Source organism: Mya arenaria, chromosome 5 (genome assembly GCF_026914265.1).
Source record: "Mya arenaria isolate MELC-2E11 chromosome 5, ASM2691426v1".
Classification (NCBI taxonomy): Eukaryota; Metazoa; Mollusca; class Bivalvia; order Myida; family Myidae; genus Mya; species Mya arenaria.
Genome location: NC_069126.1, coordinates 7,330,653 through 7,455,591, shown reverse-complemented (window position 1 = coordinate 7,455,591; position 124,939 = coordinate 7,330,653). Strand labels below are relative to the sequence as shown.

The window sequence follows — 124,939 nt, the reverse complement described above, 5'->3', positions numbered from 1 at the left end:
CAGTTGACTGGTGCATTAACCACGTCTATCAGCATACTCTTTCCCGTTACACGAAGTGAAGTTGAGTACACACACGTTGAAATGTCCGGTCGAACATATCAAATAATTTTAAAATCTTGTCCATTTGTTTTTCCATTTAATGCTGAAAAACCTGCCAACACTTTGTAATGATGGTGCATTTTAGTGAATGAGGAATATTGGATCATATGTGTATAGTGCAACATTCCACCGAAGTATGAAACCGTGACTCTTGACTCGGGCATTCGTTTTTTTTTTTGTTTTTTTTTTTTAAATTAAATGTCTTTAATACCACTTTATTGCATTTACCCAAAAAAAAAAACGCTTGTTAAACAGTGTAAGATCGAAATATATTTCAAATCGTGAACATCAACAGTGAAAAATAAGATTATATTATTGGTATTCACTCGTAATATATTTCACTACGTTAACACCAATAGAGAAAACATCGTTCGCGACTATACAACTCGTCTGGTAATCATTCCATAAAATGTTTACCGATCTGTAACAAAAAATCCTCCGTTTGTTTCATTACATTCAAATTGCAGCATATGGACCATTAACCTCGTATATTGATTCTTAAACCAAAGCATGTGAATATTGGAAAGTTTAAAAAATCAAATCTGATCCATCGTTTACTCTATTAAAAATAAAGAAGCGCAAAAACTGCACATTTTAATGCATTATTATGTTAAACTCACTTTACATTCATGTCGAAATAAAAACAAAACATATGTGCTAAACATATAATACATGAAATATAAACAAAACAGTTTGCCCCGTTAATGTAGAACGTGTCGACTTGGCTGAAAACATGTCACAATCGACTAACAGATAAATACATAACGCATGCCCATTTGTATAATAAGACGAGCGGATTAAGGGTCTCAAAGTAAAACATGCCCTGTCCTTTGAGATATTAAAAAATATCTAAAATATTTGTATTGATCATGCATTCGAACATATTGTTGAAGCAATCGTATCGTTATAAACAACTTCTGTATTTATTTTAAACTCTTGTGCCACGAGAGATTACTACTGCAGATCCATTTTATTATCACACATCTTTTGCCAATATTGGTTAAATCAAAGATATTTGAAAACGTTAGGTAAATTAATTTTCTGAAAAACACAGACTCAAAACTTTATTAAAAAGTGAGTATGACCCATTCTATGCCTTAATTCAAGAGCTCCAAATTATAAAATAAAATAAAACAAAGGTTAAAATCTAACACAGATATGTCAAACTGACGGGTTTGGGTTTTCATGTTTGGATCTCCGTGTGTCGCGATAATACAATAGGAGCTTTTAATCTATTGGTCGATCACTAAGACTTAGGTTATATTTAAGCACTGATAAGTTGATGACGTGACCTTCCATGCGATGGAAGTATTGGTGTATTCTTAAAGAGAGAACATTTTATCATTTATCTATATCGTTTATATTTAATCCGTATTGTCCAACCTTTCTACCTAGCTTATAATTATTGCTTAACCACTAAATTAATGGTTTACAAATTGCTCTGAAACCCCAACTACCTTAACTTAAAGTACCTTGGACAATCTCAGAGACGGTAAGATGACCATGACGGCAAAGACTCTACTGACCCGCCCCGGTGGCATAACGAGGTAGGGCAGTGGTGATTGTTCATGATGGTAAGTGGCTGAACAAAATTTAAGGATTAAAACTCGACATGTTTCATTTAATTGGGGCATGGTATGCAATGGGGCTGTTCAAAATGGCATTTGGAACTGCGCCATTACATACCATACCCCCAATAAAATGCAACATGTCGAATTCTAATACTTAATTTTACATTTATTTAAATCTACATTTTGGCTTGAATAAATTGATTATTCAAGGGCATTTTCTCTTTTTCCTTTCTCTCGTTGTTCTCAATGGTGGGTAAATTATAACAGAAATTAAAGTAACATAATTGTATAGGACAATGAATGAACAGATAAAATAGTTCCTGTTTTTTTCTATATTTTCAAGATCAAGTATATTATAAATACGTATTATTTAAGGAATGAATTGCGGGGTTGATGTCATTATCGGGGTATGAACGCAATTGGGTTGGTCAATGTGTGTGGAGTCCGAAGGAAATAGAACGACCCGACTATAACCGGAAACATTTTTTCAAATGACGTCACAATAACGCGGGAAAAGATCAACCACTTGAAATCACTTTAAAACGTAAAATTGAAACACTTCTGGTACCATTATGTTTAAAATTTAAAAAACTTACACTTTTTAAAATGTTGATCTATATCTTACGGGACCTGCAGACACAATACAACCAATATCAAGATCAACAGCGTTCATGTATATTGTTATGCAATGAATTACGATCCGAACATATCCGAAGATGTTGCCGAATTGCCGAAAGGCAGTTCATTTAAGGAATGGAAGTTGAGGTGTAAATATAACTGTATTACAACTACAAAAATACAATTGAGTTATGAAAAATTAACAATAACAAGAAAACAACAAAAAATCGCCAAAAAAGTTCATTTTCACGAGTTTTCAAATTGGAGAGAAATTCAAGTCAATTAACTTGTTGAGCGTAATTTTGAAGAATCAGTTGGTGCATGAATGTTCGAATACGGTGTTGGACAAATCAGCAAGTGCATTATCATTTCTTTGGAACTAAACATTCAATGAGTATGAAACGTCTCTGTGGAAACGACAGTGGCGGTGGGTGGGGTAACGTGAACTATCGCGAGCGGAGAGCCAGAGGACGCGAAGAGACTTAGTGTTGAACTGAACCCTATCTTTTGAACGTTGCTGGGTGCACTACAATATGTTATTGTTTCATTTCCTCGATTTCATGTTTTGTCAGATGCTTTATTTTTATACCAAATGTCAATTCCAAATTCCGAAATAAGTCTTCATCATTGTAATTTAATATTTCTTCAACTGTTACATCCATCATGAAATCATCTACATTAAAATCAATCAAATTATCGTTGCTTATTTTGTTTTAACTGCTCTACTGCAGATTACAGTTTTGCATGTTGCCAATAATTTAACTACGATTTCATTGAAAGAAATAGTTCCGAAGTAAATATGCCCCGCCCATTAGTATTATTGCGCCCAATGACAGGACAGATGTATCGAACAAATACCATTGCACTTTATACAGATATAATGTGAAATAGATTAACAACAACCATCGTTAAGGAATGAAGTGTTAATGTAAATATATAAAATATAATATTAATAAGATACAAACTTCCCGCCATCAACAACGCCGTCAACACAATATATCAACCGATGAGTGCGAGAATACACCAGGTAACATGGACTTCAGAAAAAGTTCGTTGTTCGGGGACTTTCCTTAAAAGGCTAGTAGTAGTAGTAGTAGTAGTAGTAGTAGTAGTAGTAGTAGTAGTAGTAGTAGTAGTAGTAGTAGTAGTAGTAGTAGTAGTATATGGCTTAGAAATCAATATTGAACAATTTAAACATGTGTACAAAAAATCGTTAAGACGTTACTAAATATGGGCCTAGGCTTCACGCGTGCCCTAAATCAAGAGCGCCAAAGTTTGTGATCAGGTATAACTTTGATTTCAACAAAACACAGACAAGTTCAACAGGCGGGTGCAGGTAGCACCGCTTGGATCTCTTGCTGTCGCTTTGATATATTTCATAAAGATACTAGTTATATATATAATCCGATCACCCAGACCTACAGACCAGCAGTCAATTGTATAAAACTGGTTAACCATTTGGTTAGCAAAAAAGTTTATGATTGGTCAACATTTATCCAATGATAACTATACACCATTCATATGATTTAATGCAAACTAGACTAAATATAACTGGTTGACAACCTATTCAAGATTGATACAATTGGCTGCCGTGCGATTTTTATATAGATCGTATATTTTCAATCCCACACTGAACGTTTCGTACCCGGAGAGTCAAGATCGTTTAAAATCATGTCAGCTTACGATCAGTTTGAGAAACTATTTTGTGGAGAATGGAAATTCGATAAAGCTGAAATTGCGGATAAATTTTGCAACAATGCAAGTATGTGATATTTCCTTCCTTAAAACTGCACTCACACAGATTGAACGTTTTGAAAACTTTTTTATTTTTTGTCTTGGAACGAGCCAATTTTGCGAAAATCTATGAAAACTAGTTATATAAGATTGCTGACAAAAACTCGCAGATTTTTATATTTAAGTTAAAAAATTGATGCTTTCTGCATTTTTCTTAAAAACTTTAATTTTCGGACGGAAATATGAAAATCTACGATATGTTTTTTTGTCAGCAATCTTATATCAATGGTTTGAAGATATTTACGCAAAATTTTGCCCTTTCCCAGACAAAAAATAAAAAGTTGTAAAAATGATTAATCTGTGAGAGTGAAGGTTTAAAATCCGTACCTTTAAAATAGGTAATCAATTGTTTATGGGAAAATGAATGATAGTATGTGTATGCATGTATACATGTCAAACGTCTTGCCTTGAATAAAGCATAAATGTAGGTAAAACTATCTTTATACAACGTGTGTTTGCAGTTACCTGACCGACTCAACAAAATCTGCCCGACTCAAAAAATGTTTTGGCCGTTACAGTTCCCCCCCCCCCTTCTTTTTTCTACAGAGGGGCGTTAGTAGCCAAATGGTGCATACTACAATGGGGGGGGGGGTATTAAACAAAAATCAACCCTACGTACCTGTTCACTTCAAAAATGGAGGGCGGGGTAACCGCACACAAATAATTTTGAATCAGAAAAAAAATGATTTAGTTTTGTTTCATTCTTTTATGAAAAATAAATTATTAACATAATTTTATGTAGTCATAATACCCATTCTTAAGCATAAAATGTACGGAAAACCTTAATTTCAATCTGTTCACAATCTTATATCAAGGCCAACCTCTTTTTGAATGTGTGTGTTTTTTTAAAAGCTCTGAACCTCAATTACCTCTAATAAAAATATTTTGAACATTCTCAGAGATGACTGCGGAGGAAACGCAGATGTTCAAGACAGTCCACCCTGACATGTTGTACCAGCGGAAGGGGGACTCGCTCGTGCAGACGTACCGCTTCGGGCCGGGGGCCGAAATGTCGGTCACCATCAAGTTCGGCGAGGAGTACGTGTCCAAGGACACCACTGAGCCGCCCCGATGGCATAACAAGGTCAGGCAGTGGTGATTGTTAAAATGTGGTTTTGTGTATATGGTTGCTTTTCTCGGCTTTAATTTCTGAACTGGTGAGTTGCCGAAGAAGACAAAAAACTTACTTCCCGCCAATTGGCAACGTCGTCAATTTAACATATCATCTGATGAGTGCACGAATGCATCAGGTTACATGGAATAGGGCAAAGGTGTTCATTATCCAGGGTATTTGCTTAAGAATCATGATTGACGTTTTCCCACGTAGAGTAAATATTTGGCCGATTGTTCAGAACTTTGTTAAAGTTAACAACGTGATTAACGATAGCGTTGTTAACTTTTAAACGTGAAATATGTGATAACGTCCCACCATATCATATATCATGAAGTGTAGCTGAAGCAATTGTCTCAAATGTTGTTAGAAATACAGCAGATAACATGTGTATCCATTAAACTTCCAGAGCATTATCGATTTGAAAGTTAACAACGATGACGTCAACAACGTTGTTAAATGTATTAATCAGTTTTGAACAATCTGCCCATTATTCAGTACATACTTTGTCATCGTCGGAACTAAGTGTTATTTTTCCGATTAAAGAGAAATATTCAATAGACTTGTATCTGAATGACGTATATTTTGATTGAAAAACGCTTCAAGGCAACCAAAGAGCCGAAATATAAAGGTGCACCTCCATATTCTGATCTGAATCTCTAAACATAGAGGTGCAACTCAAATGTTAACATAACAACTGGTGGCGGGAGACTGTTCACCCAAATCGTACGTCAAAATTATACGTTATGAATAGCCTGGGTACGTACCGGTGATGATACTTTGTAAGATTGTCTTCATATGATGTTTAATCATTCTACTGATTTTGCAGGTGAAGCCATCGTTCACCAACGGCGTGTTTGTGCAAGAGATTTATTCCCAGTTGCCCGGAAAATGTGACCTTGTCGTGGATGGCAAGATGGAGGGAGATTATTTGGTCGTGGTAGGTATATTATTCATGGCCGTAGGGGACAAAATCGAGGGGATTTGCTTGGTCTTGGTAATTACATTGTTAATGGTTGTGGAGGTCAAGATCGAGGGTTTGGTTGGTCGTGGTGATTACATTGTTTATGGTTGTGGAGGGCAAAATCGAAGGGGATTGCTTGGTCGTGGTAAGTTCATAGTTCATGGTTGTGGAGGGCAAGATCAAGGGTTTGCTTGGTCGTGGTAAGTTCATTGTTCATGGTTGTGGAGGTCAAGATCGAGGGGGATTACATTATCTTGGTAAGCACATTGCTCATGGTCGTGGAGGACAAGATACGAGTGGGAATGGAAGGTCACGGTAAGTATATTGCTCATGGTAGTGGTGGGCAAAATCGAGTGGGAATGGAAGGTCGTGGTAAGTAGCCGTGGAGGGCAAGATAAAGGGGGATTAAATGGTCATGGAAAGTACATTGTTCATGGTTGTGGACGGCAAGGTCGAGGGGGATTACATTGTCTTGGTAAGTACATTGCTTATGGTCGTGGAGGACAAGATACGAGTGGGAATGGAAGGTCGCGGTAAGTACATTGCTCATGGTAGTGGAGGGCAAAACCGAGTGGGAATGGAAGGTCGTGGTAAGTAGCCGTGGAGGGCAAGATAAAGGGTATTAAATGGTCGTGGAAAGTACATTGTTCATGGTTGTGGACGGCAAGGTCGAGGGGATAACATGGTCGTGGAAAGTACAGTGTTTATGGTTGTCGAGGACAATAACCAGGGGGATTAAATGGTCGTTGAATGTATATTGTTCATGATTGTTGAGGGAAATATCGATGAGGGGGATTAAATGGTCGTGGAAAGTGCATTGTTCTTGATTGTGGAGGGAAATATCGAGGGGGTTACATGGTCCTGGAAAGTACATTGTTCATGGTCGTGGAGGGCAAGATCGAGGGGATTTGCATGGTTGAGGTAAGATCATAGTTCATGGTCGTGGAGGGCAAGATCGATGGGTCTATTATGGTCGTGGTAAGTACATCGTTCATGGTCTTGGAGGGGAAGATCGAGGCGGGTTGCTTGGTCGTGAAAATTGCATTGTTCATGGTCGTGGAGGGGTCGTATCGAGGGGTATAGCATGTTCGTGGTAAGTAGATCGTTGGTGGTTGTTGAGGGCAAGATCGAGGGAAATTGCAAGGTCGTGGTTAGAACATCGTTCATGGTCGTGGAGGGCAATATCGATTGGATTACATTGTCGTGGTAAGTACATCGTTCATGGTCGTGGATAGCAATATCGAGTGGTGTAGCATGGTCGTGGTAAATAGATCGTTGTTGGTGGTGGAGGGCAAGATTGGGTGGGATTGCATGGCGCGGCAAGTATGTTGTTTAGGTCGTGGATGGCAAGATCGAGGGAAGTCGTTAATGACCATAGCAATTGCATAGTCGTGGCCGAAGTGGCTTTGAGGTAGATGTAATTTTCAAAAATCACACTGAAAAACGACAAATATCGAGATTGCTAGTATGGCCACAAATCACACACCTATTTTAAAGTCAATGTTATTGCGCACTACCAGTGTACATAGTTAACGGTCGTGGCAACTGCATTCTCCATTCACATGCACCGGTGCTCAAGGGATAATTACTGAGGGTGGGTCTAACGAACCATATTGCCTTTAACGGAGTCATAGGCGAGAGGCAAATATTGCGTTTTAGAAATAAGCCCCAATGTTTAGGAGATCCAACATAAATTCAATGTAAATTGTAGAGTAAAATCTTCGACTGACAAATCGGTGTTGATTCAATTGATGTAACTTGCACATGTTATAGTTTGCGACGTTGCATAACTTAAATCACCTTTTTAAGATGTTATTGACCTTGTTGATAAATACAATTTTCAAGTTGCATTTCCCTTATCACCTTTTTAAGATGATATTGACCATTGAACTTTAATTATCTTTTTAAGATGTTATTGACCTTCTGGATAAATACAATTTTCAAGTTGCATTTCCCTTATCACCTTTTTAAGATGATATTGACCATTGAACTTTAATCACCTTTTTAAGATGATATTGACCATTGAACTTTAATCACTTTTTTAAGATGATATTGACCATTGAACTTTAATCACTTTTTTAAGATGATATTGACCATTGAACTTTAAACACTTTTTAAAATGATATTGACCATTGAACTTTAATCACTTTTTTAAGATGATATTGACCATTGAACTTTAATCACCTTTTTAAGATGATATTGACCATTGAACTTTAAACACCTTTTTAAGATGATATTGACCATTGAACTTTAAACACCTTTTTAAGATGATATTGACCATTGAACTTTAAACACATTTTTAAGATGATATTTACCATTGAACTTTAATCACCTTTTTAAGATGATATTGACCATTGAACTTTAATCACCTTTTTAAGATGATATTGACCATTGAACTTTAATCACCTTTTTAAGATGATATTGACCATTGAACTTTAATCACCTTTTTAAGATGATATTGACCATTGAACTTTAAACACTTTTTTAAGATGATATTGACCATTGAACTTTAAACACTTTTTAAGATGATATTGACCATTGAACTTTAATCACTTTTTTAAGATGATATTGACCATTGAACTTTAAACACCTTTTTAAGATGATATTTACCATTGAACTTTAATGACCTTTTTAAGATGATATTGACCATTGAACATTTTGATCACCTTTTTAAGATGATATTGACCATTGCACTTTGATCACCTTTTTAAGATGATATTGACCATTGAACTTTGATCACCTTTTTAAGATGATATTGACCATTGAACTTTGATCACCTTTTTAAGATGATATTGTCCATTGAACTTTGATCACCTTTTTAAGATGATATTGACCATTGCACTTTGATCACCTTTTTAAGATGATATTGACCATTGAACTTTGATCACCTTTTTAAGATGATATTGACCATTGAACTTTAATCACCTTTTTAAGATGATATTGACCATTGAACTTTAATCACCTTTTTAAGATGATATTGACCATTGAACTTTAATCACCTTTTTAAGATGATATTGACCATTGCACTTTAAACACCTTTTTAAGATGATATTGACCATTGAACTTTAAACACCTTTTGAAGATGATATTGACCATTGAACTTTAATCATCTTTTTAAGATGATATTGACCATTGAACTTTAATCACCTTTTTAAGATGATATTGACCATTGAACTTTAATCACTTTTTAAGATGATATTGACCATTGAAACTTTAATCACTTTTTTAAGATGATATTGACCATTGAACTTTAAACACCTTTTTAAGATGATATTGACCATTGAACTTTAATCACCTTTTTAAGATGATATTGACCATTGAACTTTAATCACCTTTTTAAGATGATATTTACCATTGAACTTTAATCACCTTTTTAAGATGATATTGTCCATTGAACTTTGATCACCTTTAAGATGATATTGACCATTGAACTTTAAACACCTTTTTAAGATGATATTTACCATTGAATTTTAATCACCTTTTTAAGATGATATTGACCATTGAACTTTGATCACCTTTTTAAGATGATATTTACCATTGAACTTTAATCACCTTTTTAAGATGATATTGTCCATTGAACGTTGATCACCTTTAAGATGATATTGACCATTGAACTTTAATCATCTTTTTAAGATGATATTTACCATTGAACTTTAATCACCTTTTTAAGATGATATTGACCATTGAACTTTGATCACCTTTTTAAGATGATATTGACCATTGAACTTTAATCACCTTTTTAAGATGATATTGTCCATTGAACTTTGATCACCTTTTTAAGATGATATTGACCATTGCACTTTGATCACCTTTTTAAGATGATATTGACCATTGAACTTTGATCACCTTTTTAAGATGATATTGTCCATTGAACTTTAATCACCTTTTTAAGATGATATTGACCATTGCACTTTAATCACCTTTTTAAGATGATATTGACCATTGAACTTTAATCACCTTTTTAAGATGATATTGACCATTGAACTTTAAACACCTTTTTAAGATGATATTGACCATTGAACTTTGATCACCTTTTTAAGATGATATTGACCATTGAACTTTGATCACCTTTTTAAGATGATATTGACCATTGCACTTTGATCACCTTTTTAAGATGATATTGACCATTGAACTTTAATCACCTTTTTAAGATGATATTGACCATTGAACTTTGATCACCTTTTTAAGATGATATTGACCATTGCGCTTTGATCACCTTTTTAAGATGATATTGACCATTGAACTTTGATCACCTTTTTAAGATGATATTGTCCATTGAACTTTAATCACCTTTTTAAGATGATATTGTCCATTGAACTTTGATCACCTTTTTAAGATGATATTGACCATTGCACTTTGATCACCTTTTTAAGATGATATTGACCATTGAACTTTGATCACCTTTTTAAGATGATATTGTCCATTGAACTTTAATCACCTTTTTAAGATGATATTGACCATTGAACTTTAATCACCTTTTTAAGATGATATTGACCATTGAACTTTAATCACCTTTTTAAGATGATATTGACCATTGCACTTTAAACACCTTTTTAAGATGATATTGACCATTGAACTTTAAACATCTTTTTAAGATGATATTGACCATTGAACTTTAATCATCTTTTTAAGATGATATTGACCATTGAACTTTAAACACTTTTTTAAGATGATATTGACCATTGAACTTTAATCACCTTTTTAAGATGATATTGACCATTGAACTTTAATCACTTTTTTTAAGATGATATTGACCATTGAACTTTAAACACCTTTTTAAGATGATATTGACCATTGAACTTTAATCACCTTTTTAAGATGATATTGACCATTGAACTTTAATCACCTTTTTAAGATGATATTTACCATTGAACTTTAATCACCTTTTTAAGATGATATTGTCCATTGAACTTTGATCACCTTTAAGATGATATTGACCATTGAACTTTAAACACCTTTTTAAGATGATATTTACCATTGAATTTTAATCACCTTTTTAAGATGATATTGACCATTGAACTTTGATCACCTTTTTAAGATGATATTTACCATTGAACTTTAATCACCTTTTTAAGATGATATTGTCCATTGAACGTTGATCACCTTTAAGATGATATTGACCATTGAACTTTAATCATCTTTTTAAGATGATATTTACCATTGAACTTTAATCACCTTTTTAAGATGATATTGACCATTGAACTTTGATCACCTTTTTAAGATGATATTGACCATTGAACTTTAATCACCTTTTTAAGATGATATTGTCCATTGAACTTTGATCACCTTTTTAAGATGATATTGACCATTGCACTTTGATCACCTTTTTAAGATGATATTGACCATTGAACTTTGATCACCTTTTTAAGATGATATTGTCCATTGAACTTTAATCACCTTTTTAAGATGATATTGACCATTGAACTTTAATCACCTTTTTAAGATGATATTGACCATTGAACTTTAATCACCTTTTTAAGATGATATTTACCATTGAACTTTAATCACCTTTTTAAGATGATATTGACCATTGAACTTTGATCACCTTTTTAAGATGATATTGTCCATTGAGTTTTGATCACCTTTTTAAGATGATATTGACCATTGCACTTTGATCACCTTTTTAAGATGATATTGACCATTGAACTTTGATCACCTTTTTAAGATGATATTGACCATTGAACTTTAATCACCTTTTTAAGATGATATTGTCCATTGAACTTTGATCACCTTTTTAAGATGATATTGACCATTGCACTTTGATCACCTTTTTAAGATGATATTGACCATTGAACTTTGATCACCTTTTTAAGATGATATTGTCCATTGAACTTTAATCACCTTTTTAAGATGATATTGACCATTGCACTTTAATCACCTTTTTAAGATGATATAGAACATGTAAACTTTAAACACCATTTTTATAATGATATTGAACATGTGAATGGATTCAATTTTCAGTATTTAATTATTTGCTGTCCAGAATATGAGCAAACACTTTGACCATTGCCTCATCCGCGAAAAGTTTATTACTGAATTGTCTATGATAATGTATTTGACTGTGAGATATAAATGAATCAAAAACTGCAGACAAATATTTTCCACCTGATAACAATATCCGATACATTAAAACCAAGTATAGTTAACGAGCTTATGTTCTGAACTATTTGTGCTTGATTTTGAACTTGCATGAAAATTGGTTACAGATATACGGCGAGTTTCATTGTAATTACCGACCTTCAAGTATGCCCCATGCGACAATTTGTGCTTGATTTTGAACTCGCATGATTGATCACAGATATACGATGAGTTTCATTGTAATTATCGGCCTTTAAGTATGCGACAACTTGTGCTTGATTTTGAACCTGCATGAAAATTGATCACATTTTTACGATGAGGTTCATTTAAACTATCGGCTTCCAAGCATATGTTATGCGACAAACGTTCTGTTAAATTAACTTAAACTTAAATTAGTGCAACCGAAAAACGCAGGTTTATGGTACCATGACAGGAGTGTCAGCAGTATACATGATCATTGTATTAAATAGGTAATCCGCACCGCAATAGTACAGTGCAATAATAAGGATTCGCCATATATACCAGGAATATACAATTATATATATTGGCTCGACTGTTCAGAACATTGATAAAGTTAATAACATTGTTAACGCAATCGGTGTAGAATTTTAAATCTGTATTGCCTGAAAGTTTCATGAATACACTTCTATTCTACAGTATTTAAATGAGACAAGTGTTTAAGATGAACTTGTTATATTAAGATATAGGAAGTTTACGATTAAAAAATTAACAGCGATGTCGTTGATCACGTTGAAAAATTAACATAGTTATGAACGATCCGGACATTAGATGAAACAGATAGTCCGCACCCGCAAATATTACAGTACACTCATTAATGGCATTTCTTTTTCTTTCTGGCAGTCAACGTGGGTAAATGGGGATCCATTCGGAACTCCTCGGCCATTTTTTCAAAAACAACCTCGGATGTATGCCGGTACATCTGTTGAAGTAGTCCATATTTTTTTTTTAATAAAAGCATTAATTGAACGTAGTGTTTAAGAGTTGTATTCATTGCTCTCAGTTTAAATTGATTGCCAGTGAAGTGTATTATTGCAAACATAATTACGATTCCCAAGAGTTAAGTCATAAATTTTAACTACTAAATAAGATTACTACGCGATCTATTTGCAGCGGACTTAAACGTACCACTTTTTAAGTATGTAAACCGTCCATATACATCCGAGGTTGTTTTTGAAAAAATGGCCGAGGAGCTCCGAATGATGGGGATCCAGACGTAAAGGGGATAAAATACTACAAGAAAGTATAGATGTCTGACGTGAAATTCACGTGCACCTGCTCAAGAGATTGGACAGTACACGTGTGGCCGCAATAACGCAAAAAGACTTTCGTCATTTTCGACGATTACAAGATGGCACGATTCAAGTTTTACCTATTTTAAAAGATTTTAAAATCTCATGTATTATTTTGATAAAAAAAAAAATCCTCAATAGGTAAAGAAAATTAATTCTTGAACAAAAATATATACTTGAGAAATACCTTTAAAAATCGCTAAATTGTTTTAATCACAGTTTATGCACTTATTCAGAGATCAAACCAGACTTGCGATATTCAGTATTGATAAATACACATTTATGTTCATTCTTTTATATGCTATAAAAGTTTTCAAATTGTTTTCGGTTGAGATCAGACTTAAGTATTCTTGTGATGTTTTGGCCTGCACTATTATCACAGAAATACTCATTTCATTGCTCAATCTAAACTTTTTAGCAAAAACCATCAAAAGTGATTTAAAATCTTACTTTTCACTCATTTTAAAAGTGCCATACTATAGATCAAATTATTTCAAAATCTTGGCATGATAATCCACTGCTGTGCATCTCCTCTTTGTTGCGCTGGTGTCACAGTAGGGGCCATTTCTTGTGTATTTGTTTATTGGCTCAGGGTCATTTATGGTTGGCATTTATCGAGTAGATACTCTCATTGCCTCACTAATACATTTAAACTATATGAATATCTAATGTATTTTTAATTAAACTGATTGGAAATAAATAATAAACAAATAAGAGTGATAAGTTTTTATATATATTTAGATCCATTTTAAATGCATTGTCACCACTGTTATATACAAATTGTGACGCATCCTGGTTTAATCATATTAATAAGCTATTTTATATAACATAACTCTTATTATATTATTCAAAGGCATGGTAATAACAATAATATTATCATTTGAAAACAACGACAACAACAACAACAACTAAACTATGTTTTGTCTAGTTCCATAATAAAACCACTATAACTGTACAGCTGGACACTCAGATCAGAGATTTATTGGGGGAGGGGGAGGGAGTCACTTAAAAGTACTTGAACTAGGCCTTTTTATATATAATTATCATTGTTTTACAAGTTTTTCTGTCATAAATTTACTGCGAGAGCTAAAATTTGAAGACTTCAAACAAAGATAACATTTATTTTTCTTCACTGTTTTAAATGAGACAAAGGTCAGTCTATGCCGCTTAAACAGTTTATTTTGTAAAGAAACAACCTTGAATAATTTGAGACTACATTAACTTGTCTTTGTCCACAAACGCACGATTCAGTACAGTTTTCGGAGTCGGAATATCAATCAGTTCATTGGCATCTTGTTTTGCTTTACAATTGTAGACTTTAAATCCCGCACACATTCGCATACAATTTGGAATTCTTTTCTTAAAGCCAACAATAAAATGTCATTTTAGTTTTCATTTTTAAGCAAACGATAAATATAAAACTATATGATTTCAGTGTTTGCAATACAATTTAAGTCGTTCAATCCAAAATGTTTAGAAATAAAGTACCAAATTTCATAACTTGAAAATTGAGAGTGCTATAAGCAATGTATTCAAAACAGATGGGAAATGGCCGAGGACTTCCGAATTGATGATCATAAGGCATGCAAAATGTATCCAAGGATTTCACTTCGTCTTTTAATTTGATGGATATTATACTAGCTGATTAATCTGATTGAAATACATGTAATATCTTCATTAATTTATATGTTTCTTGTTGAAAGATTGTCGACTACATACACTTTACGTCCTCATTGTTAAGGTCTATTAAACTCCAAATGTGTTATTAAAACGTAACTGATAAATGATCCATGTGTATATATATATTAGTTTAGAACACTTTTATGGCATTTTGAATAAATGCCCTTTTTTCATTCAATCAACGTGTTTGTTTTTTCCATTCGTCCATACAAGTTCGCCTTAGACTGGTTTTCGTTCAACCTTACCTTGGTCAATATATAAATGATAACTAATAAGATAAAAGATGACACACATTTTACTTCGTGTGTTTGTGGAATATGTTAAGATTAAGGTGACGGTGTAAATGTTACATATTTAAAGGCGGATAAATTTGTTGTTGTTTTTTGACAAAGTCATCGATTCAAAATGGGATTCATACAAACTGCCGTAAGTGTCGGAGTTCTTGTGTTGTCTTGGCGTCTGTATCAAAGTTATGTGCATTCTCGTGAGGGCATTAAGGTTGTCTCCCAGGCAAAAGCAGAGTACGACTACATTGTGATCGGCGCTGGTTCGGCGGGCTCGTTGGTTTCCGCTAGACTGACGGAAATTCCCGATATTACTGTACTAGTCTTGGAGGCTGGTCCGAATTTCGAAAACATTCCAGTTTTGAATCAGCCCGAGCAGTGGTGGAACAATATTGGAGGGGAATTTGACTGGAGGTATAAAACAGTGCCACAGAAACATGCATGTTTGGGCTCAAAGAACAACCAGTGTGCATGGCCAAGAGGGCGCATCGTCGGCGGATCCGGAAGTATAAACGCTCTCCAGAACACACGAGGAAGCCCGTTTGATTTTGACGGATGGGAGTCACAGGGTTGCACCGATTGGAGTTTCAACGATGTATTACCGTATTTTCTTAAACTGGAAGATATGAACATCGAGGAATTGAGGTCCAATAACTTTCACAACGTCGGTGGTCCCATAGCCGTCTCGTCAGGCGATGACTCGCCATTAGCGGAGTTGTACAGAAAAGCTGGTGAAGAAATTGGTTTTAAGGTCATCAGTGATTATAATGGTGCTACGCAAAGATCTTTCAACAAGATACAAATAAATGTCAGAAACGGAGAAAGAAGCTCATCCGCTAAAGAGTTACTGTCTGGAACTGACAGGCCAAACCTTGACATATTACCAGAAGCACACGCAACAAAAATAAACTTCGAAAACAAAAGAGCGGCCGGTGTGACTTTTATTCGGGATGGTCGAAAGCATACCGCACGTGCAAGAAAGGAGATCATTCTATCCGGTGGTACGATAGGTTCAGCCCAATTACTGCTTTTGTCGGGGATAGGACCAAAGCAGCATCTGAACGACCTTGGAATACCCGTTATAGAAGACCTTCCAGTGGGGCACAACTTACAAGACCACAGCCAAGTCAGCATGTGTACATCCATCAATGTGCCTTACAGTATGACTTCTTCTTACGTGGAAAGTACATTGAACCAGCTGAAATACAAATTTTTAAACGCTGGGCCAAAGTCCATGACAGCTTCAGAAGGATCAGCGTTCCTTCACTTGAACCAAGCTTTAGAAAACACAACATACCCTGATATTCAATTTGTTTTTGTAAGCAGACTAATTGGTGCAAATATTTTCGATTATTCTGAAGATATCGCTGATTTAGTGATAGAAAAGGATTCTGAAAAGCATGGTTTCTGCACCTTCGTTGCGCTGACCCACCCACGGGCTCGAGGAGTTATCTCCCTCTCGTCGACTGATCCATTTGACCATCCTCTTATTGATCCGCGGTATTTTGAAAATCATCAAGACGTTTTGGACCTCGTAGGTGGTATTCGAATTTGGGAAAAGCTAGCGCAGTCAAAAACGATGTCAGATCTCGGTGTTGATATCAATGAATTAAATAAAAGGTTTTGCTCAGAGCACAAGTTCAGGAGTGACGATTATTGGGAATGCTACATTCGTAAACTAGCTTTCACCCAGTTCCATCCGACTTCCTCGTGCAAAATGGGCACACTCGATGATGAGTCCACAGTTGTTGGCCCTGATCTACGTGTGAAAGGGGTCGCAGGTCTCCGGGTCGTGGACGCTTCAGTATTTCCGGTAATAACTTCAGGAAACACAAACACACCCACGTTGATGGTCGCTGAAAGGGCTGCTGATTTAATACTTGATCGGAAAACATTATAAAAATGCACAGGCATTTTTTTTTTGAATAGTTGAAAAATGTTAATGTATATTACATTGGGTTGCAGATGCAATGGTTTAATCTCACTCTGTTCTTCAAATAAGTATATCATTGTACCTTGTGATATAAGCTTTTATAAAAGGCGTAAAATACATGTTCCCAATTACAATAAACGAGTAAAAAAGGCTAAATCGGTCAAAATGTCCAGTTATGTTCCATGATAGGCAAACAGATAAAAAGTTAAAATCGAAAAACACATTTGAATAACGCTCGATGAGAATATGGAGGGTAAGCATCAGCTCTAGGAATTCTTTAATACCAGAAATAGATATTCATATTGTTATGAAGTATAAACTGTTATCAATGTGCCACGATAAGTACGTTGTGAGACGTGGTAGAACGTGGATGTAGCGAGAAACGTGTTCCCGCATATTTCCTGCATATTGATGAACAACTTTAAATCTAGAAAGAAATACCAAGTTCTGTTCTGATTTGTTTATGAGAGGCTTATAGATGTCAGAACACAAGTTACTTCCAGGACCGCAAAACTTAAATCACATAGTCAAGCAAGTAATCACGAAAACCCTGTACAAACGAGTTACTTAAACATATAGTAACGTATCTTTTACGTAGTTTAAAGTATTTTAACGTTGTTTCGCTGGTCGCTGACTTGTTCACGAAAATTGAATACACTAGCAAACGTTGCACAGACGGACCACAAAATGATAATCGATAATCGGCCCGGGCCGCAAACTGATTATTGCCGAATACAAAATGATCGGAGACGACCCTGAGTAAATGTGTAACTATGTATGGTAACATTTGTATGAAGTATACAAGAACAAGTAAAACAGACTTACTCCACGATGTCGTCCTCTTTGGCCTCAGACAGTATTATAGCTGCAGACCTTTCCCTTGCTGCTTCTTAAGCTGGCTGTGCCTCCCCCACCCCCACCCCCCTCCAAGCATTAGTTGGTCTTCTCCACCAGGTTCATGGCGGTCTTGGTCCTCAGCGGCTTCACCACCATATACTTCCAGTTCTTCACGAGGTAGGGCCCTCCTTGGACCCTTGACGTCGATCTGTATCCTTCTATGCATGGAAGGAATGTAGAAGTATTTCGAGCGTCAATCCAACCAGTAATGCTTTGGTTTTGGCTAGCCAGCCAGCGCGTGACGGGTTTTAACTACATGTGGTAACTATCTGGTGACAGTGATGTCTAACAAAGAGCAACGTTGTGTGAGGCATTACCTACTTCAATCGTGTCACAGCTGGTTTTTACCGAGTCGAGGGTGCGTCTACCATATGGCAAAAGCGTTGTACAGCGCTGTATCAGGCCGAAATTTCCAAAAGCGTGATATTATTATAGGACGTTTTTCTGGTGACCTGTATCACGTCGAGTTCGGTGTGTAAACACGTATCTGTCGAGACTGCAGAAAAGCGTTTTATTGTAATATTTCAATTATTATATACCTGCCTAAGTAATTATTCCTTTTTATTTTTCGGTTTGAATTCGATTTAAATTTACCGCCATCTGTCAAATGCGCGTTTTACTTCGAATGTGTTACGGAGTTTTGTGTAATGAAATTAAGGGCACAGGGGGAGGTTGCGTTGTTTTGACACACCACGCCCCTGCCCGTTTTTTTATTTTATTTTTTTTATTTATCAATTCTTAGTAAGACTTTGTTTACAATACATATACATGCCAGCTAGTATGTGTATACGGCTTCTTAAACAGGGTCATGTCGGCAAATAATATGGACATTCATGGTCAAGTCGTCACCCTTTACAAAGATAATAAAAAAAAAATTATAAAAAAACCCATATTGTTTGCCAATTATCACAAGGTACAGTTACCACATCATATTCTTGGTCAAGGGAGGCTACTACAGCGAAACGAAGTCAGAAGTTACAGAATTCACTTTATTGAGCAAAATAAGAAGAAAATGTTTTATGTTTTAGCAAAACTAACAAAAAAAACAGAACAACAAAAAGCGGTACTTATTTTACGAGTATACATAAATCGTCATTTCCTGTAGACGTAACGCGTTGTTTGATTGATTGATTGATGCAAAATTGAGGGAAGTTCGTGAGTCAATCGCTATTCTATCGTAAGCGATTTCGCGTTCATATTTGTATTGGCGAGCTGCTCATATCTATGGTTATAAACATGGATAGTGCAAAAATTTATGAAGTTCGAAAAGGCAAACAACTAGTTCACTGAAGCATACATAAATGAAGTAGCTGTCTAGATATAGATTGTAAGTTATCTCTGCTTCGTGTTTATCCTCATGGTTCTTTGAAGAACATGAGAACCATGTTCCTGAATATCTTAATGCTTCTGGAGCATGAGTAAAGTTAGATAATTTAATGTATTTAAACGTTTTTTGGTCACGCTATTTTTAATCTGCAGACAAGATATCTTAACTTCACAAATTCATTGCTGAATATAAATTCATTTTCATTGTTTACATTTCGTTGTTTCATTACAATTTAATTGAGTCTTGGAGCAATATAATTCATAAATAGTATTTTTATACTGCATGTGTGTCAGTGAAGCCTCTCTGGGAGAAGAAAAAGAAGTGCCCATCAATGAGGAGCCAAATTCTGGTCAGACATAGGGAAGTTTTATTGTAAGGCGGATATGTGGCAACATTGTTGCATATGGGAACACTCTTGAAGTCGGGAATGCGCTTCAAATAAACAAAAAGTGACACTAAAACTGAAAGTTTGTAATAATATTGATTTTATGTAACATTATTTCAAGGCGAAGTGAATTAAATGCTTTTATCATGATTACGTTAATTTAAATCTGAAACTGGTAGGCTGGGAATATGTAAAGCCAATCATATGTGTATGACAAAGTGAGCATTTTAACATATCAATATGTATTAAAATATTGAGGCATTGCAGACATTGTGTCGCATAGAAAACAAAACATACATTTTTAAATGGCATTTAACATTGCTTTTCAGTTTGTTGATATTTTGATCTTTGGGTTTCGGGGTTTGTCACCAACATTATGATAAATACATGGATTGTTTACAAGTGAATAACTTGTCTGGATTCCTTTTTTCCCACCACCTGTCCGATTAACAAAAAATCGTACACCAATTAATAAAAAAATAGTCTTAGGCATTTAATAAAAATATTTGTTGGCTTCGTAACTAGCTATGCATATGGTGTTTTTGTATTTACTCATATAATGTTTCCGGAATCATGTAGTCCGGGGCCCGGAAAATAATCATTTCTGCCGTTCTTCCATGTTTCTTGTTTGTGATTTTTTGTTATTGTGTTCTATGTCTTTGGCGTTTACCCAGTGTCATTAAACCGGGTTTATGTTGAAACGTTTTGCTACTGAGCTTGTTTTCTGTAGTTTTTCACATAAGTATTAAGTGAAATCTATAAAGTATTTGACTTTTTATGAGTTCCGCTTTTATCGCTATTACTTCTTAGCACGATTTTGTATATTTAATATAAATGTTTCAACTAAGCTTGTTAATAATAAATTGATATGAAAGAAGTTATATTCTCAATGGTTTACTACGTTTTCTAAGATTCATAAACTTGAAACCCCTAGTCTGTAATGTAAGTTATATATATATATATATATAGTATAAACGGAATGATCCATTTTAACAAACCCTATGGGTGAAACTAGTATATATTATATGGTTATTTAGTGTTTTGACGCCGATTTGAGAACATCACATGGGGAAGCTTTAAAGTCTTTTTGTACTTTTTCTAAAATATTGGAGACTAGGATAATTAAATTGAAGCGTTATGCTACAGCTTCTAGTTTCCAGATTTGGACATCTGTGGAGTTTCTTTTCGGCCTCTTAGTAAGCCTAGATCATTGCGATACAGACGGAACAGGGTCAATGGTTTGATTCCCCGTACAATTAGGACTTTGGGATTCACTGATATATTGTGAGTTTGGTATATGAACATTTTGTATACAGGTCCTGTTGAAAGTATAGGTGTCGTAGTAATTCCTGTTGGTCCGTTCTGTGGTTTTGGATAATTAAACGTTAATTCTTGAACCAAAATAATGTTCAATCATTTGGTTTTTAAGCAGTCATTGTTAATCTCGTGTATATATTTCTGATTTCATACTGACTTTTTGGGACAATGCAGCCTAAGAATAGGTTTGTAGTTTAATTTAAGGTAGCGTGCCTGAGCTAGAAACGTTAGGGAAGAAACGTTACACTCGTTATATATTTCACTTCGTTAACATCAAAAGTGAAAAATTCGTTCGAAGCTAAACAACTCGCTTGGTAATCATTCGGTGAAATGTATAAAGATCTGAAACAAAAAAGAAATACACTGTTTGTTTCATTACATTCAAATTGCAGCATATGGACCATTAACCTCGTATATTGATTCTTAAACCAAAGCATGTGAATATTGGAACGTTCAAATAATTGATAGTTGCAAAGCTGATCCATCGTTTACTTTATTAAAGAGGCACAAATTTTAATGCATTATTATGTTTACTAGTAATTCATTTTACTTTCATGTCAAAACAAAAACAAAGAACATACAAGTTAAACATAATCATGCATGAAATTTAAACAAAAAAAAAATGTTTGCTCCTTTTATGCAGTACATGTCGACTTGTTTGAAAACATGTCACAATCGACTAACATATATTTTGTGCATTTCATTTTGTATAATAAGCCGTGGAATTAAGTGTCTCAGAGTCAATCAAGTCTGCCCCTTTGAACAAAAAGATGCACTGTTCTCTGATATTTTAAAACAACATCTAAAATATTTCATATTGATCATGCAATATTGGTTATATCAAAGATATTTTAAGAATTCAGTTTTCTGAGAACTCAGACGCGATACGATATTACCAAGTGAGTTTGACCCTTGTCTTGCTTCAATTCGACAGCTCCAAATTTTGTAATAAAATATAACAAAGGTTTAAATTTAGCAACATTGTGTCAAAAGGCGAGTTAGGGTTTTCATGTTTGGATGTCCGCTTAAAGCGTTAGTACAATAATATTTTTTAAACTACTTATTGATCAATCCAGAGTAAGGATATATTCAAGCACAGACAAGTTGATGACGTGACCTTCAATGCCGTGGAAGATTTGGTATATTTTTAAAGACAGAAACATTAATCACATTATTTTATCTGTTCTGTCTATTTTAAAACCTAATTGTCCAAACATTTTACCTAGTTTATAACTATAACCTTGGTCAACCACTAAATTCATGGTTTAAAAATTACTCGGAAACCCCAACTACCTTAACTTAAAGTATCATGGACAATCTCAGAGACGAGAAGATGACCATGACGATCCCCCGACACCGGAGTCGAGATCTCCGACACCGATCTCCCAGTTAAAGCAAGATGATATACCTTCTGTGTCAAATATTGCTTAAAGCAAACTGTACAGCTGAAAGAAAGGAGCACCTCTTTATTCAGATCTGCATCTATAGATGCATCTAAATCGATAAATTAAAAGTGGGAGAAGGCGACTTTACACCCAAAAGCCTTGGTGCTTTCATGTGATGGCATCACGGATGACGATGCAGTTGAGCAAAAGCTTTCCACCCAGTTGGTCAGTAAGTGTGACTTAGTCGTGGAGGTTAAGGTCGAGGGGACTTATTTGGTCGAGGAAGGGACATTGTTCATGGTCGTGGAGGGCATGATCGAGGATGATTCTATGGTCGTGGAAGGTACATTGTTCATGGTAGTTGAGGGAAAGATTTAGGGGGTTGTATGGCCGTGGAAGGTACAGTGTTCATGGCCGTGGAGAGCAGGATTGAAGGGGTTGTATGGTAGTGGAAGGTACAGTGTTCATGGTCGTGGACGGCAAGATGGGATGGGCTAACCGGACAACTTACATGCATTATTGGTATTTTTATGAAATAAGGTTTTTGTAACAACTTGAGTTTGAGCAATTCATTCCCAAAAGAGTGAAAAGGGGCTAAGTAAAACCCCTTTTGAAATTGTTTCCAACGTCATCCATTTCAAGGTACTTCATTCCATTTGTAAATGTCTGAGCAGCAAAAACAATCCTTTTGACTGTACAACAGAAGTTAAAATCTCTAAATCCTGATTTCAGTACTTTAGAACTCCTTATTTTATAGTTTTATATACTTCTCAATAATACAGTAAGATAATCCCACCTTGAAAAGTCCTGACATTTAGACCCCCTAGCTATACAGATAGTCCACCCGCCCCCGCAATAATGAATGCCGTTGGCTTTGCATGACACGTTGATAAAGGGGGATCAAAGTGTTAAGCTGAACAACTACTAAAAGAAAAAACTGCGACTTTAAAAAGACATACTAAGCAACTTATTTCAAACTCGATAAATATAGCATTTCATTTATCTCATTAAGTTGCCAAAAGTACAATCCTTGCATGCCTAGACTACACAAACTTTTGTTGCCACTTCAAAGCACCCTCTCCCCTCCCACCTCCAAAGAAATCGAAAACATCGGGAATGCTCTTCCTTCTTATTGTTTCACTGCTTGATAATCACAAGGCATGCAAAATGTTTCTATGGACTTCACTTCGTCTTTAACCTTGAATGATGGATCTTTAACTAGCTGATTAATCTGATTTAATAAAATAATATATTTATAAATTGATATGGCTTCATGTTGGACGATCGTCTACTAAAAAAACTGTACGTCCTCATTTTCACGGTTTATTCAAACCAAATATGTAATTGAAGTAACAGATAAATGATAATTATTACGATGAAATATGACACACATTTTATTGCGCGTGAAACACGTATGTAAAGCTTAAGGTGACGGTGCAAATGTGTCATATTTAAAGGCAGATAAATTTGCTTACTTCTACAATTGTTCGACGGGATTGTCAGAATGGGATTCATACAAACTGCCGTAAGTGTCGGAGTTCTTGTGTTGTCTTGGCGACTGTATCAGAATCATATGCATTCCAGTGAGGTCATAAAGGTTGTCTCCCAGGCAAAAGCAGAGTACGACTACATTGTGATCGGCGCTGGCTCGGCGGGCTCGTTGGTTTCCGCTAGACTGACGGAAACTCCTGATATAACTGTACTAGTCTTGGAGGCTGGTCCGAATTTCGAGAACATTCCAATTTTGAATCAACCCGAGCAGTGGTGGAAGAATATTGGAGGGGAATTTGACTGGAGATATAAAACAATGCCACAGAAACATGCATGTTTGGGCTCAAAGAACAACCAGTGTGAATGGCCAAGAGGGCGCATCGTCGGCGGATCCGGAAGTATAAGCACTCTCAAAAACACACGATGAAGCCCGTTTGATTTTGACGGATGGGAGTGACAGGGTTGCACCGGTTGGAGTTTCAACGATGTATTACCGTACTTTCTTAAACTAGAAGATATGAATATCGAGGATCGTGGTCCAACAACTTTCACAGCGTCGGTGGTCCCATAGTCGTCTCGTCCGGCGATGACTCGCCTTTAGCGGAGTTGTACAGAAAAGCTGGTGAAGAAATTGGTTTTAAGGTCATCAGTGATTATAATGGTGCTACGCAATAGTCTTTCAACAAGATACAAATAAATGTAAAACACGGAGAAAGAAGATCATCCGCTAAAGAGTTACTGTCTGGAATTGACAGGCCAAACCATAACATATTACCAGAAGCACACGCAACAAAAATAAACTTCGAAAACAAAAGAGCAGCCAGTGTGACTTTTATTCGGGATGGTCGAAAGCATACCGCACGTGCAAGAAAGATGATAATTATATCCGGTGGTACAATAGGTTCGGCCCAATTACCGCTTTTGTCGGGGATAGGGCCAAGTGAACGACCTTGGAATACTCGTTATAGAAGACCTTCCAGTGGGACACAACTTACAAGGCCACAGCCAAGACAGCATCTTGACGACCTTGGAATACTCGTTATACAAGACCTTCCAGTGGGGCACAACTTACAAGACCACAACCAAGTCAGCATCTGAACGACCTTGGAATACCCGTTATAGAAGACCTTCCAGTGGGGCACAACTTACAAGACCACAGCCAAGTCAGCATGTGAACGACCTTGGAATACCCGTTATACAAGACCTTCCAGTCGGGCACAACTTACAAGACCACAGCCAAGTCAGCATCTGAACGACTTTGGAATACTCGTTATAGAAGACCTTCCAGTGGGGCACAACTTACAAGACCACAGCCAGGTCAGCATGTGAACGACCTTGGAATACCCGTTATACAAGACCTTCCAGTCGGGCACAACTTACAAGACCACAGCCAAGTCAGCATGTGAACGACCTTGGAATACTCGTTATAGAAGACCTTCCAGTGGGGCACAACTTACAAGACCACAGCCAAGTCAGCATGTGAACGACCTTGGAATACCCGTTATAGAAGACCTTCCAGTGGGGCACAACTTACAAGACCACAGCCAAGTCAGCATGTGAACGACCTTGGAATACTCGTTATACAATACCTTCCAGTGGGGCACAACTTACAAGACCACAACCAAGTCAGCATCTGAACGGCCTTGGAATACTCGTTATAGAAGACCTTCCAGTGGGGCACAATTTACAAGACCACAGCCAAGTCAGCATGTGAACGATATTGGAATACCCGTTATACAAGACCTTCCAGTCGGGCACAACTTACAAGACCACAGCCAAGTCAGCATGTGAACGACCTTGGAATACTCGTTATAGAAGACCTTCCAGTGGGGCACAACTTACAAGACCACAGCCAAGTCAGCATCTGAACGAACTTGGAATACTCGTTATAGAAGACCTTCCAGTCGGGCACAACTTACAAGACCACAGCCAAGTCAGCATGTGAGCGACCTTGGAATACCCGTTATAGAAGACCTTCCAGTGGGGCACAACTTACAAGACCACAGCCAAGTCAGCATCTGAACGAACTTGGAATACTCATTATACAAGACCTTCCAGTGGGGCACAACTTACAAGACCACAGCCAAGTCAGCATCTGAACGACCTTGGAATACTCGTTATAGAAGACCTTCCAGTGGGGCACAACTTACAAGACCACAGCCAAGTCAGCATCTGAACGGCCTTGGAATACTCGTTATAGAAGACCTTCCAGTGGGGCACAACTTACAAGACCACAACCAAGTCAGCATGTGAACGACCTTGGAATACTCGTTATACAAGACCTTCCAGTGGGGCACAACTTACAAGACCACAACCAAGTCAGCATCTTAACGACCTTGGAATACTCGTTATAGAAGACCTTCCAGTGGGGCACAATTTACAAGACCACAGCCAAGTCAGCATCTTAACGAACTTGGAATACTCGTTATAGAAGACCTTCCAGTGGGGCACAACTTACAAGACCACAACCAAGTCAGCATCTGAACGACATTGGAATACTCGTTATAGAAGACCTTCCAGTGGGGCACAACTTACAAGACCACAGCCAAGTTAGCATTTTGACGACCTTGGAATGCTCGTTATAGAAGACCTTCCAGTGGGACACAACTTACAAGGCCACAGCCAAGACAGCATCTTGACGACCTTGGAATACTCGTTATAGAAGACCTTCCAGTGGGGCACAACTTACAAAACCACAACCAAGTTAGCATCTGAACGACCTAGGAATACTCGTTATAGAAGACCTTCCAGTGGGGCACAACTTACAAGGCCACAGCCAAGTCAGCATCTGAACGAACTTGGAATACTCGTTATAGAAGACCTTCCAGTGGGGCACAACTTACAAGACCACAGCCAAGTCAGCATGTGAACGACCTTGGAATACTCATTATACAAGACCTTCCAGTGGGGCACAACTTACAAGACCACAGCCAAGTCAGCATGTGAACGACCTTGGAATACTCGTTATACAAGACCTTCCAGTGGGGCACAACTTACAAGACCACAGCCAAGTCAGCATGTGAACGACCTTGGAATACTCGTTATAGAAGACCTTCCAGTGGGGCACAACTTACAAGGCCACAGCCAAGTCAGCATCTGAACGGCCTTGGAATACTCGTTATAGAAGACCTTCCAGTGGGGCACAACTTACAAGACCACAGCCAAGTCAGCATCTGAACGGCCTTGGAATACCCGTTATACAAGACCTTCCAGTGGGGCACAACTTACAAGACCACAGCCAAGTCAGCATGTGTACATCCATCAAAGTGCCTTACAGTATGACTTCGTCTTACGTGGATAGTACGTGGAATCAGCTGAAATACAAACTTTTCAACGCTGGGCCAAAGTCCATGACAGCTTCAGAAGGATCAGCGTTCCTTCACTTGAACCAAGCTTTAGAAAACACAACATACCCTGATGTTCAATGTGTTTATGTAAGCAGACTAATTGGTGCAAATATTTTCGATTATTCAGAAGATATCGCTGAATTAGTGATAGAAAAGGATTCTGAAAGGCATGGTTTCTGCACCTTCGTCGCGCTGACCCACCTACGGGCTCGAGGGGTTATCTCCCTCTCGTCGACTGATCTATTTGACCATCCTCTTATTGATCCGCGGTATTTTGAAAATCATCAAGACGTTTTGGACCTCGTAGGTGGTATTCGAATTTGGGAAAAGCTAGCGCAGTCAAAAACGATGTCAGATCTCGGTGTTGATATCAATGAATTAAATAAAAGGTTTTGCTCAGAGCACAAGTTCAGGAGTGACGATTATTGGGAATGCTACATTCGTAAACTAGCTTTCACCCAGTTCCATCCGACTTCCTCGTGCAAAATGGGAGCACTCGATGATGAATCCACAGTTGTTGGCCCTGATCTACGTGTGAAAGGGGTCGCAGGTCTCCGGGTCGTGGACGCTTCAGTATTTCCGGTAATAACTTCAGGAAACACAAACACTCCCACGTTGATGGTCGCCGAAAGGGCCGCAGACTTTATACTCGATCGGAAATCAGTCTAAAACTGCACACACAGGAAGTGTTGTTTTATGAAAAATTCAAAATATGTTAATGTTGATTGCATTCGATTAATTAGAAAGTATTTAATCTTGGTCAATTCTTTAAAGAAAATGTACAATGTACATTGCGTTTAAGACAATCATATGAATCGTATGTACGATGGCATAGAGGCGACAAATGGTATTGCTATTTTTTATCTCGTTCAAACAACTTAAGTTTCTCGTTTAAACAACTTAGTTACTATAGTTAAAATGTCTTACATATCTTGTTAAAACGGTTATGTATTTCGTTTCAAATCGACTAAGAATATCATTAAAAGTTTAAAACTATTTACGTATCTTATATTCATAGCGATCTCATTAAAATCAGATCCCCAATACATCATCCCCAATACACGTTCCACGACGTTACGCTCTGTTACACTCAGATCGTACATAACGTAATGAAATGAAGTGAACGTCACGATGTGATTTCAATGAGATTGTTTCATAGCTTCATCTATAACATGCAATAGTATGTTGTAATCATACGTGTATACATAAGTCGTCTTAACAAGATATACAAATAACACGTATTTTATCTCTATGCCATTGTATATACATCCATTACTGTGGGGAAACGGACACCGGATATAGCTCAAAAAGCTTCGCTCTCACCCGATAGGGTTTCCTTTACCCCGTATATCCCATATCGGGTCACCTGCTAATCTCGTAACTTATAATATTGCACTTGAGTCTAACTATTCAAAACTCTTTGATTTGTATATATATCACCATAAATTACACAAAAAAAAGATAAAAAACTTACCATGTGTCAAAATCAAACGCTTATCGATTTATCATGTTTTGGGCTATATCCGGTGTCCGTTCTCCCACAATATCTATTCCATTGTTGTAAATGTAAAGCTGTAGCTGTGTTTTTGACTCCAAGAGTTCAACTACAGCTGTATTTTATAATACATGTTAACGTAGAGAACGACCCCTTTTTATCATTAAATTATTTCTTGAGGTCATTTAACCTTCTTAGAATACTACCTCATTGGAAGACACATTGTCAACGAAAAATCAGACGCAGTGAGTGTCACGTGATATCGGATGAGTGGAGGTAGGCGGACTTTTAAACACCCGCAAAAGATAAGATTCTTTATGGCTAAGCATATGACTTAACAATTGGCTATCTGCAATTTCATTGGCTGAAAATGTAGGTTGTATTCTAACTGCAATTTTATTGGCTGAATATATAAGGTTGTATTCTAACTGAATTTTCATTGGCTGAAAATGTAAGTTGTATTCTAACTGCAATTTCATTGGCTGAAAATGTAGGTTGTATTCAAAAGAGCAGTACCATGCCAATGCAAAAACATCTATAAAATACAGCAAAATCTGTAGTTATATTTGATAGGTCACTTTTGTCATATTGTAACTATTGAACCACTTGTTACGCCATATTTATGTCCAAATATCAGACAATCGGACAGTCAAATAGGATATCCGCTCGCCAAGTTTACTCGTATTTAGATATATCATAACTGAAAACTGCAATAGTAAACTCTTGTGGCACTGGGGATTTGAAATCGATGTGTTCATAACGATCGATGTGCTCAAAAAATATGTTCGAGTGCATGATTAATATCAAAATTAAAGATATTATTTGATATATCAGAGGTCAGGGTATGTTTGTTTCGTATTTCAAATGGTTGTTTAACTGTGAGACAGACTTATCCCCACGGCTTATTATACAAAGTTGCATTCACAATTAATCTGTTAGTCGATAGTGACACGTTGTCAACCAAGTCCACATGTTCTGCATTATGAGAGCAAACAATTAATCAGTTTTGCAAATATTCGCTTGTTTGAACTTTGTAGTCTTTACATGTTTTGGTTTTAGAATCAATATTTTATCTTAAAGGCCCAGTCGCTGCAGTTTGAATTGAATGAAATAAACAGTTTCATTTTAAGATAGTTATTTATTTCACGTTTGGTGTTCATTAAAGCTGCACTCTCACAGATATACCATATACAGATATACTTTTTTTATTTTTTGTCTTTGAAAGAGCAAATTTGCGTAAATATATGCAAACCAATAATATAAGATTGCTGACAAAAAAATGACCGTAGTTTTTCATATTTCCGTTCGAAAAATAATGTTTTATGACTTAAACCGTTTAAGAAAAAAGCATAAAACATCAATTTTTGAACTTAAATATAAAAATCTGCGATCTATTTTTTTGTCAGCAGTCTTAAATAATTGGTTTCCATGGATTTTCGCAAAAAATCGCTCGTTACAAGACAAAAAATAAAAAATGTTGTCAAAACGTTCAATCTGTGAGAGAGCAGCTTTAAGTGGAATCAATTATGACTGAGTTCCAAAAGTTACATTGCACGAGTTACGTAGCTATGAGTGAAATATTCACTTTTGGTGTTCACGAGGTGATAATTGTTACGATCTTAAATAGAAACAAACATATGTTTCTTCTTATTACATGCCTACAACTGGAATTAAAAGACATTTAATTGTACTAGAAACGCGCAAAACTGCATGCACACGTGACGTCATTTCGGAATTGACGTCGTTCATAATGTGTCCCGGCCTTGTGCGCTGATGTTTGATTTGAACGGTAAAACGGGCTTAAGGTGGAACGCGACTATGATTTTTTTTTCGAGTTACTGTCTGAAAATTGGTATACGAATAGAAGAGCATATGCCCAATTATGGACTGTTTTTACTTTTTCAATATTCGGAACGGTTTTGAAACTATGACTCCTCAAAATATACCACTGACGTCAATTTTGAGACGTCTCTCATATTTTTGCGTTCCAGCTACAATAACCGATAGTTTCACCAATTCTTCGTTTACCGCTAAGAAATTTAAACCTCAAGTGCGTCTTGTGAAAACGCTCACGCTCATATATTTTTCTTTCTCTTGTTTTACGTTATTTATTTAAAATTCGTCTTTAACGTCATTTTTCGCGGGAAAAACGTCGTCGTGTTTTACTGAAAAAAGTGCGCCTTTCTTTAATTCTTGAAAAAACTGCTCGTTTAATTTTTGATTTTTTTAAATACATGTATTCAATGTTTTATTACAAATCGCCTGATTTCAAAAAAATGGTACCTCACCGACTTCGTTTTAGCGCAGTATCAAATAATCTAACCCCTATATCTGTTTTTTTTTCATTACGTTTTGTTATAAAACGTTTAGCATGACGTAAATCGAACTATTATTTACGCTAATAAGAGCTTAGTTTTGAATAAACCACTGATCAATAACATATAACAATTGTTGTTAGTTTTAGTTAAATTGATAATTCAACATTGTTTTCTTCTGTTGAATTCCGAATAGTTATCATTAACATTTTTAAATAATTAAAGCACTGATTGTAAATGGACTATAGTTAAAGTGACATGCTTATCCAAAATCCATGCATAAACATGTATAACAAGATCAATTTTGTTCAATAAAACTTTAACTTTTTACTCAATTATGTATTTATGGAAAAAATAATTACTGATTACAAGATTTTAACCGCGTGTTTAATAACAGAATGCACAAAAATATTAAATTATTGATGAATGCTAAAATATTTACTGTGGTCTAATCTAATTTCATAATGTAAAAACACCATGTTTTATGCTCATTTCTTTCAAATCAACTCGGTATTTCTCATAAGAACCTTTGTTTTCGACAAGATTTCTGCATCCAAGCGTCAGATCACATACGACCTTACTATCATGAAAGTCAAACAGACTTATTTTATTTGCATGTAGAATGTAAGCTTTTTATTTATACTTATATATAGCTATATCCTACCTATATAAATATTTTGACAACAATATGCTATAATTTTAAACTGTACTATTATTATATATACTATTATTTATGTTCTATGTCTATCAATGTTTGGATATATTATGAATATGTCCAGCCATGGGGAAATTAAGATATTGAGTTGAGTTGAGATGGGAGAGTAAGTGTGCATCTTTAAATAGTTACTATAAGCTCATTTTGTTAATGGTTGTTATAGTTACATACAAACACACGCACAAAACGTACAATAAAGTCACGTACGCAATCACGCGTAAAAACGCACCCCACACACCATCTCACACTCAAGCTCGCGTGCATACGCATGCATATATGCGCATGCGCTCGCGCTCTCGCACACACGCACACACACACGCACACGCACACACACACACACACACACACACAAACGATCATATGCACGCCCATACACACGCACACACACGCACGCGCACGCACACGCTCTTACACACATGTACGCTCTCACACGCAGGCATGTATGTACACACGCACGCATGCGTGTACAATACGCACGGCAAGGACATTGAGTGCGGGATAAGGTAGCTATGTTGGCTTCTGTATCATGGGCATTGAATGCACCGCCAAAAGTTGTCTCATGAATTTGCTTGTACGCACGAGAAGCTTTGATTGCGTGGTAAGGTCAGGAAAACTAAATAACTCGTTATGGGGCATTGATTAACAAAATTAAACATTTTACTGCACTAAAAACATTAACTTTAAGATCATCATTTGAGCCATTTGGAACATATATTTTATCATAGTGTGCGTGTGCGTGTGTGTGTGTGTGCGTGTTCGTGTGTATGGGCGTGCCTGCATGTACGAGTATGTGGGCGTATAAATGCGTTCATGTGAGTGCATTTGTGTGAACTATAACAACCCTTAATAAGATGAGATAATAGAAACAATTCAATGTGATCATTTACAATCAGTGCAAACACAAGTATTAAACACAAATACGATTTACCACAACTAATACTATTGTTTTAATATGCCTTTAAGAATAAATACATATCGAAAACAATGGTTCTTATGAAGAATACCGAGTTTAATTTGAAAGAAATATGGGACCATAGTAAATCCTTTAGCATTCACCAAAAAAATGAATCATTTTTGCGCTTTACTATTAAATAAACAGTTACAATCTTGTAATCAGTTAATCATATTTTGTATGAGTTTATTATTTAGGAAGAAGTAAGGGTTTATCAGTCAAAATAAATGTTTGTTATACATGTGGAATATTGATTTGAATAAGAGTTTCACTTTAAAAATTATGTGTGTTTTAAATTAACGCCGATTGACCCCGTTATATATTGACCACATGAGTCATTTTCTTTCTGTTCAAAGAATGACCGATCATTTTTTAACGTCAAGAACTGACCATCCCCCACACCCCTCCCCAAACCGTTGCGTGTTCAAGAGTTATATTCACTACCGAACTTTGGTTACCAATATTAGTGGAATTTATTAATTGTATATGTTTTTATTCAACGATAACCGATTGACTACATCAAACTTAGATTCAAAACACTGAACTCTGTAGTCGCGTATTTTATAGATCTGTATACTATTACATTTTCTCCGATAGTGGCATACAGAAGAAAACTTGGATGATTTTAAGGGGGTGGGGCTGCACCCCCTCTACTGCCGGGATCCTTTTGTGCTTATTACAATGCAGATTTCTGTCGATTATCATTTTTTGGTTTGTTAGTTATATTTTGTGTACGAAATGAGTGTCACACACTGGATTTACTATGCTTTTGCTTAGTTTAGAGCCTTATAACTGCATATCTCTACTGATACTTATTAAAGAAATTGGTAACTAATAAAGTAGTAGAACCGTTTATTGTTGTGTTATTACTGTAGATGTATATATATATATATAAAAGCACTAATCAGCATAATAACAGCTCATAGCATAGTGACTTGAACGATTATTGATGTGTATTATCAAAATATTATAATTCGGCAAATGAGATTGCTTAATAATTAAGAAAGCCTCTCATTAAAATAGCCGCCAGATTAAAGTCATTGATATATAAAGCTGGTTCTTCAGCGCCCGTCTTGTGTGGAATTAGATATTTTGCACAACAACAATAACAAATATCCCTAACATAAAACTGATCAGACACTCTAAGATTTCTAATCTTTCCATTTAATAAACAGAAACAATTCGATTAACGTCATGCTAAACGTTTAAATACACTACGTATTGAAAAAGAAACAGGTATAGGGGTTAGATTATTTGATACTGCGCAAACTCGAAGTCGGTGAGGTACCCTTTTCTTTATATCAGGCGAATTGTAATAAAACATTGAATACATGTATTTAAAAAATCAAAAATTAAACGAGCAGTTTTTTCAAGAATTAAAGAAAGGCGCACTTTTTTCAGCGAAATACGACGCCGTTTTTCCCGCGAAAAATGACGTTATAGACGAATTTAGAAACAATAACGTTCAACAAGAGAAAGAAAAATATATGAGCGTGAACGTTTTCACAAGACGTACTTGACGTTGAAATTTCATAGCTGTATACAAAGAATTGATGAAAATATCGGTTATTGTAGCTGGAACGCAAAAATATGACAGACGTTTCAAAATTGACGTCAGTGGCATATTTTGAAAACTCGTAGATTCAAAACTGTTCCGAATATTGAAAAAGTAAAAACAGTCCCTAACTGGGCATATGCTCTTCTATTCGTATACCAATTTTCAGACAGTAACTCGAAAAAAAATTCATAGTCGCGTTCCACCTTAAATTTTAAAAGAGTGAAAAATATCAAATTGATAACTAAATAACGGTTTTAAATATCAATAAAAATCTGCCGGTAGCAGGATTTAATTTATTATTATAATAATTATAATTATTATTATTATTATTATTATTATTATTATTATTATTATTATTGTTAGTATTATTATTGTTATTATTATTATTTTATTTTATTTTTATATATCTATTAATATTATTATTCTACAATCAGACACGCATCCTTTGTCAAAATTGGTTGTATTATAGATATTTTGAAACATTTGAGAGTTCGGCGCGAATCTCGAACTAAGACACAAGATGTTACTGAATATTGGCCAAGGCTACACGCGTGCCCTAAATCAAGAGCGTAAAAATTTGTGATAAGATATAAATTTGTTTTCAACTTAACACACAGACAAGTCAAACAGACGGGTGCAGATATCCGCGTTTGGATCACTTGCTGTCCCGTTAATAAAGACACTAGATTGTCAATATATACCGACCACCCAGACCTACAGACTAGTATATTTACCTTGTCGCATTGAACGTTTCATACTTGGAGAGTTAAGAACGTTTAAAATCATGTCGGCTTACGATCAATTTGAGAAACTATTTTGTGGAGAATGGAAATTCGTAAAAGCTGAAAATGCAGAGGAATATTGCAACAACGCAAGTATATGATATTCCGTTTCTTTTACAATTATACGTTTATAATATGTTATCATTTTGGCATGTGGAAATGAATGATAATATATGTGTTGTAGCCAATACGTCTTGCATTAATTAACGTTTTAAATTACATGTAGGTAAGGCCGTCCTTAAAAAAATGTTAATTTGCGGTTACCTGATCGACTCCGTAAAATCGGCCACACTAAAAAATATGAGATTTAGTATCCAAAAGGTGCATACTGATGGGGGAGGGATATTAAATAATGGATTTAATTGTTTGTTTCAGTGCAATATCGAAATATTTTTAACCGAATGAGCTACAAAAGCTGTATTTCACTTGTGGCAAATGTAGCGAGATGAAATATATTGCGAACGCACACTGAAATGAACAATTTTTTATTTATTTTTTTCAATGCCTAAAAAGGATTTAAAAGGACAGTTTTTAGTAGTTTTTTAATGAATGGCGCCAAATTGTATGCGAACGTGACGCCATTTTGGAAACTACGACGTTGAATTTGTGTCCCAGCACTGTGCGCGCTCACGATTGATTTGGAATTGAGAGCGGGCCAAACTTTCAAAACTGAAAAATATCAAATTGATATTTTCACTGTTTGAAACAGTGAAATATCAAATTTACTTCACGGATAAATCTCTAAAAACAACCGGAAAGAATATAATAAAAATGATAATCCCTACCTACTTATCCACTCTGAAATGAGGGGAGGGTAACAGCAAAACAAATAACTTGTTTAATCATGAAAAAAAAGCTTAAAGTGACACTCTTATTCAAAATCAATCATACGCATGTAAAACAAACATCAATTCTGAGTGATACACATTCAAATACTATCTAAATAAGTCACTTATGGAAAATATTTATTACTATTAACAATATTATAACCGTGTATTTAATACAGTCGAAACCCGTCGGCTAGAAATCCCCGTTGGCTCAAACTTGATTTAGAGGACCGATTTATTTAAACTGAAGGTTAACAATCCCGCTTGGCTCGAAGTTTCCGACGCTCGAAGTATTTTCGCCGGTCCCTGGGAGTTCGAGCCAACGGGGTTCGATTGTAATTAAAAACGCAAAAATATTAAATGATTGGTGAATGCTAAAAGATTTATTGTGATATACTTTCGTTTCATAAGGTAGCAACACCGTGTTTTCTGCACATTTCTTTCATATTAAACTCGGTATCCTTCATAAGAACCAATGTTTTCGACATTTATTCATCCTTTTTGGTATATAAAATAACTGTATTAAATGTGTTAAATCTTATTTTTGAGTAAAAATGCATCTTTAAAAATACTAAAAGAATGTTTTAAAAATGCTATGATCCTCAATTGCCTTAACTAAAGATATCTTGGTCAATCTCAGAGATGTCTTAGGAGGAAAAGCAGGTGACCATGACGATCCATCCTGACATTCTGTACAAGCGGGAGGGGGACTCAATCGTGCAGACGTACCGCCTCGCCCCTGGGGTCGAGTTCTCCAACACCATCAAGTTCGGCACTGAATACGAGTCCAGGGACACCACTGAGCCGCCCCGATGGCACAACAAGGTCAGGAAGTGGTGATTGTTAAAATCTGGTTATTGTTTATATGGTTGCTAATGACGTTGTTTTTTTATTCCTGGTGGGCAAGTTGCCATAAAAGGAGAAAATATTAACTTCCCGATATCAACCAATAAAAGCACGCATGCATCAGGTTAAATGCTGTATAAAATTTCTTAATTCAGGGTCTTTGCTAATGAGTCTCACACAATATAGATATCATCTACTACATATTATTCATGTGTTATGACTTCGATAACTCCGTTATGACATACAATTTGGGTAAAATTAAAACCATTTATAGGGGTACACCTCTGCATTCACGATAAGATGCACTTAAAGGCCTAGATTAAGGAATGTTCGGCATGATAATCCCCTGCTGTGCATCTCCTGCTAATTGCACTGGTGTCACAGTAGGGGCCAATTTCCTGTGTATTCGTTCATTGGCTCAGGGCCATTTAGGGTCCATTTCTATAATAAAACTAAGTCCACTAAACAGAGGTTGTGGACTGTACACAGTTTTTTGTTTGTTTGTTGTTGTTGTTGTTTTTTTGTTTGTTTTTTTTGTGTTTTTTTTTGGGGGGGGGTCACTTATAGAAGGCTTAAACTATGCCTTTAAATTGTAAACATTACAGTTGGTATGAGACTATTGAACCGAATGTTACGTCGCAGTTATACGTTATGAATAGGCGTAATTGGTGCCGATGATGATACTTTGTATGATCGTCTTCATGTGACGTTTAATTATTATACTAATATTTGTAGGCGATGCCATCGTTCACCGAGGGCGCGTTTAAGCAAGAGGTTTATCCCCAGTTGCCCGGAAAGTGTAAATTGGAAGTGGAGGGAAATATCGAGGGGGGCTGCATGGTCGTGGTAGGTACATTGTTCATGGTCGTGGAGGGCAAATCAAGGGGGATTACATGGTCATGATAGGTACATTGTTTATGGTCGTAGAGGGGACAATCCAGGGGGATTGCATGGTCATGATAGGTACATTGTTCATGGTCGTGAATGGCAAATCAAGGGGGATTACATGGTCGTGGTTAGGTATATTGTTCATGGTCACGAAGGGCACAACAAGAGGGATTGCATGGTCGTGCTACGTTGTTCGTGGTCGTGAAGGGCAAAATAATAGGGGGATTACATGGTCGTGGTAAGTACATTGATCATGGTCGTGGAAGGCACAATCCAAGGGGATTACATGGTCGTGGTACAATGTTCATGGTCGTGGAGGGCACAATCCATGGGGATCGCATGGTCGTGGTAAGTACATTGTTAATGGTCGTAGAGGGCAAAATCAAGAGCGATTGCATGGTCTTGGTAAGTACATTGATCATGGCCATGGAGGGCACGGTCCAGGGGGATTGCATGGTCGTGGTAGGTACATTGTTCATGGTCGTGGAGGGCATAATCAAGAGGGATTGCATGGTCGTGGGAAGAACATTGTTCATGGTCGTGGATGGCACTATCCAAGGGACTTGCATGGTCGTAGAGGGTACATTGTTCATGGTGGTGGACGGCGAGATAGAAGGAATGACATGGTCGTGGAGAGCAAAATTCAAGGGGGATTGTATGGTCGTGGTAGGTACATTGTTCATGGTCATTGAGGGAGAGATAAAAGGGGATGACATGGTCGTGGAGGGCGAGGTAGAAGGGATAACATGGTCGTGAAGGGCGAGATGAAGGGGGATTGCATTGTCGTGGTATTTACATAGTGCATGGTCGTGGATGGCACAATCGAGGGGAATTACCTGGTCGTGCTAGGTACATTTCTCATGGACATCGAAGGCAATATTGAGAGGATTAAATGGTCGTGGTAGGTATATTGTTCATGGTCGTGGAGGGCAAGATCGAGAGGATTATATGGTCGTGGTAGGTAAATAGTGCATGGTCGTGAAAGGCAAGATCGAAAGATTTACATGGTCGTAGTAGGTATATTGTTCATGGTTGTGGAAGGTTAGATCGAGAGGATTACATGGTCATAGAAGGTAAATAGTGCATGGTCGTGGTAATTTACTAATTGTAGAATACATGTTTGTGGTCGCAGTGGCTTGAAGATAAATTATTCATGGTCATACTGATACCCGCAAAATATCAAGATTGCTAAGCCCATGCTGTATGTACATAGTTAACAGTTGTTGCGAGTTGCATCATTCATCTACAAGTACCGGTGCTCATTGGAGACGAAGAGTGGGATCCGTGAGCTTACCCCCCGAACACCCTTACTTTCTACGGGAGCTTAGACAGAAGGCTTTTTTTAAAGCAGAAATCATGCCTCATGCTTACAAATCTGGTATCTGAAATTAATATTTGCAAATAAAGATATGAAATAAATTGAAGAGTAAAAGGTCTACTGACAAATCGTTGTTGATTAAACTGTTGTTACTTGTATATATTATAATTTGACAAGTTGCATTACTTCAGTTTTTAATCATATTTTAGACGATATTGAACATGTGAATGAATTCAATACAGAATCTGAGCTAAGATTTCAAATATCACCTCCTCCTCGCAAAGTTTAATATTTGTCCATGCAAAGATTGTACTGAGTTATATTTAATTGGAAGCATGTATACAAAATTTTCAGATAAAAAGTGTTCACCTGATAACATAAGCCAATCTATCTAAACCAGTATATATGCTGACAGAGTTGATTTGAAAATTGATAACGATGAGTTTGCATTTTAAATATCGACCTCCGGGTATGCGCCATGCGACAAATGCTCTGTTAAATAACAGGCCCCAATATCACAAAAACACTCAAATCAAATCTCATTTTCAATCTCAACTCATTTTACCACATAAAAGCTTAGTATTATTAAAAATCTTGCATGTTTTTTTTAAATACTTTTTAAAACGTATTTTCTCATAAAATGTGTAGATACAAATATTTCGTCAATATTTTAAAGAAAACTTATTCTAGCGCAAAAAATATACTTGAGTTTTTTTAAAGCTGCACTCTCACAGACATACCATTTTTACACCTTTTTTATTTTTTGTCTTATTAAGTGCAATTTTTTTGCGTACATAACTGAAAAGCAATGATAAAAGATTGCTGACAAAAATCAGATTGCACATATTCTTATTTCCGTTCGAAAAATAATGTTTTATGGCTTAAGCCTTACTAACGGTTTAAGAAAAATGCATAAAACATCAATTTTTTAACTTAAGACAATAAAATCTGCGATCTAATTTTTTGTCAGCAGTATTGTATAACTGGTTTCCATGGATTTTCGCAAAAATTGGCTTGTTCCAAGACAAAAAATAAAAAAGTTGTTAAAATGGTCAATCTGCGAGAGTGCAGCTTTAAAGAACAAAGAATAGTGCTCAAATGCATTTTTGGCTGTAGAATATTTTTCGATCAAATGCGTTAATCAGCATACTCTTTATATAGATGATAGAATGCGCTTTTAAAATGTGTAAAATATAAATACGATTTTTGATAATTTTTTATACTATGTGGTAACATGAGTTGAGACTGGAAAAAAACAACGCAGGTGCATGATAACATGACAAGAGTATTAGGAATATACATGTGCATTGTGTTATATAGGTAATCCGTCCCCGCAAAATTACGGTGCAATAAACCCTCCCTTAAGACGTTGTTTAAAACTTATTAAAGTGGAGAGGCGGGGGTCGAACCTGCGACCCCTTGGTTGAGAGTTAAGGGTCTTGACACTAGACAACGGATAGCCGCCACATGGTTCATAAGTTTACATGTACATTGTATTATATCAATAATCATCTCATGCAAAGTGCAATAATTCCTATTGAAAACAGTATTAAGTATTTAAATGGTAAGGCGCGAGATCGAACCTGCAGCCCGTTGGTTTGAGTCAAATGTCTTGACAATAGACCACGGATGGCTGCCACAAGTATTCGGAGTATAATGTACATAGTATTATATCAATTATCCACCCCTGCAATAGTAGTGCAAAATTCCTCTGGAAACAGTAGGATATATTTTAAAGTGAGACAGGGAATCGAATCTGCGACCCGTGGGTTTTGAGTTAAATGTCGTGACACTCGACCACGGATAGCCACAACATGTTTTAGGAGTAAATATCGAGGGCATTCGGAAAACCTCGGCGTTTTTCCATCGAAGCAGCCACGGATTTGTGCCGGTACATCAGTAGAAGTAGTTCGTAACATTATTAATAATAGTATTATTTAATTGTAGTTTTTTAATATGTAGTTTGTATCACTAAGTTTAAATTGATGGCCAGGTAAGCGTAATTTTGCATAAATTATTAAGATTCCCGAGAGTAAGGTAAATAAGTTTAATAACTTGAATTAAAATTACTAGGTGATCTGCTTGCAGCGTAGTTAAATGTTAAGATTTCTGACATAGTAAACCGTCGCATACACATGCGAGGTTGTTTTCGATGCACGTTAATACACTGCAATTTTTTTTTTAAATAAAGATATTGCTGATTGTTCAGGCATATACATCAGAGGGTGTTTTTTATGGAAAATGGTCGAGGTGTTCCAAACGTTGTTTTTCGTGTTTTTGCAGGCCACGTGGGTAATGGGTGATCCAAGCGTCAAGGGGAAGAATTACTACAAGAAAGCATAAATGCCGGACTTGAATTGCACGCGCACCTGCTGAAGAGATTGGACAACACGCGCCTGGGCCAGATTTTACAAAAAAAACTTAATTCATTTCTCAATCTCAACTCATTTTACCACATAACATATTAATTGATACAAAATCATATATGTTTTTAATCATTTTAAAATCGCATCCTCGTACAAAATGTGTTGATTAAAAACTATTTCATTTTAAGTTTCATTTTAAGTTTTTATCAAAGAAGTATTATTCTACAGCAAAACATGTCATTGAGCACAACTCATTGTTTTTGAGCAATAAACGGCAACTTACAACTGAAGTTTCATGGTTCTTTATAGTACACATGTAGCCCAAACATCACCCTGATCTGGAGTTGTTTTCAGGGAAAAGTTATTATCTACTGGTCAACGGCAACCTACATGTACCATTGAAGATCCATTGTCCTCTGGCCAAACTGCTCTAAAATCAGCGACCAAAGCTTTCCTTGGAGTGTTGATCTAGATTATTAACCTTACCTAAAAAACAATAGGGGTCAACTAGTGGTCAACGGCAACCAACCACTGAAGTTTCATGGTTCTAGGTCAAACTGTTCTGGAGTAATGACTGCAGATTAGACTTGGTCTTTTGACTGACCGACCAATAACATTTATGAACCTATATACCTCTATTTTTCAAAAGTGGGCAAAATAATACATACAGGGTAACATATATAACCTCTGTCAATCAAAGAAAATACGGAGTTGCATTAAACATAAAAGTAGTTGCATTAAACATAAAACTAGTCAATTTTTATTTTTCAAACATTGTTCATGCTTGACACATGTATACAATTAAAAAAGAAATATTCAAACAACAATATTACTGTACAAAAAGTTATAAATTGTGCATGTGTCTTTTCATATTGAGATTCATCAAGACGCCTGAACTGCCATTATTTATTATAGTTTACAGTCCATATTGAAATCCCCATACGTTGATTGTAATATCAACTTGAAAAGAACAAATTAGTAAAATAAAAACAGTAATGTTTCTTTTTCAAATTATGAGGAGAGTTTAATGCTAATTCATATAAAAAAAGATGTGTGATCATGTGGACAAATTATTCTGATTAATTACAGTTTCTTACAGTGTTAGAAGCACAAAAATGTTAGATCAGCAATGTATAATTTGTAATTGTCTGGCGTTATCTCTCCAGCTGGGATTTCTGTATAGCTTCTTCAACAACATTCCTTAAGTACTGTATTGTCTCCCGAGGGTTGTCACTCTTCATTATGGCGTTACCGGACACAATCATGTTGGCACCCGCCTGCAAATGGAGCAGAACATTTGGAATACCTCAAAGCATGTTATACTGCAATAGTGACATTTTTTTCTCCTTTTTTATTGAATTAGAATTACATTGTACATGTAGGACAATCTCATTGAAATCAGGACTTCCTGTAAAGGATCACCTAAGATTGACCTTCACTAGCCAATGAAATTGCTTGTTACATCAAAGGCATGAAGCTAAAAATGTCATGGCCGAATTGAGTTGTGGGTATAAGGGATTTTTTTTCAAAAAATAGTGAATTCCTATGCTCAGACTTTTGTCATTTTGACGAAACTTTCTAATCTACCACTTCTCTCTGTGTCTTAAATGTAAATGCCATTGAAAGGACTTCAGTTTGAGGTGCTGCATTAATGTTTATTTAAGTACATAACATGAAATGAAGTGAACATCACAATATGATTTTAATGAGATTGATTGTAGGAGAGCTTCATTCTACATTTGCATTTGTAAGGTATAAGAGTCTGAGACTAAGCTAATTGTGATATGCACTAAGCCTTAGCACATGAGTACTTACACAATAACTGGTGAATATGGTTGGTGGCAATTTGTACCAAATACTCACATTACAGCTTACTACAGGACTGGTATACATATATGAGTAAATGTAAAACCTGCTAAATTTTACCATTCAATTTTTACCATTCATTTTAGAGAGAACAAAACTTATGTTATTATGACCAAATACACATATAACAGCTTTTTACAGGACTGGTATACATTTATTTGTAAATGTAAAACCTGCTGATTTTTACCATTCAGTTTTTACCATTCATTTAAGAGAGAGCAATACTAATGTTATCATTATTTGCTAATCTCTACTGCATCTAAACTGGGTACCAACCTCGGCACATTCCTGTATAGTTGCTGGGCCCACACCTCCATCCACCTCTATGTCCACAGTGCTGAAGTGCTCCCGTAAATAGCGCACCTAGACAGGCAATGAAACAAATTTTACAATTATCCACAATAAAGATACACTTTAATTTATTACAAGGTACAAGAAATTGGCACTCAGAAATCAATGTCCGTACTAGCTTGACGATAAAAGCCTACTAGAAGATCTTAATTTTGGACTAAAAAATAATTAATTCCTGTAATATAAGGATGTGATTGAAGGCATCTGAAGAGCTGAAACCATTTTGGCGATAGGTTTTATGGGCGCCTCATGTCCCTAATGGTATTCAAAGGTGGTGGAGATTCTTTTTTTTTGTCCCTTGAGCCATAAGATCCGCGGAAATTCAAGAATCCACAGACAAATCACAACCCTTAGCACTCAATTTGCACCATAGTACAGTGTCTAGAATGATACAGCAAATTCGGGTAAAAAAAAGCTCTTAAGAATATATTTCTCTATCAAAGCAAAAAAACTATCGAATAGTTTCCGATGTGGATCTTTTCCATTGTTTTTATATTATAACCGTTCATCAAAATAAAGATAAGGCTTAAAAAAAGATTTTGTTTACATCCTTTTCAAAAATAGGTAGAGTAGGGAGGCTTTTTAAAAAAATTAAAAAATTATTGAGCTTTATATAAGAATGTCATTTTCATCATTGGAAAATGGTGTTAAAGTAATTCAAGGTTTTAAACCTTCGATACATATTGAAAAGCAATAAAAAATTATTTTTTTTAGTTTTTCATTATTTTTTTTCAAACTGACTATAAAAACAGTAGGGTCAGCGCCTATTTCGTAGGTAGGGTCGGGTCACCCGAACCAAATGTTGTTGTTTTTTAAGCCTAATAAAAAAATGAAATTATCCCAGTGCCATATTTTCATTATTTTAGAATGCAAGTTATTGTTATCAGCATTAAAGATGAAAACGCAATAGTCAGAAATAAAAACAATTAACTTAGTGCCATCTGTGATGATACAACAGATTAAAGATTTTCAAATTAACAACTAAAATCCTTCATTGTAACATGCCCCAGGAGTTTTTGTTTTTTAACCTTAGGCATCATGTCAGCCATAAACTTCTGTCCTCCAAATCCTGGCTCCACAGTCATGATCAGGACCATGTCCACCAGGTCAACAAATGGGTCCAGAACTTCTACTGGGGTATTAGGTTTAATCCCTATGCCAGCCTGAAAGTACTTTTACTGTTACAAAGAATGAGCTTTTATTTACATCACTGATAGTTATGTTAAACCTTTTATTCACATCACTGAAAGTTATGTTAAACCTTTTATTTACATTATTAATAGTTATGTTAGACTAAGTAATTTTTGTTAATACCAGTGAAAAATAAAGACCAATGATATCTGAGTACATATACATTATGTTCATTTATGTCAAATAAAATAATTTATTAAATCTGTATAGCCATAAAGCTAGTCAAAAAGCTGTTTTAAAATTACTTCATAGAACATGTAAATTTCAATGTAATTGCAAACCCTTGATTTAAGTTATGAATGTAAATCTAAAGAATAGTTGTGAGAAACCCATTCTAAGTTTACAAATACCTACATACCTTCATGCCTGTTTCTTTGATCTTCCTGATACAAGTCTTTGGGTCATCAGTGGCTTCAAAATGAAATGTGTACTGGTCAGCTCCCGCATCATGCATACCTTCAATCCACTGAAAAGGGATCAAACTGACACATAATATAGAGAATGATTTACCTTAAATAGCAAGGTTAATTAATGCAATTAATAGGTATTTTGCCTTAGAACATAATTATTCATGACATCAGTACCTTTACCAAGTGTTAATTAATAGGAAACACTTTATTGCCATTTGGACCAAATGTCTTTTCAGCACACCCATTAAAAAATAAAAATAAAATATAATATGGGACACGAAAACTTGTGAAGGTGCTTGTCAATGCTTCCCTGTTTAAGTTGTGTAAACTATAAAGGCATGTTAAAAAAGTAGTGTTATGTCCAATATTGGCTGAGTTTGTATATATAAATTGTTTTTAAAAATACACTTTCCATCAGGCTATTTTTATTTATATTGATTTAGCTATAATATCTCATCTGCATAATCTCCTTTACGCCTATTACTGTGGCTAGGTGCTATGCCTGCTGAATGCCCATTATTGTGGCAAGTTGCCCTGTCTGCTGTACGCCCATAACTGTGCTAGGTGCTGAGCCTGCTAAACGCCCATTATTGTGGCAAGGTGCCCTGCATACTGAATGCCCATTATAATGCCAAGGTGACCAGCCTGCTGAATTCCAGTAAGTGTGGCAAGTGCATAAGCCCACAGAGACTTCTACTGCTGTTATGAGCGCCTGAAATGATCTTGATGGTATCATCTGGATCATTTCAGGCGCTCATAACAGCAGTAGAATTAATCCAAAAGACCTGTGTATGGCGAAATTTTGGCGATAGTGTGTATATTTTCAATCGGATTCCTGCTACAATTTGGAATAACTGGTAAGTTTGTTTTGTCATTTCTATGTAAAAATGATTATTCTTTGCGCAGAACATAGTGATATGCTTAGGATTGGTATATTAGATTATTAGCTTTAAAATTCATGTCTGAACTGGACGTTTACCGTTTCCAAGACGAAGTGTGTTTGGGAAGGTTTCTTCTCTTGTCAATTATATAACCTTACTGGTTGAGAAGCAGTTTCCGACGGAAAGCAGTTTCCGACAAATCGCTTTTTCGCGTACCTTCCTTAGATCTTCATAAAGAATGTACTGCAGTTCAGCTATATGGTAACTAGGCAATCAAAAGTTGAAATTCTTACCGAGACACGTAAGAAACTTTTATTATTATTTAATGTTTAATGTTTATTTTTCATTTTGTACACAAACTTGCACGTGGGGGATCTGCACGCGCAGCGTATTGCGCATGCGTGTGAACCTAATTTGCATATCTATGAATAGCTACAATGTTTTCCTTAATTGACTTATACAAACGATGATCATTGTGTACATATTTGTGAACACTGGTGTCATGCTTGTTTCGCATCCACATTCACTTAAATGTATACAAACACAAGTTTCCATCAGAAATGAATAAAAAAAATCATTGATATTCAGTCTCTGCCCGATTTCGAGTATGAATTGAATGTCGTAAATTTTAAGGTTTAAATTTTTTGTAAATGCTGAAAAATTAAATAACATTTCTCTTATTACAGTCTGATAATTTGTTTATTAAATAAACGGATAATAAAAACACACAACAGGCACCTCAAATATGCCCCGCAGTCAAATTGTCGGAAACTGCTTCTCATCACAAGCTAATCAGAACAACGTAAGTACCCTCTTTGCGCCCCTATTAGATACACTATATGTGACGTCACACATGTTAGAAATATATCGACAATAGCAAATTGAGCTGTAGTTATATAAAATGTGAACACTTTTAGTAGATATTTAAACACGTATAAATTATTCAATAAAAACGTTTAAAAACTGTCGGAAACTGCTTCTCAACCAGTAGTGGATTTTATAAAATGTTGAAATATTGTCGACAGATCATGATTAATAGTTGTATTGTGTCCCATGACGTGATAAGCAGCCCATAAAATGGTGTTTTTTTCTTTTTCAGGATCAAGACTGATTTTACCCAACTGAGGCCACTGGCAACTATTTAAAGTAAGCCAGGGGCAGCTGTTGGGATCTGCATCATACATTCAAGTCTCTGTGCGTAAGCCAGCTAAACACCATTATTTACAGTGCTTATTTTTGAGCAATGTACAAGGAACACTTTTTTTCTTTTAATTTGAAATTACTCCCACGAAGAGTGACAGTTATTAAACCATCGACTGAGTACTTTGTTTTACCTGTTCGGGCTTTGCTACCATCATGTGCATGTCCAAGAACACATTGGGTAGTTTAGGACGGAGACATTTTACAACCGGATGACCGAACGTTAAATTGGGAACAAACTGCCCATCCATTACATCAAGGTGCAAATAATCCGCACCGCTGTCCATCATGCGTTGACATTCCGACGTGAGGTCTGATAAATCGGAATTTAAAATAGAAGGTCCAATTTTTGCTTTGCCGCATCCGTTCTCCATTTTGGACGTCACGTGATTTTAATGAATTGTTTGATTCATTGATTTACTTTGCTTAACCGATTAATCCTATATTCTAGTTCAGTAATGCAATATTCGCTGCCTAATCAATATAAGTTTGCTAGAAAATACTCAAACTATAACATAAACTGACATTATACCACTTTCAAAGAAGCAAAAATACTAGCATTATTTTCCCAAAATCAAATTATCCACATTGTCACATGACCATACAAAATGGCAGCCTCCACAAAAATTAGCAGTATTTTTAGACCTAATTTGTTTAAGGGAAAAGTAGCCATTGTCACTGGTGGAGGAACAGGAATTGGACAAGCTATAACACAAGAACTGTTGTTTCTAGGTAATTCATTTATATTTACTGACAAAAAGTTATATAACTTTACTTCAGCAATATTTAATAAGAAGTGCAGGGTCATATTCTAGAATGATTGTTTTTCCTGCATTTACTAAATTAATGTTGAACCTGACAAATGACAATTTAAGATATAAAAACTTTTGTATAATCATGGCTTTCATGACATTGTAATAGACTTTTGACACTTTTTGGCAGACTATTCAGAGTCATAGCTATGTTCAAATTATGCCCTAGTCCATTTAAACAGCCGCTTCAGAGTATTTGATAATTTTTGTGTTATAGGGAACACAACAAATATCCAAATGTTAAAAAATGTTCCCTAAACGTGCATTATTGTGGCCAATTATGCCCCTGTGTTAAAAACTGGCCAAACCCAGGGGTCAGAAGTGTCCTATAGACTTATATAACAAAAAAATAAAAATCTTCTTGTCTAATACCCCTAGGCCCAGACCCTTGAAATTTTGTATGTATCATCATATTGTGGTCCTCTATCAAGTGCGTACAAATCATGTCCCTGGGGGTCAAAACTGGCCCCGCCCCGGGGGTCACAACTTCCTATATATTTTTACCCCCTTCATATTTGGGGCTCTCATATTTCCCTATGCAGTGGTCCTTCACCAAGTTTGTTCACATTATGATCCTGGGGACAAAACTGGCCAAGCCCTGGGGTACACAATTTTCCTATAGACTTATATAAGGAAATCTTTGAAAATTTCCTTTTCTCAATCCACATGGCCCAGACCTTTGATATTTGTTATGTAGCACCATATGTTGGCCCTCTACCAAGTCTGCTTAAATTATGCCCCTGGGGTCATTGCTGGCCTCATCCCTTTAACCTTCTTTCTTATTTTGAAGCTTCAGCAATGAATTTTTGACCATGTGTAAAGTTTTGAAAACAAATATCAATGTTGTCCTTGGATGACATTGACTGTGACCTTTTGACCTACTTTTTAATTTTTGAAATTTCAGCAATAATATATGGACCTGATGATGTGTACAATTTTAAAAACAAATATCAATGTTGTGCTTGGATGATCTTGACTGTGACCTTTTGACCTACTCTCTTATTTTTGGAGCTTAAGTAATGAAATTTGGACCATGTGTATAGTTTTGAAATCAAATATCAATGGTGTCCATTGGATGACCTACATGTATACTCTGCCATTTTGACCTATTTTTTAAGCTACGGCAATAAACCAAGATTACAGTTTTGAAAACAGATATCAATGTTGTGCTTTGATGACATTGACTGTAAACTCTTGACCTACTTTCTTTTATTAAAGCCACAGTAATGAAATTTATACCATGTGAGCAGTTTTGCAAACAATGTTGTCCTAGGATGAGCTATACTGTGACCTTTCGACTTTCTTATTTCTGAAGCTATAGCAATGAATTTGGACCATGTGTACAGTTTTGAAAACAAATATCAATGTTGTGCTTGGATGACCTATATAAACCACTTCAACATTTGGCAATACTTGATCATAGTTTCATCCCTAGTTGCCTTGCCATAAACCCGAAAATTCATTCATTTTTGTAAGTAAACAAAAAGTTAAAACTTTCACTCAGGTAAGTGATTAAGGGCAGTCATTTCTTGATGGTTTTTACTTTTTACTTTAGTTTGATTTCTGATTCAGCGTTTTACTGGTAACTGTCATTTTTTATTTATCACTACATGTACAGATGTATGATCCATGTACCTGAACCAAATAAGTCAACTGAAAGAGAAACTATTATTTAAGATGTGAATTTAAAATCATCTACCTTGTTTGAGATTCTAGCTTTGGATTATCAGCAGAGTACAATATTTTTTCTTCCAGGATGCAAGGTTATGATAGCTTCTCGGAACATGGAGAGATTGTCCGAGTCTGCAGAATCAATGAAGTTGCAAATAAAGCCCAACAGTGCAGCACAACTAGAACACATGCAGTGTAACATTCGCAAAGAGGAACAGGTTTGTGATATATTTATAGTCTAGCTACGTACATCCATCCTCGGCACCCCAGCGTATCATAATCTATATGATACCCTGGGCAAATCAGCTGTAAAAATTTCGTACTCATGAATAATTATGAGGTGAAATCCAGCAGCTTGATTGGTCTCATGCGGTGCGGAAATGGCCAAGAAATTACTCGGTTCGAAATAATCCAATGAGATCACGGCTTACCAATCGTTTTAGGCAGGATATTGTTAAATATGCCGATAGCTCTTTACAAAGGAGTTTCTTCAGTGAATTCAATGGTCTGAAAATGCTTATGAATATGCAAGATTTACGAAGTTTCTCTAGCCAATTTGCCAGGGTATCATATAGGTTATGATAAGCTGGGGTGCCAAGGATGCGTACATCAGACTAGGGATGGAATGCTGTCATAGGTTCAATGTATAATATAATATAATAGTTGCAGATACAATCATGCAGCAAAATAATGCTGTATTTATAAGAAAATGAAAATGACTGACTGAACATAAAGTACTGTACTAATTGACAGTTTGTGAAGGGTTGGGGTATGATGGCCCTTTATTCTCTTTCTATGGCATATATGATCATGTTTATAAGAATATCTCCAAGCCTTATTTGTTATAACTCGGTTTTAGATAGGTTAAAAATGGACAGGGGCCTGCAGAAGAGGGACGAAAGGGACACATTGTGTCCGGCTGTGAAGAACTTGAACATTATGAATATGACAACAAATGATAGGAGTGGTGTTAGAGTTCAACAGCCAAATATTAAATGATTGCATGTATTTATAAGTTTTAATTAAAGAAAAGTTTTACAGTCTTAAGCATTTGGTTCTATGAAGGCAGAAGTGTGCCCATGCTTGTCTCCATTAGGGCAGAATGGTTCTACCAAAAAGGACAGGGTGCCGCACCCTTTCATAGCTCTTGAGCTGAAATCCTTGTAAAAGCCTTATAGTTTTAATAAAACAATCTTGTAATGGTATGTATAAATATGTTCATTTCTACAGGTCAAGGATCTGATTTCAACTACGGTAAAGAAATTTGGTAAGCTGGACTTTCTAGTAAATAATGGCGGTGGTCAGTTTCCAAGTCCAGCTGCGGACATCAGACTAAAAGGCTGGAATGCTGTCATAGAAACGAACCTCACCGGAACTTTCCTCTGTTGTAGGGAAGGTAAGTTTTCTCCTAATAGCAATAAAATCATATGTATTTAAATTTGTTAATGTATTTATTATATCAATTATCAATGGGAGCTGTGAATACAAATACATTCTATTTACTCTTATATTTAATGTCTCTTCTTTGACCTATAAAGATTGCATTTTTTATACAAAACGTATCATAATTTTAACTTTTTATGAAATTAGAATAATTTTGTTTATGTGGCATCTGAGAATTAATACTCATTATTAAATAATAAAAAATGAAATGCATTGCAGAAACGTTATTGGTGAATTTCTCTCGCCGTATATAGGTGGAAATGGAAGACTACATTTTTTTTGTGTAGCAAAAATCATAATATGTAAGAATTGAAGAAGACTAAACAAACACATGTTATCTAGTGCAAAGGGTTCTTACAGCTGGGGTCCAGGGAGCCCCAAGGTTGAAAAATTGAGATTGTCTGGTAATTTTGTTTGATCCCAATATATTTGCTTTATAATTGCTTTTACTCAATAACTGTTGAAACTGGAGGTCCCAGAAATTACGGTACAGTTAAAGTTGAAAATGGGGGTTCCCAGCCAAAAAAATGCTATAGAGACTCCAGTTTTCTGCGTCAGGGAAATCGCTGGATATTGTTTATATCACTCATTTGCATCATTATTCAGCATACAACCAATGGATGAAAGAAAATGGTGGAGTGATTATCAACATCATTGCTGACATGTGGAGGGGGTTCCCATCTATGAGGTAAAGTTATTCATACTGTTGTGAAGAATGAAATGCTCCTTTCAGGGCTTATCAGCAAAATATCATAAAAATGCTCAAGTCATTTTTTATCCTCAAGCTCAACTCGTTTAACAGGATGGCATGATTCAAAGTCACTAATGTTTTGCTCTTTTTAAAACCACGGTCTCTAAATGTGCATTATGATGATAGACATCATTTCTTAATATTCTGAAGAAAATTATTTACAGAGCACAAAATGTCCTTGAGTAATAAATCAAAAATAATAAATTGAAATCATAAACAAGATTATTATTCTTATTAATAAGAAAAAATAGGTGGGAAAAATCAGTTGGTTAGCAGACTTATTTCCACCTATGCTTAAAAATGTGAAAAAGTGCTGTATTTTAAAGTGACACTCTTATTCAAAATCAATACATACACATGTGAAACAAACATAAGTTTTAAGTGATACACCCTCAAATACTTAGTAAATAATGCATTTCAGGAAAATATTAATTAATATTAACAATATTATAACTATGTATTTAATAGCTGTAAACCCAAAAATATTAAATGATTGGTGAATGCTAAAAGATTTACTGCGATTTACTATGGTCTCATAAGGAAGAAATACCCTGTTTCCTGCACATTTCTTTTCAATTTAACTCGGTATCCTTCAAAAGAACCATTGTTTTCGACATTTATTCATCCTTTTGGGTATATTAAAACAATTGTATTAAATGTGTTAAATCTTATTTGGGAGTATAATAGTGCATCTTTAATAGAGTGGAAAAAGTAGAAGTCTAAACCCATACCGGTACATGTGAGCAGGAATGATTTATTTAATTTGTTTGTTTTATTATTCACTCTACAAGCATCTGAAGAATTATTTAGAATCAGTGACATGTAAAGTGTATTTCCGTCTTCAAATGTGTATTAACAAGTAACAGGCCATAATGATTTATTTAGTAAAATTTTATAATAGTAAAATCAAAAGACATATATTGAAAGAACTAAGCTTTAGAGACTTTTTGACATCACAACTTTTTGTAATGAATGTAATGTTTTGGGTTGATACGCTGCTAATTTGTTGCATTATTCAAGTATATCAGAAAAATATATGACTTTTAAAACTTAATCTCAGAAATTATATTGCAATTATTATTGATATTATTGCATGTTTATACTTTATACACCCAGGGCAGTGAGGGTCGGGGTAGCCATACACCCAGGGCAGTGAGAGTCGGGGTAGCCATACACCCAGGGCAGTGAGGGTCGGGGTAGCCATACACCCAGGGCAGTGAGGGTCGGGGTAGCCATACACCCAGGGCAGTGGGGGTCGGGGTAGCTAACCTGACCAAGTATATGGGCATAGAAAGGCTTGAGGGAGATTTGAGTGAACCCTGGTGCACCTGTATGGATCTATAAAATTTTGCTTTCTCATCAATATTGATTTTTTTCTATGATTGAATGATTTACAGTCATACAGGAGCAGCGAGGGCTGGGGTAGACAACCTGACAAAGACCATGGCCATTGAGTGGGCTGACAAGGGGGTACGAGTTAACGCTGTTGCACCTGTAAGTCTCTTTTTTCACTTTTATTATTTTTTAGACCTAAACTAAAATTTATTCATGTTAGGGTTACTTGACCCTAACTAAGAAATAGGCGCAGACTGTACCGTTTTTATAGAAAAATAAATAAATAAACCAATACCAACCCTATATTCTTTTGGACAAGATGTAACCCTAACTAAACAATTAAAATTTATGGCCTAATGCAGATATTAAACACTTAAGTTATGATCAGATTTTATCCGCTTTATGCTAAATATATATGTAATTTTATGAAGATCATATTTGATTTGTTTATCCTTAGTATGTGTTGTCAATTCAGATAATTGAATAAATATTACTTACATTGAGTAATGAGAGAGCAACAAGAGTTCAATTTTAGCACATTCGATTTTCAAAAGTAATTTTTGAAGTATTGTCAAAGCCTCAGCGTGGTTGTTGGCAGTGTTGTCATGCAAACATTTAACCTTGATCATAACTCAAACACATCTTAAGACCATAATATAATTTTCTGTACATATGTTGCAAGAAACAATGTGCATATGTATAGCAAGGCCTGTAAGTCTGGCTTTAATAAGTGTTTAGTTATATGCCCTTCTTCAACAAAAAGCAAAACAGATGAACGATGTTTTTCACTCCGAACCACTCTTGTTTGTATTCTACTTTCAATGTGCTTCGGAATTGATATCTTAACTGATTGAATTAAAGAATCAATATTATCTATGCCTGGTAGTTAAATGTAAAGTATTTTATTATATGCTTTCTGGTGGTTTAAAAAGTTTTATCAGTGAAATAAAAATGATATTTCACTGTTTCAAACAGTGAAAATATCAGTTTCATATTTTTCACTGTTTTGAAATTTAAGCCCATTCTCATGACCAGATCAAACATGAGCGTGCTCAGGGAAGAAACACAATTTCAACGATGTCATTTCAGAAATGATGTTCCTTTCACATATGATTTTGTGCACTTTTTTGAAAAAAATACAATAAAATGTCATTTTAAATCATTTCGAGCATATAATTAAAAGATTTTTTTTGTTTCAGTGTATGGTCACGAAATATTACACCTCGTGAACATCATAAATAACTCATGAAAAATAGCTTGTGGTGCACACTCAATGAAATGCATTGTGATCTTACACTGGTGTTTCATCACGTACAATGTATTATTTTTTGTTACATGCAAATTTGTACAATCTCAACTATCTGCTACGTTTGACAGGGAAGTTCCATATATTCTGACACTGCGGCTGCGAATTATGGGTCTCCAGATGTATTCGACGCCTCGATACCTTACTCACCCGCCAAGCGGCTGGGACGAGTAGAAGAGGTATTCTATGTGCCTCATGCTATGCTAGTCATGCATGTTTAGCTGGCAGAATACTCTAGATTGTTTTAATTTAACAAGACCTTAATTTTGCATTTTTTGTGCTCTGGTTATATAAAAATAACCTAGCCAAATGTTTGTCATCTTTGCTCGATGATTAAGTAATGGCGTTGCACATTTCAAATTTTGTCAAACTTTCCAAAATCAAAACATCGCAAAAAAAGATCTTGAAAAATTTAAACAATCTCACAAACATTATATCAGACATAATGTGACAAACAATTTCGACATCATGTCCCTTTTGGCATTTAGAAACACTTTTAAGTTCTGCTGGTACACATTTGGGGAGCCAAGACCATATTGCAGACGTTTACAAAGTCTATAACAACAGCCATCTTTTAAAATGTTAAAAAATATAAGTGCAAATTCTTGCACATTTTTTAACCACCCATGCCTTTTTAATGGGGAAAGTAAGCGTGATAAGTCATTTTAATGAGTAAAATTCAATGGTGAAGAAACTAGAAATTTGTCACATTATCTCTTCCACTTTGCCGCTGAGTTTCTCTTGCAGAAATGGCGCTTCAACTGAGGGACTATAGGCTAGAAACACCCTCTCTGCTGTATTAACCTCACCTTAACTATTACCATAACTTGCTGTGTTTTTTTTCATTCCTTAAGGGCCCTATATATTCAGAAACCGCCGCTGCCAACTATAAGACTGATATATATATAAACCTAAAGTACGTCCACCCTACTAAAAGAATGGGAACTGTTCATGAGGTATGTTTGGAGAGAATTGTATAAAACAGTAATGGAAGGGTGCTGTACCCTGTGCGTTTTTGTTTGCACCCTTTCTTCCATCATGGAGACCAGCATAGGCAACCGTCTTTCTTTTTAGGATAAATGCTTAAGACTGTTAAATATTTCTTTTGTTTGATTAAAATTTATAATTTGATGATATAACATACAAATTTTACATACTTGGCTATTTAAACCTTATATTACCTCAATTGAAAACATTTTCTGTTAACTTCAATATGTTCAAGTTCTTCCCATCCTGACCCAATGTAAACAATTGATACAACCTGCCCTTTTTCGCCTTAGCACCCTAGCTAGCTAGCGGTCCCTTTTCCGCATTATCATGTCCTTTTTAAAACCTGGCTAAACTCCTGCTTAACTTGTAAATGATATCCAGAGCTCCATTGTAAATTCTATATAATTAAGTTATTGTTCATGTTTTACAAATAAATATTAGGTGATTAGTTTCCTCAAACACTTCGACAAACCTGTTTCCAAACTTGAAAAGGTTTGTGGAAGTGTTTTCAGAAACTAAACTTTTAATCAAACTCTGGTAAAAGAGGCGGGGCTCTGTAAGCGGCGTAGACTGCGCTATGTTTCATTTAAAATGGTGAAGGAATAGAAAAGTTATCTTTGTTATTAGTTTTCAAAGCAATATATTGCTTTCCGACGTAGCATTTATGACGAAATTAATCACATGGTATACACACACTGATGGTTGTCTCTATAAAATCTAGGTGAAGTTTGATCCTGAGTCAAAAAGTAAGTCAAGAGATCAATTGGTCCAATCATAGAAAAATTGTGAACACTTAAAACCAATATTGATCTGAAGGTCAGAATGTATGTCTTTATCAAATAAGGTTCAAGTGTGGTTCATGACACAAGCTTTAAAATTGTCAGGCTATGCTCTTCAATCCACCACAGATAAAGACAAGCATTAGAATCTGCTTTTGGTACTCTTGTTAAAGTTTCATGTACATTTTCCAGGTTTCCGCATCTGTTCTTTTTCTCCTGTCCCCCGCAGCCAGCTTCATATCAGGAGAAACAGTGAAGGTTGATGCTGGCTCTAGTCTCTACGCTAATATGTGGACCATTCCTGGTATGTTTGATGTACAATGTAGGACACCTGTGGCATTAAGAATAATATCGTATTGTGAACAATATTAATAAAGATTTGAGCCTCTGCACAGCTTATATCACATCAGCTCAGTAGGGCTAGTAATGATATGTGCGAACAGCCAATATGCGGGAAAAACTGGGCCAATACCGAAATTGGCCATTTTGATTGGTTTAAAAACTTGGCCTTTCAGGAGTTGATTGGTTTGATTGCTGCATTGATTTCAATTCTTACTATTTGGAGTCTTTGTGATAAAGAAAATAAAACATAAAAGTTAAATATTCCCTTGGGCTGAAGTTTAAAGTTAATTTGAAAATGTTCGTTGATTATGTTTTTATGATAGTATTTGTCATTCATATAGGAAAGAGTCGTAATACATTGGAGACTATTTCTCTTAGATGATTTTTTATCCATTGTGAATAATATTTCTCTTAGATGATATTTTATCCATTGTGAATAATATTTCTCTTAGATGATTTTTTATCCATTGTGAATAATATTTCTCTTAGATGATTTTTTATCCATTGTGAATAATATTTCTCTTAGATGATTTTTTATCCATTGTGAATTATTGGTTGATAATTATTCCTTCACCCTTCCTTACCGACTTTCATTGAATACTCATTTTTGTAACAGGAATTACAGCCCCATATAGTTCCAATTGTAAAGAATATTTGTACCATTTCAGACCACAAAAAGAGTATTCCATATACCTGGGCAACAGATGATACTGGTGATAATGATGATGGCAGCAGCAGCAGTAGCAGCACCAAGTCCAAGTTGTGATATCAAAGAATTTCATCTTGACCTCAATTGTTAGCATTTTGTTTGTTTTCTTTTTACAAATTATTGGGTTATGTACATAGTCTGAATTGAAGATGTTTTTCCTGAAAGATTTTGAACAGGAATAAAACTATATTTTGTGTAGTAAAAGAGGGTCAGGGATAAAAAGAAATCAGAGTAATACTAATCAGAATAACATAGTTTAGAACATTGTATGTGTTTTTCAATTCTAAAATAGTGGAAAAAAATCATTGGGCCATTTCACTTTGTTATATATAGAAGACAATTGCTTGCCTCAGTGTACAAATGTAATGATTTTCACCACGTAGGCACCAAAAATGATATATTACGATCTTACATTGAAATTATAATGTTTCATTTTATTATATTTTTTTATATGCCTGAAAGTGGTATTAAAATACATTTAGTTGCCTTTTTTAAACTTTCCTAATTGTATGCATATGTAACGTTATTTCATGTCACAGCCCTGGGTGTGCTGATGTTTAATTTGAAAAGCAGAACAGGCTTAAATTTCACAACAGTGAAAACTTACAAATTGATATTTTCATTGGTTGAAACAATGCAATATCATTTATATTTTACCGTAATAATCCACTTGAAAGCATCTTTTAAATAACATTTGCCCTGCATTATAGATATACAGATTTAGTTCCATATATATATCATCAAGTTATGTATCCAAAAAAAGATCACAGATTTGCACAATCATAGCACAAAATTTAAATAATTACATGTATCACATTTTTATTCATATACATATATTCAAATAAAAATACCTCATCTATTGCTAAAAGCAGAAATAGTACTACTAGTATTATCTTAACTTAATAAAAACGTATTTAAATCTAGTTTAATGTTGTTGTTTTTTAACATAAAAAATAAATTTCTAAAATATTTTATGAGCATGATTTAGCTTTTTGACTCTACCATTAACTCTAAGCAATCCTAAGTTTGTAAAATTACTGTCTTTAAGAGAAGTTCTTGGAGAATAATCATAAATAAATCTTACAACTTTGTTTCGACACATCCGAAGTCCAGATTTTAACTTGGCCGTCAAATCCTAGAACCATGAAGAAGAGAAGTTGTCAAAAATATGTTGAATGAAAGAGTTACATACTGTTTAACTGAAGTTTTTAGCTCACCCAATGCACAACAGGCTACTTTTCAATATATGTCCATATATGGAAGACTTTGAAAATTATTCTCTGCAGAATCGACGGCAGCGTCCAGTATTAAATGTCAGATCTATAACTTGAGAAATGTTTGTCTATTCAGACGAGCGATATAGGTCCATCTTGGCCCTCTTGTTTTATCCAGAACATCCTTTTGCCTATACCGTCATTTTAGTCAAGAGTTGACTGTCTTAATTATATCATTTCCAGTTGATTCACCTGACAAATCAATGTCAATGAAGTGTTTCATTTTTTTGTTATGCATAAATAACATTGTCATTTCATACTACAAAAAAGACTTGACTTTCTTTAAATTACTTTTAATTGCAACTAGAATTCGTTCATTTTTTTCTGAGATGTATAGATAATTTGTTATCAATAAGCCATTTGATACAGTATTCAAGCATTAGACCTAAATGACTAGAATAAAATTAAGATTCTAATGGCAGAAAATCATTGCACTATCATCTGCGTATAACAGTAACGTACAGTCTTTACTCATACTGATAGGCATATCATTGACGTAATTAACAAAGGAGGATAAAGAACAAAGTATACGTTCAAATGATATATGCCTTTGAAACAATTATATGATTCGTTAATAATAAATATCAATGAAAACATATTTTGCACATGTTTTATGTAGTAAAAGCATTGCTCTGTAACAAAAACTATTTAAAAAAAAACATTCCAGCTAAAACCATAATTACGAAGTGTTATGTTTTTGGAAACAGGTATTTGTAATGACTATGGTGTCGTCCTCGCTGGTGGGGTTATACCTCGGCCATCACTCAATAACTGTTAAAGATATTCAATTGCAACTTGGTATTTTTTTTATTATGGATTTGTCTTATGCAATTTAACTTCTATATGGTTTAAAAATGTGTTTTTTTAAACAAGACCAGGGCTGGTATTCAGTATTGCTCATAATTGGATCTAAGAACGATGTAGCTAATCGGATTACTTGTTATAAAAAACTGACCAATAGAGTGAATGAAGTCAATGATGTAAGACCATAAGACTGATTAAGTCGCATATTGAAAACCACCACGGTTGTGTAAATGATGGTAGAGCTTCGGGTGCGGAAGGTCGGGGGTTAAAACTCCTGCCGCGTCAAACTGAAAGACGTTAGAACATGGCACCAGTAGCTATCTTATCTAGCGCTCGACATTTAAAGAGTATTACTGCGAAAATGTGGTACTCAGTACTGGCTGAACCCAAGATGTAACATCGATGCTTTAGAATGGTCACATTAAAGAACCAAAAGGTATCTTCGTAGAGAGCTAGGGTATCGCACCCGGATCTCTTGTATCTCACTCTGTTTCTTCAAGTCTTCGAATGTCTGGATTTGACTGCAAATGCTGTCACTTTTTTCTCATGTCACTCAAGGCCTTTAAACACAACTTAAGTCGTGTTGGCGTAAGGGCGAGGTTAAGACATCATGCAGCCAATGGGCGAATGGGCGCGGTCTTGATAAACTCAAACAAATAACATAGTTAAATAAACACATGTACAAGGACATTTAAACATTAACATGGTGTTCTATTTTTATTTAGTTTCTGTTTTCTCTCACATCTTGGTTCTCCGTATCTTTAATATTATGGTAGGCGCTCATAACTAGTATGTCTACATGAAAACCACGACGCCTTCGACACCACTAGGATCAGAAAAGAAACAGCATTGACTAGGCTACACACCGTCGCAATAAGGAAAAGTAGGTCGTAACTTCCGGTTTTGTCGTTAATCAGCCGGCCAGCGTAGCCGCCGACGATATCACCGATACCGCCGATGATATTATATCCGACGATCGCCGGCGGGAAAAACCTCCGGTCAAATAGTTCATAGAACATAACGGCGAAACGAGACACGATACTTCCGTAGGAGAATCCACTGAGTAAAGCGGCTCCCAGGAGCCCTCCATACGACCTATGTATAAAACTAGGGCGTGTGAAGCGCCGTTGACCGCGGATCCCAGCGCTATGATCAATATGCTGTGTCCCGGAACGAAGAACTTCAAGCACGCCCCGACAACCCGCCCGCCGAGGTTCGCGAGGCCGATGTATGAAGCGAACAATGAACCCGTTTCCCGCGAATAATTATTTAGTTCCATTAAGTCAACGACGAATTTCACTTCCACGAAAATGGCTAGGCACATTAAAACAGAATTTATCATCAATAGTTGGAATCGCCACATCTTGCAAAGTTCTTTACCAAAAAGTGAGTTTGATTCCGAAGTTTTTCTTGATCCCGGTTTTGGGGAAACACGTTTTTCGAAACAAAACAGAATGAGTGCAATAGGTACCAAATTTAATAATAATCCGGCGAATATTAATTGCGTTCCTGTCAAACCATATCTCTGTAGAAGTTCTTCAGCTAAAACCGTAGTAATGAATTGTCCTAAACTTGATCCAATAGGAACGATTGGCATAACATCCGACTTCTTCGTCCATTTCATCTTATTCAATATAAGGAACGGACTCGCACATAATATTGAAGCTCCGAACCCCGAAACCACGCCAATGAACACTATGGCCACCCAAACATTGCTAAAAGCACTGTTCACCGCCACACCAGCTGCAGTTATCAAGCTTCCGACGACGGCGCATTTGCCGACGCCGTATCTTTGGACTGGGGTGTTCCAAAATCCACCGCCGGCGATTGCGATGCTCAGATAGAGGCTCTGTACCAACGCAACCAGAGTTCTACTGTTCTCGTACACACGGACAAACTCGGTGTATAGAACACCCAAACTGTAACTGAAGCCTATAGCCAACATATGGGCGAGCAGTGAAGCGAGCACCATAACAGTTAGTTCTACTTTCGAAACCCCATCCACAATAAGTCCTTTCGGAATTTCTCGGGAATTAGTTTCAGCTTCCGTCTTCTTTTGTGCAGTAATTGCTCCATCAGTGTCCACAAGAAACGTTGTCTCCGTCACATAATATCTGTCCTCTTTCCTAAGATCCTTTCGTTGATCCTTAGTCTGAGGATACGACATATTTAGGGGTATAAACCGCGACTTTTATAAACATGTCTATATGGTTTACTTTGCGTTTACTAGTATCAGATATTCAGTGTAGTTTGGGCATTATTTAAGTAGAGATGAGGCTAAACAATGTTAGTTGTGCTCGCATTCGTTCATTCAGATATGTTATGCGTTGCAGTGTGTCCCAAACGAACTCGAATTTGTGGACATACTTGAATAACTTGCTCAACCCGAACTCAGATTCGTAGACAGACATAAAACACCTTGCTCAAAATGAGCCCAATTTCGTAGACAGACATAAAAGGACTTGCTCAAAATTAGCTCGATTTCACAGAAAGACATAAAATGCCGTGCTCAAAATGAACTTGAATTCGTAGACAGACATAAAGCGCCTTGCTCAGAATGAGCTCAATTTCGTAGACAGACATAAAAGGACTTGCTCAAAATTAGCTCGATTTCACAGAAAGACATAAAATACCGTGCTCAAAATGTGCTTGAATTCGCAGAAAGACATAAAATGCCTATCTCAAAAAGAGCTCTAATTCGTTGACAGGCATAACATGCCTTGCTCAAAATGTGCTCGAATTCGCAAAAAGACATAAAATGCCTTGCTCAACGCAAACTCGAATTCGTGGACATACATAAAATGCCTTGCTCAACGCGAACTCGAATTCGTTGACAGACATAAAATGCCTTGCGCAAATTTATGCGAACTCGAATTCGTAGACAGACTTTAATACCGTGCTCAAAACAAACTCGAATTCGTTGACAGACATAAATGTCTTGCTCAAAACGAACTCAAATTGTGTGGACAAAACGAAACAGGATGCTGACGTGGGCGACTGTTGGCCTTAACTGGGCGCATGGCTGAAGCCACTGAATCTAAAGAAAACAAAACACTATTGAACAAAAAGAGAACGACCTATCCCCACCCCGACCCTACCCCCTCCCCTTTACATTAGCGTTTAAATAAATCAAGCAGCAGGTGCCGTATTCAATACCGTTCTTATCCTTATCCTTTGACATGCTTCAATGATACTATTCATTACATTGACCAGTTATTGTAATGTTGTCAGTGTAATGTATATAACAGACCCAAAACGGGATGGTTTAATATAGCTTTATTACATTCATACTCATACGCACACGATCTTGAATCAAATCCATAACTGAACTATCTACATACATGCAACTCTTAGCCAGAGGCGAGCTTTTCATACACAGAGGCGGGTTTATCAATACTGGGCTCTGATTGGCCACTACATCCCTTCTTTTTAACAGAAACTATCATTTTCTTATATATCATTGCAATAATCAAATCACTTGCAACCATGTATTAAAATAAACAAGATTATTGTCTGTCTATAATCAACATACATGCAACTCTTAGCCAGAGGCGGGCTTAGCATACACAGAGGCGGGTTTATCAATACTGGGCTCTGATTGGCCACTACAGTTATGTGTACAGTCCAATCAAAACACTTGGATTCTAATATTAAAAGTAAGTTAGATATAAGTTGGTTATTGAATACATCGCTATAAGGGACTTATTTGAAAGCCTGTAAACCCAAAGCATTTTGAAATGTAAACAGGGTTTAAGGGAAGTTGCCATAACTGTGAACCAATTCGTCTGAAGTTGTTTGGAAGAGGACCACCTTTTGATTATATTCTTGGGGTGGTATTCAATATTGGTCTTAGCTGGATCTAACAAAGCCATGATGTAGCTAATCGGATTACTTGTTATTTATAACTTACCGATAGTGTGAATGAAGTCAAAGATGTATGACCATAAGATTAACTTAAGTTGTTTATCGATTTCCACCCTGGGAGTTTTATTAGAATGGCCTGAGATAGTGTCTGAAGCAATTATTGACAAAGGACGACTGACTAAAAACCTAAGGCATCTTATAAACCAGCGTACAATCGGCCGATTGTACAGGACTTTATTTATGTAAACTTTTTTGTTAAAGTCCTTGTTGTTAACTTTCAAATTCTTTGTGGCTCTGGAAGTTAAATTAAACTTGTGATGTTAGTTCCAACTAGATACGAGAAAAAATGTTTAAGTTAGATATCAGTTTTTTTTCAAAGGGTTCCAGTCGTCTGTATCTTAGTTTTAATGATTTGCCACACATTCTTTCGTCATACAAATGTGCATTTTACAAAAACATGAGCGTGTCCCTTTAAGTTACATCACGGGTTTAAGAAGAAGTTAATTCAAGGCCAGTTGTGGAGTGTGTTTGGAATATTAACGAATTGAATCACGGCCACTTGTGTCTTTTCCATCTACGTGTAGTTCTGATATCATGTTACCTTATAATCCAATAAGGACATTCACTTCATTTTATTACGTTGTGTGCACTTAGCGTAACGTCGTGAAGCGAGTCTAGTGGATCGGATTTTGCGGACTTACTAAAACGTCTATACGTTTATAACATATTTTGATAAAGTCGGATTTACGCGAACTGTATACACCTATGTAACACGTTTTTATATAGTGCATTGAATCATGTCTTATGCTGACAACGAAAAACAACACATAGTCACTGGAAAAAGTGTTTGGAACAAGAAAAGAGAAACTGTGAAGGAAACAACGTTTCTTGTTGGCAAATATGGAACAAAACAGACTGAATATGCATTGGCTGATTCCAAAGAAACGCCGAAAGGACTTATCGTGGATGGGGTTTCGAAATTAGAACTTACTGTTATGGTGCTCGCTTCACTCCTCGCCCATATGTTGGCTATGGGCTTCAGTTACAGTTTGGGTGTTCTATACACAGAGTTCGTCCGTGTGTACGAGAGCAGTAGAACTCTGGCTGCGCTGGTACAGAGCCTCTATCTGAGCATCGCAATCGCCGGCGGTGGCCTTTGGAACACCCCAGTCCAGAAATACGGCGTCGGCAAATGCGCCGTCGTCGGAAGCTTGATAACTGCAGCTGGTTTGGCGGTGAACAGTGCTTTCAGCAACGTATGGATTGCCATAGTATTTATTGGCGTGGTATCGGGGTTCGGAGCTTCCATAATAAACATAGGACCATTCCTAATACTAAATAAGATGAAATGGACGGGGAAGTCCAATTGCATGCCTATAATTTCTATTGGAGCGAGTTTGGGACAATTTATCACCACCGTGCTGGCGGAAGAACTCCTACAGAGGTATGGTTTGACAGGAGCACAACTGATATTTTCCGGACTTCTCCTTAATTTGTTGCCAATCGCGCTTATTATGCATTGTTTCGAAAAACGGGTGTCCCGTAACATATTGAATTTACGTGAAAATTCGGAATCAAACTCACTTTTTAGTAAAAAACTTTGCAAGATGTGGCGCTTTCAACTCATGATTATAAATGCTGTTTTAATGTGCATAGCCGTTTTTGTCGAGCCGAAATTTATTGTGGACTTAATGGTACTGAAGAACTATTCGCGGGAATTGGGTTCATTATTCGCTTCCTACATCGGCCTCGCAAACCTCGGCGGACGGATTGTCGGGGCGTGCTTGAAGTTCTTCATTCCGGGACACAGTATATTGATCATAGCGCTGGGATCCGCGGTCAACGGAGCTTCACACGCCCTTGTACTATACATGGGGTCGTATGGAGGGCTTCTGGGAGCCGCTTTACTCAGTGGATTCTCCTACGGAAGTATTGTGTCTCGTTTCTCCGTTATGTTCTATGAAATATTTGACATTAGTTTATTCCCGCCGGCGATTGTCGGATACAATATCGTCGGCGGTATCGGTGGTATCGTCGGCGGCTACGCTGGCGGGCTGATTAACGACGAAACCGGAAGTTATGACCTGATTTTTCTTATAGCCACGGTGTGTAGCTTTGTAAACGCCGCCTCATTTCTGATCCTTGTAGTGTCAAAGATGTCGTGTTTAGCCTCTAGTCAGAATCGTTATGAGCGCATTCCAATCTGATAATTTAGGTTTAACAAAGAACCTTTAAATTAAGGCATATTCTTATCCTAACTTGCTACAACTATTGTCATAAAATACATTCATGCATTCAATTTTTGTATATTGGTTATTTAGTTTTGTATGAGTGTAAAATTATGCATTGATTCAACTGTAACACTTATTTATATGTATGTATTTGTTAACATGGGCCATGGCCTTCTGGATATTCTGTAAATAAAACTTGAAAACTTGAAACTTGAAACTTGAAACATATATACTCATTTTCTGAATGCATTGTAAAATAACTATAATAACAGCTATAAAACAGAAGTCCTAAGTACAGGTAAGGTTTTTTCCCAAGAATTATGATTTGAACTGTAGGTGAATTTTGTACTATTATATATTTATATATATATTTCAAACGGAAAAACTATAATAGCAAATATGTGGGAAGTGTCGGTTAAAGCGTTAACTCTGCTAATAAATTTGGGCCGATTGTTCAGAGCTTTGTTGCAGCTAACAACGTCATTAACGTCATGGTTGTTAACTTTCAAATCTTGAATGTTCTTGAATTTTAATGGATACACTAATGATCGAAGGTATGATATAACAATACATGAGACAACTGTTACAGCTGCACTTGTTTTATTTAAATCTATGAGCTCATCATTTAATATCTCACGTTTAAAAGATAACAACGATATCGTTAATCTCGTTGTTAACTTTAACAAATACCAGCCCAATGTGTTGCTTATAACTATTTATAAGTACATGTCAGTCTTGACATTTAAATAATTTGATTGGTAGGTAGTAATTATCGAATGAATATTAACCATTCAATAAACATTTTGGATATGTTCGAATAAACGAAATAAACATAAACGACGGAACCCGATTCAGAGTAAATCTATAGGTTTTGTACTGGTAGACACTTGGCAAAGAAACATGAAACTGTTCATTGACAAGTAGTACAACAATCAGTGTGGCTAGATAAGCATCATGAACAAGGATGATTGTTATGTGGCGATAACATAACTTTTTCTAATGTGCATGCAGGGGCGGTTCCATGAATTGACGTTAGAGGGGGCATTACCTAGGGGCGTAATCTCTAGCTTCGCCCCTCCCTCGGAAAATGTTTGCAGTGCTGTTGGTGGTACTTCCCCAAGAAGTTTTTTAGCCAGAAATAGTGCATTTTGAGCATATTTTATTGCTTTCTTCTCCGAGATTAACATTAAAAGCAAACTTAAGATTTTTAGGGGAAGCGCACGTCGGGTGAGCCCCCCCTCCCCCCATGGGTCCGCTTAGCTAATGAACTTGCTCGTCCATGAGTTTTTTCGAGTTTAATCAGGGCGTTGCCAAATCGGAACACCTCGGCCATTATCCAACATATATGTCTTAACCTTGCCGGAGAAGGCCGAGTTGTTACGACAGGTTGTTGCCGAGATATAACCCGACAGGACAAGCAGAAACGGCAAGGCAATCGGAATACCTCGGCCAGAATCCAACAGGAATTGACTATCTCGAAGCTTACCGGAGATGGCCGAGTTGTTACGATTGTCGGCAATGTTGAAGCACGGAGCGGCGACTTTTATGACGGTGTTGGACAAATTTCATAATCGATAATCGATTCGAAATGGGCAATCATAATCGATAATCGAATCGAAATGGACAACCATAATCGACAATCGATTTCGAAAAAACTGTTTTGCCGAACTGAATCTTGGAAAAATAGATTATGTTTATTTCAACAACGCCTTACGCACTAATCAATTTACTGAGATTGTGAGTGGTATAGTGGTATAGGTGTCCGCCGCCAAACCAAGAGGTTGTGGTTGTGGGTTCTATCTTCTCTCGGGGAACTTTCTATTGGCTACTCAAGATCGACACCAGTACTGGTTTCTACCCAAGAAACGGACTTTATTCTAAAAGCAATCAGCTTTCGTTACAATTGATCTAAAAGAAATAAGAATAAACTAAAAAAACAATTGGCTCATAATATGGAATGACAGAAGAACAAAATTATAAAATTGTGAATAATTTGTTGTACAATCACACCGCCAATTTTATAAAAAGGATAGATTTGTTTTTTTAACTGTGGAAGACCTTACTTAAAGCTCCACTCTCACAGATGGGACCTTTTTACAACTTTTTTTTTATTTTTTGTCTTGAAACGAGCCATTTTTGGCGAAAATCCATGGAAACCAGTTATATAAGACGGCTAACAAAAATAGATCGCAGATTTATATATTTAAGTTAAAATTTTAATGATTTATGCATTTTTCTTAACCCGTTAGTAATGGTTTAAGCCATAAAACATTAATTTTCGAACGGAGATATGCAAATCTGCGATCTGATCTTTTGTCAGCAATCTTTTTATCATTGGTTTTCGGATATTTACGCAAAAATTTGCTCTTTCCAAGACAAAAAATAAAAAAGTTGTAAAAGTGGTAAATCTGTGAGAGTGCAGCTTTAATATATCAAAGAGCACAAAAAGCTATATTGCACGGGTGGCGTTATCACTCGTGAAATATTTGTATTTGATGTTCACGAGGTGAAATATATTTCGTTCTTACACTTAAACCAACATTTTTTTTTCGTTTTGATAATATTCCGAGAATTGGATAGAAATCGACAGTTATTTTTAGCTTTTTTTTTCTGGAAAGCGCATCATTGTCTTTCGAGATGACGTCATTGGAATTGTGTCCCAGCCTTGTGCGCGCTGACGTTTGATTTGGTAGTGAGTGCGGAAACAAGAAACACAGCGTTGATTGATAATGGGCATTTTTCAAAATGCCATAAAATAAAATCAAAGTCAACAAGAATAGGTTGAAAAGTATTACGTTATGTTTTTCGTAAAACAATATCTGGGTGGGTAAACCGCCAAGAGGCAAAGCCCCCGCCATCCACGATAACTATCAGTGCTCAGAACTGCCACCTGTTACCTTTTTTTGCTGTACAAAATTAACAGGTTAACAAGTTATGGTTTGGGAATTCCACTTAAAAAGTAACATAATAACTGGTTAACTAGATAAGATTCGTGTTATCACTAATCTATAAATGCATTTTTTGGCTTTAAGCAGTAACTAGTTATATAGTTATGGTTGGCGAATTCCACTTAGTAAGTAAGTTACTTAATAACTGGTTAACTAGATACGATCCATGTTAACTAGATATCTAGCTAATTATCGCGAAAATTTAGTGGTTAACACGAAAAAGTTTTAGTTTCGTAATATGCCTAAAACGAATATATAACTACATGTCATTGAAATGTTTCGGAAAAAAACACCAGTGAGGGCGGGCTGAATTAAAATCAATAAAAAATATTAAATTGATTTTAATCAATCAATTTTGTATCACTGATAACTCTCTATAAATCACCGCCAAGAAAATTTTAGGAAAATAATAACTTTCAATGATAATCGCGATATTTGTGCGCTCATCGACAATAATTCGATTTTTTTATTGCACCATCAAGACCACAATTATAGCAGGGGCGGATCCAGGATTTGACGTAACGGGGGGCGTTACTTAGGAGCGTAACCTTTGACTTTCGACCCTCCCTCACGGAACCAGAATATATTTGGTTTAAAATGGTAGTATAGGGGTTTGGGATTTTTTAAAACATTTTCAAGTTTGAAATGGTAAATTTTGAGCGTTTTTTATTACTTTTTTCTCCGAAATTAACATAAAAAGTAATCTTGGACGATTTTGTTTTGAGGGAATGGGGGTGGGGGGCAGTTGCGCTATCCTGGATCAGCTAGTGAATAGTTCTTTATATGCTAAAAATAAAAATAAATCAAATGCTGAATTAACTATAGTCCTAGTTAATACATGTAGTCCCACTGATAGCGCGGGTCTTTTCAGTTAATATCAAAAGAATATAAGTACGAAATGACACACCTCGACTACATTTGGATGTTTGGAATCATTTACATACAGTACCTATGACCTAAGGTATAGCTAAGCAGAGATGCTCTTACTTAAGATTACAGCGATATTTGGACTCACACTCGGATGCGGTAAGTGTTTATGTACAGTTCATTAACTAGTCTGGGGATTTTTCGAAGAAAAGTATTACCATAGTGGTGGCGTTTTTGTCATCGGCGTAAAATGCAGTCATTTTCCAAAATTATAGGACGTACTGTGCATTAACATAAAATGAAGATATTCAAAGATAAATTGGAATACATGTTTCCAGAGACAATACGACCATGCACAGCACGTCTTATAATTCTTATTTGTTTTATGCCCCCTTTTCGACTAAACAACTAGCACGTTTGCTTCGCTCTTGTTTATGTTAACACAACAATGGTGTACGTAAATACAGTCATATCATTTGTTTAAATAGCAGTGGAGAATTTAACAATTTATAGTCGGAAGTGGTGCATTTTGAGCGTAAATAATTACGTTTTCCTCCCATTTTAAATACAAAGTAAACTTTGACGTGCTCCCCCTCAAAATTCGCTAGCGAATAAGGATATACGTAAATTCACTAAAACCTTTTTTCCGCGGGCCATGATCACGATCACGGGAATTGGACTCGGTCGGTGTACCGAAGCGGACATTGTTCTGTCCGTATTTGTCCGGATTATACTTAATTCATATATCATTTTAGGGAAGACCAATCACGGAGTCAAATTCCTGTGGACTCAATACTTAGTTTTTTTTTATTCTGTACCGAAAACAAGTTACTGTGTACTAAATACTGTATGTTTTTTGTCAGTGTTGGGTGCGTGTCTTCCTGGGTACGAACCTCTCGGGGAATACTGCTACGCCATTCCGCATGTGAGAGCCTCGTGGGCAGAAGCAGAGGTTAGTTATTTTCGTAACATGTATAAATGTGCAAGTCACCTACAGTAAATATTCTCTATATTGAAGTCTTTGGGACCTCCGGCATTAATTCGAAATAACGAACATTCGATATAACCGAAATACAACCGAAATAAATCAAAAAAAGTTATTTTGAGCGTAAACGCTTAACCTAAAAGTAGTTATAAGTCAAATCCATTAGCTTTCAGCAATTCGTCTGTAATTACTTTTTTTGCATTTCCGTTAATGGATGTTTTTTGAGTATGTTTTATGAATATCCCCAGCAATATTGCCAGGCCCTGGATGGACACCTTGCCGTGATTCGCGACGCCAAACAGGAGGCCCTCGTTGATGGCTACATACACAGAAACCACGGTACGTAGCTGGGTTGGGGATCAGCCCGATAATTGTAACTTGTGTCCTCATTGATGGCTACATACAGAGACAGCAAGGTGCGCAGCTAGGGTGGGTTTCAGCCCGATAATTGTAGCTTGTGTCCTCATTGATAGCTACATACACAGATAGAACGGTGCGTAGCTGGGGTGGGGATACCGCACAGTACATAGCTGTGGTGGTGATTAGCGCGGTAATTGTAGCTTGTGTCCCCATTGACGGCTACATACACTGACCGCACAGTACATAGCTGTGGTGGTGATTAGCGCGGTAATTGTAGCTTGTGTCCCCATTGACGGCTACATACACTGACCGCACAGTACATAGCTGGGATGGAGGGTCAGCCCGATAATTGTACCTTGTGTCCCCATTGATGCCTAAATATACACAGCCAGCACGGTACGTAGCTGTGGTGGTGATTAGCGCGGTAATTGTAGCTTGTGTCCCCATTGACGGCTTCATACACAGACAGCACGGTACGTAGCTGTGGTGGTGATTAGCGCGGTAATTGTAGCTTGTGTCCCCATTGACGGCTTCATACACTGACCGCACGGTACGTAGCTGTGGTGGTGGTGATTAGCGCGGTAATTGTAGCTTGTGTCCTCATTGATGGCTACATACACTGACCGCACAGTACATAGCTGTGGTGGTGATTAGCGCGGTAATTGTAGCTGGTGTCCCCATTGATGGCTACATACACAGACAGCACGGTGCGTAGCTGGGTTGGGGATCAGTCCGATAATTGTAGCTGGTGCCCTCATTGATGACCACATACACAGATAGAACGGTACGTAGCCGGGATTGGGATCAAGCAAATAATTGTAGCATATACCGTCCAAGGTCTGAACAGCACGGTGTTGCAAAATAAGTTTAAATAACGTTTAGACAACAATACACATTTGATAGTTTGTAATAAGTTGAGAGTTACAGCGAATGCAAAAGTGAAATAAGAATACCCATGCAATAATCTTATTTACAGACCTGATCAAGACGGCTCAGCTATGGATCGGGGGAACGGACCTGCTCCAGGAGGGTGTGTTCTTGGCCCCCGGGACGCTGGAGCCCCTAACGTACTTCAACTGGGCCCCCTCAGAACCGGATAACCTGAGTGGCCAGCATTGCCTAGCAATCTTCAGAGACAGCGCCCAACTTCAGTGGGACGACAACGGCTGTGAGGTGCAAAACTACCCACTCTGCATGGCGTACGTACCGTATTCATATTATGCATCACTAGCAGATCCAGGGGCGGCGCACCCGGCGCCACACACCCCAACATATGGGAGAAAAAGGCGTAATAAAATACGCCCAAAATGCACGTTTGAGGACCGGCAATTGTTAAAATTCCCCCACTCCCAACATTTTAAACCGAAATAATTCGGTTCCGAAGGAGGAGCGCAAGTCAAAAGGTTAAGCCCCTAAGTTACGCCCCCTCTAACGTCGATTCCTGGACCCGCCCCTGCACATGCTCAACGCACACCTGCTAAACTCCCGATATAACATAGTACTTGAGACCTTTCAGATGTGTTCGTTATATCCAGAGTTGCTACTATCCGTATAACAATCTAATTCCTTATCTCCGGAGTGTGTGTAACAAAGGTATCTATATAACGACCAAGGCTAGTAAGCACACATATAACTGTAGCACTATGTTAATAGTGAAATCGGTCTTTAAATAGTTCTAAGGGGAGTGAAGCATTATTTCTTGAAAGGTGCGTAAAAACTTTTTTATGGTGACATTTGAAGCGAGAAATCATTAATAAGCATCCTAAATATTGCAACAAGACAGGGTTTCTATGATGCTTCAGGCGACAGTCTTCAACAAGGGAGGTAATCTACAATGTGATGACCATTAAAAAGGAGTTCCATACGGGCGTTTTATCTTTGCCCGTGGGAAAGATTATAAGTATCTTCCATGGCTGAGAGTGTAAGATAAGTTCATCCCGACCCGAGCGTAGGGTGTTTTGCGGAAACGAGGTTTACCGAGTTTCCACAAAACACCCTGCGCGAGGGTCGGGATGATCCTATCTTACACGAGCGGCTATGGTAGATGCTTTTTCTCCCACCTCAGTTAAACAAAATTAAGTAAAATTGTATTTTTTGCTGGAACTCTTTTGTGCGTAGTAAAAATAATGCGTATGGATATTTGATAATTCGTGGTTGTCATGGATATGCGCACATTGAATCAGATAATGTAAATAGTCAAATCAGTCTTAAAATAGTCCTGATCGGAGTGGAGCATTATTTCTTGAAAGGTGCGTGAACACTTTTTTATGGCGACATTTGAAGCGAGAAATAGTTAATTAGCATTCTAAATATTGCCACAAGACAAGGTTTCTATGATGCTACAAACGACAATCTTCAACAAGGGAGGTAATTACAATGTGAGGACCATTAAAAAGGAGTTACATACGGGCACTTTATCTTCGCCCGTGGGCAAGATAAGAATTTCTAGCATGGTTAAGTTATTGGATCTTCTTATCTGAGGTGGGAGAAAAGCATTTCTAGCATGTTTTTTTTTAATCTACTTATCTGCGGTGGGAGAAAGTGCATTAGTATATCAAAGCAGTTAGGCCATGAACCATCAGCATATAAAAGACAAATTCTTTTTTCAGAGAACAAGATGGCCCTATTGTGATTGGATAGCCAATGCCAATTTAGATGACTCTAAATATGTATGTGTGTATATATATATATACATGAATAAAGATTATTTCAATATACGGTTATATATGTAGACGTGATACAAGTCTTTGATGTTCATGTGAAATGCATTCATATTGGGAAATGTATATATTCTTTCCATATTTCAATATAACAAAATAAAGAGGTTTGTGTGAAAAATTGGAGTTCATATAAAAAATTTACGAAAGCCTTGTGGTTAAACAAAAGCCACCACAAGACAATCATGCACGTTTTTTCACTGCACTACAACTAATAAAACGTTTCCATTCATTCGAAAATATAGTCACATAAACATCCTTCAATTATATGCCTAAAGTAGATCGAGAAAACATGTACACACATTCCGAAATTCCAGTGATTACAGGTTAAACCAATTTTAAGAACGATGTCTGCTATGATCTCAAATCAGTATGATAAGCGTGTCATGATAGAAAAAATAATAACTAGATAATTGCTTTGGTAATAAAAAATCTGATGTCTCCCTCTCTGCACATCGTCCCCATATGGTGAACATATGTGTCAAGTCAAATCCTTCAAAAGACATGGAGCGGTCACGAAATGTACTCATATGACCTTTTGCCTCATGTGACCTTGATCTTGAACTGAGCTGGTTGCAACATGTAACATTGTCTTTGCCCGTCGGCTCAAGATGGTGAACATTTGTGGCATTTATTTTCAAAAACCTTCAAGTGAGTCAAGTAATATGAATCTGACACAAAATGTAGTCATTAAGTTGTTTGATCTGCATGTGTGACCTTGACCTTGACACGAGCTAGTTGTGACATGCGCTCTGTACATTGTCTCAATATGCTGAACGTTTGTGGCATGTTATTTCAAAATCCCTCATGCCGTTCAAGAGACATGGAGTGGACACAAAATGTAGTGATATGACCTTTAACCTCTAAGTGTGACATTCACCTTAAACCATGCGGGTATAGAATCTTAGAACATATCGTGTATTTTTATTTCAACAACGCCTTATGCACTGATCAATTTACTGAAGTTTAGAGTGGTCTAGTGGTATAGGTGTCCCCCGCTCAACCAAGAGGTTGTGGTTATGGGTTCTATCTTCTATCGGGGTACTTTCTCATAGCTACTCAAAATGGACACCAGTACTGGTTTTTACCCAGGAAACGGACTCGAGGGATATTAGCTTTCGTCACAATCGATCTAAAAGAAATAAGAACAAACTAAACAAAAACACGAAACAAGCTTATAACATGAAATGACAGATGAACCAAATTAAATTGTGTGAATAATTTGTTGTACATTCACACGTCGATTTTATAAAGAGGATAAATGCTTTTTTAGAATAAGTAAGATCTTACTTAATAATATCAAAGAGCACAAAAAGCTATATTGCACGGGTGGCGTTATCACTCGTGAAATATTTGTATTTGATGTTCACGAGGTGAAATATATTTCGTTCTTCAACTAAAACCAACATTTTTTTCGTTTTCATAATATATGCCGAAAAATGGATATCAATCGACAGTTATTTTTAGCTTTTTTTTTGAAAAGCGCATCATCATTGTCTTTCGAGATGACGTCGTTGGAATTGTGTCCCAACCTTGTGCGCGCTGACGTTTGATTTGGTAGTGAGTGCGGACTAAAATTTAAAACAACGAAACATATCAAATTGATAATAATCAATAAATCTTATTTCTATAAATCACCGCAAAGAAGATTTTAGGGAAAATAATAAAGTTCAATGATAAACTCATTAGTTGGGCGCTCATCGAAGAGAATTCAATAATTGTTATGTTTTATTATTGCATTATCAATACCACAATAAAAGCAGGGGCGGTTCCAGGATTTGACGTTAGAGGGTGAGTATCTTAGGGGCGTAACCTTTTGACTTTCGCCCCTCCTTCAGAACCAGAATATATTTGGTTTAAAATGGTGGTAGGGGGGATTAATAATTTCTAGTTTGAAATGGTGCATTCTGAACATACTTTATTACTTTTTTTCTCCGAAATAAAGTTAACTTGGACGATTTAACGGGGGCTGCCGCCGGTTGTGCCCCCCCCCCCCCCCCCGGTTCCTCAAGTAAATAGTTCTTTATATGCTTAAACTAAATCCAAAACATTTTTATGCTGAAGGAACAATCCTAGTTCATAGTCCCACTGATAGCGCGAGTCTTATCAGTTCATATCAAAACAATCTAAGTACAAAATGGCACACCTCGACTATGTTTGGAATCAATTACATACAGTACCTATTACCTGAGGTATAACTAAGCAGAGATGTTCTTACTCAAGATTACAGCGATATTTGGACTCACATTCGGATGCGGTAAGTGTTTATTTACATTTCATTGTTTGTGTGTGTGTGTGGGGGGGGGGGGGGGATATTTTGTATAAAATGCAGTCACTTTGGTCATAATTAAAAAATATATATATTCAAAGGAAAATTTGGACACATGTTTCCAGAGATAATTTACGACCAATACGTCCTATAATTCTAGATGAAATCATTGAGGTTTTATGCCCTATTTTCGACTGAAAAATCAACAAGCACGTATGCTCCGCTCATGTTTATGTTAACATAATAAAGCTGTAAGTAAATATACAGTCATTTCATTGGTTTGCATAACGTGGGGGGGGGGGCCATCAATTGACGTTTTGTCTTCTTTTTTTTCTTTAGACCTTGCGGTCAAGGATAACCCGTGAAAGTGCAAGCACTTATTTCCAACGTGGTTCTTTGTTTTTGCTGAAGGAACAGCACGCTGAATACATGGAAGTCCGGATGCGATACCCTAGCTCTTTTCGAAGACCCCTTGGTTCTTTTACGTGATCGGTGTAAAGCACCGTTACACGGGGTACAACTTTCCTTGGTTAAACCAGTACTGAGAACACCATTGCTTCAAGCACTTACCTTTAAATGCTGAGCGCCAAGCAAGGGAGCTACTTGTACCAACTTTTAACGTCTTTTGGTCTGACACGGCCATGGATCGAACCCACGACCTCCCGATAATTATTAGTCGGCAATGGTGCATTTTGAGCGTATTCTATTGCTTTTTCCTCCCATTTTGAAATAAAAAGTAAACTTGGACGAGAATCTAAATCCGCTAGTGAATAAGGATGTACGTATATTCACTAAAATTGTTTATTTACGTGGGCCTCGATCACAGTAATTTGACTCAGTGCGTGTACCGAAGCGGACGCTCTTTGTCAGTATTTGGCCATACTTTACCTGTTTATATCATTCCAAGGGAGACCAATCACGGAGTTAAATTCCTGTCGACTCAATATATAGGATTTTATTATCTACCGAAACTTATTCGTTGTGTACTAAATACTGTATGGTTTCGTCAGTGTGGGGTGCGTGTTTTCCTGGGTACGAATCTCTTGGGGAATTCTGCTACGCCATTCCGCACGTTAGAGCTTCATGGGCCGAAGCAGAGGTGAGTTATTTTCGTTACATGTATAAATGTGCAAGTCACATACAGTTAAAATTCTCTGTGTTGCAGTCGTTTGGATCTCATGAAATAATTCGAGAAAACGAACAATCGATATAACCGAATTACAAAAAGTGAATAAATTAACCTAAAGAAATCGAAAAAAGTTCGATATAACCAAACATCGAGATAACAGAGTTCAACATAGCGAGTTTCGACTGTATCTGCGACTTGGCGAGCCATGTTCTACTCTATCAATGCGTCCGTCTTAAAGTGGCACACTCACAGATATACCATTTTTACAACTTTTTTTTTCTTTTTTGTCTTGATAAAAAGCATTTTTTGCGTAAATATCTGCCGACCAATGATAAAAGACTGCTGACAAAAAAATCAGATCGTAGATTTTCAAATTTAGTTCGAATATTCATGTGTTATGGCTTATTAAAACCGTTACTAACGGTTCAAGAAAAATGCATAAACCATCAATTTTTGAACTTATATATAAAAATCTGCGATCTAATTTCACTGGTTTCCATGGATTTTCGCAAAATTTGGCTCGTTCCAAGACAAAAAATGAAAAAAGTTGTCAAAACGTTCAATCTGTGAGAGTGCAGCTTTAAAACTATTTCATATCACACTTCGCAGACAGACGTTACCTTGTCCGTTGGTAGGACGGCGCGATAGATATCAATACGACGAACAGTTTGACCAACTCGAACGGTTTTTATCAGACCTTCATAAAACGTTATACATGAACTGTTTTATCGAGCGTACTTAAGTTTATGTCTGTGAAAATGGTGGTTGAGGTTATGCTAGTGCGGCCGTGCGTGTTTTCGTCTGGTCTGCACCGGATTAACATACGATGAGTTTGTGCGAAAAATCTTACCAAAGTGTACGTTATCAGTCAATTCCACTAGCTTTAAACATGTTGTCCGAAAATACATTTTTGCGTTTCCGTTGATGAATGGTTTATTAGTATGTTTTATGTATATCCCCAGCAATATTGTCAGAACCTGGGTGGACACCTTGCCGTGATTCGCGACGCCACACAGGAGGCCCTTGTTGATGGCTACATACATAGACAGCACGGTACGTACCTAGGGTGGGGATCAGACCGATATGTGTAGCTTGTGCCCTCATTGATTACAACATACGCTGCATGGCTACATACAGAGACAGCATGGTGCGTAGCTGGGGTGGGGATCAGACCGATATGTGTAGCTTGTGCCCTCATTGATTACAACATAGGCGGCATGGCTACATACAGAGACAGCACGGTACGTAGCTGGGATGGGGATCTGCCCGATAATGTTTACTCGTGTCCTCATTGGCAGCTACATACACGGACAGCACGGTACGTAGCTGGGATGGGGATCAGCCCGATAACGGTAACTCGTGTCCTCACTGGCAGCTACATACACTGACAGCACGGTACGTAGCTGGGATGGGGATCAGCCCGATAATGTTTACTCGTGTCCTCATTGGCGGCTACATACAGAGACAGCACGGTACGTAGCTGGGATGGGGATCAGCCCGATAACTGTAGCTTGTGTCCTCATTGAGGGCTACATACACGGACAGCATGGTACGTAGCTGGGATGAGGATCAGCCCGATAACTGTAGCTTGTGTCCTCATTGAGGGCTACATACACGGACAGCATGGTACGTAGCTGGGATGGGGATCAGCCCGATAACTGTAGTTTGTGTCCTCATTGAGGGCTACATACACGGACAGCATGGTTCGTAGCTGGGGTGGGGATCAAGCCAAAAATTGTAGCATACACCGTGAAAGCTCTGAACAGCATGGTGTTGTAAAAACCATTAAAGCTGCACTCTCACAGATTGAACGTTTTGACAACTTTTTTTTTATTTTTTTGCATTGAAACGAGCCAATTTTTGCGAAAACTTATGAAAAACAGTTATATAAGACTGTTGACAAAGAAAAAGATCGCAAATGTTTATAATTAAGAACAAAAAATATGTTTAATGCATTTTTCTTAAACTGTTAGTAACGGTTTAAGCCATAAAACATTAATTTTCGAATAGAAATAGGAAAATCTGCGATCTGATCTTTTGTCAGCAATCTTTTTTCATTGGTTTGCAGATATTTACGCAAATAAGTTGAGAGATACAGCGAACGCGAAAGTGAAATAAGAATACCCATGTAATGAACTAATTTCCAGCCCTGATCAAGACGGCTCAGCTATGGATTGGGGGAACGGACCTACTCCAGGAGGGTGTGTTCTTGGCCCCCGTGTCGCTGGAGCCCCTAACATACTTTAACTGGGCCCCCTCAGAACCGGATAACCTGAGTGGCCAGCATTGCCTAGCAATCTTCAGAGACAGCGCCCAACTTCAGTGGGACGACAACGGCTGTGAGGTGCAAAACTACCCACTCTGCATGGCGTACGTACCGTGTTCATATTATACCTCACTAGTGGATCCACGGGGGGGGGGCACCCCTTAGATAAAAAAGAGTAATAAAATACGCCCAAATTGCACGAATGCAGACAAGAAATTGTACCCCCTCCCTCCCTCCAAACACTAACCCAAAATAATTCGGTTCTGAGGGAGGGGCGCAAGTCAAAAGGTTAAGCACCGAAGATACGCCACTTCTAACGTCGATCCTAGATCCGCCCCTGCACATGCTCAACGCACACCTAAATGCAGTAAACTTCCGATATAACATAGCCCTCAGGACCTTTCAGATGTCTTTCATACATCCAGAGTTGCTTACATCTGTGTAACAAACTAATTTCCTTTTATCCTGAGTGTATTACAAACTTATTTATATAACGAACAAGGCTAGTAAGCACACATATAACTGTAGCACCGTCGATGCTGGAGACGGTCACTAGCGGATCCGGGGGATGGGTGGAGCACATCACCCCCCTAAAATCGTCCAAATTAACTTTTTATTTCAATATAGGAGAAAAAGGTAATAAAATACGGCTCCCCCAAAAAACATTTTAACAATTTCTAGTCTGAAATGTAGCATTTTGGGCGTATTTTATTACTTTTTTCTCCTAAACAGAAATAAAAAAGAAACTTTTGACCCCCAATGGATCCGCTAGTTTGCCTATTGGACCTTATGCAATATTCTTGTGCAGCTTTCGGTGTAATTGCCATTATATGTAACTGACTGATTTGTTTCAGGCACAACGGTTGGTCGGCACAATAACAGGGTTTAGTCTAGATAGTGCATTTGCATTTTGAAACAGTAGGACTTACACCATCACCATTTGAAAGACAAATCTCTTTTTTCAGAGAACAAGGTGACCCAGTTGTGATCGGATAGCCACTGCCAGTTCATATGACCCTAAATATGTATGTGTAAATATACAAGAATAAAGATTATTTCAATATACATGTACCATTATATATGTAGATGTGATACAAGTTTTTCATGTTTATGTGAAATACATGTATATATGGGAAAGTTTAATATTCTTTCCATATTTCAATATAACAAAAAGAAAGAGGTTTGTGTGAAAAATGAAGGAAGTTCATATGAATTTCTTTAAAGATGGACTCTTACTCCCAAATAAGATTTACCACAATTAATATTATTGTTTTAATATGTAAAAAAAAGGTGAATAACTGTCGAAAACAATGGATTCTAATGAAGGATACAGAGTTTAATTTGAAAGAAATGAGCATAGAACACGGCATTTCTACCTTATGAGACTATAGTTGACCACAGTAAATCTTTTAGCATTCACCAATCATTAAAAAAAAGCGCTTTCTGCTATCAAATATAAGGTTATAATCTTTTTATCCGTAATCAATAGTTTCCATAAAAGCATTATTTAGGAAGAAGTTAATGGTTTATCAGTCAAACTTGATGTTTGTTATACATGTCTATGTATTGGTTTTGAATAAAAGTGTCACTTTAATTTCATGAATGTTATGTGGTCTAAAAAAAGCTGCCTGAAGGCATGCATGTTTTTTTTACTGCTGTACAGATAATGAAACATTTTGGTTCAGTGGAAAATACAGGAACATAAATATACTTAAATGTTTTTCCTCAATATATACAGAAGAAGTTTACATACATTATGAAAATCCAGTGGTTACAGGTAAAACCATTTTTTAAAATGAAATCTTCAATGATCTCAAATCAGTATAATTAGCGGGTCACACCTTATTGCAACGATAAACAATAATTACTAGACAGTTGTTAATGTAATAAAAAATCTGACGTCTCCCCCTTTGCACATTGTTTCAATATGGTGAACATTTGTGGCAAGTCATGCCTTCAAGAGATATAGACTGGACACAGAATGTAGTTATGATCTTTGGTCTTTAAGTGTGACCTTGAACTTGAACCAAGTTGGCTGTTACATGTGCTCTGCACATCGTCTCAATTTAATGAACATTTGTGGCAAGTTATTTCAAAATCCTTCAGGCAGTTGGCGATATGGAGCGGACACGAAATGTAGTGATATAACCTTTGACCTTTAAGTGTGACCTTGACCTTGAACCATCAACTTGTTACATGTGCTGCGCACACTGTCTCAGTATGGTTAAAATTTGAGGCAAATTTACTAAAAAACTTTCAAGCAGTTTAAGAGTTATGAAGCAGACACAAAGTGTAGTGATATGAACTTTGACCTCTAAGTATGGCCTTGACCTTGAACCCAACGAATTGAAACACGCGCTCTGCACATCATCTCAGTATCTTTTTAATAAAGTTATTTATAAAGTTATTTCAAAATCCTTTAAGCGGTTCAAGAGATACGAAGCTGGTCACAGTCAAGGTTTTACTAGCTGATGACAGAAATGCAAAGGCTTGGAAAAACAGATGGGTCAATAATTATAAGAATATCTTTATTTAGAGAAGATGACACATGTAAACATATCTGAAGAACTATATTCATGTTTTTATATGTTGTCTTCTTCATGCTGCAAAAGTTTCGTTAAGAACTGCTTGTTCTTCAGTAACATCTTCTGCATCATTAATTCTGTTTCTAGCCCTGTCACTCAGACAACCAAGTCTTCTATCTGAAAAAAGAGAGAATATAATGCTATCAACAGGAATGTGTTGTCCTACAATTTTATATATTTTTAGAAACCCTTTTTTATGACATAATGTTAAAACATTTAACCTCACAGCAACATTCAACTTTTATAAAGCTTAACTTCATAAAATATCAATTAATTCCATATTTATTATCGTTTGAGCCATGTGAGAAATAATTTTTGGCCTTTGGAGAAATAAATAAAAATTGTTAAAAATGTTTTACATGTACTTAGCAGCTTCTTATACTGAAAGGAAATCCCTTACTGTCTCTTAAAGGGACTGTACACCAGATTGGCACCAAAAAAAGTTTTTTACTGTAATGAATCTCAGGACAATTATCTAATAGAATGTGTTATGCTTTCACATCATAATTGTAAAAAAAGTACCAAAATGTAAAAAAATTGTGTCGGAGACCGGGTTCGAACCCGTGTAGCCAAAATTGCAGTCCAGCGTCGTATCCACTGAGCTATGAAGGCTAACTCTAATTATGTGACATAATTAAGCTATATATCTACCTTGATAATATCATGTGATAACACCGACTACCTGATAGACATAATAAGTAATCTTTTTTAGTGGAAAAATACGAAATAACTGCTAAACTTTAATAAATTGTAAACTATGTGGTACTTCAGTTAATAAGTTTCAATGCATTGTACACATCGATGCCAAGTTTCTGTCAGTTTCGACAATTTTCTTTTTTTCCGCTATTTCATCATACAGAGTACAGCCCCTTTAAGGGTGAGAATACCTGTAATATCAGTATACAAATATTCAATAACAGTGTACCTTCAATACTATAGTTTAATGTAAATAGTTTCCCTAAGAGTCTAGTTTAATTACTGAAATCAGTGCTAAAGATTTCAAACCTTTCACACATACCTGCAGTGCTTTATTTGCCTGCATTGAATCTCAAGACACAACCATGTTGTAGCAGCATCCTTCCCAGCATCCCACTGAGCTTGCGATTTTGTCACACTGGCGGCGAGTTCCATAGGAAGAGAGTGATATTCGAGAGTACCATGTAAGAGTCCTTCTTACCTCCAACCTGAATCAAAATAGGGCTTTTGGTTAAATATAGAATAAGTTAATAAATGGAAAAAGAAAAGGAAAGGTCCAAATGTTTTACAGTACATTTTAGATGCAGATTTTCTTATCAACGGTCAAAATTAATTTAGAAAACAAGAGCGCGGTGGAGCAAACACCACACTTATTGTTTTAATTTTAAGTCGAACAAGGGATACAAATGGACACTTACCAGGGCCTCCGTTAAAGGACGTTTGGAAGTATTTTACTGCCTACAAATGGGCTAAACCTTTGAATCCCAAAATTGAGTGCTTTGAAGTACACAAATTATATTTAGCAGATACGAGTTTTCGCACTACCACAACAAAGCCAACAGTAAGGCTATGAAAAATACTTATCTTTAAAGCGGGCAATAGCTCACAATTGGGGGCAACGGACCTCAGTGCTCTTCTATCTGAAGGTTGTTCAAGTTCCTCAGACCCCGTAAAAAAAGTGCAATCTAACTTTCAGTACCACTCGATTTTGCATTCACAAGCTTCATTTGAATTATCCACTTTCCGTAGGGTCGTAATCATTAGGTAAGTTTGTAAGGTTAAAACCAGTTTCCATCTCTAATCAATGAGTATAAATTCATGAAAACACAAGAAACCTTACAAGTTGCTTTTTAGAACCAAAATAGACTTAACAATATTGAAAATCAGAATCGGGAAATACTGCCTTGAAGTATTATACACACCCTTTCCATATCTTTTCATGATGAACCCACATCTAACAACCAGTGGCAGAGAAGCAGACCCAGGCAAAAGTCTGAAAATGCAGGAAGAAAGCATATAAAATATAAACGTAAGACCAATAATACACCAATAAGACATTGGTATTCTTTAGACTGTAACAGTACTTAAACTAGTTACTACGTAACTGAGCAACGATACTGTAGTAACAATATGTGCAACAATTTTACTTCCAAATATCATAAAACATCATAATATTTCTTTTTTAATTAAAGCCAAAAATCTACAATGTACATATGTAGAGCAGTCACTACATAATTCAGAAATGTGCAGCAATTTTACATCCAAATATATCATTATATATGTATCTCTGCCAATATCAAACAACTACAATATACATATCTTTTTTTTACTTAACACTACAGTAAATAATCATAAATAATGTAAACCAACGTACCTGTCTAGCAATAATAATTACATTTGTATCTACAATAGTCACATAGTTTACGCTTGTTCAAACTAGCGCGATGGTGAACACAGGGTAAAGCTGATATGAATATCTCTCTCACTTGTGTCCTTTTTGATTGTCCATGAGAAAGTTTCCCCTGGTGGGGATCAAACCTACAACCTCTTGGGTGAGAAATGGACACGTATTGTATAACATCACTCTCACCCTGGTGGGGATCAAACCTACAATCTCTTGGGTGGGTGAGGTACACCTATACCACTAGACCACTCTTACCAACAATAGAAAAACATTGTAGAAGCCAATAGATTACTTTGGCCACCTCTAACAACCTCCGACAAGTGACCTATCAGAGCGAGGCTCCCATTCTTGCTATTTTAATTAAAATTTATGTTGATTTTTAATTATCTATCAAATCTAGATTTGCCTCCAGTATAGAAAATAGGGGCAGGTTAGTCTTGGTCTAAGTTAAGTTAAATGACAACAACCTATCCAGTAGCGGGGGTTACACAAAACAAAATCCCTGAATGTCGATCACTACAAGGAAAATCAATTCTTGAATGACCTTTATAGTGACTGCTTATCTTTTAAAACAGCTATACTATTTAATAAATTATAACAGATATAATACAAAATTATTTCTCATCTGATTGATTACAATGGCAAGATGCCTAATTATCTACTAATTTTAAATGTACTGTACGTGCATACATGTCTATAAGCATGAAGGAATTGAGAAAATAGCACATAATTAATAATGGTCTACATTTGAACTTCTTCTTTCGGTTCCAATAAAACACAGGTAATATCTAATCTACAAAACTTTATTGCAACTACAATTGTTGAATATTTAATCTGACAAAAATAGTTCATCATAATATGTTACACAACAAATATCAAAATAAAACATTACATAAAACATAGCTTTATCTACTCTATGATCTATTTTAACTGATAAAACAAATGTAATATACCATGGTATATATTGTACATAATTTATGAAGCCACTCCAGTGATGAGTGTGTGTCCCTTTGCTTTAACAGTACATGTTGAAAACCAAATAGTGAGTCATTGATTTTAACTAATGAAATTCTTATTTGGATCTATGTAATTAACAACTAATGACCAGAGTATATATTATATGTATTCTTTTTGTTTAGTACTGGTAGTTTACGCCTACCTATACTCTAGTCATAAGCAAGTATAGCTATGTACAAAGCTTTTTTCTAAGCTGATCTAAATTATTATTAAATGTACCAGTAACATCAAAAATCAATAAACAATTCATCCTGGGATTAGAATAGCTACGCACACAAATAAATGTATTTAATTGGTATGTGTGAATCAAACCAAATAATCCAGAAACTAAAAGCCTACAGTTCAATTAAAATCATAATCAACTTATTTGTGATCATTCCCTTATTCTTTATGAACAGAACAGGACTAAAATTAACAATGTACAATAACAAAGTAATGACAGAACAACAGAAAATTAGCCTTAACAAGTTAAATATAACATCAATTGTTCCATAGTCTGTCAAACACAAACTTGATACATAAACAAAACACTGGAATTTTATTTTTTTGATTTCTACAATACAGTACATCTTACTACTGGAATATCTGTCAAGTGGTCGAAATAAGCATAAGCCCAGAAGCCCGCATTGGTAACATGATTTCCGGGCTTGCTGATTTATTTTATTTGAAAATATAAATGGCAAGCACCAGTACAAGAATCCACAATTTAATTAGATGACTTGTTTGTAATTATGACAATTTTTATGACAATCATTTCATTAAGGTGAAAGTAACACATGTCTAATCTACGATGGGCATGAGCCAGCATGTTTTATGAAGATGAAAGTCTACTGAACACAAGATCTACATGTTCCTTTATCGCCATGGCAACCAGTATCCTACACTACATCTCACACGATCTGCACACAACTGCCATGCCTAGAGTAAATAAGAAACGTACAAAGTCGAGTTAATGAGATCGTACACGGTCATGGATAACTAACACCATATACACAATAAATACAAACTCTACTCTGCAATTATAAATGGCTCAAATTATAAATGGCTCAAAGCAAAATTTTATACAAAGTTCAAACTTTAACAATATTTTGTTAGGTAACTGTAGTAATTTAATTGTACTTCTAATATTACTCTTAAATGATAGTTATTTACAAACACTGAAGTAAATTAATTATAAGGAAATATGCATGTGGCTAATAATCGTTAAGGTAAATCAATGATTAACAATATTCGGTAAGGTACCTGTTATATTTGAATGGTACTTCCAATACATTACTCTAAAGACTATTAATTGAATTTAATAAGTTTATATGACTAATGCTCATAATATTCAAACTGCAAACCAATAAACAAGGATAGCTCAACATCTTAAACTACTTATAATCATAAATACAGCATCATCCTGAACTAAAGAAATTTGCAAACTTTGCTCCTGTTCTACCAATTATCATTTGATTGTGTTAAGAAAAAAAGCAACCACAGCACAGCAAGCTGATGCCAAAGCTTGTATGTTTTATTTTAAGACAATAAAGGGGGACAACTCAGCAAATATTTTAACAAGAGTTTAAGGACTTGCTTCAGAGGTGCAAAGTCCCATACCAGTAGTATACAAAGGCACTTTGTTTCATGTCAATGCTGAATTAAAAAAAAAATCATGACAATGCAGATAACCCAAAGGATATGAACATACCTCATTTGTTTTTTATTAAAACAGGAGAGCTTTAAATATAAACTATAGTCAACATTCCTTGTCATCATACCTGTTTAGTCGCTTTATCTGCCACCTGAGGCCTTTCCCTGTGCACTGTAATCGCCACCAGCATTGTATTCACCAGACCCTGTGCCCCAGCCTATACAGATTGGTGAAAATATGATAGTTCTACATCATGCCCAAATATATTATAAGTCAATGCAATTTGTTTATTTTAATTTTAATGCTTTACTATCTTGAACTCATTTGGCTAAAATGATTAAAAAAGCATATTTTTTGTATACAGATTTGCTGTGACATTTACTCACCCTGCTGCCCTGCCATGCCGTAACCTCCCGTGGCTGGGGCGGCTCCGGACTTGTCTGCTCCCTGAATCTGTGGCTGCTGCTGCTGTCCCATCATGCCCATCTGCTGCTGGTTCCCCATCTGCTGACCTTGACCCATCTGACCTTGACCCCCCATCTGACCTTGACCCTGCATCTGGTTCATCATGGGGTTACCTCCCATTCCCTGCTGAAAATGGGAGTAGAATTTGTCAGTGGTCAAATGTACACAAATGAAAATTGATTACGTAACCTCATTCAGGGCATTCAGAAGTGTCTGAAACCCTACGCTAATTTTTTTTTGTTTGGTTAGGGTTACATCTTGTCTAAAAGTTTTTAAATTAATTAAACTTTTTTTAGGCCAAAGAGGCACTGACTGTTAAAGCCTAGAATACTTAGGGCTTTAATGAAAATACAACTTCAATAGACATGAACATGTTAGTGGTATTATCTTCATCATGAATTTCTTTAATTTTCACAAGTGGGCAGGTTTTAACTCTCAAGTAGTTAAGACTAATTATACATGTACCTACATTAATATATAAGTCGCAACACACGATGATGGGCCTTCAGTCTGTTTATAAACAAAACGCTTTAAACACCCTGTTTCAATATTCCAGATGGCTTACAAATTTAGTTATTACCCTCATGTGGAAATATTTTAAAACATAAATACATTTATGATTGTTGTGTCATTATTATGTCATTAAGCAATCATTAAAAAAGGATAAGATCATTTTTACTAAAATAAGTCCTTTTGATTGGTTTGGTTGCTATGGCAACATGGTGTGATAATTGGTCTTATAATTTTTTTACGAAAAAACTGTAAAATAAGATTACTTTCAAAGAAATAAGTTTATTGGTAAAATTTTTATTACTTTTGGCAGTTTCTACAATTTATTATTGTAATTTATCAGAATAATGTCCGAAGGCCCAAAATTGCATGTTGTTTGATATTGTATGATAATAAATTATATCAGAGTACTAACCATTCCCATGCCCATTCCGTATCCACCATAATTTCCCATCATTCCCATCTGGTTATAGCCCATTTGGTTGGGCATCATACCCATCTGATTTCCCATCATGCCCATCTGATTTCCCATCATGCCCATGGGATTCTGCATGCCCATCTGGTTAGGCATCATCTGCTGCTGGTTATACCCCTGGCCAGAGGCTTGTGAGGATGTAGATGATGTCTGTCCACTGTTCATTGGGGCTACAGCATTTTTTGTAGAGTCTTTGCCACCAGTTGATGCTCCTGTGGTGGTCTGCCCAGCTTGGTTGTTCATCATCCCCATGTTTCCACCCATATTTCCACCCATCCCCATATTTCCTCCCATTCCCATATTCCCGCCCATCCCCATATTTCCACCCATCCCATAACCACCATAGCCCCCATAATTCCCAGCCATTCCCATATTATTCATGCCCATATTTCCGCCCATACCACCCATCCCTTGACCCATATTGTAATTTCCCATTCCCATTCCACCCATATTTCCACCCATCCCCATGTTTCCACCCATATTTCCACCCATCCCCATATTTCCTCCCATTCCCATATTCCCGCCCATCCCCATATTTCCACCCATCCCCATGTTATTCATACCCATTCCACCCATATTTCCTCCCATGCCCATCTGATTTCCCATTTTATTACCCATGCCCATATTTCCTCCTCCACCACCACCACCACCCATATTTCCTGAAAAAATAGGTCCTTTTTTAAGATCAGTACACAAAACTTAATTTTAATTAAGAACATATCTGGGTTTATTGCCAAAAACATTAGTCTGAAAAAACTAGATGTCAATGCTCATCTGCTTTTGTCATAAACTAGGGGCGTAACTATGATTTAAGCCAGGGCCTAAAAAAAAAATACATTTGGTTCGGGTTACCCGACCCTACCTACGGAATAGGCGCCGACCCTACCGTTTTTATAGTCAGTTTGAGAAAAAAATGAAAAACTAAAAAAAAAAAAAAAAAAAAAAAAAAAAATATTTCGTTTTTTTTTTAATTGCTTTTTAATATTAAGTTTAAACCTTAAATGCTTGTACAGAAGATAGCTTTAACACCATTCTCCAATGATGAAAATTATATTCTTATATAAAACCTAATTAAAAAAAAAAAATAAAAAAAAATAAAAAGCCTACCTACCCTACCTATTTTTTTTAAGGATGTAACCCTAACCAAACAATTTTTTTTTTTAGGCCCAGGGTTGATATTACAGAGGCATCTAAAGACTTTTTACATATTTTAACTACAGTGTAAAATTTTGAATTGTTATATTTCTTCAAAAATCTAGTTCTTTAAAATTGAGTTTACATTTTTAAAAATCTTGAGTTTACATATATTAATTGCAAAATATATACTTAAAGCATAACACCAATGGAGGAAACAGTTGAATTTACAAAAAGGTAAAATTATAAGCTGCCTCTATACCCTAATATTGCCCCAGATCAATAATTGTCCTTGTCACAAATGGTTTACATTTTTAAAAATCTTGAGTGTACATATATTAATTGCAAAATATATACTTAAAGCATAACACCAATGGAGGAAACAGTTGAATTTACAAAAAGGTAAAATTTTAAGCTGCCTCTATACCCCAATATTGCCCCAGATCAATAATTGTCCTTGCCACAAATGTGCATTATGTCGCTGCCAATGTGACTTGTGTATCACTAATAAGGAACATTTGAATATCTAACATGGATTTTGAGGTATGGCCAAGATTCAAGGTTTTGCATGGCTACCATAATATTATAATACAAATATTTTCATCAGAAAGATAACAACCTTTAAACATGACCCCTGACAGTGAAATGGATGTATAAAGTCATAAAATATGTCGGTTCAAAAGCATATTAATGTGTAAGCCCAGAAAAAAAAAATCTGCTTATACTAAATCATCCTTTTAGCCAACAATTATAAACAACAAGCACACAACTATTGAAAAGGTGCAGATGGGTATTGATGTCACCCCTGTTGATAGTAAGGCTCAAAACATTGTTTGTTACAAAATTATCATTCTAAACCATGGCAAAATTCATTCAAAATTGTTTTGATAACTACCAAAAATAAATGTTACATACCACCCATGTTCCACATAGAATCCTCTCGGTCTCTGCCCCGACCTTAAATAAATAAAATAAGGGCAAGAATAAAATAGTGTTTCCCATGCAACATTTACTGGTATAAACAAACTGATACACAATGTTGAACAACATTTCAGAAACTGACATAACATTTATTTAAATTGTTCTGTATCTATGTTTTTCCATTTCGATATTATTGATTTTTGCCATTAAGGTAGACCCAAAAGTTTGTGGGTTCGATCCCTACCAAACAACCTCTGATTGCTTTTCAATATGGACACCAGAACTGGTTTCTACTCAGGAAACAGTCTCACGTCTGATTCTATAAGCTACCAGCATTTGTCATAATCCAGCAAAAAGAAATCAATGTAATTTAATTAACAAGTACATGTACTTGAGCGAAAGTGATCAGACAAGCAACACATATGCTTGCACAGTGTCATTTTAACCCTTAGGCTGCTGATGGCGATTTTAAAGGCTTTGCAAACAGCTTGGAACCAGACCAGACGCCGAGTAACTCGGCGTCTGGTCAGGTTCCAAGCTGTTTGCCACTCAGTCAATATATGCCCAAAGTTTTAAGTAAATTGAAAGAAATTTAGAATAAACCAGACGACATTTTTGAGCAGACGACAATTTACCCAGCATGCAAAGGGTTAAACCTGTGCAGAAAGCTATGGTGTACATACCTTTGTTTGTTTTAGCCTCCGCTTTTTTCATCTCCACTTCCTTGCTGTCAACCATAACATGCTGTTTCACTGAAACCAGAAACAATGCTTTTTCATGGCAACTGATTCAAGTTATGTGTCTACTAAACAAATTATTTCATTTTTTGCTGAATATTTGTTTTTCTGTGTTTTTTTAAAGTCCCAATATCCATCAGATCCGCAGATATCCACAGACAAATCACATTCAGATGTTTTATATCGCTAGAAAAATTAGTAACTTGCAATTCATAATTTCTTACACAAATTCATGTCATCAATCAATCTCAAAAACGAGACTAAACAAATTATATATTTAGTACTTTGTATTTTAAAGAAAATCCACTTACACACAGCCTTATCCACGGAATCTGTATCATCAAATGTGACAAAAGCGAATCCCCGATGTCTTCCTGTGTTTTTATCCATCATAAGTTCCACATGTCGCACGGAGCCGAACTGTTCCATTGCCTCCTTGAGGGAAGCGGTCGTCGTCATGTCCCTTAGTCCTCCCACAAACATCTTGTATACAGATTCTTTACTCTCACTAGTGTTAGAGTTTCTGCCCTGTTAGGAAAATAGCATTGTTACAATTAAAAAAAAAATGAAACTATAAGCATGGTATTGAACCATTTTTTTTAATCAACTGTCAAAATGGAGTAGAATACAAGTTTTAAGTAACGGTCATCACAATAGTGACATCCCCAGTTGTGCGGGTAGTTAGTGATTGTTAAACTTCTGAATCATATTGTCTAGGGCAATTTTTATTAACTTGCAGGCGGTATTAGTGAACAGCATTGTAATTTATCCACATGCTAGTAACTAAATGGTTAATCTGACAGCCTACTCGTATTAATCTGATATGGAACGCAGAAGTTGGAAATATATTTTGAAAAATGTGAGCAACTTTATTTCCTCATTACACAAACCAATGAGTGAATGGCCACGTGGTCTTCATACAATGCTTCTGAAGTGGTGTATCCAATATATGCGATATACAGCTCAATATTTCAAGAGGATTCATAAATGTACATAGTTCAGTTAAGTAGATGGTTTAAGTACTAAGTCATGTATAAACAGTGTTGAAAAACTTTCCGGACAATATGAGTATTGCTATATCAACAGTTATATATTACTAAACGTACCGTCTTCGGCATGGCACGTTTGGCATCAACTGTTCTGCCGTCGATGATGTGCGGTCTGTTGGACATACATTCTTCTAACATGCTCGATTCCTTGTATGTCACAAACCCAAACCCTCGAGATCTGGACAAAAAAGTGATAAAAAAATAAGAAATATCTTTAAATTCATGGTAACAGAGGTTTCATCTTAGATTCTGGAACACAAAGTCTCAGAATTAAGTTAATTGAACCAGATGATTTCATACATGTTCAAGTTTAGAAAAAATATTATAAATCTTATATCCAGGGTTCTCAATAAGATTAGGTTGAACAGTCTCAAATAGTAAAGCAACCAACCAGCATCTACTTATTGTACTTAAAATTTCACTTCTTTTTGCAAAACTTGAACCTGTCCAATTGCCATTTGAACCGTCCATTTTGGCCTGCAGTTGGTTCTTATTGACGGCACTGGATATCATTAGAAGACAGTTTAACACTGTCCAACTGTTTTATTTATTAAGTTAAACAATAGGCATGATACTAATTGAAGTTTTGAGTCCTCAGGCATTGTCTTTTTGAGCAATTCCAGTGCATAAACTAAAGCTTCAAATTTGGGAATTTCCAGCTCCTTTATTTAAATAGTGGCAGATTCACAAACTAAATAAAACCAAAAGTAGAAAATTGGGTACTAAAATTCTGGCCCCTTCTAAAGAAGGTTAAAACATCATGAGCAGCGAGCAACAAACTATGAAAACAAAAGTTACCTCCTGGTTTCTGGATCCATCATCACAATAGAGTCTGTCACCTCACCCCACTGTTCGTAGTACTCCTTAAGGACCTCATTAGTTGTACTGTAACACAGCCCACCAATGAAAAGCTTCCTGAACCTCTCCGAATCCTCCCCATAGTCATCCATATCTCGCTTCCTCTTGCCTCGGTCACGTCTGTCATAATCGCGACCTTCACGATTTCTCTCCCGACGCTCTGGTCCTTGTTCAGTCCTCTCCTCAAATGTAGACTGCGTATGAAAAAAATATTTCAAATAGTTCATCATAATCTATTCAGCTCAATGGTGAAAAAAAGCTATAATTTGATATGAATCTGATTTTCTCTCTGTGGAGTCTGTTTCTTGGGTAGAAACCAGTCCTTTTTTGACCTCCTTGATGAGAGGCACAGGGGTCGACACTAACGCAGGCCCGTGGTCCCCTGGCCTGTAAAAATTGGGAAGGGACAGTGAATAAGCAAAGTTTACTGTTCCTTGGGGACGGTGGATTTTCCAGCAAAATTTGACCTACTGCGTCTTGAAAAAGCTTGAATTCTAAAAATAAACATATCTGTTTATAAACAACAGTTACTGAACTATTTCTGGAATCCCTCGACATCAGTTTTTTTGTTTTTTTTCTTTCTGCCCCAGTCAATATTTCATACGGGGAGTAACGAGGAACAGTCATCCGTCTTGGAATGCTGTGTGGTCTACGCTCGATTTTAGTCAGTATTTTTAAGTATCTGTTTTAATCGAATTTTTAAAATTTGTGGCAATTTTCAACACAGAATACCCAGGTAATCTATGTGTTTTTCTTGCTTTTTAAAATGATAAAATTATCAGTTTCTTAAACTAGGGTAACAAACTCACAAATTAAATTCAGTGGAATGATTCGTATCATTGTCCGTTGGTCCATAAAAAAAGAATACATTGGCAATTTTTCGTAAAAATTAAATCGAGCAACTCTGTGTTTGTTGTTATTATAATCAGTTTTTGCAAACAATACATTTCATGAAGATCTGGAGGAAGACTTAGCTCAGCAGGACCTGACCTCTTTGCAAAACAGATCTTATAAACTGTAAATGAATTTAATGGAATAAATGTGAAAACAGTCATACAGTATTTTAAGTCTTACTTTTTGGTATATAAGCTACGCTATACTACAAACACACTTAAATATAATGGCCTGTAGATTTTCAGAAGGGCCAGTACATTTTAAAAGTTGGCAGTGGTCCAAAAAAGTTAGTGTCAACCCCTGGAGGCAGACACCATAACTGCTAGAACCATAACTAGTAAATCACATAAAAAATAGAAGGATTTTTCAAAAATGATGCACAAAAGACATTTTTGTAACAAAACTATTAGCCTGTGGAAGTAATTACAAAAATATCAATATAATTCTTTCACTTCGCTACATTAAAAGGAGATCTGTCAAAAAATACTTTTATGGTGCAATTGAACTTTTACTAAGTTCTAAAAGATTAAGAGAATGAAACAACTTCAGGGATGATATTGACCTGGCAGATGAAGAGATGAAACAATTTTGGCTATGGATTTCAGGGTGCTGTGTTTCAAAATTTAAGATAACTAGCCATTAAACATTGATCGAGCATTGTCCATCATATAGATTGTTTGCCTCCCAATTTGGCAAAAGTCAATGATTTTTTGATAAACAATAATCTGAATATATAAACTAAATATTTTATTTTTGGGATCGATCCTTAAATGGTGAAGAAAACCTGCAAATATTGAAACTCATCATTCTAGAGGAAAAAAGGTATTTCAGTCTGTAAGAAAGTTCGTTGGACCTCGACTCCCGTCGGTAATAAATGACGAGGTCCGACAATCACAGCTATATTGTAGGCCCGCTTGTCCGGCAATAATTTTTGGGGCAAAATGATTTTATAAATATGTGTCAAACGTGTATCTTGTTAATTTTATTAACTAACCTATGTTTACTTTATCAAACCAACTTAATCAGGGCGTTTATCGACCCGAGCTCCCCAGTTTTGACGCATTCAAAATTGTAAATGACCCGAAAATGAAGCATCATAAATTGTAATATTAATCATTTGCAAGACATGATCTAAATGTCTTTTTATCAATTAAAGTCAAGAGCAATTAACACCCGCAATGACAACTGTTTATCAATCTGGAATCTAATCGGCTTCCATGTTAATTAGCAGCACTCAAACTCAATGATGTGATAACTCCACTCATTATGCAAATTAACGATTACCTTCTGCTTTTTCACTTAGTACGATGGTTTAAAAAACAACAATGCTTAAATATATTTTGTATTAGTTTTTTAAACCATGTCTATATCAGTTTAAAAAATGTATATATGTATTAGTTTTTAATAGATAATCATGTACCTTGCAATGCCATCATACGACAGATGAAAACTATAATTAAGAAGTAAGACCGTATTTAGAAAAACACGGACAATGACACTTGAAGATCTGATTTTGACTCTTGAAAATCAGATTTTAAGAGTCATTGACCATTGGGTTTAGACCCTGTTGAAAGCCCTGACTTTCACAAAAATGTACATGTTTGGTCCTGTAACAACTGGTCCGGTCCTGCAATGTAGACTGTATTGTCTTACTCTTCAAAATATTTTCAATTACAAGCATGACTAATATTCAGCCATGAGGCTTTAAAGTTTCGCTATGGATTTGACTGTGAGGATTTGAAGCCAAATGGCATCAAAAAAAGCATTGAGTAGAATGATGTATTAATTTATATTTAAAAAAATAGATTTTTTATTTCAAATGAAAAAAACGGAGATAAGGGTCCTTCTGAGCTATTGAGTAATATTTTTTTGACAACACCTGAACAAATAGAATTGAGTATATCCTATAATGCATGGGTTCTAGTTATGGCAGATTTATTCACCATTTATAAATGGTACGTTAGAAGATAGTTCAGAATGCATAATATATACAAATTAAGTTTTTTTATGAGCTACATTGAAAGTTACGGACGTTACTCAACATGCTTTGACATTGGTTTGACATAAAAATAAAGTGCTAAATTGGAGATGAATGTTAATTTACAACAAGTTGGATGCACAGTGTACATGTCCATAGTGATCATTTCTCAAACATTGTAATGTAAAAAAGAATAAAACATTAAATTTTAAGTGTTACGGACGTTACCCAAATTTTTGGACTTTACATTTGTTTCTACATATCAGATTTGACTTCTAAACTTATATTAGCTTTGTAATCTCTTCATTACAACGTAGACTATAATGTATGTACTTTGTAAATGTTTATTTGAAGGTAGGAAACAATTCTGGACAAAATAATGTTCGGATGTTACTGTTGACAGTTTGACCAAAATTCTGTTTGGACGTTACTATTGACATAGGGCATTGGATTAAAGCACCATATTATATTAAAAACCAACAAATTACATGCCCTATGGGTAAGAGGTACCTAAAATGCATGAGAGAGAGAGAGAGAGAGAGGAGAGAGAGAGAGAGAGGAGAGAGAAGAGAGAGAGACACCTGACGACGGTACTACTGACCTTTATATGAACCCGGTTGGAAACATGTTATGACAATTATCAAGGTCACATGTTCTCTTGGGTGGACACAAAATAAAAGCTTCATAACTTTATTATTTTTCCCTCACCGTTTAAATATATTCTTTTGGTGGGCGAATTGGTGTGCCGCAACGTTATATATATAAAAACACTTCTTGAGTTCGGCATTGGAGAAGTTTGGTAATCTATAGCTCTAGGCTAACAAGTATTTCTCCCTAATAGTCGATTTGCCAGATAGAGATTATTGTGCAACTTTATCTGTGATGACATCATTTTCATTGTTACACATCATTGCTCACCCCGGACAAGTTGCACAGTGATCTCTATCTGGCAAATCGACTATTACCCTCTAGGATGGACCCTGCACACGGACCTGGCCCCAACGTTATAAACGATACTGAAGTATTTCCATAACTTTATTTGTTTAACTGAAATCGCCTAAATTATAATAGAAAAAATACCACAACAAATGATTGGTTCTCCCCTGTGATAAAGTCAAAGTCTAATTTAACTTAAAAATCTGAACACGGTTTGAACTCTTCTGGATGTCAAGAACAGGGTTCTCCCATACATGTGATAAAGTCAAAGTCTAATTTAACTTAAAAATCTGAACACGGTTTGAACTCTTCTGGATGTCAAGAACAGGGTACTCCCCTGTGATAAAGTCAAAGTCTAATTTAACTTAAAAATCTGAACACGGTTTGAACTCTTCTGGATGTCAAGAACAGGGTTCTCCCCTGTGATAAAGTCAAAGTCTAATTTAACTTAAAAATCTGAACATGGTTTGAACTCTTCTGGATGTCAAGAACAGGGTTATCAAGGTGGCGAGTAACTGATGAATGATGCTCCCAGCTGACATCTTCAACTGTTGGCCATTTAAATCCACCTCTGGCAGCTTCCATGTAACGAAACAACACTTCATCCTCCTGGACATTAATAACCTGAAGTCAGATGAAGACATTGGATGAATAATTAGTCAGATTGACACATTCAATCATTACAAATCAGTAATATAGTGTACTTAATGCTTATTTTTATCATCATCATCATTATCTATAGATGTAAAAGTAATAAAAGGCACTAGAGTGCAGGGGCTGTATTCACAAAGCTATTTAGGAAAGACATTGGACGTAAGTGAAAATTTCAAATATGCAGATTTCTAATTCATTTTCAGATATACTTCAATGAAACTTGTCATAAAAAGTTTCATTGAAGTCGTATAGTTAGTAATAGAGAAGTCTGCATTTGAAATTTTGACTTAAGTTTAAGATTTTGTGTGAATACAGCTCCTGCACATGTCTTTTAGTACTGTTACAGCAGTTGTAGCATTCTGGTGTTTGTTGACAACAATATAAAATAGCTGAATGGAAGAAGGCAGTCATTCATCATCAACTTCTGATTTCATCATCATCATCATCAATTGTAAAGCAACACTCATGATATGAGTGTTGCACCTGCATGCCTTGATTGGACATTATACCAATCATCATCATCATCATCATCATCATCATCATCATCATCATCATCATCATCATCATCATCATCAGCATCAGAAAAGCAACAAATGGTATTCAACTAAGGGTGATGCACCTGTCTGTTAGTATTGTAACAGCATTTGTAGCATTCTGGTTTGTTTGTTGACATCATCATACTATTGCTGAATGAAAAAGGCAGTCACCATGATATCATCATCACCATGGATAGGTAGATCATCATCATCATCATCATCATGGATTGTTAGAGCTAAGTATAACTAAATATATCCCTTTATTTACAGTATTTTACTATAAAAGGTATGTTACATGTACATCATACGACTATGTCTGGATTTAGGTGTTTTATACAATAAATTCATCTTATACAATAAATTCATCTTATGATTGGAAAAGAGTTTTGGTGGGTTAAAACAAAATTTACTTCAGAATGGAGTTGATAGGCAGGAAAAACACTGGACATTGTAGGTCATATAGGGCCGATGAGTATGATTATCATGAAAATCAACATGAATAACATCCTGTCCAATGAAGCGGTGTTCGGAAACTAATAGAGCCCGCCCTCCGGCCGGATCTAACACGGGACCTACCGCTTCCTATCAATGTTTGTGAATCCAAGAATAAATGGAAAGTTCTGTAACATAACAATGTTTCAAACACAAACATATAATGTGAACAATAACTATTAACAAGAACAAAATAAAGAATTCATTCAAAGCAAGAGACAACTTTGTTTTAAGTGTATACCTCTGCTACAAACAGTTTTCTGTTTTTACTGCATGGCAAGGCAACTTCCACGAATCCACCCAAGTTGAAATTCAACCTGTATATATATATAATTATTTATAATATGGACAGACTGAGACAATTGAATGAGACAATATGAGACAGCGTTTTTCGACGTCATGTCAACACGGATCAGTCGTCAATAAGCTTACGACACTAATATCATGTCCAATTTAATGTCCGTACACAAATGTTGTTATTTATATGAATTCTGTTTTATTCAACTTAAATGTTTCATGTGCAATCATATTTCTTAAATAAACATACGTATTATTCATTCATACAAGTTTTAGCACAAGATTGTTTATAGATATAATCAAAATCTATTTGGACGTTATGTAGAACACATTGACATACAGTTTAGGTGTAGAAGTAACGTCCATACATGAAAACAGTTTTATTCCTCTATAATATTACTTCGGATCTGGTTTGTCTCATTTACTTGATCATCAAATCAAATGTAACACATCTTGCAAGTAATGAAACAATATTCTATCAGATACATTCGGAATGTAGATCTGTATGTACAGATGTTATGGGTTGACGTAACAAAAAAACAAAAAGTCATTGTCCAAAATAACGTCTGTGATATTCAAGTGTTTCATGTACTTCAACGACATTCTCTCAATACACTGTCTGTACAGATACATTATGTGAAACATGAAGTGTTTTTTACCAATAAGATGGTGATTGTAAACTATAATACAATGCAAGAATGATAATATAGTATGTGGACGTTACGTTGGCAGTGTAGACTCAATGCATAGCGTTGTCCACGTGTAACGGGAAAACCAAAATAATGGTCCAAACGTAACGAGCATGCTCAATACAGACGATAACTATCGGGAGGCCCCCAGTATGCCGAGTGAAAACATCGAAAATCCAACACATTGTCATTTGTCATGTATAAGGAGGTTAATAAATCACCCCAATACATGAATACAGTAGAAACACAATATGACAATCATTTTCGGTTTGTACTACGCCCGTTATGCGCTTAAGAACATGATGGACCGACACCAACTTACCTCCTTTGCATCCATGCTAATTTTCGTTGTGTACACCGGGGCCCACAATTGATGACGTAGTACACAACACTGCGTTTCCGAAGTATAACATGTTTATAAAATTGCGTAGTTTTGTAATTAATGATAAATAACCGGACGTTATAGGTTGGACCGACACATTAAACTTTGTGAATAAAAGTTTATAGTGGCGTTTCTGATCATCAGATTCAGGTGCAACGCATAAATATCGCGAAACCAGTGTTTCTTCTTGTAAAATACCGCTCACATCACACAACATTATATTTATGGACGTATCGAGATTCCAATGTTTTAATGCAAAAAAATGGACCGACATAGTAACGTCCTAATGCACTTGTTTATCGGGACAGAAATACAAGAAAACAAACTGATTTAATCAAACTATTTGCGTATTTATATACATACTTTATTGTTGTATTGTTTGTTTCTAATTGCTGTAATTATGAAGCAATATTTACTCTTTTTTTACAGTTTGCATGATAGCACTCGAAAATGTCACAAATAACGTCCCCAAAATCGTCGTTTTTTAACAAATATTTAAAGTTTAAAAATTATTCCTAATAAACAGGACATTTTAGTTATCGTTTACTATATCCTTGATATAAGTTTTGAAAACACAAATGTTATTTATTTATATTCCAAGTATAATTGCAATTTTACAAGCATTTTTAAAAAAAAAAAAAAAATATTACTCAATAGCTCAGAAGGACCCATAAGCATGCCTGTAAAGCTGATTGCAGTACAAACCCATATCTAATATAAAATGGTTCAACTAATTAATGAAATGTTGCTGCATAGAAAATGAAAATTAAGTGTGCGATATGTACAGTTACACATCGTTAAACTCGATGATGTGTAATTTTACAAAATTCAAGATCTTGAAATTTGTCACTTGGATCTGACCGACTAAGCTAACCGTGGAGCTGAATCTTCATCATCCGCATTAGTATGTTCACATTTTTATTCCGCAAGTTGGAGCAATGTGTACTTCTTTAAAGCAACAAAACCTTTACAAGATTAGACAAAAGAAAACTTACATTTTCGTCGGCCATTTCGATTTTCATCGCACCTGCATAAATTTACCCCAAAGGAATTTAATAATTTTAAGGTTACATACAACTGAATTATTCCATCATGTGGTTTTAGTGAAATGCGTGCGTTTATCGAGGACCTATAAAAACACTATAGGTCCGTGTGTATATGTATTGAAAGGTACTGGTAATGTTGATTTTTTCACATTTACACGTAATCAGGCGATCATTCTAGCCTGCAGTACCTCATAATTACCGAAGTTTACGTTTTAATTATTTTCACACAATTTTCATACTTAAACTCATGAATTTCTACACTAAGGAGACGGATCCAGGATTTGATGTTAAAGGGGGAGGGAGAGAATTATCGTACAAGGTCGTTCTTAAGCGTAAGTTAAATGTATCAAAGGCAGTTAAAGGCACTTATTCTAGTTCAAGGACTCAGTGTTCAGCCGAATCGTTAAACATTCTTGCAACTGTTTCTTTTATGAATACCTGAGTCCCTATAAACTAGAATGAGTTCCTTTTAGACTGGGCTAATTCCTGAGTCCCTGAGCTAGAATTAAGACTTTAAAAGTGGGATATTATTTGAGTCCCTGAACTAAACTGCAACCCCTGTAGACTTTGCTTATCACTAAGTCACTTAACTAGACCGGGGTCACTTAAGACTGGGCTTATACCTGCGTCCCTGAACTACACGTAATTCCTTGTAGAGTGGTTTTACCGGGACCCATGCTGATTGTCAAAGAGGACGGTGTACGTATAGGCGTCTATGATGTGACCGTGCATTATGTGTTTCACCACCTTTCCGTAGAAGGAATTGATAGATTTTCAGGAATTTGGTCTGTAGTTTTCTGAAAAGCTATTGTCGCCTTCGTGAAAGGGTTTGTTTAAAGTTATCACGGACTTTATCCTGTTGTAGGGAAGCCGGGAAGTCTAGTGTATTTTTATAATAGTTATGACATGTGACATGAGTAAATAAAGGAGGTGTAAATTAGTTTCTTTTAAATTTAATCTGATTATTACTTTGCCGGTAACATACAAATTTAATTATACACACCTTAAGATATGAAAACAATGTTTCACTATAAACCATCACCAACCATAACACTTTGTATGACATGTCTTCACAGAATATTGTTGATTTATAGTAATATGCTGCAAAGAATTAAAACTTGGGCACACAGTCTGATGAGCCAGATTCTGAAAACAAAAACAAAAACAATTTCAGATGGCCGTGTAAACCGCTGACGTATTTTACATGTAGAGCATCAACGTCAAGAACTTTGTCATTAATTAGCCTGAAAGGAATGTTACCGTATTATATCATGTATAGGACGCTAGCATAGATAGGACGCAGGCAAAAAAATAGTTGAAAAAACGGGTAAAAACCCTTAATATATAAGATAGGACGCAGCGAAAAAATGTCAAAATCGGAGCCGAAAAATTGAGGTTGATAAAGTATTTATAACATATATTGAAGTAAAAAAAAAAATGTATATAAGGCATATTTCGATAACTGTCTTGTGTATTTTGATAATTATCGTCGTATTTCGGTAATTTAGTGTACACAACAATGATATAAGTCTTGACATTTTGAGAACATTCACGCATATTATAAGACTTATACAAATGCTGTAATAGTCCTGAAACGCCTTCTGACTGACAGTCAACCGTTGCAATAGTTCCACATGCGTTGTGTTTTTCATTGAAAGAAAACACTAACAAAGTTTTTGCACCAAAGATATGAAAATAAGCAAGAAAATGATCCAACTATTATTATTCCATAAGAGACTCGTCTATCTTGTCCTGGCTTGAGAAAAAGAATGACGAGTATTCGTCAGCCGGCATGCAGAAAGAAATCTTGCAGGTCATGGCGCTACAGACCCTGCGAAATGTGGCGAGAGACGTCAGGAACAATTCGTTCTTCAACGTTCGACAACAGATAAGTGGCGGATCCGTGATCTAATGGTAACACACATGACTGCCAATGCAGGGTTCGCAAGTTCGATTCCCCCGCCGTACCGCTAAAATATTAATCGCCTTCCGGGAGGAACGTTAAATGGGGGTCCCGTGTGAAAGTGCTATATATTGGTGAACGTTAAAGAACCAGGGTAGCTCTAACCAGGGTTACATTATGTCTTTGCTCCAAAAAAACACACAAAAAGACTAACAATCTAATCGGAGCACTCGCCGAATGGGCAAAGCCCAAGTGCGAGTATAAATAAGCTTACACGCGACAAACAACAGATACATCTGGCCGTGAGCAGGTCGTTCTTGTGCTGCGCCATGTAGAAATATTTCAGGACTTCATTTGATTTATATAGTTCCGTCCATAGATGCCGCAACTCTAACATCCGTCATAGAAGATGCACTGGTCCGAATGAAACTGACACCGATATAACTGCAGGCAGAATTATGACGCATTTTTTTATTAATGTCAGTAATATTTATAAATGTATAGAATGAGATAGAAATATCTTTAAACCTCCGTAAAAAGTGCTGCAAATTGAGTGAATCTCGGAGAGGCGATTTTCAGGAGAGAATCGTGGCAGGAAGGGATACCCCGCCCGCACACACCCCTCCGCGGACCCAGTGTTCAGTTCGTTCGGAGAGCGCCAAACCAAAGTTTAAGCAAATATTTAATAAAAAAATCATTCTTGTTCCAGAGCATATATTATATCTTCATGAAAACAGTATTCACAAAATGATGTCAAAGACGTGTTGGTTCAAACTGCAATATCAGTGGCATTTGTCAGCGCAATTTGAGAATGGTGGAGGCCGCTCACCTTGTATAGTAGAGGCAGACAAATTTAATGGAAAAATAGTAAAATGAATGTGCAATGACACATGATACAAAGCCTATTTTAAGATATTTGAGCACTACTAGTCTAAGCTGGAAGAGCAGAAGAAAATCCTGCGAAATACTTTGAGTACGAACTTTAAAGGGATGAAATTCCCGCCAATATCGTCTGTAGGGTGATTCCATTATGATCAGTGGGGTTCAAAAAATATATCTGTGAAGAATTTCATGTATAGCAATAACTTTGTTAACTTCAAAAATTACTTTAAAAATTCTATTTTCACAAAAATACCCTTATAAATGTTTATGAAAGTTCTCAGTCAAGGTATGCACGATACCAGCTGATTTGAAATGTAATAGGACTTGAAATAACACCCCTTTAGTGATTTACAATAGAATGACCGTAAGCAGCCTCCATATTTGCGCAGGTAAATATAATGCATCGGTTAAACAGTAAGCTATTTCTCTTTTGAAATACACTGTCAGGGGCCCACCTAGACATTTGCGCCTGGGGGGAAGATGCGGAAGGGGGAAAGGACCTCTTACTGGTTGGGATGAGGGGGCTTCTCCCGGGAATATTTAAGAATTATGAGGCCCTCATTAAGGCCAATAAGGGACGAAACTGCATTAAAATGCACACAAGAAAAGTTTCTTTGCATACAAATTATGCCGATTTTCCTGCAATGCCTTCCAGTGTGTTCCTGTCTTTATGAAGTCGTGTATATTCTAGGGCTCTTTCCTAAAATATAGACCACTTCAGAATGTTTTAAAGTGACTGTTTTGAAACGGTGAGCTCTGTTGAATCATATCAATAAGTTTGAAACTTTACTGATGACGTTGTACATTTTTATATGAACAAGCATAATTTGATCTTTATCCTTGAATTGCTTAAAATTTATTTACTAAGAGCGAGCAATCATTGTTTAACATGGATTTGTAATATGTGTATCTAGTTCAAGATTAGTAAGCAGGAATGTTGCGCCAGTCAGTTAGAGTTATTGCCCTTGAATTGCTTAAACTACACAAAACTTTGTTGTCTGCTATGTAACTCGAGGAACTTTGTTCTTATCATCACCAACCCTGGAACATGTGTGTATAAGAAGAATATATTGGGCAAGTTTGAAAACCAGCCATATTGCCCTATTCACATGTTAAGGAGTTATGGCCCTTAGAATTGCTATAATAGCACAAACTTTATGTTTCGGTGCTGTAACTCGAGAACCTTTTATCAGATCATCACCAAACCAAAATATGCGTTGGCGGGATTTCTCTGCAAGTTTGATAATCATCCATGGTTTTTTTTCGGTATTTTGGTAATATGACCTATACCCGTGAGATTGGGAATTTTCACATCAATATCATATAGGCAAAATCAGGAAATTTTTCATAAATAGTTACAAAGGATAAAATTCATATAATATTAAAATGAATAGCATTGGTATTTTCAACATTACATTTACTGACTCTGTTAGCACCTTACATTGTTTAAGCCCTTGTTTTAGCCCTTTGAAATAGTCAATTGTTTGATTTAAAAGCTCAGAGATCTGTCCACTTCATGATGCATACAATTCTCATCGATGCATCAAAATGACTGAGGAATCGGGACCAGAATACTATATTACATATATGCCATATTTTTTAAGGGTTTTACTTTAACATTATCACCATTAAGTGCTTTGGGGCATGTGCTAATTGTCTTTGTTCACCCCCTTTATTAATATTTCTATGGGACACTGTCATATTGAATAATAAAAGTCCTTCATAGAAAATTATTTTTAATAAAAAGACAATTATTTTGATGGGCTTAAATTGGATACAAAATCTGCTATCTATTAAAAATAGTAAGACTTGTTTTGCAGTTGATCAAAAGCAAATGAATATTTTTTGTAAAATTTTATCAACCCCTTTTGTCATTCATCAAAAATTGAATACACCATCATTATAAATAAATAAAGACTTAAGTTCATTTCACCGAGTTGTCTACTTTCAATTTCACTTCTCAGTTCTGTCATTTTCCGATATTGGCAATGAAGGTCAATGTCATGTAAATGAGGCATGACAAAGAACAGCATTGTCTATAAGTTATTTTAATCCCCTTCTGTACCGAATAATTTATTGTCAACTAGTGATGTTCCGATGATCGATTATAATCGAAAATCGATTGGTTGGGCCTGAAATCGGCGACAATCAATAGTATTTGGTTATAATCGATTATCAAAAAAAAAAAAAAAGTAAGTGTTCAGATGTTATCTTTAACAAAATGGCTGATGAAAGCCACAATGAGCATGTAAATGAACTATTTGTTATACAACAACACTTAATAACTTCACTCTTGACATAAGGTATATGCATATAATGATTAAGAGTTTAATACTGTACATGAATACAACTTGGGTACTATCTAGTATTTTAAAAACCGATTGTACTATCAATAATTGGTTATTTGAGTGGAACCGATCATCGATAGTAAAATTGCAACCGATTCCCAACACTACTGTCAACTGTAAATTATTAATCCTTTTGTTAATAATAGCACATGGTTTTAACACAATGTGAAGAACTCTTAATTTGTTACATGCTCTCTGATTGGATCAAAAATATAGTTAAACCAATGAAAATCCACCTTTCACCGTGACACTGATATTACATCATTCTATGTCTCTGTGAATAGACACTCAAGTTGCATGTAGGGGAAATAACTGTTTTGTTTATATTTTCATTGTCTTTTTTCTCTTTTTTCTTTTGTAATTTTTGGAACTCCAGATTGGGAATTTTTATTTAGAAATAGGGAAAAAAAGATACTTTTTGCCATTGGGAACATGACCGAGTACCGGCTATAAAAATTGCCGAAAAAAACCCCTGCCTTGAAATTTTTTACTTGAATTGCTTAAATTACATTCTAAACTCGATGTTGTCCTTGCTGTATCTGGAGGACCTTTTGACCGATCATCAGACATTTTTTTAATATGAGTGCAGTGAAACGGTCTTTAAAATGTTTGGTAGGGTAGAGACAATTTTCTCTTTTTAAAGGGGCTGTACTCCGTATGATAAAATAGTGGAAAAAAATGAAAGTTGTTGAAAACTGACATAAACTTGGCATAGATGTGTACAATGCATTGAAATTTACTAACTTAAGAACACATAGTTTACAATTTATTTAAGTTTAGTAGTTATTTCGTATTTTTCCATTAAAAAGATTACTGGGTATGTCTACCAGGTAGAATTCATTCCTTATGCGAGATTGGCTAGTCGGTGTTATCACGTGATATTACCGAGGTAGGTGTATAGCTAAATTATGTTACCAAATTAGAGTAAGCCGTCGTAGCTCAGTGGATATGACGCTGGACTGCAATTTTGGCGACACGTGTTCGAACCCAGTCTCAAACACAATTTATTTTTTTTACATGTTGGTACTTTTTTTACAATTATGATATCAAAGCATAACACATTCTATTAGATAATTGTCCTGAGATTTGTTACAGAAAAAAAACTTTTTTTGGTGCCAATCTGGTGTACAGTCCCTTTAAGTCCAGTCTCACAAAGCATGTAGCGGATGCTTTCAATGACATTTTGGTATATTGTCACAGACCTATAAACTATTTAAAGGTCTGTGATATATTGTATCAAATAATGTTTTTAATTATATATAAGGGTTTCTTAATATTTTATTTACTTAAAAAATAGTCATCTTTTCTGTAATCTTTTCTGTAAAAGAAAGTAATGCTCTCATCAAATGAATTTACCCACAGGAGACAAAACAATGACCACTAAAGATGTACCGAGCCTTCGAAAAAGGGCCAAGGTGGACTATGTGGCCACCAAAATACTTAGTTTTGGAGCCACTGAGAAAGGCATAGGCAAAGGTCCATCAAAGCCTGAAAAGGTAAAAGATGAAAAGGCTTTACAGCCAGATAGAATAAATGATAGCTTAAGAAACAATAAAGAGCCAGTTTGTGGGTTGCAAGATACAAGCAAAACATCATTCAGTTCTTTTGGTATTGCTCCTACTAATTCAGAACAAGGGAAGATTGCCCGTACACATTCAGATCTAACAAGGACTGCTCCTACACATTCAGAACAAACAGTTGCTCCTACACAATCAAATCAAACAAAGATTGCTCCTACGCATTCAAAACAAACAAGGACTGCTCTTACACATTTAGAACAAACATTTGCTCTTAAACACTCGGATCAAACAAAGATTGGTCCTAACCCCACAAGCCAAACAAAGCCTAGAAAACCAAAGGGCAGTAGTGAACTGAAATATTTGCTGCAGCCGTATGACCCTTTGGCTGTCAAACAGACTTTCCAGAATGGCAAATTTATGAGAACAAGAGAAACACCAAATGACAAAGTTACAACTGTGCAGAGTTTGTTCCAAATTGGTAAAACAAGCAAAAAGTCACTGTCATGCTTGGGTCACTCAAAGATGTTCATTGTCAATATTGAAGGAGATGGCAACAAGGAGCAGGAACTATTTGTAGCTTTTGCACATGAGCCATCAGGTAGTTCAGTGGATTGTCCTAAAGAGAAAAATATTACTGTTGAAGTATTACCTGAAAATTGTGTACAAGCGCCATCTGATAGTTCAGTGGACTGTCCAAAAGAGAAAAATAGTACTGTTGAAGAATTATCTGAAAATGGGGTTTGCGGGCCATCTGGTTGTACAGCGGATTGTCCAAAAGAAGGAAATGGTACTGTTGAAGAATTCTCTGAAAATGTGGTATGCGGGCCATCTGGTTGTACAGTGGATTGTCCAAAAGAGGGAAATGGTACTGTTGAAGTATCATTAGAGACTGGAGATGAAAAAGAATCAATAACAGATTCCACAAATGATTTAGACAATACTGATGAAATTGCTGCACCCCTTGATATCAATGATAAGACTGTTAACAAATTCAGTAGAACTGATAGGTTCCTAGATGAGGGCAAAGAAGAACATAATTTTTCAGTACAAGGAAACACAGCAGAAATATTAACCGCAAAGAAAAGAGTTGAAGAAACTGAGATTGGAGATTCTTCATCCAGTGGGTATGGTTTAGCTGCAACTGTAAGCTATAAAGAGAATATGGGCTGTAATCACACACAAGGAGATGACCAAGAAGAAAGTTTAAGTTTACTTGGAAATGAAATTGTACATGTTTCGCAGAAGTCAAAGTTGGGTGACAGGCAGAAAGACCCCAAGGTATATTTGAAACTTAAATTTTTAATTCCCTGGTATTTTATTTTTTAATTAAAAAAAATTAACAAAAGATGAATTGCTTTTCTTTTAACAATGTATTAACTGTTTGCCACATGATTCCGACAGTATTTTTGATAAGTATAATTTAACATTGTTAAAGGCTTACCTGGAGGAGGGCAGGATGGTCTGGGGTGTATTTGGCAAGGGGAGATGGTGGCCTGCAGTGGTTGTGAGCGGACGGTCTGTGGGGAAGGGGGACAGGTCTGGATGGGTTTGGCTCTACTGGCTGTCTGACAGACGGGTTTCACAGGTATGGTCAATTTCATAACATGCAGGGGAACTGGAATAAAACAGTTGGTGTAGGAATATTTGGTGAGGGACAGTGGTGCTGTGGTGGTAAATGGATGGATAGTGGGGAAGGGGGACAGGCTGGGTTTGGTGTGGCTGTTCTGGCTGTCTTGACAGGCATGTGTCACAGATATGGTCAATTGTTTAACATGTAGTGGGAGGGAATAAGATGGAGACAGTCTAGGAATATTTAGCGAGGAAAAGTGAGGTATTCAGTGGTGGTGAGCAGACACTCTCTGACAGGTAGTTGGGTAGCAGAACAGACAGAAGTTTATTGTGGCTCTTCTGGCAGTCAGACAGGCGTGTCTCAGTCAGGTACAGTTAGTTGCAGAAGGATTAAAAATACTTCTTGTTATATTCTAACACAAATCATGTAGCTCATATTAAGGCTAATTTCGCACATCAAAGATTTGAACTGTTAAAGCTGGGTCTAAGAGTTGTTCTAAAACAAAATCTAAGAAATGATGTTAAACTGCGCGTAGAAAGGATAAGTCTTTGTGTCATTGTAGACATCATGCAAAAAATTTAACATTCGCAATAATGATATTTTTTTATCAGAATATTATCACACTTCCTACACTTTACATGTTTACAAGGATAATACATATATCATTTTAAGTGATATAAAATATGCTACTTGGCAATCTGTGAAAGTTTATATGAGGGGTGATGGGGAAGTTTGTAGACTGTTCGTTTGTGTCATTACTATGAAAATTATAGTAAACTATGATTAACATCTTCTAATAAGCGTGCAGTTAAAATACAAAAAAACATTTTGTATTATTCGCTGAATTATCAGTGTCCATAACAACACGCATCGGCATACCCGGAGCATGTAAAAAATTATGCACTTTTCAACATTTATTAAATTGGTTACTTCCGGATTTAATGGGTTTTCTTTTGCGTATTTGTGTCATTTATGACATGATTTCCTAAAATTGTGACGTTTGTTGTTGTTTCTGGTTGAAAGATATAAGCATTTTTAACGGTGTTGTCACTAACAGAAGGTTCAAAACCATGACGTCAACGGGCGAAGTTGTGTTAAGGGCAGCCATTAAATTTTGCTTGGGATTAGACAAGACACCAAGTGAAACGTTGAAGATGTTACAGAGTTCCAGTACGACCATGAAATGCAGTAGGGCGCTTGTCTTTAAGTGGCACCGACGGTTTCGGGAAGGAAATAACTCTATAGAAGACGATCAACGATGTGGCCGGCCATCTAAGGTTAAATTTTCGATTTCAGATAAAGTGAAAGATATCATGTACAGTGACAGGCGACACACTTTGAGAAATTTAGCTTCTGAACTAGGTGTTTCCACTTATACAGTGCATCAACTTATACAGTGCATGAAATTTTTAAAACAGAATTAGGCATGTCTAAAGTGTGCTCGCGCTGGGTGCCGAGATTCCTTAAGGATCACGTGTGGGAAACAAGGGTTCGCTGCTTGCAAAAGTTTGTCCACCGGTATGACCGTGAAGGCGAAGAATTCCTCAACCGCATAGTTCCAACCCAGTCCTGTATATGGAAAATCCCGGGAACCCCTCCCCCAAAGAAGGCAAGAGTACAGAAAAGTGGTGGGAAACACATGTTCATGTTTTTCATGGACAGGAAAGGCATGATCCTACAGCATCAGGTTCCCGATGACCAGACAGTGACCGCTAGTTACTATTCGAAGGTAAGCAGACTAACATTTTAACCATTATTTTAAATATTAAAAAATTACTAAGAAGTTTAAAAATATTAGAATTTAATGTTAACAAAAAATAGTCAAATGCACTGTTTTGGCGTTACTGTAAAGATTCCAAGTTTGACTTAATTTTATAACTTCAGGTTCTCAGGCGTGACTTGATGCAGGCATAAAAGAAGAAACACCCCAAACTCGACCCCGAGCATATTTCACCAAAATAACGCTCCAGGACACAGAGCTAACTCTACCCTCCTTGAAATCAACTTGCTTGGTTTTGAAATGCTACAGCATCCACCCTAATGTCCTGATCTTGCCCCCATGGTTTTCCCGCAAACCAAGGCAGCGCTACGAGGAATGCGGTTTGAAGACGCCAGTGAGCTTTGTATGTATACGCAAAATGTTGTTTCGTCATACGACAGTGACTGGTTCAGCGATACCTGCACTAAATGGTCACAGAGACATAGAAAATGCATTCAAATACGCGGTGAATATGTTGAAAAAGTGTGACTGAATCTCTGACGTTATCATGAATTCGCATGTTTTACTCTGGTCTGCTCCGGTTACACCTTACTGTGTTATTGTTATTTGCTGTAACTTATTTATTTTTCAATGTATTTACCTAATATTTATACATCGTGGACAAAATATATTAACCTTCAAAAACATATATGCTTTCCAAGTATATAGTGATTTATTTTATTTTTCAAACAATAGTCTATGAACTTCCCGATCAACCCTCGTATTTGCTTTCAGAGTTCTTTATAAAGGGCTTTAATGTATACAATGTTTTCAGGTGAAGGAGTACAATGTGGAGAGTTTTAATAGTCATATGATCCAACGACTCAAGCAGAAAGGCTCGATGATGCACCGGGGAATCAACAGAGCCATTCAAGTACATGTCAAGACTCTCAATAAGTTTTGGTTGAATTGTCCCAAATACAAAAGTAACTGACCAGCTAGCGGTTAATGATTGGTGCTTTCTGTAAAAGAAAATCTTATTTGGCAAATCTGAACTGACATTAAAGTCATTTGAACTGTCTGTTTTTGCCAGCAGCCCATTCTTATTTAGAACCTTGTCATGTTTTTTCATTAGGCCAAAAAAATAAAAATTTTCGTTTAGGATGACCTTCCCAAAATTTCTAGGTAGGGTAGGTAGGGATTTTTTTTTTTTTTTTTAATTATTTTTTTTTTTTTTTTTTCAAAATCTGTCGTAAGTTCAGAGTGTTTTCTTGCACATGGCAGTCTTTCCTACATTACTGTCATTGCCTGACTTTGTTTTATAATATAAACAATAATTCTGATTAAAATCTGCATTTATCCGCCCTTCGTAACTCTCTATTTGCTAACGAAATTTTTTTTGCTCAAAAAAATAAATAAAATAGTTTGGGTCAGCGCGTGAGTGATCTCAAAAGCAATGTTATTTTAAAGCAAGTATACTTTTCTGTGATCACAACTGATTTTTTTTATCTTAAACATAGATTCAACAAATTGTCTGTTTCACCTTTGCTTAAAAATGTCAATTTCATAAAAAAAATTGATTTACATTGTACCATAATAAGAAAAAAGCGTGATTTACACAACCTAACATCATTTTGGTGACATTAATTCATAAAGTTTAAAAATAATCTGCAATATGTTAGTTAGTGATGTAACGATTATTGAGTAAAATCAAATAAGCATTGATAATAATTAATATCCTGTCGGCAATAATCAATGTTGTTGACTTAGAATTAATTGCGCTACTGTATACTTTATGTATGCTGTGTTTGAAAAAATAAAGCATATAACGTATACAGGGCCCTTTAAATACCGATACTCACTTGTCTTTGCAGCTCTTGGGTGAGAGGTCGGAGCTTGAGGTGCCAGCTAGCAATGATCTTCAACAATGGGCATTGACAGAGGGCCTGGATATACTAACTTCTGAACTTGTTAACACCAGCAATGGTACGATTGGTTTAAGAACATACATGTACTGTTAAATGTAATGTGAAAAAGTTAAAAAATGTGGGCTGTTAAAAGATGGAAATTATTTTTGTCCATTATTTTAAATTGTTTGAGTGTTAGGTTATTACTGCAAATAAATGATAAGATGTAATTCTGTCATTGTAAAAAGCTTGAAGCAAGACACCTTTTTATAGTCCAGTTTTCATTTCAATTCTCTTAAGACAGTTGTGTCTTCCTAGAGCAGTCTTTCAGGATATATATTTACATATATCTCTTTCATCTTTTCAGATTTTCATTTCCCAGAATACATCATTGAGGATTTACAGAAAATAAGCAGATGGCTAGATCCTGATGGAAACACAATTTCTGTCTCGAAAACTGAGACACTTCACAAGAGTGACAAATCTGTCAGCAAGAGAGATAACCAGATTGTGCAGCAGGTGGCCGTCAACAGTTTGGATCCAAACTTGAAGGAGAATAATCTGAGTGGAGATGTTTGCTTTGTGTGTAAGAGCATGTGTCAATTTTCGTACAACCATCCACTGTTTATGCAGAAAATCTGTGCAAAATGCAAGGTATGTATTGACTTAAGGTTATGAATTATTTTGAATCAAGGTATGGTTTTATAATAACCTTGGTATTAATGCACCAGTCAATTGTAACCACGGCCCCCCCAGGTCCGGGGAATAGCAGGGACTTTAACTTTTGGTCCAGCCAACCCCGGGTAAAATCCCTGTCCTGCGGGGACGAACTGATGGTTAAACCCCGGCCAGATGCCCCCGCACCCCAGAGACTATATAAGGCCCAATCTCCGCTAAATTTGGCGCTATGACAAAACCACCGCAGTCACCCGGCCCTGCGGGGGCACCTGGAAAGTAAAAACATGGCCCTTTTCCCCTGCTATCCTCGGTATACCCCCGGACGTGGGGGGGCCGTGGTTACAATTGACTGGTGTAGTATTGTTGTCACTGACTTGCACAAACTTTTACCTTGGCCATAACTCAAAAACTTTGCAATATTTTCAATTTAAACTTTGTACACATGATGCTGGTGACAATATACACATGTTAAGCAAAGTTCATATCTCTTATTGTTATTATTGACGAGGTATACCCCTTGTTAAACTGTAAATAACTGACAAGCGCTGGTATTTACTCTGCGGTGCTCATATTATAAATGCAGATATTGGCAGGTAATTTTTATCCTTCACTAAGCATTACAAATCCAAGAAACATATTCATTTCCCTAGATAAAAAAGTAAGGGAGCATATAGTTCAGATATTATTATACAAGGTCATAGCTAGGCAGAATTTTTTTTGTTGGGTTTGTCTGTTAGCGATGGATTGGGAATGCTACCTGGGAACCGTTTTAGAAGCATAATTTGCCTCGGGAAGTTTTTGGGGTATCTTAGACCAAAAATAAATACAATTAATACATTTCCTGAAAAAAAATATAAAATCTAGTTCCTCTATTGCCTGCTTCAATTTACACAAGTTTTATATCTCTGAATCTCAAAGTTTAAATTTACCTTTATTCTCTTCTCTATTTTTTTTCAAAGAAAAATGAAGTTAACTATTTTGTCATACTTTGCTTAAAGCCTGGCCATAGATAAAAAACAACTTTAAACAGATGAAACTCAATTGATACACATGTTGCCAGAGACAATACGCACATGTACAGCATGGTCAGTAACTCATGCTTTACTAATTGTTGAGTTATGCCCCTTGTTGGACTAGAAAAAGCAACAACAGACTAGCATTGTTGTTCTACAACGCTCTTGTTTTATCCATCATTAAAGGTACACAATCAAGGTTAACACTTAAACAAAAAGCCTATTTGTGTACAGATAAAAGAATATTAGCCTTTATAAATGGGTTTTTAATAGCTAGATGTGGCCATAAATTTCCCAGTCAGTTGAAAAGCACCCAGGCCCCAATATCAGGAAAATACTCAAGTTCAATCTCAGTCTCAATCTCAAATTAATTATCGCATAAGAGTATTATTCAAAATCTTGTATGCTTTTAAACTTTTTGAAAATGTATTTTCTCATAGAATATGTTATTGAAAGATTTTGACAATATTTCAAAGAAAACTAATCCTAGAGCAAAATATATACTTGAGTAATTGTAAAAAGACAATGAATTGTACTCAAGTACATTTTTGACTGTAGAATATTTTTACCTTGGAATCTAGACCCAAGATTATAATCAACATATTCAATGATAGAATGCGGTTTTAAAATGTGTAAAATCATTGATATTTTTTCAATTAATTTTGTTGTTTTATGGTAAAATGAGTTGAGATTGAGTTAGAGATTGGAGTATTTTCGTGATATTGGTGCCAGATATTACTAAAAAAAATGTATTTGTACACAAATTTTATGTAAACCTATATTGTGCCCATTTAACCCTTACAGAAAAATCTGAGGAGCAGTCTCTATGCGGTAGATGATGACGGGTGTGGCTTGTTTTGTTGTGTGTGTGGGGAAGGGGGTCAGCTATTTGTCTGCGAGACACCCAAGTGTGGACGGGCATTTTGCTTCAGTTGTGTCCGCAATTACACATCAGATGCTGTGTTCACTGAGGTAAGAAAATAGTTTTATATAAGAATGTGATATCATAATTATAAGACCATAGCGGGTGAATTCATTTCTAGTGGTAAAATCCTTCAATGGACAACCCAGGGGTGTAAGGTTCAAGACTTGCGTAAGCCACTACTGTCATTGATAGTGACTTCCAGAAGGGGATGTGCTGGAGACGGGTGCATATGAAAGAACCATGGGCCATTACTCTAACCAAGGTTGTGCAGTGGTTATCACTTACTTTTCACCTAGGCTCCTCAGGTTTGATTCCCAGCCTGGGCGCATTTGAGTTTGGTTTGTGGTCACCAAGCCGGACAAGTGGGTTTCCTCTGGGTACTCCGGTTTCCCCCACAACACAAGACCACACTCATGCGTAAAATTGTGCCAATGATTTTGTGATTAATATTATGTTGTAATTACTTGTTTCACAATCGTTGTAAAATAAATGAGTTTAGACTAACCTGGGATACATCTGTTACTTCAATGCACTCAATAACATAAGAAGACTGACCATGTGTTCCATATTCAGGTACAGCAGACAACTCCTTGGCCATGTTTTCTGTGCACAGTTTTCTCCCCTGACAGCCACGGAGACCTCGAGCCAAGGCCTGACAGAGATGCAGAAATCATCCAGTTCTTCCAACCCGGGTCGATGCCTGTGGTCAGTTAATTGCTTCTGACTAAGCAGAATATTTTTATCCATTAAATCTACAATATTGATGTGGGTATTGTCCTTATTGGTAACTGGTACATAAGCATTCTCTATATTGGGCAAAAAGTTGTAAATTGCTCCTTAAAATATGTTACTTGACAAGCAACAAACCGTATTTTTGAAAATTGCTGTGCTTGGTCTAAAATAATGAAAATTAACTTATTTTTCATGTTCACTCTTTTATGTGCATTAATGCGCTGTTTTCATTGGCAACATCAAGATGAAAATTTAAATATTTGTTTATTGAATGACGACAGCCTTTCTCATTTATACAGTGTAAAGACCTTGACTATTTGACGTCGGGAGCAAGGAGGAAGTTGCGTGTTCTATCTTTGTTCGATGGTATTGGCACTGGTAAGTCATTATACTGTTGGGTGTGGGTTTGGGGAATTACTCTTAAATGGGAAGGATATAGGAATTGATTTTGTGATTTAAGGTATGATTTTGTTTGGGCTGGCCAAAAACTGGATGGTTCTGTTTACTAACTTCAAGGACAAACAAAATCATTATTATGTATTTAAGTGAGGACGTTTGGGAATGTAGCAAGCTTTATGGTGAGAAATAAATTCAATTTTTAAAATTTAATTAAGATTTAATTTTTGGTAGTTGTTATTAAGAGTAGAAAAAATGATTTCCGCTCAAAAACTTCAGTTAGGAATGATGTACAGTGATGAAACTTTGTGAAATGCAAGCTCATTTGAAGATAATACTTTAGGAATGCATTTAGGTCAGTGATGTCAAGGTCGCTGTTATTAAAAATTGAAATATGGTCGCGGCTCATGATTACCTTAAGTAAGGAATAATTTACATCATAATAAAACTTGGTATGTAGCTCATGTGGAAGTGTCACTTGGATTGCAATTTGTGTCAAAGAGGTCAAGGTCATTGTTACTGGAAATTGTAAAACAAGATTTTGCTCCATAACTTGAGTTAGGAACAATATTTGATGAAACTTGGTGAATAGCAGGGGCATATTGTGAAGACATATTTTGAGATTGTATTTGGGGTCAAGGTCACTGTTGCAAAACAAATGGTTTCCACTAAATATGCTTAGGACAATTTTTTTTATAGTGATTAAACTTGATATATAGAAAGCTCATGTGAAGATATATGTTTGATGTGTTAAGGGCAAGGTGAAAGTCACTTGCACTAAAATAGAGAAAAGGTTTTTGTTTTCAAACTAAATTTAAGGTTGATGGGTCAAGGTCACGGTCACTATAAAAAATGGTTTCCACTTAATCTTAAAACTTAAGTTAAGAATGATTGTAATGGATATTGGTATGTATCAACTGAAGATTATGTGGAGACAAAACATGAAATTAGATTTTTGTTTTGGTCGGGTTTGAAGGTCAAGGTTATTGTAACAAAATAAAAAACTAATGTTTCTTCTTAAGAACTTAAATAAGGATCGCCATTTAGTGAAATTAAATAAGCAAGGATCTCATGGGTTGAGATACTTTGGGACTGGATTGGGGTTGGTACAAAAAAGGTAAAGGTCAAGGTCACTGCTTGTTTAAAGGGATTTAAAACCTTGATTTACCAAAAATGTATAAATGGATCAAAACCAAAATATTAATTATATTGAAATTTGATTTTTGTTTATTTTTCTTTGTTTTCAGGGAGGTTGGCCTTAGATCTGCTAGGCCTAGATGTGGAGTTGTATGTGGCCTCAGAAATTAACCCTGATGCCATGGCAGTGTCGTCCTACCATCACAATGTCACTCAGTTAGGAGATGTCTGGGGCATCAATAAGGACAAGGTTTGTATAGGAAATAATGTTTTATAGGAGAAAATGTTATATGGGACAAGGCCCTAAATAACAGAATCATATTGAATAAGTCCATTCTCAATCACAATTTTACCAATGAAGCTCACCTTTGGTGATGTCAGTGGTATCGACAATAATGAGATATTGAACTGGGGTAGCAAATGGTATACCATGTGATATCAGTGATGAACCTGGCCTTTGCTGTTTATTTTCTAATACCGGTAGTTAATGTACCTTATTCTAATAACATAGTAAGCTTTACATTTACATAAACCACTTACATGTAAGTTTTTTGTTATTTTTTGTCAAGTCTAGTAAATTGTTATTAGTCAATTTTCCTTTTCTTCCCCCAGTTGCGAGAGCTGTGCCCCATAGACTTGGTGCTGGGAGGCCCACCTTGTAATGATCTTTCCATTGTCAACCCACTGAGGAAGGGATTCAGTATGTAGATTTTACTAACCATTTCTTAATAGAAAAGTGATGACATTATCTTGAAACGTAATTACTGCCTCAAGAATTAGTCTATTTTTTATTGATCTCTCATGTATAATTCTACCAAATGATGATAGATTTGATCTGAAGTTCTTATTTGTACACTTGAATAAACCCATTTTTCCTAACTACTTGTACGCTGCGTATTATTCTATCCATGCGTAATATATATCCTAGCATATTATGGTATCTATCCTAGCTTATTATATGTCCTAGCGTATTATTCTATCCATGCGTAATATATATCCTAGCATATTATGGTATCTATCCTAGCTTATTATATGTCCTAGCGTATTATTCTATCCATGCGTAATATATATCCTAGCATATTATGGTATCTATCCTAGCTTATTATATGTCCTAGCGTATTATTCTATCCATGCGTAATATATATCCTAGCATATTATGGTATCTATCCTAGCTTATTATATGTCCTAGCGTATTATTCTATCCATGCGTAATATATATCCTAGCATATTATGGTATCTATCCTAGCTTATTATATGTCCTAGCGTATTATTCTATCCATGCGTAATATATATCCTAGCATATTATGATATCTATCCTAGCTTATTATATGTCCTAGCGTATTATTCTATCCATGCGTAATATATATCCTAGCATATTATGGTATCTATCCTAGCTTATTATATGTCCTAGCGTATTATTCTATCCATGCGTAATATATATCCTAGCATATTATGATATCTATCCTAGCTTATTATATGTCCTAGCGTATTATTCTATCCCTGCGTATTATTTATCCTAGCATATTATCTTTCCTAGCATATGATCCATCCAAGAGGATTATAAATTATGTCCTAGCTTATTATCTTACCTAACACATAATTTACAGTAAAATGTTCGTACTTATTTTTCCTCAAGATGGTTCTGGTATCCTTGTGGTAAGGTTTGTGTCATTGTTGCGAGATGTCGAGGCACTGTGTAAGGGAAGTAACCACGTATTCTGGCTGATGGAAAACACTGCCCACATGCCGAATCAGTACAAGGAAATGGTCTGTCATATTATCGGGGTATGTATTATTTGATCTGTCGGACCACTATATTAGGCAGACAAACTTGTATTCTGGCTAATGGAAAACACTGCCCTCATGCTGAAATAGTACCAAAACTATTGTCTGTCAAAATGTCAGTTTCAGTGTGTTTTATGTTTTGTCAGAAAAAAGTGTTCCTTAAAAATTTGATTTGTTATGTTTTTATTCAATTAATGAAACCTTTTTATTTTTGGAGCTTGCCACTGTGAGAAAAGTTGCGAAGATATTTTTAACTGCACAAACTAGACTCCTTGCCCAAACCATCCTTTACTTGCTTACAAACTAATAATAAGTACTGAAGAAAAATACTTGCCAGAAACAAGTTTTACTTAACACAGGCAATAGGCAAGTGTGTTATGTCACTGACTGGCTATGATTATTAAACATGCTGACATGTGGTAGAGTAACAAATCAGATAAGATCAAGCGCTGTAGTCAGTGTAAAGAATTTTATATCAGATCACTTGAAAAAATATTTGGGTTTTATCCAGCTATTTTTGGATAAAGGACACTACTCAAAATTGGGCTAAAAGGCGTCTCGAGTACACCCATACATGTTACTACAAGTGCAATAGCAATAAAAGTGGAAGGCCTGCCTGGCCAGACCAGGAGGCAGATGTTTCCCAAGTGCCTTAGTAGATAAGTAGGTATGTTTAAATGTGCTCATCGACTTAAGGGCCTGGACTGCTTTAAGAATGCAAATGATGGACACACATAGCACAGTGTTCATACCTTGTCCAGGAGGCAGCTACCTTATAAAACCCTTAGAATTTGGGTCATTTAAGAGAGTGAGTTTGTGTTAATACCAGTACTATAAATATACCACTCAACATGTACATTTCCCCTTTTCAAGATGGTAAAAAAATAATTAGAATTTGGACATTTGTCTGTTAATTGGAAAAACTTATGATGGCCTAGACTGCCTTTGGAATGGAGTCGATATTCATCCCCTACAAAAGGGGAAAACAACATGAATAATTAAGTGAAATTCAAGCCGTGTCAATGTTTGTTATTAAAAAACGGCAGTTAATAAAATTTATGCTGTACAATTTCTCTCTGTAGATGGAGCCAGCAATTTGGGATGCAAAACATTTCACAGGTCAACGGCGAGCCCGTTGTTTCTGGGGAAACCTGCCTGGCATGTACAGGTGAGACAGGGAGCTTTGTTGAGCCATTGCCAATAAGAGGAATCTTGAAAGATGGCTTAGAATAAAGATTGACAACTTTGAATGTGGTCAAAGTAAGAAAAAGATTTAAAAGATATTTTAAAGAATTTGATGGCTTAAAAAAGGTCTAAAAGATAGGGGACTTAATGGAAATGGATAGATGTCTTAGAAAAATGGTGAAATTGACTGCTTTGAAAAGAGACTTTATTCAGATTCTCATTAATTCTTATAATGCTATGGCTTATGATGCTGCTACTGCTACATATCTGTTTGTCTGTTTGTGCTACTGATTCATTGCTCATTTAAAGCTATTTTTTGAAGATTCTGTATGTTTTTATTAGACAACGTCCTCTGATTGTAATTTTTCAGTGGAGCAGAGTTATGTAAACAGTTAGAGAAAGAGAGAACAGAGCTGGGTGACGCCCTCATATCAAACTTCAACAGGACTGCTAATGTGAGTGGTACTTGTATGATGGACTTAGTTGTGCCTGAGAGAGAAATCACTTTAAGCTTGTGAGTTTTTTGAAGAAAACAAAGTTGGGTATTGTGATAGCCTGTTGGTGTCATCATAATTCAAGATATCCAGTAAAACTTGTTTCACACGCTGCCAGAGATGATGAAACTTGGTTGCCATGTTGCCAGAGATGATGAAACTTGGTTGCCATGTTGCCAGAGATGATGAAACTTGGTTGCCATGTTGCCAGAGATGATGGAATTTGGTTGCCATGTTGCCAGAGATGATGAAACTTGGTTGCCATGTTGCCAGAGATGATGAAACTTGGTTGCCATGTTGCCAGAGATGATGGAATTTGGTTGCCATAATATGAAACTTGGTTGCCATGTTGCCAGAGATGATGAAACTTGGTTGCCATGTTGCCAGAGATGATGAAACTTGGTTCCCATGTTGCCAGAGATGATGGAATTTGGTTGCCATGTTGCCAGAGATGATGAAACTTGGTTGCCATGTTGCCAGAGATGATGAAACTTGGTTGCCATGTTGCCAGAGATGATGGAATTTGGTTGCCATGTTGCCAGAGATGATGAAACTTGGTTGCCAAGTTGCCAGAGAATATGAAACTTGGTTCCCATGTTGCCAAAGAAGATGAAACTTAGGTCACATGTTGCCAGAGAACATGAAACTTGGTTCCCACATTGCCAGAGAAGATGAAACTTGGTTCACACGTTGCCAGAGAAGATGAAACTTGTTTCACACGTTGCCAGAAATTATGAAACTTGGTTCCCATGTTGCCAGAGATGATGAAATTTGGTTCACATGTTGCCAGAGACAATAGTTTGGATATGCACATGTTGAGCAAGCCCATTAATCAGGCTTCAGTAGTTTAAAAATGATTTGCAATATTCCATGCCAGTGACTTAAATGTTATGCATCAGTTGAATGAGCCAATGGCAGTGTGTTAATTAGTGTGTCTCAGTCTTTATTAACTTAACACATTCCCAAAACTTAACGTTGCTTAAGTGACTTTTTATTATGTAACATTCTGAAAGCCAGAAAACTTGTCATTTTACCCATTACGACTTGGTTTATACCCATGAAAGGTTAGCCACACCAGAACAGTGACCACAGGCAGTAACTCACTGACAATCACAAATGGCCTAGATGACCATGTTGTCAGTATGGATGGAGTAGGGGATGAAATCTGGGTCCAGGAGCTTGAGAGGTGAGCTATAGACATTGCATTATAACACCAATGGCTTTTAAGGTTTATTGTGGCTATGAACTTCTAGAATAAAGTTTTAAGTTTGTTGTCTTTGGAGAAACTAGTACTAATGCCCATAGTGAGAGGCCAAGAAAGGCCGACACAAAGTGGGTTGCAAGTCCACAACCTTATAGATGAGAAATTGACCAATATACAACTAGACAAATTCATCCTCTCAACTTTTATTGACAGTAGTCAGTAACTTACCTTGAGTCATGATCTGGATGATAAACTGCAGAAAACACTGGTGAAGGAGCTCATATTTTTACTACATTGTATAATGAGAGTGGTTTACTTGAGATATTTATTTGCTTCTGTTCTTTTTTCAGTTTGGTATTTATATATGATATCTTTTTCTAGGCTGTTTGGTTTCCCCACCCACTACACAGATGTAGGTCAGCTGACCCACACCCGGCGACGGCAGTTAATAGGGAAGGCCTGGAGTGTGCCAGTTATCAAGCACTTGCTGTCTCCACTGAGGTCATATTTCAAGGTCAAGGACAGTGAATGATCTTTATGAAATAGACCACATCCAGTGACAATTGATGAGTGTGCTGTTTATCAAGCACCTGCAGTATTTGCTTGTGTCATACTTAAAGGTATACAACTATTAAGGTTGTTAAGGTGTTTAGTGTGCTGAATATCAAGCACCTGTTGTCTCCACTGAGGTTTACAGTTTAAGGTCAAGGACACTGTATGATCTTCATGTAATAAACTAAGTTTGAAAACAACTGATTTCAGGGCAGGCCTTAGGTATGACAGTTTAAAGCACCTGCTCTCCTTCAGCTAAGGCAAATTGTAGGTCAGATGACCCAAACCTGACTCAAACGTTGTAGTTATGGTTATCTTGGAAGACCATGGTTACTAGGCAATGCCTTGATTATACCATTTATAGCCTAAAGTAACAACTGCCTTCTTTTCTGGTTGTATTTTAAGATTAGTGTGATCTAAATAACATAGAACCTTAAGTGCTAGCTTGTCATCAAATACCTTCTGTTTTCACTTAGGCTGTATTTTGAAGCCAAGGCCATTTTATGAGATGATGATAATAAAAATGATGTATATATACATAATCATTTTGTCATTTTAAATCTATAGGCAGAGAATTAAGCAGTGTAGCTTTTGAAGCTTCATGCCATGATTTTAGTAAGGTCATGTCAGTTACTGAATTTAACTGGAAAGTTTAGTAGTTACTAGTTTGGTTAAAAAATAGTTCATGATACATGTAGGTGTTTATCAAAAATATTTGTTTTGTTCCAAAATCCATGTATTTATTATGTTAGTTACTTCTTCAATATTGTTTTTGTTTTAAGCAATATTGTTTTTGTTTTAAGATTTTGCAGTTTTCATTTTCATTTGAAGTTGTTGCCATACATGTAGCTACATTTGTATGCTTGTTTAAATGTTTTGCTTATGTTTTTTTCATGTTTTAAATATCATAAGATTGCCTGTTACATTTTATCACCCCTTTAATTTTAGAATGACTTCATATGTGAGCCGCATCGCACGATTTGGGGCCTTCAGACATATATTTGCTATGATTATGTTTTAAGGTACTTGATTAACATGATATTTCAGGAATAAATTCTGAAAATTTCATGATGATATTATTTAAATTGTGTAAGATACGTGTTTACAAGTGGGACCATGTATTGCGCATTTTGAATACTTAATTTGGAGTCATTCACATGACATCGTTACGACAGCACATAATTCAAATGATGTGCAAAAGTAACGTATCAATATTACTACTACTAAGCTAATAATTTAAATGATTTTCTTAACACAGAATCTTTAAGGAACATAAATTTAGATAAACATGCTGAATCATTTTTGTATTTTAATACATTTGGCTGTTTAAACACAGACTATCAAATGCAGTCAAAATATATCGGGACGAAATTTATGTTTACCATGGAAACATGAGTAAACCAATGGTCATAAATCCTTGGGAAAATGATGCACCAATGTCAAATCTTTAAAAGAAAGAAGTTTGGAAGAAAATGATATACATAGAAAAAATCGTTATTTTTGGCACTTTTTATTAATGATTATTTCATTTATAATAATAATGCCCGAAGGCCTAAAATTGCTCGATGCGGCCCATGTGATAATGTCCATTATCATATGCTGAGTTTACATTTCACTGAAATGTTCATTTACATTTCAAATCATTGGTTTTTATTATGCGAGTCAAGACAATATTGTGATTTAAAAAAGCACCATTGTTTCACAAAAAAAAAGAGGTACTTGTCTAGAAGTTGTCTTGGATTTTGTTATTGTTCCTACTTGTTAATAAATATTAATAATATTTGCTGGAGTTTCAATTTCATGATTCTTTTTTTCATGATGTAAAAGTATTAATTGCATCCAAAATACTGGATATGTACCCATGTGGTTAGGACCTTTTCTATCAGTCATTTATAAATAATATATGAGATTATAGATTCAAAATATATTTTTAAGTA

General features: G+C 36.0%; 11 protein-coding genes and 1 long non-coding RNA gene across 15 annotated transcripts; 10 read left to right on the top strand and 2 right to left on the bottom strand.

The window, feature by feature from the left end:
* The first annotated feature begins 5,110 nt into the window (after positions 1 to 5,110).
* LOC128233591 (uncharacterized) lies at positions 5,111 to 13,844 on the top strand. Its single transcript, XR_008260731.1, has 3 exons — positions 5,111 to 5,166; positions 6,023 to 6,133; positions 13,097 to 13,844. It is a non-coding gene; the product is annotated as an uncharacterized LOC128233591 (long non-coding RNA).
* Positions 13,845 to 15,543: 1,699 nt separating this feature from the next.
* Positions 15,544 to 17,586, top strand: LOC128235356 (L-sorbose 1-dehydrogenase-like). Its single transcript, XM_052950168.1, has one exon. It carries the CDS (start codon positions 15,631 to 15,633, stop codon positions 17,407 to 17,409), a length of 1,779 nt encoding a protein of 592 aa, XP_052806128.1. The 5' UTR covers positions 15,544 to 15,630; the 3' UTR covers positions 17,410 to 17,586.
* Positions 17,587 to 24,257: 6,671 nt separating this feature from the next.
* LOC128234413 (glucose dehydrogenase [FAD, quinone]-like) lies at positions 24,258 to 28,260 on the top strand. Its single transcript, XM_052948642.1, has 4 exons — positions 24,258 to 24,642; positions 25,213 to 25,484; positions 26,060 to 26,254; positions 27,292 to 28,260. The coding sequence occupies exons 1-4, from the start codon at positions 24,258 to 24,260 to the stop codon at positions 28,258 to 28,260; spliced, it is 1,821 nt and encodes a 606-aa protein (XP_052804602.1).
* Positions 28,261 to 35,397: 7,137 nt separating this feature from the next.
* LOC128234690 (uncharacterized) lies at positions 35,398 to 41,944 on the top strand. The gene is made up of 4 exons (XM_052949096.1): positions 35,398 to 35,501; positions 36,876 to 37,060; positions 37,817 to 37,927; positions 41,571 to 41,944. Exons 2-4 carry the CDS (start codon positions 36,905 to 36,907, stop codon positions 41,628 to 41,630), a joined length of 327 nt encoding a protein of 108 aa, XP_052805056.1. The 5' UTR covers positions 35,398 to 35,501; positions 36,876 to 36,904; the 3' UTR covers positions 41,631 to 41,944.
* Positions 41,945 to 42,390: 446 nt separating this feature from the next.
* LOC128234689 (ribulose-phosphate 3-epimerase-like) lies at positions 42,391 to 48,078 on the bottom strand. The gene is made up of 5 exons (XM_052949095.1): positions 47,687 to 48,078; positions 45,420 to 45,527; positions 44,899 to 45,033; positions 43,796 to 43,882; positions 42,391 to 42,930 (listed from the first exon to the last, which is right to left on the bottom strand). Exons 1-5 carry the CDS (start codon positions 47,924 to 47,926, stop codon positions 42,808 to 42,810), a joined length of 693 nt encoding a protein of 230 aa, XP_052805055.1. The 5' UTR covers positions 47,927 to 48,078; the 3' UTR covers positions 42,391 to 42,807.
* LOC128234688 (peroxisomal trans-2-enoyl-CoA reductase-like) lies at positions 48,024 to 59,562 on the top strand. Of its 2 annotated transcripts, none has more exons than XM_052949092.1 (8): positions 48,024 to 48,284; positions 50,120 to 50,253; positions 51,266 to 51,431; positions 52,085 to 52,166; positions 53,627 to 53,723; positions 54,942 to 55,049; positions 56,832 to 56,943; positions 57,650 to 59,562. In XM_052949092.1, the coding sequence occupies exons 1-8, from the start codon at positions 48,161 to 48,163 to the stop codon at positions 57,745 to 57,747; spliced, it is 921 nt and encodes a 306-aa protein (XP_052805052.1). In that variant the 5' UTR covers positions 48,024 to 48,160; the 3' UTR covers positions 57,748 to 59,562. The 2 variants fall into 2 exon arrangements, with proteins under 2 accessions (XP_052805052.1, XP_052805053.1); XM_052949093.1 differs by lacking the exon at positions 54,942 to 55,049 and adding an exon at positions 55,725 to 55,826 and having other exon boundaries at positions 48,156 to 48,284.
* A 4,865-nt stretch (positions 59,563 to 64,427) lies between these two features.
* Positions 64,428 to 65,974, top strand: LOC128234835 (monocarboxylate transporter 4-like). Its single transcript, XM_052949373.1, has one exon. The coding sequence runs from the start codon at positions 64,430 to 64,432 to the stop codon at positions 65,837 to 65,839; it is 1,410 nt and encodes a 469-aa protein (XP_052805333.1). The 5' UTR covers positions 64,428 to 64,429; the 3' UTR covers positions 65,840 to 65,974.
* A 3,814-nt stretch (positions 65,975 to 69,788) lies between these two features.
* LOC128234411 (perlucin-like) lies at positions 69,789 to 73,663 on the top strand. Its single transcript, XM_052948630.1, has 5 exons — positions 69,789 to 69,837; positions 70,542 to 70,630; positions 70,912 to 71,002; positions 72,000 to 72,222; positions 73,633 to 73,663. The coding sequence occupies exons 1-5, from the start codon at positions 69,789 to 69,791 to the stop codon at positions 73,661 to 73,663; spliced, it is 483 nt and encodes a 160-aa protein (XP_052804590.1).
* Positions 73,664 to 75,901: 2,238 nt separating this feature from the next.
* On the top strand, positions 75,902 to 80,467 carry LOC128234836 (perlucin-like). The gene is made up of 5 exons (XM_052949374.1): positions 75,902 to 75,997; positions 77,020 to 77,108; positions 78,101 to 78,191; positions 79,286 to 79,508; positions 80,370 to 80,467. Exons 1-5 carry the CDS (start codon positions 75,949 to 75,951, stop codon positions 80,398 to 80,400), a joined length of 483 nt encoding a protein of 160 aa, XP_052805334.1. The 5' UTR covers positions 75,902 to 75,948; the 3' UTR covers positions 80,401 to 80,467.
* A 1,483-nt stretch (positions 80,468 to 81,950) lies between these two features.
* Positions 81,951 to 101,057, bottom strand: LOC128234833 (heterogeneous nuclear ribonucleoprotein A2 homolog 1-like). 3 transcript variants are annotated; one of them, XR_008261039.1, is made up of 12 exons: positions 101,022 to 101,057; positions 93,109 to 93,362; positions 92,368 to 92,488; positions 91,573 to 91,789; positions 91,208 to 91,276; positions 90,519 to 90,560; positions 88,410 to 89,128; positions 87,406 to 87,610; positions 87,147 to 87,236; positions 83,888 to 83,958; positions 83,008 to 83,173; positions 81,951 to 82,106 (listed from the first exon to the last, which is right to left on the bottom strand). XR_008261039.1 is itself a non-coding variant. In XM_052949372.1 (10 exons), the coding sequence occupies exons 1-9, from the start codon at positions 101,046 to 101,048 to the stop codon at positions 87,160 to 87,162; spliced, it is 1,731 nt and encodes a 576-aa protein (XP_052805332.1). In that variant the 5' UTR covers positions 101,049 to 101,057; the 3' UTR covers positions 83,193 to 83,958; positions 87,147 to 87,159. The 3 variants fall into 3 exon arrangements, 2 of the variants coding, with proteins under 2 accessions (XP_052805332.1, XP_052805331.1); XM_052949372.1 differs by lacking the exons at positions 81,951 to 82,106; positions 83,008 to 83,173 and having other exon boundaries at positions 83,193 to 83,958; XM_052949371.1 differs by lacking the exons at positions 81,951 to 82,106; positions 83,008 to 83,173; positions 83,888 to 83,958 and adding an exon at positions 85,157 to 86,304.
* Positions 101,058 to 104,237: 3,180 nt separating this feature from the next.
* Positions 104,238 to 123,852, top strand: LOC128234830 (DNA (cytosine-5)-methyltransferase 3B-like). The gene is made up of 16 exons (XM_052949360.1): positions 104,238 to 104,246; positions 107,568 to 109,003; positions 109,161 to 109,310; positions 111,830 to 111,928; positions 112,869 to 112,980; positions 113,269 to 113,555; positions 115,397 to 115,564; positions 116,091 to 116,222; positions 116,549 to 116,627; positions 117,893 to 118,032; positions 118,395 to 118,482; positions 119,419 to 119,567; positions 120,650 to 120,735; positions 121,123 to 121,207; positions 122,311 to 122,432; positions 122,832 to 123,852. Exons 2-16 carry the CDS (start codon positions 107,579 to 107,581, stop codon positions 122,980 to 122,982), a joined length of 3,273 nt encoding a protein of 1,090 aa, XP_052805320.1. The 5' UTR covers positions 104,238 to 104,246; positions 107,568 to 107,578; the 3' UTR covers positions 122,983 to 123,852.
* LOC128234837 (uncharacterized) lies at positions 110,282 to 111,275 on the top strand. Its single transcript, XM_052949376.1, has 2 exons — positions 110,282 to 111,024; positions 111,180 to 111,275. The coding sequence occupies exons 1-2, from the start codon at positions 110,722 to 110,724 to the stop codon at positions 111,207 to 111,209; spliced, it is 333 nt and encodes a 110-aa protein (XP_052805336.1). The 5' UTR covers positions 110,282 to 110,721; the 3' UTR covers positions 111,210 to 111,275.
* Positions 123,853 to 124,939: the final 1,087 nt, after the last annotated feature.

Excerpts from the sequence above, each read along its gene's own strand:
- LOC128234830 (XM_052949360.1), top strand. The coding sequence starts at position 107,579 with ATGACCACTAAAGATGTACCGAGCCTTCGAAAAAGGGCCAAGGTGGAC. Across the intron at positions 109,004-109,160 it reads ACAGGCAGAAAGACCCCAAG|GCTTACCTGGAGGAGGGCAG; the intron begins GTATATTTGAAA and ends ACATTGTTAAAG. Across the intron at positions 121,208-122,310 it reads ACTTCAACAGGACTGCTAAT|GTTAGCCACACCAGAACAGT; the intron begins GTGAGTGGTACT and ends TACCCATGAAAG.
- LOC128234833 (XM_052949372.1), bottom strand. The coding sequence starts at position 101,048 with ATGAAAATCGAAATGGCCGACGAAAAT. Across the intron at positions 91,790-92,367 it reads AACGTGCCATGCCGAAGACG|GGCAGAAACTCTAACACTAG; the intron begins GTACGTTTAGTA and ends TTTTCCTAACAG. Across the intron at positions 89,129-90,518 it reads TTCTATGTGGAACATGGGTG|GAAATATGGGTGGTGGTGGT; the intron begins GTATGTAACATT and ends CTATTTTTTCAG.
- LOC128235356 (XM_052950168.1), top strand. The coding sequence starts at position 15,631 with ATGGGATTCATACAAACTGCCGTAAGTGTCGGAGTTCTTGTGTTGTCT.
- LOC128234836 (XM_052949374.1), top strand. The coding sequence starts at position 75,949 with ATGTTCTTACTCAAGATTACAGCGATATTTGGACTCACATTCGGATGC. Across the intron at positions 78,192-79,285 it reads CTACATACATAGACAGCACG|CCCTGATCAAGACGGCTCAG; the intron begins GTACGTACCTAG and ends ACTAATTTCCAG. Across the intron at positions 79,509-80,369 it reads AACTACCCACTCTGCATGGC|AGAACAAGGTGACCCAGTTG; the intron begins GTACGTACCGTG and ends CTCTTTTTTCAG.
- LOC128234837 (XM_052949376.1), top strand. The coding sequence starts at position 110,722 with ATGTCTAAAGTGTGCTCGCGCTGGGTGCCGAGATTCCTTAAGGATCAC. Across the intron at positions 111,025-111,179 it reads CCGCTAGTTACTATTCGAAG|GTTCTCAGGCGTGACTTGAT; the intron begins GTAAGCAGACTA and ends TTATAACTTCAG.
- LOC128234411 (XM_052948630.1), top strand. The coding sequence starts at position 69,789 with ATGCTCTTACTTAAGATTACAGCGATATTTGGACTCACACTCGGATGC. Across the intron at positions 69,838-70,541 it reads TGGACTCACACTCGGATGCG|TGTTGGGTGCGTGTCTTCCT; the intron begins GTAAGTGTTTAT and ends GTTTTTTGTCAG. Across the intron at positions 72,223-73,632 it reads AACTACCCACTCTGCATGGC|AGAACAAGATGGCCCTATTG; the intron begins GTACGTACCGTA and ends TTCTTTTTTCAG.
- LOC128234690 (XM_052949096.1), top strand. The coding sequence starts at position 36,905 with ATGACGATCCATCCTGACATTCTGTACAAGCGGGAGGGGGACTCAATC. Across the intron at positions 37,061-37,816 it reads CGCCCCGATGGCACAACAAG|GCGATGCCATCGTTCACCGA; the intron begins GTCAGGAAGTGG and ends TAATATTTGTAG. Across the intron at positions 37,928-41,570 it reads AGGGGGGCTGCATGGTCGTG|GCCACGTGGGTAATGGGTGA; the intron begins GTAGGTACATTG and ends GTGTTTTTGCAG.
- LOC128234835 (XM_052949373.1), top strand. The coding sequence starts at position 64,430 with ATGTCTTATGCTGACAACGAAAAACAACACATAGTCACTGGAAAAAGT.
- LOC128234413 (XM_052948642.1), top strand. The coding sequence starts at position 24,258 with ATGGGATTCATACAAACTGCCGTAAGTGTCGGAGTTCTTGTGTTGTCT. Across the intron at positions 24,643-25,212 it reads CATCGTCGGCGGATCCGGAA|AAGACCTTCCAGTGGGACAC; the intron begins GTATAAGCACTC and ends TACTCGTTATAG. Across the intron at positions 26,255-27,291 it reads ACTTACAAGACCACAGCCAA|AAGACCTTCCAGTGGGGCAC; the intron begins GTCAGCATCTGA and ends TACTCGTTATAG.
- LOC128234689 (XM_052949095.1), bottom strand. The coding sequence starts at position 47,926 with ATGGAGAACGGATGCGGCAAAGCAAAAATTGGACCTTCTATTTTAAAT. Across the intron at positions 45,528-47,686 it reads TGGTAGCAAAGCCCGAACAG|TGGATTGAAGGTATGCATGA; the intron begins GTAAAACAAAGT and ends ATCCCTTTTCAG. Across the intron at positions 45,034-45,419 it reads TCAAAGAAACAGGCATGAAG|GCTGGCATAGGGATTAAACC; the intron begins GTATGTAGGTAT and ends AAGTACTTTCAG.
- LOC128234688 (XM_052949092.1), top strand. The coding sequence starts at position 48,161 with ATGGCAGCCTCCACAAAAATTAGCAGTATTTTTAGACCTAATTTGTTT. Across the intron at positions 51,432-52,084 it reads TTTCCTCTGTTGTAGGGAAG|CATACAACCAATGGATGAAA; the intron begins GTAAGTTTTCTC and ends ATCATTATTCAG. Across the intron at positions 52,167-53,626 it reads AGGGGGTTCCCATCTATGAG|TCATACAGGAGCAGCGAGGG; the intron begins GTAAAGTTATTC and ends AATGATTTACAG.